This window comes from Phymastichus coffea, unplaced genomic scaffold (genome assembly GCF_024137745.1).
Source record: "Phymastichus coffea isolate CEN01 unplaced genomic scaffold, Cenicafe_Pcof_1.1 PCOF00033, whole genome shotgun sequence".
Classification (NCBI taxonomy): Eukaryota; Metazoa; Arthropoda; class Insecta; order Hymenoptera; family Eulophidae; genus Phymastichus; species Phymastichus coffea.
This window is the reverse complement of record NW_026706844.1, coordinates 1165369-1309547: the sequence shown is the minus strand read 5'-3', so window position 1 is coordinate 1309547 and position 144179 is coordinate 1165369. Positions and strand designations below refer to the sequence as shown.

General features: G+C 36.4%; 3 protein-coding genes across 3 annotated transcripts; all 3 read left to right on the top strand.

Moving 5' to 3' along the window:
* Window positions 1-3545: 3545 nt before the first annotated feature.
* LOC131663342 (uncharacterized) lies at window positions 3546-8283 on the top strand. The gene is made up of 5 exons (XM_058933702.1): window positions 3546-3559; window positions 4368-6144; window positions 6237-7373; window positions 7449-7700; window positions 7744-8283. The coding sequence occupies exons 1-5, from the start codon at window positions 3546-3548 to the stop codon at window positions 8281-8283; spliced, it is 3720 nt and encodes a 1239-aa protein (XP_058789685.1).
* A 74018-nt stretch (window positions 8284-82301) lies between these two features.
* Window positions 82302-117817, top strand: LOC131663341 (uncharacterized). Its single transcript, XM_058933701.1, has 3 exons — window positions 82302-85542; window positions 116306-116910; window positions 117479-117817. Exons 1-3 carry the CDS (start codon window positions 82302-82304, stop codon window positions 117815-117817), a joined length of 4185 nt encoding a protein of 1394 aa, XP_058789684.1.
* A 4332-nt stretch (window positions 117818-122149) lies between these two features.
* LOC131663340 (DNA polymerase III subunit epsilon-like) lies at window positions 122150-123037 on the top strand. The gene has a single exon (XM_058933700.1). It carries the CDS (start codon window positions 122150-122152, stop codon window positions 123035-123037), a length of 888 nt encoding a protein of 295 aa, XP_058789683.1.
* The last annotated feature ends 21142 nt before the right edge of the window (window positions 123038-144179 follow it).

Here is a 144179-nt window from a genome sequence, read left to right as displayed (position 1 = left end):
AAACGCGTGAGAAAGATCGAAAATTTCTTCCTCGCCAAAGCTCAAGTTATACGGCGGAGGAAACGGGTTTCAACTCCACGTGCCATTCCAAAAAAAAATTCCAGAGCTAACACGTTTATATATATATATATATATATATAAAAAATACGTATCAATAAAATTAAGAAAGGACACAATGATTTATCGGCAACTAATCGAAGGCACAAAACCACGCTCTGCTACCATTTGTTACGTGACAGTTTTATTGTTTTTTCTTACCTAGCTAAGCACGCTGACCGCAGCATGCTGCGGCACAGCGTGAATCAGCCTCTGCCGTTCATTCCCACCGAGTCGCGCACACGAATACTGCTAGCTATGAGTCAAGCTTTCTCAAGTGAGCCAGTAAAAATCAACTGTTCGAATTCCTCATATGTTTTGACAGATTGTTGAAGCCTTGTATGTGAAAATTAATGTCCTGAAGTATCATTTGAAAATATCAACTTTTTGAAAAGTTATAAACAAATGAATTTTCTATCTACTTTTTTTTTTAATTTTCAGATCTCCGAAAGTATTTTATGAAAATCAACGAAATTTTAATGGTAGGTTTGGAAAGAGTTGCATAATCGGAAAAAAATTATTTACACCAAAAAAATTTATTTTACTAATAAATAATTGATTTTACAATAAACAATCGCTAATTTAATTAACTTCTCCTTCCGTTAAATAACATTTTTTTATACGCTCTCATTCTGTGAAATATACTTTAATCGTTCGTGCAAAAATATTTTAGTGCTCTCGGTCTGACAAAAAAATACAAATATTTAAACATTACTGTGAACGCGCGAAACTGCAGCCGAGGCGCGAGGCCAGAGCACACAGCGCCGATCAAACGCGCGCTCTCACCGTAACTGGAGTTTTTATGATTTCAGTTACGTACTAATTTTTATTTATTTTGCAGCGACGATTTTTTTTATTACTTTTACAATTGTAGATTCTGAGTCCTTTGAGAAAATTTTACATTCTAATGTATTCAAATCAAATGGTTTGTAGCAATGAAACTTGCGTGTTCCAACGATAGTCTTAGCTGTAGCAAAACGTTTCTCTAGTACTTTTTCGTGATTCTTGTATTCAGCTAACGTGCAAAAATCAAAATCAATTTTCTTGAAGAAATCTTTTGCCCATTCAAACAGTTGTTGTGTCGAGACTATAGTTTTATCCTGTACATTATCACGGTAAGCATTTCTTTTTACACAACCACCAATGCCATCACAAGCTCCTTTTCCATGAGCAGTACAAAAGAAGTGCCATTCTGCCTTGATTTTAAAGTCTTTTACGTGGTTTAACAGATTCAAAAAATTGAATCTATTTTTGTACTGCGATCCCGCTCCGTCAGAAAAATAAATGAGCTTTTTCACGTTTCGCTTGCCAAATTTTCTTATCAAAAATTTAATCATTTTGGAATTGTAAAGATGTACCCCAGTGGCATCATGATTTTCATACTCCGAAAAAACAACGAAATTAAGATGGTGCACAACGTTATTTTTCTTGTAATATATTACATACACGTGCAGTGATGCTTGATCCTTGGACCAATGTTGAGATTGGATGGCATTTTGTACATGAAAAGAATAATTCTCAGAAAAATCGAGAGTGACTAAAAATTCGCCATGGGCGAGTGACTCTTTTACTTCATTCAAATATTTTGCTTGTGCTCCAGCAATAAAATCATGTTTCAAAATATCTGGTAATTCTGTAGCCATGTTTTTTATATAACTATCTCGAAAAATAAGCGAGAATTTCATACGTTAATTGAAATACACAATACCTATCAGTTGTAAGCCACTGATAGAAAGAAATATTTGTAATATTGTATCTACTTAGAGTTTCTTTCAATTCATCAAAAATTCTGTGTGTGCCAGGACAACTTTGACACTTTGATAAATAGCAATCTGCAGTTGGATTTGAACAAATCATAGCTTTCAAGTAATCTCGATAGGTAGTTTGAAAAGTAAACTTTTTACGAGCAAATTCTTCTTTAAGACCCCTCAGCTTAAGACGGATGTTCCCATGCACTTTACATACACACGTTATGTGTACCTTTCGCGCCAACGGGAATGCATTGCTGAGGCCTCAAAGCTTTAAAAACAGCCAGAGAAATTTTCAGATTTGGGTACTTTTGTAAAAATCATTATGTAAACTACAAAGATCCCCCAGCAGCAATCGTTTCTATTAAAGAAAATGTATTTACTTAGCTCAAATATTAAATTATAATTTATTAAATGATTTTTATCGATAGAATTATTAATAATAATTTTATCAACACGATTAAAAAAAAATACGGTGTTATAGTAAAAAAAATATCAACAAATGCTTACAGTTTCGTGCGTACGTTTTCCATCGATTTTGACAGACTTGAAATTTTTTACTCCCGGCATAACTCGACTAACTTCGTCAGATAAATAAAATTCTTCAACTTTTTTTATCAGGTCAGGATTCACAGCTCGTCCTTTTTTTTGAATGGGCTGTGCACAGTATCCTCCTTCATTACGTAACTTTTTCGATGAGCTTACCATACGCCTACTTAGGCCAAATTCTCTTACTATTTTTCGAATTGGCCAATCCACTGGCATCGTTGTTAAGACAATAATTTTCTCTTTTCGCGTTGGTGCACGCGACAATGCTAATTTAAAATCACTAATCCAACGATTGCAATTGACATCAGCATGAGAACTCAAAGTGTTTGTACCAATAGACTTGCGCAGAATATCACTGTCACAATCACATAAATTCAAGTGCATTTTTTTTGCAGGAGGAGCTGTAATCACTTCATGAATAGCAGCTGCAAGCCTTAGTTTTTGGTTTTCATTGTCAACTTGTTTACAAACATAGTCTGGATCTTTAGCAGGATTATTTGATTCCACTTCTCCTTCACTTTCATTATTCTCGTCTATTTGCTCAGTCTCCTTTTCTTTTTCTGCTTGAGCTTGATTTTGAGAAATTTCGTTTTCTTTTGTAAACTGAAAAGAACCTAGATTTTTATACAACCGCCTTTTACACGAAACGCAAACAAATAATCCAAATAAACCACTGAGTTTCTTATCATGCTTATCTGATAGTAAAAATAGTTTATTTTTCACACTATTATGTCCTGCTTTATTAAAAGGATTACAACACTTTGGTGGTGGTGTCATGATGATTACAAGCAGACTGAGCGAAACAATGAGTGCAAGGTTCACGTCTGTTATACACGATGCTCAGTTGTTTACGCGAGCGTTATTTCTCCTCGAGGCAAGAATTAGAAATCTTAAGAATTCAAAAAAACCGTTTAGTCGTTGCAATTCGGATAATACATTGCCCCAAAGTTATTTGAAATAAGAAATATTCGCGTATATAAGTTGTATTGTTTTTCTATTGAATTGAAACGTTAGTATTGACATAAATTATTTGATTCGTCACTTTAAGAGTTTAGATTTTTTTTTGGGGTGAAAGTAATAAAAAAATTGTTTTAAATAAATAATAGTCAATAAGATTAATAATTTAGACGTTGTGTAGAACATTCATAAAATATGTATTTGAGAACGTAAGCTTATAAAATATAGGGAAGAGCGCGCGTTTCATCGGCTCTGTGCTCTGACCTCGCGCCTCGGCTGCAGTTTCGCGCGTTCACGGTAATGTTTAAGTATTCGTATTTTTTGTCAGACGGAGAGCACTAAAGTATTTTTGCACAAATGATTAGAGTATATTTTACAGAATGAGAGCGTATAAGAAAATGTTGTGTAACGGAAGGAGAAGTTTATTGAATTAGCGATTGTTTATTGTAAAATCAATTATTTATTAGTAAAATAAATTTTTTTGGTGTGAATAATTTTTTTTCCAATTATGCAACTCTTTCTAAACCTACCATTAAAATTTCGTTGATTTTCATAAAATACTTTCGGAGATATGAAAATTATAAAAAAAAGTACATAGAAAATTCATTTGTTTATAACTTTTCGAAAAGTTGATATTTTCAAATGATACTTCAGGACATTAATTTTCACATACAAGGCTTCAACAATCTGCCAAAAGATATGAGGAATTCGAACAGTTGATTTTTATTGGCTCACTTGAGAAAGCTTGACTCTATACTATATCCGAACGGAAATCTCGAGAGCGAAATATTATTCGACAAAATACAATTATAATACAATGAAACGTCACGTAACAGGAAATAATCATCAAACTTATTTATTCAGTCCTGCCTTGATCCTCTCATTATCATACACACCCCTCGTGTTTATTAGAAGAACTTTTAAGTTTGATGATTATTTCCAAACAAGCTTCCTCATAGACGCAGCACATCGCTTGAAACTCATTCTCAACGGTGTACGGATGTTCCTCTGATTCAGAGCGCAAGGTGATATCGTGGTGCGTGCATGCAGCAAAAGTGTGCCCGAAGATGATTGCCCAGTTCTCCGCGCCACCGCCTTGGTAAACGTCGTAAGCCCCGATGGCAGAGAAATCGGTGATCGGGCACTCCTAGACCAGGGTTCTGAGGCGACCTTCGTGTCCGAGTCGTTTGTTCAACTGCTTGGACTATCGAAGGATCGTATACACACTAATCTAATCGGCGTGGGAGGCTGCGCGGCTGGATCCGTAAAGTCCGCAACTCGCTTCACATTACGATCACGATCGGACGCGAGCTTTCAAAAGCAGGTCAACGCGTTTATCTTACCGCGACTTACCTTTGATTTGCCATCGCGCGTCTCTACGAAACAGGACCTCACGCAGCTCGAGGTTTTGCCTTTGGCCGATCCTTCCTTTTATACGCCGGGTCGGATCGATCTGATGATCGGAGCCGACCTCTACGGCCAGCTACTGCGCCCAGGCCTCAAGCAGGTTTCGAGCTCGGGCTTGGTCGTGCAAAACACTGCGCTCGGGTGGATAATATCGGGCCCTACCTATACACCCTCGGCACGGTGGGCGGTACACACGAACTACACGTCGATCAAAGTCCTTCGGTGCGTAGTCAACAACGACCTGAGCGAGCTGCTCCAACGCTTCTGGACGCTTGAGGAAGTGCCGGCCGTCACCGATTCGCTAAAACCGGACGATGAAGCGTGCGAAAAGCTTTTCACTGAAACGCATAAGCGAGGAAGCGACGGTCATTACCAGGTACGTCTTCAGCGAGTAGGAGAGATACCGCGCGTCGGTATGGAAACGCAGTGTATGGCCTTGCTCTCGTTGACTCATCAGCACAAGCGTTTGGCTTGTGACCCGCAGCTCAACCGCGCGTACACGGAATTCATGCAGGCCTACTATGAACTCGGTCACATGGAGTGGGTCCCAGACCATGAGAGAAACAATCCCTATGCGTGGTACCTGCCTCACCACGCGGTCAAGCAGGCTACCACGATACGGCCGAAAATACGCGTTGTTTTTGATGCGTCGCGCCAAACTCGAGACAAGCACAGCTTGAATGACTTTCTCATGGCCGGACCCCCGCTTCAAAGTGACCTCGATCTTACTTTGCTCAATTGGCGCAGATATCGCTATGGCTTTACTGCCGACATAGTGAAAATGTTTCGGCAAAGTCGTGTAGCGCGCGAAGACCAGGACCTCCAGCGCATCATATGGTCTCCTGTCGCCGAGTCACCTCCCATTCACTATAGACTGACGATGGTAACCTACGGTACCTCCTGCGCGCCATACTTAGCCATTCGTACTCTCCAACATCTAGCTCGCGACGAAGGGAAACGCTTCCCACTCGGCACGGCCTGTCTCGAATCAGAGACGTACGTCGATGATACTTTCTCCGGCGCTGACGATCTCACAAGCGCCATGCAGAAACGCGACGAATTGATAGCCATTCTGAAATCGGCCGGCGTCGAGTTGAATAAATGGACGGCGACGCACCCCGAGCTACTGCCTTCAAGCATGACGCAAGGCAACGGCTGCGCGTCGAAGGAAATCGACAGCGAAAAGGCAGTGAAAACACTCGGTGTGCACTGGTCGCCTTCGCCGGATTGCTTTAGCTTCACCGCCGGTGAGATTGAGTGTCATCGCGAAAACTTGACGAAGCGAACTATCTCCTCCGACATCGCGCGCTTGTTCGATCCGCTAGGCTGGCTCGCGCCAATCACCATGACCGCAAAGACCATCCTGCAAGATTTGTGGCTCGAGAAGGTAGACTGGGACGCCCGCGTGAAGTCTTTGAGAGATGGCTTACCTACTGCCGCTCCTTAGGCCTTCTCTCGTCGTTATCGATGCCTCGTTAGTTAGGCCTCTCGCAGCGCAAGTCATACGAGGTACATGGCTTTTTGGATGCCTCCAAACGCGCGTACGCCGCCGCTGTCTACCTGCGGATTGATAACGGTTACGGTACCTTTACCGTTTCGCTGCTCGCGGCTAAAACAAAGGTCGGGCCCGTGAAAACCGTTAGCATACCTAACCTTGAGTTGCTCGTCCGTCATCTGCAAAGGTTCGAGTTCGTTAGGTCCGCGCCGGTGCGCCTATGGTCCAACAGCCGAATCGTCCTCATGTGGCTCAAAAAACATCCGTGCCACTGGAGGTCGTTCGTCGCCAATCGCGTTTCGCTCATACAGACCGAGCTACCTTCTGTGACGTGGGATCATGTACCCACGAAACAGAACCCGGCCGATATAGCATCTCGTGGCGCTACCCCCATCGAACTAAAGTTGCTCGATCTATGGTGGCAAGGTCCACCCTGGCTCGCTTCTCACTCACAAACATGGCCTCAGCCGCTAGAAACCGTGCAAGTCCTGCACACAAAGCCGAGAAATGACGAACCAGAGGTGTTGTCGCGATACTCGACCTTAACCAGATTGACACGCGTGATAGCTTGGTGTTTACAATACATGCGGTGCAAGGCGCAAGAGGGTTTGTACACTCCGTTCCTCTCGACGGCAGAGCTCGACAACGCCCGGCAGGTAATCCTGAAGCTTGCTCAGTCGCATGCATTCGCCCGTGAGATCGAGCTTTTACGGAACGGTAAGGGCCTACCCAAATGGCACGCTTTGCACTCATTGAGGCCGTTTCTCGATAGCGATGGTGTCTTGCGGGTCGGAGGCCGCTTAAGTAACGCGCCGTTACCCTCTCACGTGCGAAATCCGCCGATTCTACCACGTCAATCGGCCCTCAGTCGACTATTCGTCACTCATGCCCACTGTAAAGCCCTACATGGTGGACCTACTCTGACCACAAGTGTTCTGTTGCGATTCGCGTGGATCATCGGTATGCGTGCGCTTATCAAGTCCACGATTCGCAAATGCGTAAAGTGCCAATGTTATAAATCCCGCTTGGCCTATCAACTAATGGGCAACCTGCCAGCCGAGCGAGTGACGCCTGCTCGCCCTTTCACCACCACCGGCTTGGACTACGCCGGACCGTTTCAAGTGCGTACCTCCAAAGGCCGCGGTTAACGCGCTTACAAAAGATATATCGCCCTATTTGTTTGTTTCGCCACCAAGGCGATACATCTGGAAGTGGTGAGCGACCTAACAACAGCAACCTTCATTGCAGCCTTCCGCCGTTTCGTCAGCCGACGAGGGCTATTCAAGCAGCTCGTCAGCGACAATGCAACGACCTTCCGAGGCGCGGATGCCGAGCTGTGGGCTATGTTCCGTGCAGGTTCCACTTTTTTCCAAGAAGTCGCTTCCACCTTAGCCAACGACGGTATCACGTGGACTTTCAAACCGCCCAACCATACCCCACTACGGAGGGTTATGGGAAGCGGGCGTGAAGTTCACCAAACACTTGCTCAAGCGCTTCGTTGGCGAGCACACGCTCACCTTTGAAGAACTTTCGACCGTGCTTGCTGAAATTGAGTCATGCCTCAACTCTCGTCCGCTCTGTCCGCTTACTTCGGACCCAGAAGATCTGCAAGCCTTGACGCCGTCACATTTCCTCATTGACGCCACATCGGGCCTCACTCTTGACGAGGAGACACCGACTGTACCGATAAACCGACTTAGCCGCTTCCAGCTTCTCCAACGTATTCGCGATCAGTTTTGGAAGCGTTGGACCAGCGAGTACATGCTCTTACTTCAGGAAAGAACCAAATGGATGCATACGACATCGAATTTCGCCGTTGGACAACTGGTTTTCTTGAAGGACGACCGATATCCAGCTTTCAAGTGGCCTCTCGGTCGTGTACAGGAGACACACGCTGTTCGAGTAGTCACGGTGAAGACGGCCAATAACACCCTCAGACGTCACGTTGCCTGTCTCGCACCGTTAATGCTGGATCAGTCGAAGAATCAAGAGGATTCGGCCAAGCGGGAAGAGTCGACGTGTAAGAATTAAACTACAATACAGGGTTCGTCCATCAGGACGAAGGCGAGCGGAATGTTCGCGGCATTTGCGATGGTTGACAGCGAAATCGTCCGGGTTCCTCCAAGGTGCACCTTCGAGCATGTGCGGCCCATATGAACGCGCGTTTAACGCAGTCGGTCGGCACGTCTGTCGACTATCTGGGTTACAGCTGCGAGCGATGTCGAGACGATAACATTTGCGGGACAACAGATCGTATCAGCGCGTCATCATCGACACGTGGTCGCCTGTGCCGACCACCTGCTGAGCGTCGCACGCAACCCGAAATGCGATGCTCTTGTTTTGCTCTCTCTCTCTCTTTCTCTCTCACTCTCTCTCGTCTTCTGTCGTTTCGCGGGCCTATGGCCCGCCCGTTTCTCTTGAGAAAACTGCGGAGAGGGGGAGATTTATATCACGACCGAGCCGAGCACTGCCCGAGAGTTTTTCCTTAGTCTAGCTCAGTCACTCCCGTAGAACTTGCCTTCCACTAAAGAGCGCTAGTTCTTTACGTGCGTGACTGTGTGTGTATGCGCTTCGACGAGTCTGGCGTGCGACAAACTGCGATAGGAGTGAGCCACCGCACAACGTGCCAGTAACGGTGCACGACAGGGCCACGGATAGGGCGACCTGCTGCCGTAGGTGAGGGTGCTTACAGCCTTCAGGGGTGCTTTCAACCTCGCGGCACTGTGCCCACTCAACAACTCGGGCGGCGCCGTAGCAAGAGCTGTCCCCGTCCCCGAGACGTCGGGGCTACGTCGTGCCTCGACCACCAGAAGCACACTCTCCTCCCTATCTCTCAGCCTCACTGGTGCGTCGGATGAGCTGGTGCAGGTTGACTGGCCATCAACCTGCAAGTGTGAGTAACAAACCCTTGTAAAGGCGAGCGCTGCCTCCGTGTCGACGATTCCTGTACCACTCGGATAATTGTACGCAAAATAAAATTTCGCCGTATCTAAGAGGCTTTTCTCCACTTACGACTGGGGTTTTTATGCCGAATAGATACGACTTAGCTTAAGATAATTGTAAACTGCGTATTTATTCAGTCCTGCCTTGATCCTCTCATTATCATACACACCCCTTGTGTTTATTAGAAGAACTCTTAAGTTTGATGATTATTTCCAAACACTTATTATCAAAATCTTTTCCGAATCAATATGAAAAAATACTTTTTTTTGTTTATTATGTTTGCAATTATTAAGACAATTTTTTTGAATGTCCCGCCACACATTAATATTTTCATCAATAATTTGCTGGAACGTATAAAAGAAGTTGGAGATTTGTACCCCCTACTTCGTTGTGTATACGAGTAGTGTCACGTAGTCCGCGCCTTCAGCATTCATGCCTCAGGGTACTGTCGCGCCCCTTGATAAAAACATATTTCATACATTTTTTCGACTAACATTGTGATGGAGAATCACGGCTCCGCCGATATTCTTACGTCGGCTCTTGAATCCCTCCGTTCGCCGCTTTCAAGCGAAACCATCCCTTTATAATAATTTGTGCGGACGCCCGCGCGTAAAAATCTACTTTGATTGTCGATCGCAATTCTCCGTTACATCATAAAAAATTAAATTTTATTATGATCTTTTTTCACTCACAGTCAGTCTTTGATTCTCGATATCCGAATCCGAGTCATCGTCTGATTTTCCAGAAACATCGTCGAAAATTGTCTTTAGTGTTTAATAAATGAGCATGACTTGTAATAATTTTGCCTTCTCTCTTCTTTCTCTCCAGCTTCCGCTTTTCTTTTAGAAAAGCTTTCTCTGTTTCAGCAATAGTTTTGTCTGTCCTGTTGTATTTCGTCAACACTTCATCTTCAGTAGAAACATGCACCATACTCAAGTATTTTTCATCAGCTGAAAAAATATCAAAATAAAATAACTTGAATGATACATTTTTTTCAAGTAGTTGGAAAGAAGACGTTAAAATAGCTATATATGAATATATGAAAGAGACTGTCTGTATATGACAGTCTCTTTATGAAAATTTCATTATTCTTCTCCTCAGAAAAGCTCACGTAAAATTAATTCAAAATATAATTTAATTCTTTGAAATTCATAGGTTTATTTTAACCTCTCATAGTTTAGCTTAATTAATACTAACCTCTTTTCTTCACGATGTTTGCTTTATAAAACTTTCTATCTTCAGTAGGTAAACTAGAAGGGCATCAACTCAGAGGGGTATCAGCTCACTGAGTTGAAGCGTGTGAGTTGAGGTGTGTGCATGTTCAGCTCACCCCCCCCCCCTGCTGATCGGCCCGTGCGCTGTCGACTCACCCCCCCTCCCCCTCCTACTAAGTTATACCGGTGCGTTCTACGCACTCCCCCCCCTCCCCTACTAAGTTGATCTGATGTGGCTTGATCTGATGTGGCATGCGTTCTCTGCATTTCCCCCTCTCCCACTAATTTGATTCCTATGCACTGCACGCGCGTTCTGTGTTACGCGTTTTGATTGTTTTATTGTGCGTGTGCGTGCGCGTGATTGATGTGTGGGGGGCGGCGGCGCCGGCGGCTGCTGCTGCTGCTGCTGCTGCTGGGGAGGGCCCAAGCGCTAATACAATAAATTTTAATAAATATTATACATAGATTATATAGATATATTATCAATGTGTGTGTGTGTGTGTGTGTGTGTCTGATCGCTGAAATAAGAAAAGATATATTATTAATAATTATTTATAAAAAAAGACATTATTATTAATAATTATTTATTATATAACAAAATATAAAAAAACTACAAAAAAAATACAAAAAATGTATAAAAATTTATAAAAAAACTGTCGCTTAGTTATCGTCAAAAAATTTTGCAATTTTATACCGCGGGTCGCCGTCGACGGTTTCTTCCGTGACGCGCAGGCGCTTTTTCCCCGTGATACGGAGACTCTGCATGAGTGCCGTTGTGGGTAATTCCGCGGGCGATCGAGAAGGCTGCCTACTCAACGGAGCTAGTGACGGCGACCGAGAAGGCTGGCGCACAGCGGGGGAATCTTCGGGACTGCACGACCTCGATGCGAATAATCTTTGCACCACGTGTCTGACCGGCCCGTTCCGATCGACGTGCCGCCTGTTGCCGCACTGCGGTGGTGATTCCACCCACTGCGGCTGCCGACTGCAGCGACCAGCGGCGCAGTGTGCGCACTCCCAGCCCTCGCATACTGGCATGGTGTTGTTGTGATCGCCGACCTGCAACAAAAAAAATGAAAAAAACTTAGAATATACTACTGCCGATTAAAAAAAAAGAAAAGAGAAAAAAAGAATCATACATGTTCTCGTTGGCGGCAGGACGTCTCTTGTATCTCTGGTGGTGAAACTAAGTTCACCAAGAGCGGCTGTTGTGGCGTTGTGATGTTGATGATCACGGGTGCTCCTCGAGGCGTCACCAGGTCGACGCATGTCACGCGTCGTGATGGTGGTGGTGGTGGTGGTGGTCGACGCGAGACAATCACCTCGCAGACCATCTCCACGTCGTCGTCATCGTCATCAGACCTGCAAAAAAAAAAAAAGATTCTTTATTTTGAAAAAAATCATTTCATATATCTATCTGTATAATAAATATTCAACTTACACATTCACCGTTGAAGACGAACGGGAGCATGGAGACGGTGGCGGTAATTCGAGTGGCGCTGTCCGATGCCTGCTGTAATCGGAAACACTTGTCTTTATACCATGCCGATAACGCGACTACGACGACGAAAACCGGACATCGCAAAATAAGAAATTTTAAGTACGTGAGAGAAAAGAATGTTAAATTTAAAATTGGAGTATATACTCTATCTCTCTCTCATATACACACGTACATACATATTATATAACGAATAATACTTTTATATTAATAAATTGATAAATTATCTATATAAAATTTTATCAATTTATTAATACAATATTATTAGATATATAATTGTGTTATTAGTATACAGAAAAAAAGAACAGAACCTCTTTTTTTAATTTAAGAACATATATGCTCTTATTATTTTTAAAAAATTTATGTATAACTAATACCATTATATTAATAAATTAATAAAATTTAAATATAATTGTGTTATTAGTATAATGGTATTAATTATAAAAAACAGAATGAGAGAGAGAGGGTAAAAGAGAATGAAAAAAAAAAATGTACTTACAATATTGAAGGTGGAGGTGTCAGCGGCATCCGAATGGTTGCCGCTTCGTGAATGTCGTCGTCGTCGTTCCTCGTCCTCGGCGAAGATGTTCGCGGCTGCTCGACGACGACTTCGTCCACCGCTGCTTCTTGTCCCGATAAATCAATCAATCCGAAGACTTCATCTTCGGAAAGATCTATGTCCTCGCCCAACGCCTCGATTGCTTCATTCAGTGCGTCTTGCCACGACGCATCGTCCAACGAAAACAAATTTTCCAACCGTTCATCACTCATTTTACTTCACTAAACTTGACACTAAACTAAACTTGACTAAACACTTCACTTAACTCCACGACAAAAAAATCACAATAACGTATCGTTGCAAGGCGTTCGAATTTTTATTCATCTTTTGAAACACTAGCCGCGTTTCGGTCATTGGTCGAAGATTTGGGAGTAGGGATGCGAGACTACGCGACAGCACTGATTTTGTCGCACGCATAAGACGATCATAATTAGTGGTGGGAGTAGCTAATGAAAATGTGATTAGTGCGGAGAAGAGACGCCAATGTGTATTAATATAGGATCGCGATAGCGCGTACGCTCTTTATTTCTCACGCAACGGACGAAGAGTAGGTGGTGGCAAGCCGTTGGTAGTGACAAGTTGCAGCGAACGAATGATCGGCCCTTTTCTGGGCCACTTTTTTTTTTTCAAGTTGACGAAGCTGTACAATCCCGACAGTTAATCGATATCATGATCAATTTAAAACAGCACGTTTCAGTGCTAAATTTTCAATAAAAAAAAATTTATATTATTTTTCTATAAATCAGCACTTTTAAGTGCTATTCAAACGTATGTGCAAATATATCAGTGCTAAATTTTCAATAAAAATCTTATATTATTTTTTTATAAATCAGCACTTTTCAGTGCTATTCAAACGTATGGTTAAATATAACATAGACTAACTATTTGTTTAATAAAAAACTTATATAATTTTTTTTAAAAAATCAACACTTTTAAGTGCTATTCAAACGTATGTGTAAATACTATATATCGTAGCCGCAAAGGTAAGTACTAAAACAATAACAATTTGAAATTACGAATAAATTCAACCTTGTGTTTTTCTTTATTCTTACCTCCCCCTCCCCCACCATTTTCAGCGAAACAAGCAGGTAAGTATAAGGTAAGTATTTTTTTTAATTAGTTAAAAAATATACAAAATAAAAATAGTTCGTGTAATTCAGTGTACAAAATATTACTAAAAAAATGATAATTTTTTTCCTAAATCATAAAATAATATACAGTTAGTATGCATTATCTTTAGAAAGAGCGACAATGACTTAGACGGTAGAGCACTGTCGTATAGATGCAAAGGAGGCTAGGTTCGATTCTCCTGTATATCTATTACCGTAAGATTATTACGAGAAAAAAATTCGAAAAATAATGTTACTAATTATTTATATGTAAATTGTCAACAATTAAATTCAACAGAAAGGACAAGTAATTTCTTCTTAATTAAAAATAATTAAAATATCGTTATTAAAAATAACAACAACAAAAAAAATGTCTCTAAAAATCAGTGCGTATATGCGACAGTTTTAATATTACCGAAAGATTATTACGAGGAAAAAAATAAATTCGATAAATAATGTTACTAATTTTTTATTATAGAGTATTAGATGTAGACAATTAATTATTTATATGTAAATTGTCAACAATTAAATTCAACAGAAAGGATAGGTAATTTCTTCTTAATTAAAAATAATTAAAATATCGTTATTAAAAATAACAACAACAAAAATCAGTGCGTATATGCGACAGTTTTAAATGACGTCACTCGCATAGGCCGTTGAGTCAATTCCCCACAAGTTGTATGCTTTACATACGCATACGCGTGCGCACGTGTATGTATAACTCGTAAAAATTAAATGAATTTTTTTATGCAATGTATGGCATGTATGGAATGAATGGAATGTATAGCACGTATGGCATGTATGGAATTTTTACGCGTGCACACGTGTATGTATAACTTATAAAAATTAAATGAATTTTTTTATGCAATGTATGGCATGTATGGAATGAATGGAATGTATGGCACGTACTATGGAATTTTTTAATGGAGGATGGAAGGGGAAATCTCAATCGTTCGTTATAAAAATGAGCTGCATCTCACCAGCAGTCGCATTCGCATCCAGAGTGAACTAGTGTAAAGTGTGAAAGAAGAAAGGTTATACGAATATTCTACAATGAGCTCCAACAAGATTGACTATAGGTAATTATTTGTTTTATTGTTTATAGAACACACTTTATATATTTTTTTAATATTTTTTTATTTGTGCAGATTTGAGCAAGCGAGGCTGGATAGCTTCACGTCTCAATGGACATGCGCACACGTACGACCAACAGATCTTGCTGCGGCCGGCTTTTATTATACGGGGCAGATCGATCAAGTACGCTGTTTTGAATGTGGTATGGAAATCTGTCGTTGGGAAGAAGGTGACGACCCTATGACGGAACATAAGCGCTGGGATGGCGGCTGCCTTTTCATTCGTAACAGAAGTTGTGGCAATGTGCCGATCGGATTGAGCCCCGTACCGGTACCTCCTCCTCGAAGAAAAAGTAAAGATGTTTGTGGACCGTATAAGCTCGAGTATCCGGCAGCAACAGCGTGCGCAACAACTAGCCCACCTTCGAGTACAGACGAGCCTGCGTTATCGTTATCGATTGAGAGTCTTGTTACAAAGCTTTTTTCCGATTTACATTTGACGGAGAAATGTGCTTCGAAAACCATAGCAAATGCAACTGTTGGTATGGTATCTGTTTGCGAAGAATTTGTACGCGGTTATAAGAAGAGTATCGATAAACAAAATGAAAAAATGAATAAAATTCGCGAAAGGGTTGAAAAGTGTCAGCGAGATATAGGCAATATTTTGCGTCAACTTGAAATTACCAGATGTAAGATATGTTTGGATGCTAGGGTCGCTGTACTTTTTTTACCTTGTGGACATATCACTGTATGCATGGAATGTGCATCAAGAATTGACGATTGTCCAATATGTCGTCAAACTATTAGCAAACGCGTTCGTGCTTATTTTGCGTAAATTTGTTCTTGTTTGGTTTTAATAAAGTTCCTATTATTTTTAAAAAATGTTTGTGTACTTTTTTTCTCTTTTAATCTAATATTTTTTTTTGTATTTTAATGTTATATTTTTTTGTTTCTAAAATTTATATATTATAAGTAAGTAAAAACAAGGATTGATCGATACGTTAATTTTTAAAATTTATTTTTCAAACTTAGATATAAAAAAATCAAATTACATATCACGACTTTTGCGAGCGAGCATCCATCTACTGATAGCCAGCGCGTTTTTAAAGGCACACGGTGGATTTGATAGATACGCGTTGTGGTTACTGCATACGGAAATGCTATCGTTTGAAATATTCTTGAGTGATGGACAACCCAAATCTTCAACGTTAACCACAGTCGTTCTGTAAAAAAAAATCATTAGATATCATTTTTTCTCTTTAAGATGATACGCGACGAAAAGACACTTACTGTGCATTGGTCAATAAATTTCTCAGCCATTTTGTTTTTTCAAGACCTTTGACAAAAATAGTTGCTCCAAAAAGTGTTTTTTTGATTATTTTTCCAAGATCGTCGTACGGTAAATCGCCAGATTCCCACGGAATACCATGAAAATTTCTCGCTAACCACCGGTTTTCACACTGATTTTTCTTTAATAACCACTCCCATGGGTAAGGTGGTTTAAACAGAAGCACCGATGGAGTTGGATCTTCTTCCAGAGGACAAACAGCAATCTCCTTGAATACGAATTCGTTTAAGCTAGTTTTGAAGCCCTGTACGTCTACAACAAAATTCATCGTAGTAACTGAGGAATCGACGTCGACGACTGCGTCAATACAGACGAATGAATGTCTTTTTATACTGAGCTTGCACTTGTTGATGCCCCACTATAATTTTTCGATCAATCACAATCGTTCACCCCCCTCTATACTTTTTCCAACCAATCAGCATTGACGAGTAATGAATATAACGCGATGAATTTGTCAAATCTGCTCAGTTGAGTAACTAGCATCATGGCTGAGTATTTCAAGAACACAGCTTTGTTGCACTTGCGCGCACATCGTCTGGCGAATGCAGGTTATGCTAGTGTCGAAGACATCGAAAGATGGTTGACACTGGGTTCATTGGCTTTGCGCAAAGCCGATGAGCTTTCTCGTTCGCCTAGCTTGATCGTGTCTGGCAAACAGAAGCTGCAGGCAGCTATGTGCATGATTAGAAGCGTTTTACATCTGCTAAACGAATACAAGAGTAGGCTGTTGGCACAGCCCCCCATTGCCACCTCATCGATTGCCGAACCTGTGGTGAGCAAGCATAGCGAACAATCCATATACGAACCTCTCGTTATTTTAGATGTAGTTGGTGAAAGTTTCGAACCGGCTAGTACTACTACTACTACTACTACTGCTACTGCTACTGCTACTGCTACTGCGTCTGCTACTGCTACTGCTACTGCTACTGCTACTGCTACTGCTACTGCTACTGCTACTGCTACTGCTACTGCTACTGCTACTGCTACTGCTACTGCTACTGCTACTGCTACTGCTACTGCTACTGCTACTGCTACTGCTACTGCTACTGCTACTGCTACTGCTACTGCTACTGCTACTGCTACTGCTACTGCTACTGCTACTACTACTACTACCACTACACCGGCTGTTGTTAATCCAGCTCAAGACTCAACAGTTCACTAGTCATCAATAGTGCGTTCAAAGGCAGAATAAAGACTGGTGTGATAACCAATCTGAAACATCTGGATTTGAATGCGTTTTTGAGGCATGTCAAACCATTATTCCATGCTCAAATTAAGGAGACCTTGAAGAAACATAGTTCTTTAAAAGTTAATGCCGTACTGGATGCCGAGTATGCAGTCGAAAAGAATAATTGCGATGAAAAGCTCGATGTGAAGCATTTCAATACGAAGATGGCGCCGATATACCTAACCACAGACATAGATGAGTGGTTCGTCGAAAACGTTTTACAACCAATTAGTAAGAGCACGGAAGAATTTCAAGAGCAAGACTCAGGCTGGTCTCTTCGCGTTATATTAAACTTAACCGTAAATATCAGCAAGTACAATCCTATGAGAGTTGAATTGCGTTGAATTGCCCAAGCCTGTTAAAAGTCAGAAAGCCTGTGTGAACGTGCGGAACAACGATAACGAATGCTTCAAATGGGCCATCCTTTCGGCGTTACATCCAGTCGCAAGGAATGCATGCCGTGTCACTGCCTATACTGTTCATCAAGATAAATATAATTTCAAAAATCTATCATTTCCGGTACACCCGAAAGAAATCGTGAAATTTGAAAAGCAAAACAACGTTTCAGTGAACGTGTACTTTTTAAATTTGAATAATGGATCCTACGATGTGTTGCCGCAACATTTGACCGATGAGAAAAAAGACAAGCATGTGAATCTTCTTCTAGTGGAAAATTATTATATCGATGTAAACGAAAAGCAGCAGCAGCAGCAGCAGCAAATGGAACGTCCCGGTATACCATACAAAGTGCACTACGTTTGGATAAAAGACTTATCTCGATTGATGTATCGACAGTTGTCATTTCGCAAATGTAAGTCGTACATATGCGATCGTTGCTTGCACTATTTTCTAACTGAAGAGAGATTGAAAACGCACGAGATCGACTGTAAAAATGTGAATATGTGTAAAATTGTGCTTCCGAGTGTCAAGGATAAATATTTACAATTTGAAAACTTTAAAAATGAGTGCGCGGTACCGTTCGTCGTGTACGCCGATTTTGAGAGTCTCTTGGAAGCGGTGTCCAACGACGAGCGGATCTATCAACGTCACAAACCGTACAGCGTTGGCTTTTTCGTCAAGTGTAGCTACGATGACTCTCTTTCGCGTTATCGAAGCTACAGACAGAAAACCGTCGATGACGTTGGTCCGGCCAAGTGGTTCGTTCGCAATCTTCACGATTTGGCCAAGTATCTGCAAGAGTTGTACAGAAGCCCGCAGCCTATGGAAAATTTAACGTTTCAAGAGGCATTTAGCTTTCTTCGTGCTACGCTATGTCATATATGTAATAGGCCTTTTGTCGAGAATGAAAAAAAAAAAGACAGAAAAGTTCGCGATCATTGTCACTTTACGGGAAAGTATCGTGGAGCTGCTCACAGCACGTGTAACATTGCTTATCAAGATCACGAACTATACCCGTTTTTTTTCACAATCTCAGCGGATACGATGCGTATCTATTTATCCGGGAAATCGCGAACGAATTTCCCGGTCGAGTGAGCCTCATTCCTCAAACCAAGGAAAAATACATATCTTTTACGAAGTACGTGGAAGGTACCGATATAAAGCTGCGTTTCGTCGATTCGTTTCGATTTATGGCGTCTTCGCTCGACAAACTATCGTCGTACTTGGAAAAACACGATATTCTAGAGCGACATTTTCAGCAAGATGACGGATACACACTGCCGCAGATTGCCCTACTCAAGAGAAAAGGTGTATTTCCGTATGACTATGTGTCGTCGTTTACAAAACTCGAGGAGACGACGACGCTTCCACGAAAGCAAGATTTTTACAGCAGTCTGTACGATTCGGATATCAGCGACGAGGAGTACAGTCACGCGGAGAACGTTTGGAGAACGTTCGACATCGCCGATCTCGGAAACTATTCGGATTTGTATCTCAAGACGGACGTTCTCTTGTTGGCTGAAGTTTTTGAAAATTTCAGAGCCAAGTGTCGAACGGCGTATCGTTTGGATCCGGCCCACTACTATACGACGCCCGGATTGAGTTGGGACGCCATGTTGAAGTATACGGGTGTAAGGTTGGAGCTCTTGACGGATATCGACATGCTCATGTTTGTCGAGCGCGGCATTCGCGGTGGAGTTAGCCAGTGTTGTAATAGGTACGCTGTCGCGAACAATCCATACATGGACGACGACGACGACAACTACGATCCACAGAAAGATGACAAATATTTGATGTATTTTGACGTCAATAACCTTTACGGTTGGAGTATGACCGAGCCACTTCGACTCGGTGATTTCGAATGGTGCGACATTGACGCCGCCGCCAACTTTTCCTTCGATATTCCCGATGACTCAGCCTTCGGTTACATACTCCAGCTGGATTTGGAGTATCCAGAAGAAATTCACGATGCGCACAGAGATATGCCATTTTGTCCGGAGCACAAAGCCGCTCCGGAATCCAAGCAGAAAAAGCTCATGACGACTCTCCATGATAAGGAGCGTTACGTAATCCACTACAGAGCTCTAAAACAAGCAATAGGGCATGGCTTGCACCTCGCGAAGATACATCGGGTTTTAAAGTTTAAGCAGAGCCTATGGCTCAAGACGTACATCGATTTGAATAGCGAGTTGCGTAAGCGAGCGGCAAACGAATTCGAAAAAATGCTGTACAAACTGTTCAACAATGCGATGTACGGCAAGACCATGGGAAACGAGAAGAAACACATCGACGTAAAGTTGGTGAACAAGTGGGAGGGGCGATACGGTGCCGAGGCTCTGATAGCTCGACCAAATTTCCACAGTAGCGACATTTTCGACGACGAACTGGTGGCGATTCAACTGTTGCGTACGGAAATCACCGTGAGAAAACCCATTTACATAGGTCTCGCTGTTCTCGACTTGTCCAAGGCGCTCGTGTATCGATTCCACTACGACTACATGCTCGGTGCCGCCATTGGCGAGGAGCGTTGCAAGCTTCTGTACACCGACACGGACAGTCTCGTGTACGAGATCACCAATGTAGACATGTACGAGGTCATGCGTCGTGATATTCGCGAATTCGATACGTCGGATTTTCCAGAGCCGAATCGCTTCGCGATTCCCAGAGCCAATAAGAAGGTGGTCGGCAAGATGAAGGACGAGAACGCCGGAATGCTCATGCTCGAGTTCGTGGGACTCAGAAGCAAAATGTACAGCGTGAGAGTTCGGAATAGAGATGCGATAAAGAAGGCAACGGGGATCAAGAATTCGGTGCTGAATACCACGATTACGTTCGCCGACTACGTCAAATGTCTCCGAGAAAATGTGATTTTGAGCCGACAGCAAAAGTTCATCAGATCGCGTCATCATCAATTGTACAGCGAGAGACAAACAAAGATCGCGCTCAGCGCGCACGACGATAAACGCTTCTTACTGCCCGGAACCACCGATACGCTTCCTTGGGGCCATTACGGCATTCTATTGGTGGAGAGAGAGGGGCGGATAGAGGCGTTGGGAATGATCGCAGTCGAGCCAACGGTCGCTGCTGCCGCCGGCCGACGCCGTCGAGCCGCCAACCGCCGCCGTCGAGCCGCCAACCGCCACCGCCGCCGCTGTCGAGCCGCCGTCGCCGAAAAAGAGCGGAGTGGGGGACGGGTTATATCAATCGACGCCCGAGGCTTCGCAGCTCATTCTCACCGAGACAAAGTTACCAGCAACGTTGACGACGAGTAGCGAGCAGCAGTCTTCGAATTTCATTCTTAGTCAACTTGCACTGAGGAAAAGAAAGTTACTGGAAGCTCGGTTCGTCGATAAAATTAGAAAAAAATAAAAAAAATTTACACGAGGTAATTGTGATTTTGTGTGTGTGTTTTGTATCAAGTCGACTGAGTTTAAATATCATTGTTTTTTTTCTACAGATGGATCTCGCGCAGCTGAATAATTTAGCTTGTAATCAATTCAAACCCACTATGAAGATTCGTGAATTGGACACAGAATCCAAGTATATGATCACCAGACTCAAACAAGTTGAAACACGATACGGTGCAAAAATCGTAGCCGAAGTGAACGAGGAGTTTCAGCTGTTTCTACCAAACAAGGTATCGAGTGCGCTGATCGTGAATGAAAAGCTGTACAACGATATGTCGGATTACGCTAATAAACTTAAATTATTTCTCAGCCATAAGGGTAATGGTTGTATAGAATTTACAACTGCATAAATATATGTATATCAATGTACGCATAACAAGAAAAAAAAAAAAAAAGAAGAGAATAAACTTCCTTTATATTTTTTTCAAATCAAAATATGTGTGTGTGTTTATTTATTAATTCTTCAATCTACATAGTTTTTCTTTTTTTTCTCTACAATACGGTTCTATTTATCCAACTATTGTGCGAATCATCAAATCCTAACCACTTTACGAAAACTCGATTACCACGCCTCTTAATAACCTTTTCCACTAGATAGATGTCGGGATATTTGGTTTTCTGAAGGTCCTGTTCGTAGAAGCCACCTAGGATAGGCTTATTTTGATAATCTTTCAAATGATAAGTAGTTGGATTTGTTGGTGCCACGCGCACAATTGTAAATATTTCCGTTGACCAATTTGGTGTATATCCCTTTTCAAATACTTGCTTCGCTTTGCTCACTCTGACTTTGTCGCCAACTTTGAACTTTGGCTTTCTTCTTCCCACGTATTGTATAAATTTTTTTAATACTTGAGCTTGATTCGCCGCTGTAACTTGGATAGGTTTTATACCAATAGTTTTATGTTTGTGATTATTGTAAGCAGCTGTGAGCTCCGGTAGTACGTCGAACCATTTGTAGTTCCCACGAAGACTAAACTTTTTCCACATAGCGTTCTTCAACGTGCGATTAAATCGTTCGCATATCGAAGCTTTGAGCGAACTATTGGTAGAATACAGATTGATATTATATTTTTTCACGAGAGCTTGGAAAAATTATCAATTATCGTGAGAAGCCAATTATAGCCGCGATTTTGTCTAGAATAGGCCTGCATATCGACGAGAGAGGCTTGCCACGTCTCATCGATACCTCGAACGTCGTACTTTCGTCTTGGATAATTACGTCTCGTTGGTTTGTGCAACTCCTCCACCATCGCTTCCATCTAATCGACTGTTTTCTAAATTTTCAACACTTGACTTTATTCGTGGTAATTCCTCTTTGATAATTGCATCCAAATCCTCAAGATCACTCCTTAATCGTGCAATCACGTCTCTCGTAGATTTGATTGCCATCTGAACAATGTTTTCCGCAGTTTCCCAATTTATAGCATCTTTAGCCTTCCGCGGAGGAGCAAGATTTTCCAATCTTTTATTCTCTAGATCGTAATGGTACTCGCTCGTGAGCTTGAACCCAATACCGGTCGGACCGCGAAGACCGTGAACTTCTTGCTCTTTATATTTACGTCCGAATACGTCGACGTTCATTTTGATAATGCTCGAACGATAGGTGTGCTCTTAGTATATATATATCCACCCTCGCGTAATTCTTCGATTATCGAATGAATTTCGTTGATGTGATTATTGTTACCAGCTGATTGCTCAGCCAATAACAATCGAAGACGATCAACGAGCTCATTCGGATCATCCCAGTATACGTAATCCATAGAAGTATTGTTTCGAGCAATCTTGTAGGTAGGCAAAGACGTATCAGTCGTCTGTAGCAGCCCCTCGCCTCCTTTTGTATTTTTTTTAGTAAAACCAAATAACGGACCAATTATGTTATTGAATTTATTACTATTGTGCGCTCGTATAGCCTCGTTTGGATTATTTTTCTTCCTATGAATATTAGAAATCTCCAAGATTTCTTTGTAGCTCTTGAGATCATTGGAAGTGATTAAACTTTGATCAGGTTGCTTTGCAACCAGTAACTCCATCAAACCCTGTGTTTTTGGATATTTGAAATCATCGACGTCTACGTTATCTTTGTCAAAAATCACCGTAGATTTACCAATCGTGTATGATCCATTTCGTTCTTTACGTACTCCATAAATCAAGTCCACAAAATTCGAATCACTTTTATCCAATGCATTCGTGTACTTGTCGCCAGCTAAATGCTCATCCTCGCGCGGTTCGTCGGATAAACTGTTATAAAATTGTGTAGTATTGTGCGTGACAGTAGTATCGCTATCTCCGCCACTAGACTGAGCGGTTTCGTACTTGTCGACATTATCAGCCAAATTGATTTCGTATTTTAATTTTTTTTTGTTTAGAAATTTCGGCTTTTTAATAACTGTAACGGGAGTTTCGGGGGGAAGATTTTTTTTTTGTTCCTTCTCACTTATTATGACTTTAAGAGGATCGACTATTGGTTTGAATGTCTTATTCAAGACTTCGTCGGTATACTCTCGGTTATGCTTCAATAAACTATATTTTCGTCTTATCGCGTCTTGCGCTTTTACGAGTTGAGAAAGCACATGTTTTTCCCTTTGATGATCAGCCATGTTAACGCTTCGACGATCATCGAGAGACTGTGTACCGCATTACTATCGTGATATTTTTATAACAAAACAATCAAAGCCCTTTCGATATCTTTCACAATTTATAGCTCTGTCTTTGTCGATCACTAAAAACCCATATTTATCATCCAACCAGCATTTTGCACAAAGTTCTTTAAATTGATTGTAAGTCATATCTGAATTCACATGATCGTCGTATATATGTTTCATATTTGCTTCGTCTTGTCGAAAAATTGCCAATAAATTGACGTTATCACTCACGAGATGCTTAGGAATACGCGCGTACGTTTGCGAGAGATAGAAACAGTCGACGCTCCTATGTCTGCCCATACAAAAGAAAGCGCGTACATTGTCCTGTTTCTCACAGGCGATGTCGTCGAATATCATAATTGAATTAGGCAATGCATGCTCGGGATCGATCACGGATTCGTGCTCCTTGAACGGAAAATACTTCACTCCGTCTATCGGTTTAACATCTCTTCCAATAATTTATACTTTGGCTGATCGAGCGATTTCGAGTACACGTAAACATTTTCGAATTTAACGCCATTGGTGTGAGTGATAAGCGCCAAAAGACTGTTGGTCTTGCCACAGTTGGACGGACCACAAAAAATAGCTCTGATGCTATTCGGCAGTAAATCTCCGTGACGCTTTGGTTGCTTATCCTCCCGCACGATGACGTCAAAATTTTCTACGGGAAGTTTCACAGTTTGTTTCTTGAAATTCATACTCACGAGACAGAGTTCGAACGATAACTGACCACATGGCTATATATATACCTGTTTTTATAGTTTAAAACGTTAGTCGTGTGTTGGACTTGGTCGAGGGATGATCATATGCAAACGTCAAAGAGCAAAGAAAGGACGAGGATTCGTCAATAATATCATTAATAAACTTCCGTTTGAACTCCATATTCCAGGCTATCAATATTGCGGACCAGGAACTAAGTTACAGACACGTTTAGCTCGCGGCGATCCAGGAATCAATCCTCTCGACGCAGCTTGCAAGCAACACGATATAGCGTACTCGAAAAATCGAGAAAATATCCAGACTAGAAATATCGCAGACAAAATTTTAGCTGAAAAAGCGATCAAAAGAGTCTTCGGTAAGGATTCTAGTTTTGATGAGAAAGCAGCTGCTTACGCTATATCTAACGCCATGAAATTAAAATCAAAGTTTGGTGTGGGTCTCGCGAAGAGAAGAAAGAAAACCAAGACGAAAGGACGCAAGAAAACGAAAAAGTTAGTTAATTTGAAAAGCGTGATCAAAGCGGCCACATTCAAATGGTCCAAGGGTAAATGTGCGCGCAAAGTCATCGGTTCTGCTTTGAAAAAAGCTCGTACAACCTTTAAAAAAGCTGGTGGAAAAGCAAACATCAATGTTCCACGAATTCTACCAATATCAACTAAGATGGGTGGAGCTTTGCCCTTGCTCATACCACTTTTTGCAGGCTTGAGTGCAACTGGCGCTCTAGCTGGTGGCGCCGCGGGAATTGCAAAAGCCGTGAACGATGCAAAGTCTGCAAAACAGCAATTGGAAGAGAACAAGAGACACAACAAAACGATGGAGACCATTACTCTGGGAAAAGGTCTGTATCTCAAACCTTATAAAAAAGGCTATGGACTTTATTTCAAACCTTATCTAAGATCAGGTTTGAAAAAAAAAAAAGTTCGAAATAAATTTACCGGATAGAGCCCTCACAAATGCCGACTTGATGAAGTATGCAAAGGTTTTGAGTATACCAAATTTTCGCGGAGTCTTCATGAGAAATGACTTACCGAGTTCTGAACCATATTATCACGAATCAGCTATAGTCAATCTTGATGGCGTCGAAGGAACAGGAACGCACTGGGTGGCTTATTGCAAAATCGGAAAAAACGTCACATATTTCGATAGCTTTGGAGATCTTAGACCACCTATTGATTTAATGATGTATCTTGGCGATATCGAGATCAAATATAATACGAAAAGATATCAAGATTTCAATTCTCACGTATGCGGTCATCTTTGCTTACAGTTTTTGTGCGAGGGTATAAAAGTAAAGGCAACGTGAAAATATCGGTAGTCATGTTCACACAGTCATGGAGGATTCGTTAACTCTGACGCTCTCGGGTAATTCTTCACTGTTGGAAGCGCACTATTTCCCACCAATCGAACTATCACAGCATAAACATTACAAGTTGGGCTTAGTCGAGTTTCTAACGTTCAACTCGATACCTAATATCGACGTACATAATAATAAATTTTACGTCGCAAATCAAATTATCGACATACCTGTCGGGACCTACGAGATCGACGACATTGATAAATTTCTTCGCAAAGCTGTGCAGCCTCTCCGTACTGATAATAATAATAATATAATCTTTAGTTTGAAACCAAACAACAACACCTTGCATTGTACAATCAAGTGTTCCGAACCTATCGATTTTCGTCCGCAGAATTCTATCGGACGATTGTTGGGTTTTTCACAACGTACATTAGAGGCAAACGTTTCTCACAACTCTGATCTTCCCGTCAGTATTCTCAGAGTGAACGCTATGAGAGTCGAGTGTAATATAACCGCTGGAGCTTACTTGAACGGAAACACAGTTCACGATATTCACGAATTTTTTCCAGCAGTACCGCCTGGATATAAAATTATTGAAATTCCCTCTCGCGTGATTTATCTTCCAGTTACGAAAAAGTCTATAGATTATTTACAATTACGCATCGTCGATCAAGACGGAAATTTAATTAATTTTCGCGGTGAAGTCATAACCATCAGATTACACCTCAAAAGCGTGTAATGGGAATTGTTTACGATTCAAAGAGTGGTAGGGACTATATAAGCATTGAAAAATGCAAACCCATCATCAGTCGTCGACTGAAATTGAAAACGTCAACACGACGAACTCCAGTCATCAATCGTCATCGGAAAGTGAAAGATTTAACACGTCAAAGCATAAAGTTCCTAAAAAGTCTTGGGTTAAGAGTAGTTCCAGGTGGAAAATAAATTGCCTAATATTTTCTTTTTGCTGCTGCTTTCAACGAAACAATGGAGAACATTCTCGAAATACAGTCACCTGTCGTCTTCGATGAATCTTTGGCTCATTACGAGATCCACGCTCATCAACCTTACACCAATTCATCGTTCAAAAATAGTGACGAGATTCGTATATCAATTCAACATCAAGACTTGTGCCTTTTACCATCTCGCAGATCGTTACACATTTGTGGACGATTACGCAGCAACAATAACACTTTGTTAACGAATACTGATTTTGTTAATAATGCCATTTGTCACATGTTTGAAGAAATTAGGTATGAGCTGAATGCTATAGAAATAGATAAATGTAAGAACGTTGGTCTCACAACCGTTATGAAGAACTGGTTATCTCTCACTCCAAGTCAAACCTTGATTGCCGAAAATGCCGGATGGATAAATACCTTAGAACAAGAGGACCGTAAAATAACTAATGCGAATGGCGACTTTGACATTTTGATTCCTCTGAGCTTCATACTTGGATTCGCTGAGGACTATCGCAAAGTGCTAGTGAATATGAAACATGAATTAATTCTCGTAAGATCGAGTACTGATTTAAATGCAGTTTATCAAACGAAGAAGACCGTGGCCAACGTTGAAGCTTACGAAGAATTCAAGATTAATGTAACACGTCTCGAATGGCTTATGCCCTATGTGACTGCATCGAATGCAAAGAAAATACGTTTACTCGACTTTCTAAAAAGCGAACGAAGTATTTCAATGAGTTTTCGTAGTTGGGAACTGTACGAATATCCAGCGCTGCCTGCAAACACAAATCACGTCTGGACAGTTAAAACGACAAATCAGTTGGAGAAACCACGCTACGTCATCTTAGCCTTCCAAATCAATCGAAAAAATGAACCAAACTCTAACGCTAGTATATTTGATCATTGTAACATCAGAAATGTAAAACTGTACCTCAACTCTCAGTGCTATCCATACGGTAATCTCAACATTGATTTCAGTAAAAACCAGTACGCAATGTTGTACGATATGTATGCCAATTTTCAAAACGTATACTAAGGTAAGGATGCCGAACCGATGCTCAAAAAACTCGAATATAAAAATTACATGCCACTCGTAGTGATTGACTGTTCGAAACAAAACGAATCATTAAAGACTGCTCCAGTAGATGTGCGCTTGGAGTTCGAAACCAGAGAAAATATTCCCGAATGAACTACAGCGTATTGTCTTATTCTACACGATCGCATCGTTCAGTATAATCCGATAAATGGAGATGTGAAGAAACTTATTTAGGAGAGGGGGGGTATTAAAGAATTGACTCTTTCCTTAAGCAGCTCAGTAGTAGCTTTCTATCGCAATGGAGTACGTAGTGGATATGCAAAGCTTCATGATGCCTGGCAAAACTTATGCCGTGAAAGAGTTAGCGATACTCCCACTTAACTACAACGAAGAACCGCTCGTACGCTTGTTCAAACCTCCCTTTCCATGGCGAAGGCTAACGGAGAAATATAAGCGAGAAAATCTCTGGTTAGAACTCTACTATCATGGATTAACATGGATACACTCAAAGATGCCACAAAAATTTTCGTTTCCGGAGATTTGAAAAAAGAGTGGTTAGAACGATATGGCCTCAAAGTTTTCGATTTGAATGATTGGGGCTATTCGCCTTTCGAAAAATTAAAATCAGTTACCGTGTGCCCTAATCATAACGGCAAATACGTAAGGACATGTGCACATCAAAACGTTAAAGTAATGAAAAAGTTTTATATCGATGGCTGTTGTATGGATTGGGAAGAGAGCGATGAAGTCGTTGAAGGATTTCTATAGTGATTTTGTTTTTAAGTAAATACTTTGTAGAATAATATGTATTTTTTTAAGAACATGTAGAATAAGATATATTTTTTATCAATAAAAAAAATTTTGTTTCAATTGATACAAAAAAATATTCTTTTATTTTTTATTAAACCATCCAACAAAAAAAAAAAGCGAAATTCTTCGCTGACTCTGACGATGACAGCAGCAGCAGCAGCAGTTCATCTTTTTTATAATAAATTTTGTATTTTTTATCAACAAAAAAATTTATACAACATAGAATTTAGACAAAAAAAATGTTTATTTATTAGTTGAGGTGGTGTACAATGATGACATGTATAAATATGATTATTTCTTCTTTTCGTTATTGAACTGCTGATAGCCTTTTTGTCCAGGAAAATTTTTAGTATTGCTCGAAAATTTGGAAATACTTTGTTTCCATGTCGATGATTCTTTGTTCTTCTTTTCGTCCGGGTCTTCATGTGGAAGACGAGAGTACTTTACTTTAGAGTAGCGATCCATTTTATTGGAATGCTGGTTGATGAAAGATTCGATAATTCTTACACTGTGCTATTTATAGTAGCTTACAACCACGAAGTCTACAAATAAAAGAAAGTAAGCAGGTACTTGCACGTTTTTTTCTATTAAACCATCTTCGGTAGATGAGACACGCATGCACGCACACACGCGCGCCCGCGCGCACACATCGAACATAAAAAAATTATTATTCGTTATATACCAATTATAATAAATATTTATTAAAATTTATTATCATTTGTATGTATTAGCGCTTGGGCCCTCCCCAGCAGCAGCAGCAGCAGCAGCAGCAGCCGCCGGCGCCGCCGCCCCCACATATCAATCGCGTGTGTAGCCAGTATACACAATACGGTATTGCCCGTGGTAACAGTGGCTGTAGCTCTAGCGGTAGAGCATCGGCCTGCGGATCCGGAGAACACGCGTTCGATCCCTTGATCCGTCCGTTTTTTTTCAGATAAATCTAAAAATTTTTAACACACGCGCGCGCACACACACACACACAATAAAACAATCAAAACGCGTAACACAGAACGCGCGCGCAGTGCATAGGAATCAAATCAGTGGGAGAGGGGGAAATGCAGAGAACGTACGCCACATCAGATCAAGCCACATCAGATCAACTCAGTAGGGGAGGGGGAGTGCGTAGAACGCACCGGTATACGCCATATCAGATCAACTTAGTATGGGGGGGGGGAGTGCGTAGAACGCACCGGTATAACTTAGTAGGAGGGGGGGTGAGTCGACAGCGCACGGGCCGATCAGCAGAGGGGGGGGTGAGGTGAACATGCACACACCTCAACTCACACGCTTCAACTCAGTAAGCTGATACCCCTCTGAGTTGATGCCCCTCTAGTTTACCTACTATCTTCATAGTGAGCCATCGTTTCTTCGCCTTCGCCTTTCTCAGGCTCTAATTGATTGACATTTACTACACTTTTAGTTCTGTATTCTGTCCACACGATTAATGCATACATTTTCTCGATTAAATAATTATTTCTTTCGATCAAGCATGCATAAACTGAATATATCAGTAATCGATTTCTATAACGAACTACATCTGACATTAGCCGTTTGACGTAAAAAGGAAAGAGCAAAAATATTCGAACGCTGTTATTGAACGTACATAACCTTCAATGTAAAATTAAGTCATTTGTGCTTGATTTTTTTCAAATAATATAGAAAATGCCGAAAATCACGTGTTCTTTTGAAAAATACGGGCGACGAACATAGTGTTGCTTAGAAAAGTTAATAAGAAGTGATCTCGATACTTAAGTGATCGAAGAAACGCTCGAAGACGAAAGTACTCTATACGAAGTAAACCATAGCAAAATATTTTCTTTTTCTTTTCGATAAATTGAATGAATATATGAATATCCGGCGTAATATTGTAGTTTGATAACCACAATAATTTTAATGTTCCAAGCTCTGATTCGAATGATTATTATGATTGTTATTATTATGACATGGATATTGACAATAATCACGGTAAACCCATGTGTTTGAATTTAAACGTTTAATATGACGTCACCCATAAGAAATACATTGTCCCCAATTTTAAACACTTCTAAACGTTTAAGTTCAGCGACAATGTATTTCTTATGGGTGACGTCACAATTGCACACTTAAAACGTTTAAATTTAAAGACATAGGATTTTAAGATTTTGCCGTGAATGAAGTACTTTATCCCAAAAATTTTGTTTAATTATGGTATGTAATTAATTTTCATTACTTTAAAAAAAATATGTATAGGTATTCAAACAATAACTTTAAGAATTGACGAGGAGTCTAGAACTTGTTCAGGTTAAATATTAAAAATTATCACAATTGAACAGTGTTATATTTTACATATGCGCACAAAGATGTTACGTGAAAATATATATACGTCCGATGAATACACGATGTTCTTGAATCAATAAACCTTATCGTGTGAATTTCACTCGGATATAGCAAACATAGCTTTTTTCGACGAATCATACAGACATTTTTTTTCATGAATATTTTGGTTAATATTTTGATTGCAATTATCATAACGGTGTGTTTCTAGAAATCAATGTGAGAAAAAATCGACATACAATGCAAATTCAAAATTATATATCGATTTAACGAATGTTTTGTTGTATGGCGTATGTAGCGCAAATCATACGTTCTCAAATGTGCCACACAAACTTTTTACATGCGTCGATAAAAACTGAATATTCAAGTTCATATTCACATTCTTGTTTCTATCGGTTGTATTGAATTAAATATAATAGTTTCACCATGCCCTTCCCCAAATTTATATTACGCACGATTGTTGCTGAATTATTATTGTTTTGTGCTATAATGTAGAAAAATACGAAAGTGACTTCAAGGATGACGAAGACTTCAGCGCCACAAGCAGCATTTCAAATAATGAAAATAAGCGAAAGAGCCAGCAAAGATGTAATCGCGATGAGAAGTTATTTCCTGGATCTCCAGTTACTATATTGGCATTTGTAACGTGTTTAGCTGCCATAAAATTACGCTACGGTTTAAGTAAAATTTGCATAGCTAACATTCTTAAATTGATTGCAATATGTTGCATCGCGCCACATAACTTTCCAATGACATAATATAAATTTGAACAACATTTTGCCGATCAACAACATTTTAATAAGCATTATTACGGCCAAAACTGTCAAGCTCCAATTAATAACACAGATAATAACGTTGATAATGACGAGTCAATTGAATATGATGAAACTTTTCAAATGGATACAGGTTGTAATTGTGATAATTTAGACGGAAAAAATTATTTTTTTGAAATTCCTTTAATACCGCAACTAGAAAATTTTTAACAGCGCCCAAGTTTTTTAATAGTCTTAATAAATGCTCTATTCTTACAAGCAATGACGGTTATCATGATATTTACGATGGAGATATATACAAAGAACTCAGTCGATCAAATGAAATTTTATCTGAAATAAGTAATATACCATTTCTATGGTTTACCGATGGTGTGAAAATTTTCACTTTGTCGAAATATAACATTTGGGATTTTTTTCTAATAATTTTAGAGCTGCCTTACAAAATCAGATATCGCATAGAGAATGTTATATTAATTGGTTTATGGTTTGGCGACAAAAACCAAATCCGAATTTGTTTTCGATGCCAATCAAAAATTCTTTACAAAGAGTTTACCGAGGTATTTAAATTTATGTTTGAGATTTGGGAAATTTAGTTAATATTCGAGGAGTTATATGCTGTGGTACGGCCGATTTACCGGCAAAAACTCTTTTCCTTAACCTCAATCAGTACAACGGACGATTTGGTTGTAATACATGTTTGGAACCAAGTCAAACCGTGGAAAATACTCGTATCTACGTATCCATATAAAAAATATGTAAATCTTCGAACTGATACAGAGACAATGAGAAATGCAAAACAAGCTTTAAAATCAAATATACCAGTGTATGGTGTAAAAGGTCCGTCAATCTTATCAAAAATTTGTCTGAATTGTCTTACCTCTACTAGTATTGATTGCAGTATCGATCTGATCGTCGGCATTCAGTTAACGGATCTTCATTTTCCTGAGAAAATTTATATAATTATTTTATAATTTAACACTTACTTCTTTTTCTTAAAATATTTATAGCCTATTGCATTTAATTTACTTCGTCGCTTTCGTAAACTGGTTGTGTGTTTCGTTGCTGAATTTGCCTGCGTATCTGAAACCACAATTGAAAATAAGAGACTGATTTTGGTACTTAGAATTGAACATTAGTTAATTCGGGGATTACTTGATTTCTATCAGCACGGTTTCCTATTTCTTGATGTAGCGAGTTATGAATGTGATTGGGTTGCTGAAAAATTATTCATTCATGAGAAAAATCGAAATACGAATGAAATATTAATATAATAGCATATTTATGCTGAGATTTTATTTTAAATACTTGTCAAAGCTTCTTCCATGTGATTATCTACACGTTTGGGAGATTGGCTGTTATCATCAACCTCTTCATCAGAATCATAGCCATTGATTTCCTTTGATTGTATTCGGGTATTCAAAAGCTGTCCACGTTGGCTGTCACCGATAATTTGACTCATAGGTAAAGGTGTGCTGTTATTCAAAATTGGGCTATGATGCAAAGGTGTACTGGGAATAGCCTCATTGTTCCGTGAATGAGCTTTACTTGCCGACGGTCTATTGCTGTTTTCTTCTGCGTGATTATTTTCTTTCTTTAAAAATAATTAATAATTATATCTTGTTCTCTACATAAAAATAAATACGTTTACGAGTCAAGCCAACTTTTCACGAAAGCTTAACTACCATATATTCACATGAGCTGTATTGATTACCGACGGATTCACCTTTTTCGTAGTCCAGTCATATATGCTGTCCCAGTGCTTTTTCCTGCTTCGTTTTGGTGGAAGCACTGTTTCAACTGTGCTTTCTTCTTCGTCCTCATCATTGCTCACACATCCTTCTTCAGATTCATCGCTTTGTAATAAACAATTGTCATCATCTACATTCTGTGATAAACAAAGAATTCATACTATATATCTTTACAAAATAAAAATACTTATAATTGGCATCGACGCTTCTTATTACTTACGCCTGTTAATTGTTTACTCGACTTGTTCGAAAAGTTTTGCTGGCTTACTTCCCTATTTAACCCCGAAATTACATCTGCTGCTTTTTGACAACGATTGTTGAAAATATTTTTAGTGTTCAATAACACATTATTTTTTATGATAATTTTATCATCTCTTTTCCTTTTTTCTAATTTGTCTTTTCCTTTTAAGTAATTTCTTTCTGCTTCGGCGATTTTTTTGTGCGTATTTTTGTTTTTCATTAAAACTTCACCGTCAGTAGTCACGTTAAGCAGATTCAAGTACTTTTCATCTTCTGTAAAATAAACAAATGTATAAGCTAACTGAATGTTATTACTTATGTATCACTCAGATACAAAGTATTTCGCTTATTTAAGAAAAATAACGCCTCGATAGTTTCATTTGCTACCGAGATATCTAGATCGAAAATAAATCAGTGTTTTTCTTATGAGTTGATAAAAGGAGCGTGTTATCACTATTTCGATTAATCTCTAAAAAAATTTAATTTATTTAAACCGATTGATCATTAATTTTATACTAACCATTTTTTCTCACAATCTTGGCTTTGTATAGTTTTCCATCATTATAGCGAACCCATGTCTCTTTGCCTTCCTCTGTATCCGGCTCCAACTTATCGACGCTCACTACACTCTTGGTTTTATGGTTCTTCCACAAAATCAACGCGTACATTTTGCGGCTATATTAGGTTCTTTCGTTCAAAAACTCATAGCGTAAAATGTCACTATTTATTTGGTTATGCCAAATATTGACAGTCGAAATTAAAAAAAAAATGGAATGTTGTTATTCAAAAAATATCAATAACCTGAAATATTACAATAGTAAGTTTAAGTTTTGAGGTTGAATTGATAATTTTTTTATAAATATAATTGAAAATGCCGAAACAGAGGAGTTCTTTCGAAGAGTACAATTCTGAAACGCAATATCGCTTGGAAAAGCTATTGAAAAGTGATGTCGGTGGTCCGGATAGCGAAATAACACTCAATGGCGAAACGACATTAGGCAGAGTAATATCTAGATTATCATCTTTATTAATTTTTATGAATAAATAATAAATCAGCATAACATTTATAGAATGACAACAGAAACATTATCAACATTGAAAGTTCCGATTTGAATGATTTTTTTTATTGCTGTGACATGGATATTGGCGATGATAATGTGTCTTCATCAAATTTATCAAAGTTTAATTATGGTACGTATACTTGAGGCACACTAAGAAATATTTCATACCATGAGTGATAATAATTATTATGATGCGCCGTTTGGTGTTGAGTTTATTTTTTAAAGCCGTATACTTGCTGAATATTCTACACGTTTAACATAAGTGCACAATATATGACGCGAAGCAGTTGTATGATTAGTCAAGCTACACGAAGTTTATTATGCCTATGCCATAAATGATTGTCTCATCTCATTTTACGAAATTTACTTTTGATTTTTTAATACTCAGACATGAAATAAATTGTGTTCTGTGCATTATTATTACATAAATGCATTGAATAATCAGTGGTTCATATATATATATTTCTTTCATTTTAATTATTTTTGTTATAAAGGCTAAATGCCAAAGTGTAATTTCCCTTGTTCAATTCAGAAAACTACAGAAATAACGACGAGGACGACTGCGATAACTTCAGCGACAAGAGCAGCTTTTCTAATGATGACGAGACTGAACGAAATAATCAGCAAGAATGTGCTCCTGATGAAAAATTGTTCCCTGGATCGCCAATTACTATGTTAGCATTCGTAACATGCCGAGCCGCCATCAAATTACGTCACAGCTTAAGCAAAGTATGCATTGCTGATATTTTGAAATTGATTGCAATATGCTGTATCGAGCCCCATAGATGTCCAACTTCGTACTATAAGTTTGAACGATATTTTGCTAATCAACAGAACCATTTCAATAAGTACTATTACTGTGAAAAATGTCAGGCTCCGGTAAATAATACTGATTATAACATAGACACTGATGAGTCGATTGAAAATGACGAGTTTATAAATACGGATGAATTTTGTGATTGTAACGATTCATATGACAAAAATTATTTTTTAGAAATCCCTTTAATACCACAATTAGAAAATTTTTACCAACGTCCAGGATTTTATAACAGTCTCAAAGATATTTCTGCTCGTACGAGCAATGACGAATCGTATCGTGATATTTATGATGGTAGTGTATATAAAGATCTCAGTGGATCAAATGAAATTTTGTCTTGCGAAAATTCGATATCGTTCCAATGGTACACCGACGGTGTTAACATTTTTAATTCAAGCAAATATAGCATCTGGGGATTTTTCTTAATAATTCTAGAGCTACCGTATAAACTAAGATACCGCGTAGAAAATGTGCTTTTAATCGGTTAAACGTTAACTGGCTCTATAATGTAGTCACAATTCTCGGGTTCAATTCCGACGTGGTAACAAACACATTTCAATCTTTCAATATCAATAACTTTTAAACGTGACGAAACTCGAATAGTTTTGTGCAAGCCTGAAAGCGTACCTTTCGGTAGGTCTACTGAAAATGGGTTTTCAACGTCGAGATTTTTTATAATTGCAAAATGTTCACCATTGCAATCACATATTTTTTTACAAGTATAGCTTGTGATCCGCATAAAATTTTGTACAATACCAAATCTGTAGTAATTATTAAATTCGTATTTAACATATGACGAGTCGGTTTTTGTTTTCTTTTGACTCTCTTCTGACGTATATAAAACATCGTTCTTGTACGCTTTTGAAAATACAAATATATTTTTTTCAGACCAATTCATTTCTACGATTATTCTATTTACATAGTTCGGTATGGCTTTTAGTTGTGACGAGAGCAAGCAGTACGCTTGCTCTTCGTCTGCCCTTCTTCTCTCTCTCCCTCTTATCGCTCGGCATGGCGACGTGGTCAGCGTTCGGCGCATATATTTATTGCGCCTAACCACTGGCCTTTATGTTTTTCCAGCCGCCAAAGATTGCCGAGCAAGATTGAGAGCGCCCGAAGAAACAAGAGCGCAGCGACTATGAGGTAGAGAGAGACAGAGAGAGAGAGAGAGAGAGACAGAGAGAGAGTGAGAGAGAGAGACAGAGAGAGAGAGTGAGAAAGAGAGAGAGAGAAAGAGAGTATTAGGCCTATGCAGGGATTGGCAGGCGCGCAACGCGTGACCGATAAGCGACGCGTCGCGTGCCGCCTAACTAATAGGTCAAGGTAAGGAGAGGAGCGAGCGCCGCTGAGCGACTGCAAGATGCGCGCAAGAATTAGTGCGTGAGAGAGTCGCAGCCGAGCCTTACTAGAGTGAGGTAGTTCCCGGAAGAAAGTTGAGGAGAGAAGTTGGAAGTAGCAGCGCAATGAGAGAAGAAGTACACGAGCAGCAGTGACCAGACCAGGGCGAGCCGAGGCAACGTGTGGAGGCAACACCTGCAGCAAGGCATTCAGTGTCGCCCTCGCCGCCATGCACGGCATGACTTCCAGGGGATTCACCACGGGCTATGCCGAGGAAGACATCCAGCCAGCGGCCAGGTCAACTCCCCGTTGCCGGCTCATCGCCAAGGACAAAGGTCAGGTTATCTCTCTCCCCCGGTGTTTCTCTCTCTCATGGTGATGCGCGGCCGCGTAGGAACGATAGGTAGCCAGGCGATCACTTGCCGGCTACGCTCATCGTAATGCGGTAGAGAGGTTTCAACGTATTCTTTCCTTTGTAAGGAGGTAAATGGCCAAGGCGATTTAGTCGCCGGGCCATTCGTCCTCCCGCGTTAGTTTAAGTTGTTCTGTATATGTGCGCGTGATGTAAACGTTATTGTAACTGATTTTGTATTTGTTTGTCTGAATAGATTTAAGTTGAACGTTCCAAGCAAAGAAAATTATTTATTCGCTCGACCTATCCTCTCGTTCCCCGATTGTTAAAGAGCGAAAGTGCCTCTCTTACTCTCCCCTTAATAAATTAGTGACGTCAGTGCCGAATAAGGCGCTGCCCCCGTTACATGGCATCCCTTGTGGGGAGATTAACAATCGGGTAATAATAGAGAGAGATGGTCAAGCGGTAATGGTATTTTTTTTAAGAAGGGAAAAATAATTTGTTAGCTAAGGGCAAAATGCGCGTGCTATGAAATTTTTTTTTGTAGAAGGAATTTCGTCGTTGTTCTCTCGGATTGTTTTGTTTTGGGCCTACCGGCGACCTTTTCTTATCGGGGAATCGGGTAGCCGCGCGTGCGTCATTGAGCCGTTCGAGCGCTAGAGTTCGACACATTTTAAGTTTCCTATTTCTTAGAAAGTAAAACTTTGCCTTGCTGTTTTGTTTTGTTTTGTGATATTTTCTGGTAAGTGGACACGTGTATATATTTACGGTTTCTTTCTTTGGCTTATGCAAGGCGATTCCTCGCCGGCTCAGAGCCTAGAAGGAATCGGTCTTATTATTTGGCAGTAGTGTCGAATTACATGGATCGTGGTTGAGACACGTTCGTTCTTGTAGCTCGCATTTCAGTCTCTTAAAAATTTTTTTTTAGACGCAAAATGTCATTAGCGTGTAGAGACAGAATCGTCTTACGCAGAATATTACGCGATGCGCACGCAAAAAGGTTAAAACGTAAAATTGACTCAACAGAGCCGGCTGTTCTGTTAGAGTTGATGCGCTATAGCGGATTGACTTTGCGCGGCGATTTAGAAGAATTACGGGACCGGTATTTTCGATTTATGTTGAAAGAACGACCAGATTTACGTCCGCCGTTGCATTCTAATGATTTCGCGTCGGGCCAAGTCCCGGACTTGCTATGCGACGAGCAGTAAGAAGTAGCGGCAGACAGGGCACAGAGCGCAGATCTTGGCGATGAGCTCGCGACGGTTGTGACGCCCTTGGCGACTGAATTAACGCGCGCGAGAAAGCAGGCGACGCAGGTAACTGCTTGTGTTGCCGCTCCTCGCGAGCGGGTTCAGTCGCCGGGCGAGAGCGCAGCCGCGCCGGTTAACAGAACGCGTTGCCACCGGCGACATGCCTGCCGTCGGTTAGCGCGACCGGACGCGCTCGCGAGCAAGAAGCCAGAGATCGGGGCGAATGTAGCACTGGGGCGCTAAGCTAAATCTGGGGAGCTTTAACTGCTGTTCCGCGTTGGATTCTTAGGCCCGAGGTTAGACAGGGCATCACGGATGGTGCGAATGCAGTTTTTAGGGTCAAAAGAGAAGCGATGCACAGTAGGTCGGTCCAGGCCGAGCAGCAGGCTTCAATGCCGTCTCAGGCCAGGCCGTCCGGCAACCGTGCGGTGCTAAACGTGCCCGCGGCTGGAACTGAGCAATCGGCACATGCGAGCGCATCGTTTAATAGAGCAGGTAGTACGCTTGTGAGCACTGATTTAAGCAAATCAGTGAGCACAAGGTACCAAGCGCCAAGGATAAATTCGTGGGTGGAAAATTGGGAAGGCGAAGTTGCCGCGGCCGCGGCCGATGGGCAGCAGTCGCCGGCGGCAAGCCAACCTGCAAGAGAAGCCGCGCCGGCTCAATTGAGCGCGCAGGCTTCGTTAGCCTCGACTGCAAATGCAGCTCCTAGCTTGATTCCACAACAACGCGATCGGAATAGTGGCGCGTTTAGGAATATTTCTGATAGACCATTCACAGGGGCATGTTTTAATTGCAACGCGATAGGACACAGAAGGGCGCAATGCCCGGTAGCTCGAGTCAACCCACTGGTTGTCTGTTACAAATGTCGGCAACAGGGACATTATGCCAATAGTTGCCCGACTCGATCTACTGAGCGCGCGCCCGCGTGTTAGGTCTGTGGTACGGTTGGTTTCGTTTTTAGAGATTGCCCTTCAGGTAGAGAGAGTGCTTTACGCAAGAGGCAAGGGTACCGTGGTTGAGGCGAGAAAGGAAGGCAAGAACAAGGCAAAAATTGCTAGTTCTTCGCATCTTTTCTCGGATAGCATTTTCGATAAGCGTGAAAATGAGGATGTGAAAGTCAAGTGTGTATCTAGAGTAGAAGGTAAGAGTTTAGCAGAGGATAGAAATGAGATTGTAGATTCGAGAGGTTTGCGAAATAGAGTAGGGAAAGTTGCGTTTGAGAGTGAGCTGCCGAGTTTGACTTTAGACAGGAACCGGGCGCAGAGTAGCGTAGCCGTGGATTTCCCCAGTAAGACCAGCAATGGTCCCGAACAGGTAAATTCTCGCGACTCGGTACAGGAAGGCGCAGAAGGTTTCTGCGTTAGTCAAAATGCTAAAAGACAGAAAGTTTTACCAGACACAAATGCGCGAGATGCGATCGAGCATGGTAGAAATTCTTTGGCGGGTAGTTCGCTCGAGAAGTGCCTAGCGAGGCAAAGTGAGTTGCCGTTGCTGCGCATGAACGCGAGAGAGACAGGTTCAAGTATTTCGCCCACGGTTGGGCAGACTTCGGAAAAGGCCGTTGCTTTAGGAAATCAGGGTGAACCTGTGAAAGAATCTGTTGGTAAGGAAACGAGCTCAGGCGCTGCGCTCCCGTCGGAGCGGGCTGCGACAAAGGTCATGGTCACGCGCGATAGCAGTGGGCTTGTTGATACTAGGGTTTTGTTGTTTGGACGTTCGGTCGTCGGTGCCGACGCACCTTCCGTTTTAGTGAGGGGAGGGTCTGAGTGGAACTCAGAAATCCCGAAGAAAACGGCAGATGAATCAGATGCAGCGTTAGTCGCAGTAGTAGAGAATAGGTTCTTTATTAAGGTCGACATAGGCGGGCAAGTCTATACAGCGCTGCTAGATTCAGGTGCACAGGTATCAGTGGTAGGGCCGAATCTTGGCTTACGGTTTAAGGACCGGTTAAGGCCACCTACGACATTCGTACAGGGTATCTCAGGTGAGAAACCGCGAACGTGGGGGGACTTAAAGCTAAGTATGGAAATTGGTGGCAGGACTGATTGGTTGATTGCGACGGTAGTATCTACACTCAGGCACGACTTGATTTTAGATGTAGATTTTTGAATAAATGGGATATTAATATCAACTACGGTAATCGCGCTTGGCGGGCAGGTGACCAAGGCGATTGGTTTTAGTTAGCAGAGTAGGATAGTAGAGAAGTAGATGTTTACGCCGAATGCGCGGGTTTGAGTAAATACGAGAAGGCTCAGAAAGAGACAATCATGGCGCTCGTTCGCCGGATTGTCCCGGAACCTGGCGAATCACCAGCGGTCACCAGGGTTATCGAGCACATTATCGACGTAGGCGATGCGCGCCCGATAAAGACGCCGATGCGCCGAATGTCGCCTCCAATATTAGCATTCACGCAGGAAGAAACCATGCGGCTATGGAAGGCGAAAATAATTAGGCCATCGAATAGTCAATGGTGTAACGCGCCGGTGATCGTGCGTAAACAAGACGGTGATTATAGGTTTTGCCTCGATTTTAGACCTGTAAATAAGGTGACGAAAGCAGACGCGTATCCGATGCCTAGCATTGACGCTATTTTAGATAGGTTGCGCGGAGCGGTTTACCTGTCAAAAATAGATTTGCGAGCGGCGTTTTGGCAAATTCCGTTATCTGAAAATAGCAAACAATACAGCGTTTGCGGTTCCAGGTTCTGGATTATGGGAATTCGAGCGAATGTCGTTTGGATTGGTTAACGTGCCGGCTACTTTTACGCGCCTTATGGATGCACTTTTCGGTCCAGAGTATGAGCCGCATGTTTTCTGGTATCTTGATGATTTGTTGGTGGTTAATGCAGATTTTGAGAGCCATATGTTATGGTTAGAAAAGGTTTTGAAGCGATTGGGTATAGGTTAGACTGTGAGGGCTTGCGTCCGGAGGGACATAAGGTAAAGCCGATAGTTAAGTTGGATACAAAGGCATGGGAAGATAGGTTATTACGTTTGAATGCATTGCGCGACTTAGTAGCCAAGCATATTGACGAAGCACAGGAAAAGTAAAAGAAGTACTACGATAAAGGTAGGCGACGAGCTCTTTTCCAAGTGGGTGATTTGGTTTGGCGCGAAGTGCATATGCTTTCGAATGCAGCGGCGGGCAAGAACGCGAAACTTGATCCGAAAAATGACGATCCGTTTAAATCGTTCTGGTAATCTCGCCCGAGATTTATGAATTGGCCACGAATAGCAAAAACATCGCACCACTAGAGTACATGTTTCGGAGATTAAGCTTTACATACCGCCACGGAAAGTAAACGCGTAATTTTTTTTACGAATATTTATTATTTTAGAGTTGGATTGCTATGATGGCGTGCGGGGTTGGTCGATTCTTCGGTGAGAGAAGTTTGTTCACTTGTTGTAAGGGTTTTAAGTTTAGATTTTGGGGATGAAGAGTTTGCCCTTGGTTCTATCTGGGTGTTATCAGAATAAATTTAAGTTATAGAATAAGTTATGATTAAGAAATTAATTAAGGTTATTATTTTGTTTAGCGTCTAGCGCTGGCTGCAAGTTGCCGGTCGAGAGAGGAGAAGGGGGAAGAGAGTCAGGCCGCAGTGAGCTTTGGCCTTGGGAGGGGGTGTGACGAGAGCAAGCAGTACGCTTGCTCTTCGTCTGCCCTTCTTCTCTCTCTCCCTCTTATCGCTCGGCATGGCGACGTGGTCAGCGTTCGGCGCATATATTTATTGCGCCTAACCACTGGCCTTTATATTTGTCCAGCCGCCGAAGATTGCCGAGCAATTTGCAGGTAAATCTGCGGTACCACAACATATTAATCCTCGAATAGTAATATACTTTGCTAGATCCCGAACGTAAACCTGAATACCTTTATAGAGCTTTTCTAGAGGTTCTTTTACTGGCTTTAAAAACAAATTCGGGTTAGGTTTTTTGTCTCCGAACCATAAAGCAATTAATAAAACATTTTTTATAAGATACCTCATATTTAATGGTAGTTCTAAAATAATTAAAAAAAACCCCATATGTTGTATTTAGATGAGTTAAAAATTTTAACTCCATCGGTGTACCATAGAAAAGATATATTGTTTTTATCAGATAAAATACCGTTTGGCTGATTGTGTTGTTTATATATTTCACCATTGTAAATATCCTGATAACCGTCATTGTTCATACGAGCCGAATTATTTTTTATGCTATAATAAAAATCTTGACGTTGGTATAAATTTTCTAACTGCGGGAGCAATGGAATTTCCAAGAAATAACTTTGTTCGTTAGGATCATAACAATCACAATATTCACCCACGTCATTAACCTCGTCATTTTCGATGGATTCGTCGTTATCAATATTGTGATCGGTGTTATTAAAAGGAGCTTGACATTTTTTACAATAATGGTGCTTTATAAAATGTGTTTGTTGATCAGTGAAAAATTTTTCAAATTTGTAATAAGTAGTGGGGCATTTGTGTGGTATAACGCAGCACAATGCAATTAATTTCAAAATGTCAGAAATGCAAACTTTGGTCAAACCATGACGTAATTTGAGAGTAGTTACGCATATTAAGAATGCTAATACAGTAATGGGTGATCCTGGGAACAATTTTTCATCCCGATCGCATCCTTCTTGATTTTTCTCTTCAGTCTCGTCGTTGCTCGAAACGCTGTTTGTGTCGCTGAAATCGTCGCCATCGTCGCTATCGTAGTTATCTGTATTAAAACATGAAAAATGGTGTAATATAATCTATATAAAAAAAAAAGGCTCTATTTTTACTTCTCAAACACATAATTAAACAATCCTTACTCTAATAACACTTGTATAAAAAAAGCATTGCGAATGCTTGCTTTGCGCACGCGTAAAACAACATGCAATTATGTTAGTCTTCCGAAGTCAAACTTACGATGAAATTTGTTGTACCTTCGAGCGACTATCGATTAATGCTTGCTTTTTCTACGTAAAATGGAATATGCAAACAAGCACATGTACATACATACTGTAATTGAAATTCGGCCAGCTTTTTTGAAGTACATTCACGTCAATATCCATGTCGTAGCAATCAAAATATTGATTTGAATTGGAACTTTCAATACCATCTCGGTTTTCAAGCTTATAAATAATATAATACAGGATTATTAACTATTCTTATTATTCATATCGTTGAGGGCAGTAGAAAATTTTACGGGTTACTTGATGTATTGTATTTTCGCCTGTGAGTGTACTTTCAGTTACTGTGTTATCGACATCATTTTTCAATAAATATTCCAAGCGATATTGTACTCGGGGATGGTATTGTTCAAAAGAATATCTTTGTTTCGGCATTGTCAATGATATTCGAAAGCACCATTTAAGTTGATTTTAAGCATAATTCTTACAACATTTTAGGTTACTGTTCAATAACAACAATTTTTATATTCGATTTTCGACTGTGTTGCGCAGCTAATATCAGATGTCATTAGTTGCCAAGACAAATTAGTGGCGTTTCGTGCATTTTTTAAATGTAATTCCTTATCTCTTTTGAACAAAAAAAGATATTCTATCGGCAAAATGTACGCGTTAATCGTGTGGACTGGTTACAAAACCAAGAGTGTGATTGGCATCGATAAATTGGAGCCTGATAAAGACGAGGGCGAAGAGACGATGGCACGCTTTGATGATGGCCGATTATACAATGCGAAAATTGTGAGAAAAAGTGGTTAGTAAAGATTTTTACTGATTTGAAATTTATACCCTATCAAATCCATTAAATTGTGACACTTTATTTTAAGTACTTAAAAATATAATTATATAGAGTTATGCTTACCATGATTTTGTAATTAATTGTTTTCCAGATGACGAGAAGTACTTAAATATGTTACCTATCACTACTGATAGTAAAGTGATGGTGAAAAATAAAAATACATACAAACAAATGGCCCACGCAGAAAAAGCTATATTGAAAAAGCAAGAAAAGCTTGCTAAAAAAGAGAGAGAAGCTAAAAATAATACAAAAAACAAAGCTTTGTTGGATAGCGATTCCATCTTCGATGACGGTTTTGGAAACTCAGGTGGTACTTCAAGCTCTGATTCGGAGAGTAATAAGAACCAGGAAAGCTGCAAAATCGATTTGGATCAACAAGTAATCGTAAATAAAAAAGCTCTATCTGAAATTCGAATATTTTCACGATACAAAAGTTTATGATATAAACTGTCGATATGTTGCAGGATCTAGACAACGATTATTTATCCGAGGCGATTGAAAAAGATTCTGACGACATTGATGACGAGAAGAGCTCCAAAACGAAAACTTGTAAAGACGACGATAAGTTTCATGATCAAGTAAATTGAATACGTACTTTAATTATTTTTTCGATAAAAGATACGTTCTGGAAAATGGAAAATAGTCGAATTATTTATAAAAGATACGTTCTATTACAAAATCTTCGAGGCGCAGTTATATTTCCGCGAAATGTACGTGACTAATCTTCATTCATTTTTGTTGGAAATGTACCGGAGTTCTAATGAAACTGCGGTTCCGGAGGAGGTGGAACCGACAAGAAAAAGAATCAGGAAGAAGCGCAGAGACAGCAAGTTCGAGTGGGATGCCCTGGAAATTCGTCGAACGGTATATTAAAATTTTTAATTAATTATTTTCTATGCTTGCTCCAACTAACTTCCAGTTGGAGCAAATCGAATTTTATTGAGCTTTCAGTAAAAAAAAATACTAAAGAATAGTCCTTTTTTGTACTATTAGAAAAGAACAGAAACTAGTCAATCCAAGAAGAAAAATAGCAACAAGACACCAATTCGTCCTACATTTGGCTATGAAAATAACGCGGAGACATCACAAAAAAACAGCAGCAAAACATCGGCTAATACTGCAGGCACTTCTGGATTTTGCCGCAACGATAACGGAACCGATAGCGATACAGAAAATCAAGAACCTATCGGAAAAAGACAAGACTTTGGTCTACAGCAAAAGAAGAGAACAGTAGAAACTACGGCAAGTATTGTTGAAACCAATAGATGATATACAATTTCTTCAGCTTACATTTTATTTAAAAATTTTTTCATCCGGAAATTTAATTATATTCGTTGAATAAATAACTTTATTGAATCAGTTCAGCTTATTCAGCACTTAATTATATACACTTTAAGGTTCGAAATCGTGATGAGCATGCGCGGAAAAAAATACAAGAAAGGACTGCTGGCGAACTCGAAGTCTTTCCGGGGGTAATTTATTTTTCTTAAGTATATTTTCAAACTACATTCGAAACAATTTATTCAAAATTAATTTGCAGCAAAATCAGGTGCAAAATTTTTGGGGATGTGAACCACCTGACTACTCCGAAGATGATGTGAAGTTATATTAAATAGGTCATAAATACCACATCATGAAAAGAGAAATATACTAAAATGAATTTATCAGGAAAATGTTGAAGAAGATATACTTGTAGAATGCAGACGACCGGGACTTAAAAAAGTTTTGATATGTGAGGACTTTCCAGAGGTTTGGATCAAGAAGTCTGAATTGACGTGTCTGTACAGGTGGAAATCGAAACCACAAGAGATGGCTCGGCGACTGCTCAAACTCCTCGTAGGAACTGAAAAATTGAAAAACATGTGCGCGAGAGGCCGCTCATCTAGGCATGAACCAATTCCAGAAGATATTGCAAGCTGCGTTGAATGTAAATTCCAAATAGTAATTTTTATATTGCTAATCTCTTTTACAACTCTGTAACTTCCCGGCATAACAGTAACTCCATTTTCGTAATTTCGAGCTGTTTTTTTTTTCAATTCAAAGAGGGTACGTAAATTCATCTATTTTCTTGCGAAGAGTTAGTCTAAACGGTTCTAAGCACAGGTTATTTTTGCTCTACAACAAATTCGAAAATTGACTAGCCGTTTTTACGTATATTATTAAGACTTTAAAAACACATAACTCGAAGTTCCGAAAAAAGAGTTAGGCTGTTTGCCGGTAAGCTACAGAATTCATGCTTGCTAAAAATATTTTCAAGCACACGTTATTTTTCCTCATTTACTAATTATTTTTTTTAATATTTCAGACTACGTGAATAAAAAGTGCGAGAAAGGTCTTAGTCCAGCAGCATTCACGACAGTAGTGAATTTGATGTGCGGTTCGATTCGTCACCCCAAAAAATAAATTGACCTTCATTCGTTATCGAGTTTAAGTCAGAAGTTGAATGTTCCTCCAGTCATACTGAATCTTTGAAACAGCTCATTTTAATAAATTCGAATTTCACTCATAAACAATAAATATTACATTATCATACAATCTTTTTAAAAATGTTTAGTATTATATTCTTAAAGATTATTATTAATTTATGAAGAAATAAAATCTATTTAAAAAAAATAATGATGTACAAATTTAATTTACACGGAGAAAAGGAAATTTAGTTTTTATTGTCAACATTAGCAAGCCATTGCGGAGAATTTTTTTTTGCAACAATTGCCAACATATTGGCAAAGTATGGGGGAAATATGGGAAAAATCAACATTGACAACATATTGCCAATAGTTGCTAAAAACTGGGCTCATTTTGCAACTATTGGCAACATATTGCTGGTAGCACCCAAGACAGCTATTGGCAAGTGTATTCCAATAGCAGTCGCCAATATATCCGCAATAAAATCACAATAGTTTTTGCCAATATATGCGCAATGTATGACCAATAGTTTCTTTTTTTACGCGGGTAAGCCTCACTTTTAGAAACCATTGGCAACATATTGGCAATATGTATTTTTTAATTAGTTTTTCCAATAGTTTGGCAATATGTATTTTTTAATTAGTTTTTCAAATAGTTTGGCAATATGTTGGCAATACTTTCAAAAAAATCCTCTACAATAACTTTCCAATACATGGGCAATATATGGCCAAATACTATCCCAATAGATTCGCAATAGTATGTTGCTGCTGTGCTTTTGCCAATGCTTTTCCAACATATTATTTTTTTTATTCGTCTTTTACAAAATGTATAAACAACCGAATCAGAAAATTTAAGTATTATACTTTATTTCCTATAATAGTACAATTTTATTTTACAAATTCAGAACAAGTTAACAACTTACAAGTATTTGCTACAAAAAAAAAGAGTACAATCGTATACAAGTTGATACAGGATATGAATCGCTTGATTTGACTTAATAAAAATTAGGGATAGATTTTATCTCTAATAAAACTAAAGGTGTGTCCCTTAAGACCATACGTGAAGGTCCCTTCAAGGCTTTAAAGGTATTTATAATTGCCTTTTAAATTTTATTATTTATTGCTAATTTATTTTATATGTTAGAACGCACAACCTGGTGACATCAAGCAAGATGCAATTTCAAAACCTGGCAGCGACGGCAACAAAGAGCATCCGAAAAGATCAACAGCAGAAAAGCAATGTGATAACAACTTTGAGTGAAGCAGAATAAATACCCGATCAACATCAAATATATGTAACTAAATAAATTTTTCTATTAAATTAAATATAACTTATTACGAACAGAGAGAAAGAAAGAGAGAGAAAGGGCGCGAAGAATGCAGCAAGTTCCTCCAAATTTCCCTTCAATGATGTGTCCAACAATGGCGACAGTATTTCCTCCGCAACAAATACAGGAGAGCAGACGTTACAAATCACGACTGGCTCTAAGAATAATGTACAGGTATTAATTATTTCTAACATTACAGCTCAGGTAATTTGAATAACGAATATATAAAAAAGAAATCTACTTTTGTTTTAAAATGTTTACTTAAAAATATGATCGTTGCAAAAGCAAGGAATAATTGAAACTTGTTTTTTTTATTTAACTTTCAAAAAGGCCTGTGATGATCCTCTATAATTTGTAAATTTTATTTCAAATTCACGATGCTGATATTGAGAACCGGAACAACAAATCTCCTCGCTCATCTCTTCGTTCACCTTCTCGCTCACCTCATCGGTCACCCTACGAAATAGAAATGAACGTGGGCAACGAACAAATTCATATCCAAACGAGGTTAATTTATTTTGACTTATACATACATATTTTTTTCAGTGAATAAAATAGCTCAATCTAACACTTAATCAATACTGATAGCCCGACGACGAAAACGAGAATGTAAAAGATCATTTAACTGAGAGCAGGCTGTATAAACAAGGAAAGGTTTTGATATCTGAAGATTTCTCGGAAATATGGATAAATAAAATTAATCTTTCTTATTTATTGAGATGGAAAAACAATCCAAAAGAAATAGCGCGCCGGTTGTTAAGATTACATGTTGACGAAAAAAATTTGAAATATATGTGTGCCAGGGGAAAATCTTTAAAAAAAATCCAATTCCAAAGGATATTACAGCTTGCATTGAGTGTAATATCATAAATACAATTATTAATTATGATTACGAACGGAATGTGTAAATACATTGTAGAAATAAATTATGAAAAACAATTAATTTTACAATTGAGTTGCATTTATTCGAGACTATGTCAACTAAAATTGTCTTGTAGGTCTCACTCCCGCGTAGTTTACCACAGTGGCTAACTATATGATTGAATCTCTACGCAATCCAAAGAAATAAAAATCAGATGCATAATATTTAAATACATCTTTAGGCTAATGGCAATTATAAATACCTTTAAAGTCTTGAAGGGACCTTTACGTATGGTCGTAAAGGACACACCCTTAGTCTTATTAGAGATAAAGTCTATCCCTAATTTTTAGTGACGATTGTTTATTAAGTCAAACCAAGCGATTAATATCCTGCATCAACTTGTTGCATACTATTGTACTCTTTTTTTTAGTAGCAAATACTTGTAAGTTGTTAACTTGTTCCGAATTTGTAAAATAAAATTGTACTATTATAGGAAATGAAGTATAACACTTTAATTTTCTAATTCGGTTGTTTATACATTTTTTAAATGACGAATAAAAAAAAATAATATGTTGGAAAAGCATTAGCAAAAACACAGCAGCACCATTCTATTGCGAATCTATTGAGATAATATTGGCCATATATTGCCCTCCTATTAGAAAGTCATTGCAGAGGATTTTTTTGAAAGTATTGCCAACATATTGCCAAACTATTGGAAAAACTAATTAAAAAATACATATTGCCAATATGTTGCCAATGGTTTCTAAAAGTGAGGCTCACCTAGCAACTATTGGCAATATTTTGCTAATCGACCTCAAGATAAATATTGCCATAACCTTACAATATATATTGGCAGTATACTGCCACTACATCTTTAATACTTTTTGCCAATATTTCCGCAATATATTAACAATAATTTCGATTTTTACGCCGGTAAATTACCAATTTTTACAATTAATTTTGTGATCAAAGATTATCATTATTAATAACTATTATAATCTACATAAAACCAAAGTTTAAAAGTTTATTTAAAGTGTAAATCGCTTCATCTACTAACTAACAATTATTCTTTTTCAATGTTATTAACTGCTTCTACAATATAGTCATTATCTATATTTTCTACTCTTTTGTGATACCAAACATTTTTTAAGCTTTCGACTTCAATAACTTGGTTATCATATGTTATTATACATTTATATACTAATGATAAAGTGCCATCTGGCAAATAACTGAGATTTTCAACTACAAGTTCTTTAATGGTAGCCTAAATTTCCCTGGCGCAAGTCCATAACTTTTTGCATTTACAGACTGTAATGCATACAAAATTTTGAATAAACTAAATTTTTTCGAATGATTGGAATTATACTTGACATAAAATGATTCAGTTTTGTTGTCATTTTGAATTTTTTGAGATGTATATATCGCATCGTTTTTATATAAGTTTGAAAATGCAAAAATATTTTTATCGATCCAATTGTTGGTTACTATAATTTCATGCATGTATTTATGCAGGGTTTTTTATTAAATGTCCGACTACATACAAATCATTTTCAATTTTCGTGCATTTAAATTGTTTACTAAGCAATAAATTTTTTTTACAAAGTTCTAAAGCGTCTTTATTTCCTATTGACCAATTTTGTACGCATAAACTGCCATATGCATTCTCAAATTGAAAATGATCTGTAAATACGCAAATTTAGTCGAACCATCAATTTCAATTTGCCGCTTAAATTTTCATGAAGAAAACATCATGTTGTAAGCAGAGGTCCAAAACAATATACCATTTCTGCTAATGCCTTAATAGGTATAAATTACAAGTCATAAATTTCAATCCATATAAAGTTTCAAATTTCTCGACGAATTTTTCAAAACATTAATTTGCTAAATTTATTATAGCATTCGTTACTCTTTCTTGTTATAGCAATTGAAATCCCAACACCAAATACATGTTATGGTTAAAACAGTTTTCCGGCAATATATCATGTAAAATCGAAAGTTGTGACAGGGTTATAGCGATGCTCGCTGGCCCTGTGTGCGGCACTCTCCTCGCGTGAACGCAGCGACCGAGTGTACGCTATATAGCGACTACATACTTGTGTCGTTGCAGGATCTGGAGAGAGGAGCGCGAACTTCGGCCTGTGAAAGTCAGCGCCGGCTTTCTTTACCGAGAAAGAACCCAGAAAAATTAGCAGAGACCAGCCCAAGGCGCACGGAGGCTGACCACTCTTGCATGGCATCCCTTGTTTAATCTCGGCGGGTTTTCGTTGTTCGCATCGCTTTGTTCTGGTTGGAAAGAGTTGATCGCGATAATTCCCTTTGTGATAAGTTTTGAACAGTGCGGTGTCTCGGCCGATCAGCGCTTTTCGGCGGATTCGCAGAGTAGCGAGCGAGAGCCGTGGAAATAAGTTGGAAAAGGGAAAATTTTAGTTGCATGGGACATTTTGAGTTTTCGTCATTATTGTGTCGTCAACGCATTTGGCTCGAGTTACGCGGAAGCCCGGAGCTAGTGAAACGGGCTGAGGCGAGTATCGCGGTGTTGTGATTAAGCGATTACGCTGTAAATTTGTGTGCTGTTATTACGCAGATTGCGATTGCTCGAGCCGGGTGTTTTGGCTAGTTAAATTTGTACGTTAGAATGTGTGTTTGTGAATTTGAAAGTTGCGAGAATCGCAACGATCATTCTCGGCTGTTTAGATTGCTGCTAATCGTGAGCTCAAGGTTAGACGTGTTTATAGGCTGAGTAAGGTCTTTGTGTTGCGTACTCGGACCATGGGCATGCCGGCTTGTGCACGTTGAGCTGTTCTCAAAAACAAAGAGGACAAACGCGCTTAGGCCTAGGAAAGCTTGGGTCTGTTTTGGTGCCTGTTTGTTTACCGCGCGGGGTCGCGTGAAATACGATGCCGGTGACGAGATCGTCCAAGCATCGGAGAGCTGCGGAAACGCGGCCGCGGCCAGAAGCGTTTAGAAGGCGGGTTATGAAAATGCCTGTAGTAAAGTCAATATGGGAGCACATTCAGGCAATGCAAATTCAGGAATTGCTGATATGGATGACATCGAACGGATTGGTTACTGACGGTACGACCGTGACCGTGCAGGACAGGGCATTTCGCGCATTTTTATATAGTGTGCGTCATGAACCGGCACCGCCTGTGAGTGTCGACGATTTTCTATCAGATGAAATACCGACTATCGTTGATGCGAGAAGCGCATCATCGGCGCGGGTCGGATCACTGCTAGAAACTTTAGAGGCGGAAGTGAACGCAGCGGTAAGCGCTCGACGAGAGCGGAGTGACGTCACGCGGGAGACACGTGCGTTGCCATCGGAGACGCGAGTTCGCGCCACAGATGGTGCGATTGCACGTGAGGAGGTGCGCGGAAGGAAACAAAGAGCGGGCTTGCATCGTTCGGTGCCGGCGGACTTCGCGCCAGCTCTGGGTACTGCGAACACGCAAACAGAGATTGTACGAGCGCGCGCGGAGCGGCGACCGGAGAGTTTCCATGGTCGGGAGCCATCGATGTGGCAGCGCGCAGTAAAAACGTTTTGGCCGGCGTGGTTGACTTCGGCAGCATCTAGGGTAAATAATGCTGAGAGCCGGGGCGAACGCGAGGGCATATCGCAGGTAGCAACGCGTGGCGCCGGTGCGTGATGGCGCGCAGTTGGGGGCGAGGTACCGACCTGGTGAGATGAATCACGATCAGAAGCGCGTGAATGATACCGCAGGTGTGCGGTTAGGCAAGCATGAGGCCGGTAGAGAGCCTGATGAAGCAGAGGACACGGACTACGATTCGGCGCTCGATGACGACGAAACGTGGATAGAGAGCGCGTCAGAGGAAGAGCGCGCGAGCAAACCGAGAGGCCGATTTCTTAATGGGCAACAAGCAGACGCGGTCACGGCGGTAAGAAGTTGGTCTTTAGCATTCTCAAAGAAGGGCGGACTGTCAGCGGAGCAATTTTTGAGGCGATTGCATGAAATGCAATCATTTTACAGATTCAGGGACGCGGAGATATTGTCGGCGTTAATGTTGTCGTTTACTAGCGCGGAAATGGTTCTATGGTGGGAAACGAATCGCCCGAGCTAGGATACATTGCAGGATTTTAAAGATGAATTCCAGCGCCAGTTTTGTCCGCGGCGATAGCGCGAAGATGTTGACGACGCGCTACGCCGCCGAACTCAAGGCGAAGATGAGCCATTAGGTGAATTTCTCACGGCCTTCCTGTATATTGCGAGTAGGTTAGAACCGAAGCTTTCGGAACGTAGACAGCTTGAGTTGATTAAAAATAACTTATACCCGAAACTTCGCAATTATATCAGGGTGAAAAAGGTTCAAACGCTCAGAGACCTTCGCATTTACGGGCAGAGATTTGAACGCAGACGGGACATCGAGAATCGCTACCGCCCGCTGCCAGCGCCGCAGGAGTCGTTGATGCCGGAAGTCGCTTACCGCGGAGATTCGTCAAAAAGAACCGCGAAGACTAGCAGCGGTGCGAATTTTGCGATGGGCGAACGGGTTTATGCGGTCGGGAATGAGAATAGTAAGGACCGCCAAGGAAAGAAAAATAAGTCGACATCAAAACCCGTAGGCAGAAGCCGCAATCCGGATAGTGAAGGTGTAGCTCAACGTAAGGATGTGAATTCGTCAAAAGAGTTGCCGAGAGATGTAGTGGCCGTGTTATCCCAGCTAGCTCATTCGCAGAGGGGCCCGCCCGGGGGAAATGTGAGCCCTGCTGCGAGGAACGCTGCAGGGCGCGTGACCTTTCAGGGCGTATGCCACAAATGCGGGGGGCTGGGACATCGGAAGGTCGAGTGCCCAAGCCCAGAGAACTTGAAGTCAACGCGAACAAGTTCGGAGCCGTTGGGGGCTGGAGGCACGAGTGGCAGAGGGGTTTCTGACCGAAGTGCGAGTCGCAATCGGGGAAAGAACCCAGTGCGCTGCTACAAATGCCAACAGCTAGGACATTACGCGAACCGGTGTTCACAAGGAAGTAGAGCGGGGCTAACGTGCCAAGGCTGCGGTAAAGAAAATAAGACGTTGGAAACATGTCCGCAATGCCTGGTGAGGCTCAAAGCTCTGGAAAACTTAAAAGCGGGACCCAGTTGCCCGACGGATTCCGTGTAGTTGTGCGTAATAGGGCACCCAACGGGGCAAAAGTCGCGTTCATGAGGCTGTTTTATAGCAAGTTCGCAGAGTTTCAACAGCAGGTGGAGCGAAATGAAGCTAGATTGGGCGCGAATAACGCGAAAACAGAGGCCTCTATGCAACGCGAGGGCGCGAGAGATAGAATCAAGGAGAGTTCGAGGAAAGAGTTCGACTGGATCGAATTCAACGAGCGATGGACAAGAATGCGTGAAGCAGGGCCCGAGCGCGAGCGAGGAAAGTGAGCGTTAGAGTCGGGAGAAATGCTGGATGCACGCGAATCAGAGCGAAATCGAGGAAATGGCCAAGGGAGTCCGACGCTCGGGCGTGGGTCGAGAGGTAAATCGACGAGAACCCCCGGCGTGGATCAGCCGGGCATGAACTTGATGGAAACTGCAGAGACCGCGCGGTCTTCGAGAAGTCCAGAGGGGAAAGCGGCGCGTGCGCGGCCGGTTCCGGAACAAACTCGGACTGAGAAATCGCCTCAGCAGGCTTGAAACTCGAAAACTGACGACCTTGACGGTGTAGACGAGACGTCGTCGCGATCCGTCACCTCGTTCAGGGAGATTATGGTGCTGAGCGGAGAGGTAGCAGTTAGGGCGACACCGATCGTATCGGGTTTAGAAGCGTCGGATGGCGCAGGATGCGAGTCGACACGCAAAGATTTGACAGATAGTCGGGGGAACGAGAAGCGAGGCGAGTCCTCGAGAACCGGTGTAGGTTTCTCGCGCCTCTGTGTTCGTGTTTGCGTGGGCGAACCAAAAGTGGACGTGCTGGAAAATCGCGAGTTGTTGGTAGTCCATATCGCGGGGAAGCCTTACAGTGCGCTGTACGATTCGGGAGTGATGGTGACTATCGTGGGCCCGCGTGTACGCGGCGACTTTGTAGACAAGATTGAGCCGTGCGACTTCGCGTTGTTCGGGTTTTCGGAAGCAAAAACCGGGATCGTGGGAAAACTTTGGCTCAGGGTTGAGATCGACGGAGTGTCACGAATAATCGAAGCGCGAGTCGTGGATGTGCCAGTGCAATACGACATGATAATCGGGATGGACTTCATTCAGGAGTTCGGCATTGGCACGGATCATGCGAATAGGAGATGGCATATAGAGGATGGCCCTTGGCACTGGTTCGCGGAGCTGAAGCGCGAAAGAGTGGAGTTCCCGAGTGAGCCTGAGCTCGCGCGTGTTCGCGTTAGAGCCGAGGTCACGGGGCTCTCCGAGTTGCGATCTTCGCAGCGCGAATTAGTGGAACGTCTGGTGTGGCGGGTGGTACCCGAGAAGTCACCAGCGCGTACGCATTTAATCAAGCATGAGATCGACGTGCAGGGCGCACGACCAGTAAAAACTCCCTTGAGGCGATATTCGCCACAGGTGATGGAGTTCATGCGAAGCGAGACAAGGAAATGGCTAGAATCGGGGCTAATCAGAAAATCGACAAGCGATTGGAGTAGCGCGCCTGTTATAGTCAGAAAACAGGATGGCACGAATCGAATGTGTATAGATTTAAGGTCAGTGAATAAGGCGACGAAAACAGATGCATATCCGATGCCGAGCATTGACTCAGTTCTCGATCGACTGCGTGGGGCGCGTTATATTTCTAAAATAGACTTGAAGAATGCGTACTTGCAAGTACCGCTAAGCGAGGAGAGCAAGAGATATACGGCATTCGCGGTCCCGGGGTTAGGGTTATTCGAATGTAATTATATGATCTTCGGATTAGTAAATGCTCCGGCGACGTTCATGCGACTGATGGATACGCTTTTCGGACCGGAATTTGAGCCATATGTTTTCAAATATTTAGACGACGTAATCGTAGTAACCGGAACTTTTGATGAGCATTTGACTTGGCTGGAGCGAGCTCTGCAGAAGCTGATAAATGCGGGACTCGAAGTAAACGTGACGAAGTGTGAATTCGGGTGCTCCGAGGTGACGTTCTTGGGATACCGATTGGATAGTCAAGGATTGCGACCTGATCCGGACCGGATTAAGCCGGTGATTGACTTCCCGCAGCCCCGAAACGTTAAGCAGTTGCGACGTTTTCTTGGTATGTGCGGATGGTATGCGCGATTTATTGAGCATGAGAGCGAGATGAAAGTACCGCTCACGAAGCTTACGCGCAAGAGCGAACGTTGGCACTGGGGGCAGGAGCAAGCCGAAGCTTTCGAAAAGCTAAAGAAAGCGCTGACGGAGGCACCGGTTTTGGCGAGACCCGATTTTGCGAGAACTTTCTTTATTCATTGCGACGCACCGTCGTATGCGTTAGGTGCGTGTCTGATTCAGAAGGACGAGGATGGGTTTGAACACCCTATATGCTACGCGAGTAGAATGTTGAATGTGTACGAGCGTAATTATACTGTTTCGGAGTTGGAATGCGCGGCTGTGATAATGGGGATTAAAAAGTTCCGCCCTTACATCGAGGGAGTGCATTTCATGGTAGTCACGGATCATACGGCACTTACTTGGCTACGTAATAAGAAGGAACCTACGGGTCGGTTGGCACGGTGGGTTCTAGAACTCTAACAGTACGATTTTGAAATCGTGTACAGGAAAGGTCGCCTGCATCATACGCCGGACGCGTTATCGTGCGCGTATGAGGACGGCGAGGAAGTAGCAGCTTTCGCGACGATCAAGGACCCTGAATACTTGCAACGCATGAAGGACGTACTTGCGAGACCGGATAAATTTCGGAATCGGCGAGTGGAGGACGGAATGCTGTATAGATTCTCGTCTGATAGGTTACTTGATCCGGTTACAAACCGTGAGCAGTGTTGGCGCTTGGTGGTACCGTTAGAACACCGAGCTCGAGTGATGCGAGACGCACACTGCGAGCCCTCGGCAGGACATTTCGGAAAGGATAAGACCTACGATAGAGTCGCGAGGACAATTCATGGCCCGGAATGTATTATGCCATCACGGAATTCGTGCAATCGTGCGAGAAATGCCAACGGTACAAAATAGAACAACAATTTCCGATGGGCCTCATGAGCAAGCGGGTAGTTGAGCAACCGTGGTTGGTGATAGCGGCAGACGTGATTGAATTTCCGAGGAGTAAGAATAGGTTTAGATACTTAGTCGTATTTCAGGACTTGTTCACGAAATACGTGGAGTTTAAACCTCTTGTGTCAGCTACGGGGAAAGCTCTCGCGCAGGCTCTTGAAGAGCTTATTTTGTATCGATGGGAGATACCGGGGTATATTGTCACGGACAATGGTAAGAATTTCTGTGGGAATGAGTTTCGAGCGACGCTAGACGAGTACAAGATTGAGCACGTACTTTGTCCGCCGTACCATCAGCAGGCGAATTTCGCCGAGCGAGCGATTAAGACGCTGAAGCTGATGGTGGCGATGTTCGTCGATCAGGATCACAGGAATTGGGATAAGTATTTGCATGAATTCAGGCAGGCGCTGAATACGACGATACAGGCGAGCACAAAAGTCTCGCCGGCGTTCTTGAATTTTGTAGAGTAGGTAGAAACGCGAACGCCGATCATCCGCTCGTCGATCGAGGATTGGAGCGAGCGTATGGAGAGACTTGATGCGTTACGCGATCTTGTGATTAAACATATCGAAGAAGCGCAAAACCGTCAGAAGAAACATTATGATAGAAAACGTCGAGACGTAGAGTTTCGGTCGGCGATCTAGTCTTGAGGCGAGCACACACTCTGTCAAGCGCGAGTGCGGGGAAAAACGCAAAACTGGATCCGCGATATACCGGTCCGTATAAGATTTTGCGAGTGGTTTCTCCGGGAATTTATATGCTGACCACGAATAACAACAAGCAGGTACCAATGGCTCATGTATCTGAGCTCAAAAGATACGTGCCTCCTCGAGGTACGAGGAAAGGTAACAGCCGAGAGTGATTTGTTTGTTGTGTGATGTTTGTGTGAGTGTGATGTTGTATTTTATTTCTTTTATTTTACGGACGAGTTAAGAGGTGACCAGAATCCAACGCCAGGCGTGCGAGCTCGCTGCCAGGGCGATTGGCAAGAGCGCAGCCCCAGATAAAGCATGAGAAGGCTGAGGTACCAAATCTGTTCACTTTAGAAGGGTTTTATGTTGTTTTTTTTTTTTTTTTTTTTTTTTATTTAAATTTTATGTTGTTTTGATTTATTTTATTTTATTTTCTATTTTGTCTGTGTTTGGTATGTTTATTTCTGTTTGTTTATTTATTTTTATTTTTATTGATTTTGATGGTTTTGGCGAGCTGAATTATTGAAGTTTTTATGATTTTGATTTTGTAATATAGTTTTAAGTCGTTTTCTCGCTGGTCCTGTGTTCGAGCGAGGAGGGTTGCGTTGGGTAACCCACGGGTGCCTGCGGCTTCCGCGGCTTAGCAGGGGGCTGTGACAGGGTTATAGAGATGCTCGCTGGCCCTGTGTGCGGCACTCTCCTCGCGTGAACGCAGCGACCGAGTGTACGCTATATAGCGACTACATACTTGTGTCGTTGCAGGATCTTGAGAGAGGAGCGCGAACTTCGGCCTGTGAAAGTCAGCGCCGGCTTTCTTTACCGAGAAAGAACCCAGAAAAATTAGCAGAGACCAGCCCAAGGCGCACGGAGGCTGACCACTCTTGCAAAGTGAATAATACAACGCAAACAATTTTTTAATTCGGAGGCTTTTCAGTTACTTAAATGAGTTTTTATTGGCCTTGGTGTCTTGCTATGGAGCAAGGTGATTTGATTGCACACAATCTGAAATCCACAACCTCTACTAAATCATGAAATGAAAATTTTTCTCCTGCAAATTTCATGTCAAACATTAGTTGAATAATTCTTTTAAAAACCCCTTTGAATCCACAATGTATTACATCAAGAGCTGTAGAAGTCAATATTGAAATATATTGCCAATAGTTGCTGAAAATCGGCTTCATTTAGAAAGTATGGTAACACATTGCCGAAAGCACCCAAGTAAGCTATTGGCAATTGTACTCGTATTCCAATTGCCATCGCCAATATATCCCCAATACATTTGTAATACTTTTCGCCAATACACGCGCAATATATTGCCAACAACTTGTTGATTGACCTCCAGACAAATATTGGAAATAGTATTGAAATATACATTGGAAATATATCTCCAATACAGTTAAATTAACTCGACATAATTGACTGATGAAATTTGAACCTCTGACAAAACTCGCCGGTGACGTCATGACCAATAAGCGAATTAGAATAAAATTTGATATCCGCCCGCACCGAAAAATAGATAGGAGTAAGGGTAGATCTTTCTCATCAATCAATGCTAACTGATTTAGTGGGGCGTGAGAGAGGAAAAATAGCAATGAGGTAGGAAATAAAATGAGGACGCTGGTACTTTTCTAATTTGCGTATTGACCAATGACAGGAATATTCGGAGAGCGCTGCCGATATCTCGGATAATTCGGAAATTAGCATATCAGCCAATAAAATGATTTCTTCTTGGAAAGTAGGGGATCTTTGACCATGAAGAGCCGTTGCTCGTTTATTTTGCTACTGATCGTGTACACGCAGGTGTTGCTACGAGCCGAGAAATCGAGTGATTTGAGAGCAGTCGAGCGAATTCTCAGACTTGAAATATGTAATTAGGTGTTGCTGCGCATAATTTGTCGTGTTTTTGATTCTGCCGTCACGCGTGGATCCATCGTCGCGAGGAAGAAAGTATTCCTGACCAAATCGCGCTGACCAATCGCCATTTTCTTTCAACTAACTCGAGCGTAATAGAAGTGTGGAATTCGAATAGTTAGATGAAGTCCTGCTCGCCGTCGAGAATTGGGGATCGTGTGTATAATTAGTCGTCTGTTTAATTCGCCGGGACGTGTGAATGTGTTACCCTCGTGCATTAAATATCGCACCGAGCTGCACCGATCATCCGCTATTCTGACTGATCATGTACCCTAACTAGAGAATAAGGAAAGTGAAGTGTAGCTGATATCTGTTATTTATGCCTTGATGACTTCTCTCTTTGCATACTGATTTTATTTTCAGCCGCGAATGGTTTGTAGCGAGGATTTCTCTTTTAAAATACTTCCGAATGTAAGGTGACTGTACGCTCTAACTCTATCGAACCCTCAACCGGAGACGAAGAGTGGCTTCCTGAGCTGCCGGCATTCCTATAACATGATAGGGCGGAGAGCAAAAACCATTGGTTGTTGGAGCGGCCTGGAAAAAGGTCGTCGGCATAAATGCAGCCGCTTACCCGCTCTGCGCAAAGTTGCTCATCGGTCAACCAGGCTTGCGCGCAGATTTCTGATGCTATCCCCGACGATCGCCATGACCAAGGAATGGCTGTCTCCTGGTAATTTTTTACTTGTCTTGTTCGAAAAGCTTTGCTGGCTTGCATCGCTATCTAACCTCGAAGTTGCATCTACTGCTTTTTCACAGCGATGATCGAAAATATTTTAGTATTCAATAACATTATTGTTTGTACTTATTTTATCTTCTCTTTTCTTTTTTTCAGGTTTGCCTTTTTTTTTAGATAATGTTTTCTGCTTCAGCGATTTTTTTGTACGTATTTTTGTTTTTCATTAAAATTTCACCTTTAGTAGTCATGTTAAGCAGATTCAAGTACTTTTAATCTTCTGTAAAATAAACAAATATGATTTAACTCAACGTTGTTACTGATATATGGGTGATTTATACTTTGTTCGCTTAATTTGTTTCAAACTTATTAAACATTAATTCTAGATTAACCATTTTTTTTGTACAATCTGGTTTCGATTAAAGGAGCCTTGTCGTCCTCTTCATTTATAACTTGCGATGAAACTTAAGACGAATCAGTTATTCGACGTAGACTACTATTATCTAGTCTATTATCGAGTACCTTGAATTAGAATTATCATCAATTGCAGATTTGTAGAATTGATTACAGTAAAAATACATAAAATTTGTAGAATTGATTACAGTAAAAATATATTAACCTCATTCCTGTCAACCTATTTTTGATTTATTCTGTCAGTGAGACTTTGAATACGATCGGAATATTGTGACGGAGTACGTTCGCGTGACTTCGCGAAGAAACCACCACCACAATCAGAACTTGTCGAAGGAAACACTAGCATATCTGCACCATCATTTTCCTATAAATATTATGCAATTTGACAATAATGTAAATTTTAAAGCAAAAACTATGAAACAATATATTTTATGACATATTTACAAGATTATTGTCATTATCTAGATTAGCTAAAGGTTCATCAACATCAGTTTCAGAATCAGCAAGCTATTCAAAATTATTCTCGACGTTTCCTAATGACTCCACATAATCATCTTCTGACTCGTCGTTATATTTATTTCCTTCAGGAGATAATGTAAACAAGTTCGCAGCAGCGGATTCCTATCAAAAAATGAAATAGAAAATATTTTACTTTTATTGTTTGAAATGAAAAATTTTAGTATTTAAAAAAAATAAAACGTACGATAAAAATTCGAGTCCGAGTAAATATAGGGCATCAAAAAGCCGGGGTTGTTTCGTAGACATAGCCTCACCTTAAATTTTTATCATACGATTTTATTGATAATTTGATCATATTACCTGAAGTACATTCATTAAAGTGCCTTTTTCTGTATCATCTAACACCATTTGTTGATTCTGCTTCTTTCCTCCGGCTTTTGTTGCGATCTTACTTTCATCAGCGCACGCTTTTGTATTTGCTGATTTCACACTTGTAGGTTTCGAACCCTAATATCACGTAAATTTATATTTGGATATTTAAAAATATAATTCCAGTTGAGTATTTTAATTATTTTTACGTAGTTTTTATTTTTTCCCAATCGGAGTCACTATAGCGTTTCCTCTTAACCACAAATCTTTTTAGGCGCTCATTTAAGTTTTCACGAATTGGTTTCACAATTGAATCTACCAAAATGACATCAGACTTCCTTTTCTAGGATATAATTAATTTACAGTTAAAAAATTGATTATTCCTAAAGGTCAATTCTATAGATAGTTATTTTATGAAATTTACATACTAATAAATTATGATTCTCTTTGTCACCATCTGCAAAAATAGACTTTTATTTTAATAGTGAGGCACTGATAGATAGCTGTTTTCCTTCCATTTTATTCTTTTGGAGGGATGCTTTCTGCGCTAAATATTTTTTTTTCTGATAGGGCTATTTTTTGAGTGTCTTATTTTCCTTTGTCAGAATTTCTGCGTTGGTACCAACATGCAGGGAGCTTAGATAATTTTCATCAGCTATAATTATTTTGTATTATCTTGCACGTATATCCTCAATTCACGGTAGATCAATTTGAATTAAAATCTAGGTTGCGTTTTTCTGAGAATTTTTACTGCCTACGGTTGTTCGTCCTCGTACTTCGCGTAAGTACTTTCTCTTTCTTCTTTATCAGGTTCCAATTGGCTAACAATTATAACACTGTAGCTCTGATTTTCAATCCAAAATACTAGCACAAACATTTTTTCGTAAGTTGTATAAATTACGACTCGCTACACGGAGAAAAAAAGTTAGTTGAAACAATGATACCTGGTTCACCAATATAGACAATGAGGTTTTTTACGTCGATTTAATAAACCAGAGGTTAGTTCGATTTAATCGACCAGAGAATGGTTAAATGAACATCCATCTCTATGTATTGAAACTATAAACTGAAAGAAATTGAAATGCCGGAATATGATATTGAATCAATGCAAATAGATGTTTTAATCCAACTACTAAAATGTATTCAACCCAACCATTTGATCGAATTTTCTCAAAAGAAATATATGAAAAAATATGTTATTTAACGTAGATATTTCTTGACTGATGAAGTTTTTATCTCCCATGTACCCCGAAACGCTATACATTTTATGAAATTCAATGAGACGCCAATTTACAACGTCGGTAATCGAAGGATATTCGCATATTTAAAATTGTAATCTATACATGATATCGCTCGCTCGGTACAATCAATCGCACGCATAGCAGATAAAGCATTCGCACATACATTTTTAAAAATCAAAAACTTCGTCGGTCTTATATACTTAGCGTCATGTTTGTCAGCCACTTGAAGAAAGTACAGTCCCTCTATCGGTCTATAGGAGAACGTTCAGTAAGTATGTAGGACTTGCATTCATTTCATTTTTAAAGTATGATGAACTTATTAATAAATTAGAAGAAAAACTATAATTGATATGAAGTCAGTTATTTTATTTATTCAATGGTACAGGAAATATACATTTTGTTATTCGCTAACTTAAAAAAATTGTAGCAGTAATGTTTATTTACTAACTCTTTGAGGGGAAGCAACAACCATTCTTCCGTACATTCCACTTAATAAGCGCAAAAATGATTTGAATAGCCAATAGTTTTTAAATTTTTGCATAAAAAAATAACATCTTTAGAATAATTATTTAATAATACATGTATTATTTCTGCAAAATAAATAGAAAATTCTTCTATTTTTCTAATAATAATCAGATTGGGAGCATACGTGATTCCAAAATGTGATATCCAAGAAAGTGGAAGGTAATTATTTTTAATATCAACTGTGATAACATGTCTGAACTTTTGATATTCCGTTAATAAAGTCACATTTTGCATTATAGTTTTGCCGCATTCCAATCTATCATGAAACCCACGACTAGTAAGAAATCTATAATTAAGTTTCAATTGATGCCTTTTCGCTAACGAAAGCGATATATTTACTCTTGATGTTATAGACTTTGTTATTTTTTTCAAATCCGCGTGTTTCCCTTCGAACCTAATGCACGAAAATAAGCGAAAAGGGCCTAATATTTTAAGCATTCTGATGTAATGAAGCAAATGGTGATGTTTTGGTTTTAATGGCTTTTTCGTTAGATTTATGTAACTCTGAAAGATGTTTTTCAATGTGATTTTCTAAGTGATTAACTTTATCTGCAGTGAATGAGAGCATCATAACTAAAGAAACCAATTTATTTAAAGATACGTACAAGTTCCATGCTTTGCTATTATGTTCATTTCTGAAGCACTCATTACTAACATTTGATTTTTAATATGTTCTAACTTGATAATTGGTGTCACGTTTTTTTTCATTTTACTATGATAATCGAAATTTTCCATTCTTTGTTTCAATTGTGTGTATGCAAACTGTTTTTCGATGAATATTAAATGGTACAGTATAGTCGCTATTTCGTATCTGCAAATCTCTTCTAACAGATCGTGCATTTGGTCGAAAGAAACATTTTGAAAAATATTAAATCCAGGTAGTTTTTCAAATATAGACTTCTGCTTAACTCCGTTTTGCTTTGATGCAACATCATCGTTATGTTTTTCAGTGGAACGCATTTTTTTTACATTTTCTTTCGTCGCAGTTTGACATTCTTCTTTCCTCATATAACAGAGTCTGCAAGGATGTCTACTGTTGAAGCTTTCGTGGAATCCAAGAACATTATGCAGTTCTAAGTTATCGCCAGAAAAATTAAATAAACATAAATAAACCTTGTAGGCTTGCCCTTTAACTGTTATATCAATTCCATTTTCTTGTAAATCACATATTTGTTGCATTACTGGATTGTAAAGTTTTGACATATTTGTCATTTTTTTATATGAAGATTTATACAGTTGAAATAAAAAAATATTTTCAAGTAAACTTGAATATTCAGGTGGCAATCCGACAATACAACAATACAATGCATGCTCCTTATTTACACCGCTATGAGATCCTAGAGGATTGTTGACTTCAAAGTCGTCTCCATAAACGCTAAAAGGTATTACTATTTTCCCAACGTATTTTTGTTTAATCTCATTCCATTTTTCACTTTTATAAACAAAACATAGGCATTCACATTCTTCCATTTTCTTAATATAATCTATTATCACAGAAAATACATTTGGTAACTCAAGGTACTTTTTAAACACTTCTTTTATCGGTATCATAATAACCGTAAGTTTCATTTGTGTATATTTTTTTTTTAATCTCGAAACTCTTTTAAAATGGAAGATAGTCGCAACGTGTACAACATTAGGTTCTATATAATGACATTTTTTTAACATTTTTAACGTTTTATAAGAAGTATTATAATTGCAAAATATATCTCGCATAATATTCAAAACTTCTAAGATTTTTTCATCTTCGCACTTTTGTTTGTTTAAAATTAATAATTTGTTAACAAAATTAAAATTATAAAATCTTTGAAATGCCAGTATGATAGATAGTATAGTTTTCATAGGCAAAAATACAATACTGTATAAATAACTAATAAAAACATCAACTATATGACATAGATTTTTTTCATAAGTAACTTTTTGATTTTCTATAAATACGAGTGGTTCATCGCATTCAGTTCTAGGATTAAAAGTGTTTGTACTTATTAAGTTTGAAAATTCAACTGGCATGTCACTTTCTGAACTTACACTATCAATTTCTTTTTTTCCACTTTTGCATTGTTGGACATTTGCTAACGGCTATTTATCTGCGAACTTTTGAGATCGATTTGTATGTGATTGGAAATGTTTACTGAAAGAACTGATATTACTAAAACTTCTTTTGCAATTAATATCTCTACATTGCAATCTGTGGCAATCGCCTAAATGCCTCAGCTTTAAATGTAATGTAATATTTTTTAAATTGGTAAAAGTATCAGTGCATAATGGACATGAAAATGTTTCCATATTGAATATTGTTTGATTAACATAAAGGCTTATTACAAATAAATATAAAAAGTTAAAATATTCGACTTTCAACTCAAAGGGGTAAGAGGCATCCCATATCATTCAGTAGTTCATTAAGACTAATAAACGACGAATCCCATTTCGTACGAAATTTATACAGCCCTAACTGTAACATTAACCAAATGTGTTCACTTTGGATTGTATAACAAGCATTGTATACATGGAAAGCTTTAAAGCAAACATCTACAGCTTCTAACAATGACGGAATTTCGTACAATGTGTCGTCTATACATAAATATACTGAATTCACCTGATAATCATCTTCTTCTACCACAATTATATAAGGTTGGACTGTCAAATTCTTACTTCTTGCATTCTGACGCCGGTCTATTTTGACTTGTTCTGTCAGCATGAATCTGTGAAATATAATAAACACCATTAAATTAAAAAATAGTATTCAAAATCAGCTCTGCTGTACAAGATTATAATTAAAAGTGATCAATTTTTTAAGTTGTAATAAAGTATCTCACATATGAGATTAGAAAACATGAAGTAATATAAAAATATAACCTTCGTTCGTGTAACAATGCCTTCCAAAGATTCAACAGCTGATGGCTTCCACCTTTTTCTCCCTCCTATTGGAATTCTCGCAGTTGATGGCAATAAAATGCACAAAAGCATCAAACGAATTAAAATCCCATCATCTGATAATGAAAAAAAATGTATACTGTTACAATGTAAGAATTTTATAAAATAAAAGAAAATGAATCACATGATTTATTATTGTATAAACAATTCAGTTGAGAAATATATCTTGGATATAAAGACAATAAACAAAATAAAAAAAATTCTAATTGTAATGAAACAAAAAGAAAAATCTGTTATAAAATACCTTCTTTCAAATTTTCTTTTTTCTCTAGCAAGTTTACTAACAAATTACAATGCTCATCTTTTGGCAAAGGATGTGCATCAAGAGCTGATGTAACAAAGTCTTTGAAATTTTTGATGCAATCAGAGTCTTTGGTTAACTTAGCGAAACAAAAGTCTTCCACAATCAATTGATATCCTTTTGGAGTTGTTAGTACTGGCCATTCCTCATATATATTTGATATTTTATTTCGAAGTTCATTTTCTATCAGATTATGCCTATACTCAGCAGTTATTTTCCAATGATGTAAAACTTCCTCCCAAGGTTCCTCTGCACTTTTTAACCAATCAATACTGTTTTTTATTTCTTGGGTTACGTCAAAATGAAAATTTTGCTCTGCTTGCTGTGTCACGCCTTGATTAGGTTCATCCAAATAAATCTGAATTTTCCTTAGATTGTTGTACTTGTTCAACAGTTTCCCTTTAGCTGGCTTTTTCTTTCCTGTCGGAGACTTTTTCTTTGATGTGCCTGGTTCATAATAAACCCATACACATTCTTTTGGAAACAGGTTTACTATTTTATTGCTAATGACTTTAAAATCACGGCCATCTAAAGGTCTAAAATGAACAGTTTTTCGTAAGTTACTTTTATTTTTCAACTCACTCATACTCATAATACCAGCGATGACAAGATGCACAAGCCTTTTCCTTTGCCCGGGTGTTAAGAAACTTTTATGTTTCTGCCATGACAGAACTTGTCTACCTTCAAAACTCCTTTTTAATATTTTCTTGATATCAACATTATCAATGGGAAAGATTGTATTATTTTCATTTCTTGTTCGGCGAATATTATTTATGTCAATGTTTTCTTCAGATTCTTCTTGATCTTCTGAGAAAGTATTACGTTCAGCACTTGCCTCTTCATTTTCATAAGCGTCTTCTCCTTTCTACAAAAATATGACACTAATATATTACATTATCACAAAATTCAATATCTGAAATGAATATATTTATAACACGGCAACATGTACGTTATATTGTTTTTGAGGTTATGGAATATCATTCAATACACAAATTTATTTATAGTAGGAATTCAATAGTAGATTCTTAATCTTTTACTCACATAAATTTGACGACCAAAAAAATTTTCAATTTGCTCTACAAATTGGTTCAAATTTTCTTTCGGGACGATTTCTTTGATTATGTCAAAATCGTTTAATAAAGTCTCAACATTGTCAACTGCTTCGTGATCTGATTAAACGTAACAAAAAAAAATAAGTTGAAATAGTCACGTATATACTTGTATAAATATATCACTTACTCTCAAATTTGCCTATTAGTTCACTGAATCCTATTGCTTGTAGTATATCCGACAGTGTAGATGCCATTTTGACTTATACAGGGTGTCCCATTTGAATTTACCACCCCCTAAAACAGGTTAATAATTTGCTCTGAGAAAAAAATGTTTCAAATAAAATTTGTTGGGTTCGAAGGGGGGCATCTTTTGGCTATTTCAGCTGCGACCTTGAACATGACCTTCAAGGTCATTTGAAAGTCAAGACCAAATTTTCATATGAAATGTGCATATTTTATGGCGGATTCGGATTCTACTAAAAAAGAAAAACACTTTTTGTATGAATCATTTTTTGATCATCAATAGGTAGGTAGCTCTCCCTTTAACTGAAAAGAGAATTTGTTCTAGAAATAAGATGTTTTAGATGAATGTTACTAGCTTCAAACAAAGACAGAGGTATCCTTTGGATCACTTAAGGCAAGACCTTCACGTCCAACCACTTAAGGCAAAACCCCTTCGTTCAGCTAGTCACGGAAATTTCAATGTCTCAAGTGCTCTATCAATTGCCCATTTTGTTGAATGCACATTTGTATTCTCTGCCGAAAACTTTTTTGGACATCTATTAATGTTTGTGGGGTTAACGCCTGGAATGCTGCAACAATTCTCTCCATCATATTTTGTGCCGTCGTCGGGGCTTCCGCGTAAACTCTCTGCTTCACGGCCCCCCACAGAAAGAAGTCCAATGGGGTCAAATCTGGCGATCGCGCAGGGAATTCACAGATTGGACTACCAATTCTAATCCAACTATTTGGGTATGTCGCGTTCAGAAATCTCCTGACAAGTAGTCGACGATGAGCGGTAGCACCATCTTGCTGGAACCACATATCTCGCCTTATTTCTAGCGGAATGTTTTCTAGAAGAGGTGGAATTTGGTTCTCGAGAATATCTAAATAAAGCTCGCCGTTTAAATTACGGTCATAAAAAATTGGACCCACAACGTATTCCCCAACTATGCCCGCTCAAACATTAATTGAACACCGTCTTTGTGTACGGTGATCTCGCTGCCAATGTTTATTTTCTTCTGCATAATAATGCACGTTATGAAGATTAACTCCTCCCATATTGTCGAACTTTGCCTCGTCTGTAAAGAGAGTCCGATCAAAGAAAAATGGATCTATGCGCATTCGTGTTTCCGCCCATTGATAGAATCTAAGTCACCTGGCAGGATCACCAGGCTCAATGGCATGTGTAAGGTTCAAGTGATATGGATGAAATCTAAAATGACGCAATACACGGGAAACTGTTGATCTGGGTACTCCATGCATTCGCTGAATTTGTCGCGTCGAAATATGAGGATCCTCGGCAATTACAGCACGAACCCCAAGCGCAATATGCTCTCTTGGGCCCGTCCGTCGCCTCTTCCTTCTTAAGTTACCTCCTTAAGCTGTTATCGTTAGAAGTTTAATATTCCTCCTAGTAGGATGACGAGCGTCCGGATACCTTTCAGCGTACAGCCTCGCTGCAGCCTTGTAATTGTCGTGACATTCTCCCAGAATCTTGATCATGTTAACTATCTCTACTGGCGTGTAGTCAGCCATTATCTGTTGTAGGTAGATTTTTTAGGGAATATTTAATCTTAAATTAATAATTTAATTTTTATTTAATCTGAAATTCAGAAAGTCAATGAAAACCTAATGATGAGAAGCTTTGAGGAGCTGTAAGAATTTACAAGCCTTACCAATAGAACGATAACGAAGCAAAAAAATGTCTTTTAGCGAGAAATAAAGCATTTACGAGAAAAATATTCTAATTCTAATATTCTAATTCCTCGGATAAAATGTAATGGTTACCTGTAAATAAACATTTGACCTTCAAAAAATCTTGATGACCTTCAAATGACATTGATGGCTCTTAAGCAAGTTCGTGGTGAAGGTCACTACAGTATGTCCCTCATTGAATCTAGTAACATTCATCAAAATCATTCTTAACTGTGGGAAAAATTCTAACCTCAGTTTAAGGTAGAGATATCTAGTGATTTTTTATACTTTCTTAAAGCCGTTTACAACAAAAATTTGGGATTTTTTCAAAAAATGATTCATACAAAAAGTGTTTTTCTTTTTTAGTAAAATCCGAATCCGCCATAAAATATGCACATTTCATATGAAAATTTGGTCTTGACTTTCAAATGACCTTGAAGGTCATGTTCAAGATCGCAGCTGAAATAGCCAAAAGATGCCCCCCTTCGAACCCAAAAAATTTTATTTGAAACATTTTGTTCTCAGAGCAAATTATTAACCTGTTTTAGGGGGTGGTAAATTAAAATGGGACACCCTGTATATAACAAATGCCGGTACAAGAAAGGTCGAGAATGTAAACAATAAAGTACATATGCTACCGCGTGTTCCAAGAATGTCTATTGTTTGCTCGAATTAATTTTCTCTTTTGTTATAGAATAAATATGTAACCGCACATTAGATATCACTGTCATTGCACTGCATTCCACAACATTTCACCGATATTAGGTATCGAGAGATCGGCGGTGACTCGTTTCGAGGACAGGCTGTTATGAAAATTTAGATATGTACGCATGCGTTAAACTCAGCCTGGCGCCCGGTCGTATAGCATGTGACTTGGTCGTACATTTAGGCTGTACACTGACACAAGCAAGCATACAACCGCCAATCAGAATATTAACAAGATATAACAAGAATCTTATTAATTTTATTACATAGTAGACGTAGGAGTACATATTTTTATAAAAATTTTGATTGTTTCAATAGAATAATTATATTTTTACGATCGACCATTTGTTTATTTCAGTAAGTAATTATGTGAATTTAATGAATAATCGTTCGTTAAATTATCTGAGAGTCGTTTTTGGAATCAAATAAGAGTCATTTGTTGAGTTAACTGATATGAGCGTTGAATCAACTCAGACTTTGGCTAATATACTTCAACATTGATAAATTTAATGAATCAAAGGAAATACAGTTATTATTTCAAAGTATATGTTATTGTTCTAATAGAACATTCATTATTACAATTAAGTTTCAAATTTGAATCAATGTATTATGCTATAGTCGCTTTAATACACATGAGTGCTATAGATTAATAAAATTATTTGCTAATCTAATGAACTCTATATTGTGTCAATAGAAAATCTGTTGTATCGACAGATTTTTCGTTCAAATCAATGAATCCACTCGGTTGTCTGTATTTATTTGACCAGAATCGTTGTTTTAACCAATTTTTTTTCGCAGTATATACTTATCTTTCTGTTTAACAATTATCATTTAACCTAACAGCTTAAATAATAAAAAAATACAATCTTCGAAAGAGTCTTTTGTTCGAAAGGGTAACCTTGAATGTCAATGTCAATTGAATGTCAATAATTTCGTAAATTTGAGTTTTTACAAATCATACGAGTAAATATCAATAACGAAAGTGCCAAAAATTAAGAATAATTTTGAAGAATACTCCTTTTTGATGCAGTATCGTTTGGAAAAATTTGTTAAAAATAACTTAAATCTTTCAGATAGTGAAGAAAGTTTGGAGAATGAAAACATATTTAATCAGGTATGCAAAAATGTTTTATGAATGATAGATAATTCTCGAAAAATGCCATTAAATTATTTCAAGTGTATAGCATTTTTTGTTTGGTTGTGAGAGGCGTAAAGGTTATAAGTGTTTTGCGTGCTCGGCGATTTCTTGCTATCAAAAAATATGGATCAAAGGATTTGCATCAAATTTTGTGTAAAAAATAAAATAAAGTGCTCCGAAACACTTGAAATGTTGACGGTGGCATACGGTGAAACTGTTCTGAGTAAAAAAAATGTTTACAAGTGGTACAAACTCTTCCAAGATGGCCGAGAAGATGCCAATGACGAGCCTCTCTCTGGACGCCCAAGCACGTCAACAACTGATGAAAACGTTCAAGCAGTGAAGAAAATTGTTCTGAAAAATCGTCGAATCACTATCAGAGAAGTTGCTGAGGATGTTGGTATATTGCTTGGCTCGTGCCATGAAATTTTTTCTAACGTTTTGGGCATGAGACGTGTGTCAGCGAAGTTTGTTCCGAAATTGCTAAATTTTGACCAAAAGAACCGTCGCATGAGTATCGCTCAAGAACTGTTGAATGACGTCAACGACGACCCAGATTTACTCAAAAGGGTCATAACTGGTGACGAATCATGGGTATATCGTTATGATATCGAAACCAAAGTCCAATCGTCCCAATGGAAGAGCCCAGATGAGCCAAGACCGAAAAAGGCACGCCAAGTTCGATGAAATGTCAAAGTTTTGCTCACTGTTTTCTTCGATTACCATGGCGTGGTACATCAGGAGTTCTTACCATATGGACGTACGGTCAATAAACAGTATTATCTTGAAGTTATGCGCCGTTTGCGAGAAGCAACACGAAGAAAACGCCCAGAATTGTGAGAAAACAATTCATGGCTTTTGCATCACGATAATGCCCCTGCTCACTCATCTTTGCTTGTGAGAGATTTTTTGGCCAAAAACAACACCACAATCATGCCTCAGCGACCATATCCACCGGATTTGGCCCCATGTGACTTTTTCTTGTTCCCAAAACTAAAGAGACCTATGAAAGGACGAAGATTTGCAACGATTGAAGAGATAAAGACTGCATCGCTGGAAGAGCTCAAGGCTATACCGAAAAGTGCTTATGAGAAGTGCTTTGAGGATTGGAAAAACCGTTGGCATAAGTATCTGAGGGGGATTACTTTGAAGGGGACAACATAAATATTGATAAATATATAAATATTTTTTCTTAAAAATATAAAGTCACCTTACTTTTTGAACACACCTCGTATTAGTGTAACAAATTTGATGATTGTTTGCTTTCATATTAAACTTGAAAATGTTGATACTCACTACATTGTAGGACCGCTTATAATAGCGTTGAACAAGAATAATTGTCGATGGAAGCAAACCACTCATTTTTACAAAGAATTATGTTTTTATAATGATGTAACTGTACTAAAAAATTATAATATTCAGCGACAACTGATTTATCATAACGTAAAATCCAATGATGTGCTTACCAATCATATTCTTACTATTTAATTCATTTTCATGATTATATTTTTGTATTGTTGTGAGAAATAAAATTATATTATTCCATATTTATTAGTAAATTATTGAAAAACAAATTTAGAACAATAGTGAATGTTGGCAATATATCGACAAAATAATAATAATATTTTATAATGTATTTATTGGAATCATATAGCCCATATGTTGTCGATATTTTGGCAAGCTATCGCAGGGGATTCATCTAAATTATTGCGGAAATATTGCGAAAATATTACGAAAATTTTGAGGATATAATAGAAATAACTATTGCCAATATGTTGCCAACAGTTTCTAAAATTAAAATTCACTTAGCAACTATTGGCAATATTTTGCTAATCGACCTCTAGATAAATATTGCCAATAGCCTTAATATATATATTGGCAGTATATTGCCAATACATCTGTAATACTTTTTGCCAATATTTTTGCAATATATTGACAATAGTTTTGATTTTTACGCGGGGGGTCATCTGGACTCACCATAATAAATGAATTTTTTACGAATGACGGTCAGCTGTTTCATAAAAGGCCTACATTGATTCTAACACTCTTATAACGCTTGATGATGCAGTGTTGCAATTGACAATGAATATAAAATATAATTTAATTTTGGTACATTTCTGAAAGAAATTAAAAGATTATAGGTCTTGTGCGTCAAACTTAAATTACTTGTTTAATTTTTAAAAAGGAGGATGGTGCCTTGAAATTAAGCCGAATTAATTTTATTAGAAGCTTTACTATTTTACATAAAACAAAGTTATGAAATAACTCATCGGTTGAAATCCAAATTAACCATTGATTGCTTTTTTTTCTCGGACGAATTATAGGGTATTTTTAGGGAGAGTGGAAAAAAAAATTTAGTTGCTTTCATAATTATGCATTTAAACAGTATTTAACGGATCTAGACGACAACATTTTTTGACACCTCTTGATAAACTTTCATTTAGGTGCTTTGGACTTGGCAAACCAAAATAGTGTAATGACAGCGAGGGTTTCTATTATTAAGAATATAAGAGCGTTACAATCGGCTCATAAAATTTAGATTTTCAATCAATATCATAAGGTTGCAGAAAAAGGAATTCAGCAGGAAATTGAGGATCGTTAAACCAGAAAATCTGTGGAAAAACTGTGTATGATTAGAAAGGAAAGCAAAATTCATTAATAACACGGCGTTATTTAGTTTTCGTTAATAAATAAATATCAAACGTTAAACAATTCCAGATCAGTAAAAATTGAATTTACGTTACGTTTCAGTTCGGTTTTTATAGAAGTGATAAGCCTTCCTTCATCAAGGTTGCATCAAAATGAGTAGAATGGAAGAATATACTTACATTTTCGAAATTTTTATTTGTTTTGTTGTAGATGTAAAATAATGATCCTAATTATCAATTTTTTACTGTAAATAGATTCTTTAGCATCATTTATCTTGATTGATTTATGGTTAATATACGTCTCATCATCTATACGATGCATTATTTACTCGTTGACGGGCTTTTCCAGTACTGCTATTATCAATTTTCATTATTGAAAAATGTAAAATTTTTTTCCGAAATCAAATCGATCTTTGTATGAAAGCATTTAATAACGAATAATTTAACATTAAATACAGGTATATAATGCGCTGAAATTCAATACACAATGTGTGTTAAATATTACATTGTTTATTCTTTTTAAAAAATTAATATTTTTGGTGATAATTTCATTTTTCTGAAACGCAAATTGATACGAAAAAATTGAGATATCTTAATTATCATTTCTTTTTAAGTATTCGATACTTTTCAGGATCTTATTTCACATTTCAGGATTTCTCACGCAAGCCAATTGTCCCTTTCCCGAATGTGTTAGGTATGGTATTTTTCAAAACATCGTACAGAATGAGGAAAGTGCGATTTTGAACGTGAGCGTGAGGCAAACTCGTATTTGCCGCAGGGCGTATTGAAAATATATTTTTAAACAATTGAGAATATACTTCTTTTGATTACATGCAATGATGTAATATTTGCGCTTTATACAGTATTCTTTCGTGTCTTTCTCAATTTTTTTACACATAGGTTGTTTGAGAAACTAAAAAAAATATATTTGGCTTTTTTAATTTTTATCATTTATTTAAAAATGTTTCCACCAATGTTTATTATTCTACAAATCGAATCATTTTTTATAAATATACATCAAAAACTGAATCTGTACCATTATTTATAAACATAAAATTTAAGCAATGATTTGTAACAACCCAACTGAGGAGAAATTAAAAACTACAATTCCTTCTTAGATAAGAGATTTATTTCTTAAGATATCGTGAAAAACAAAGGTATCATTAATCTGTTTTCTAGGCTTACAATTAATCGTAAAGGTAAGAAGTGCACTTTAATAAATATGCTATTTGAACTGGATCATTGGAATGATTTATATTATATTATAGATGACGTAAAGTCGAATGATAAATATCTAGAAAAAAATTCTAATATTGTGTAAATTGCAACTGTGAATTTGAATTTTATAAAATATTGAATTCGTGAGGCTTAATTTTAAAGGTGAACCGACTGTAAATCTATTACTAATCCCCTTATAAAAAAGTAATGGATACCACGTTGAAGCATATAGTGATCTGATGGCTGAGATATAATTGCGTGATACTATATACTTATGTGGCGAAAATAAGCATATAGGTGTGGTTTTGAGTTGAGATTTTACTAATAAAAATTCAAATCATCATAATTTATCATACGAATAATTTGGAAGATAAGGAAGTAAAAAAGTAGACTGTAATATTGTTTATACACTCATAATATGAAACTAACAACGAAGAAATTGTTTCATACAAATAATATAGGTTGAAATTGCTCTAAATATTTTCTATTAATAATCGAAAATTTGGTTTTTGTAATGTTGCAATCTTTATTCAAAAAGTAGAATAAAAGTTTAATAATAAATTAACCCGTTGAGAAAAAAATAGTATAAGATTATATTTATTGCAGTTTTTAATATAATAAATCATAAATTTGAAAACGTGTTTCATCACTAATACACATTTTCCGCTGTGATATGGGTTTTTAAAAAAAATTGAAAAACTTACCTTTGAAAAAAATAATTTGTTAAATATGTTAATATTGATATAACAATAAGAAATAAAAAAGAAGGTAAAAACGCGTAATGTTTATCTAAACCTATATATTTTTATTTTCCTATATGAAAAAGTGATGCTGAGTGAAGTAATTTTATTTATGACCTGATTAACTGAATTTCGTCACGTGTGTCACAATTATGAGTAAATCGGTCATAATTATAAATCGAAGTACTTTACATCTATCAATACAAATAAGTATAATAATTTGTAGGCATTAAACTGTAAATTACTTCTAGATTCTCTCAATGGCCTAACCTTAAAAAAAGACGATAAAGTAATCTTAAAGCACTTCAATTGCATTTATTTATTGGACATATAAATTAATTGAATATATCTTTATTGTAAAGTTTAGCTTCGGATAAATATGATCAATATTGAAAAGAATGGTAAATTGATATTTTATATGAAATTCTGCGAATTTATTTCGGTGCAGTCGGTACCGTTAATTTATTTTAAATAAATTTTGAAATTTAATTTATAAATGTAAACAAACTCTCCAAATGGTTTCAGATGAACAATGGGAAAAACAGTGGAATAAAATAATATATCTGTTAATATGGAGAAATCCTATGGAAAGCTTGATACCATGAACCAATACGTTAAAAAAGAAACAAAATTAAATTATTAGGCGCAGCTGATGGTTCTATTCTATCCTTATCCTTGCCTTATATTTATTTTTATTTTTTATTTTTATACTTTTTACATATTTTATTCCTATCTTCCTATCTTAAAAGAATGATGGATAAAATGTGTCGCCGACATCCGGCATTCTGATTGGTTGAGGTTTGAAATGGCGCGGAAATTTTAAAAGTTAGATTTCGTTTAATTTTTTTCATTTTTTAATTTATTTATTATATTATTTACATGTACGTAATAGTTAAAAGTGATTTTAATTTGATTATGCATAAACGTATTTTTCTACATGTGGGAAAACGTAATCATCGAGATTCGAATTTAAAAATTGCAAATATATAGAAATCCTAACCTAACTCTAATTATTAGTCTGAATGTGTATATATTTTCACGGTTTTCCAATTTATATATTTCAATGCATGCATATATACTTACATTGTTTTTCTTATCTCTCTCTGATCAATTGACTGATTAATTCACTTACATGATACAATAACAGTACCTCTATATACATGTATTTTTTGTGAACAAAGCCAGAAGTACATTGCTGATACTTGTAGAAATATTAAACGATATATCGAATGCCTTCGATAAGCCCACTAAGGCGCGATCGACGATACCATCAGATGATTGTATTCTCCGTTCAATCCCATGGGTATCGTTGACAGTCATAATTTACGGATTCGCTTAATCCCCTTCTCCAATTAAAAAGCGATTGCATTACGTGAGCAAGGTCTAGGTCTAGGTGGCGTCATTGGCATTTCCGCAATTTCTTTTTTGTTAGCTAGCTATTGTTCCCTCTTGATTGAGTAAAAGTGAGCAGTTTTACGTGAGTACGTTTAAGAAAAAAACTTTACCTGTTTTTCCGATACATACACTTGAAATTAGGTAAGTTTATACATATATTTCGTTTAGATTTTATTTTGCGGAAAATTTACGGCTGAATTAGTAATTTGTTTTCACTATCTGTAACCTCTTTGGTTGAAAAACACGTGCACGCGGAGATGTAAGTTTAATACTTTTGTCTGTGGAAAACAAAGAACTGTACAGTGCTTTTCTTTTTCTTTAACAAGCAATTATTTACATTTTTTTAACATACGATCATTTATATGTAAATTTCATGTTGATCTCACTCTCTTTTTAAAAAATAAAAAAAGAATAGTCGTCGTATAATAGTTTCGTTCGCTCTGTGCGTTCTTTTTTTTAAGGCGTATATATATCATTTTAAAAATTTTTTTTATATTAAAAAATCTATGATTTAAATCATTGTCTAAAGTATTTTGATAACGAGAGACCTACTTACATCATAATCTGTTATATAAAAATTATTTAGTAGTAAAAAATATTTTAATTTATAGATATATAAAATGGCTGAAGGAATAAAATTCACAACAAATGATGAATTGGCAGAGATTATCAATAAAGATCAAAATGTGTAAGTATTCCTTTTGTTTTAAAAAAAAATTTTCATCCTCAATTCATTTAATATTTTAAACGTATATACATATATGTATATATATATATATATATATATATATATATATATATATATATATATATATATATATATATATATATATATATATATATATATATATATATTAGTGAAATCATAGGTTTTGTAGAAAACCTGATAGCTCCTGTGCAAGTAGGAGTGAAAAAATGGTGGCTTTTTAAAGTTATTTTGAGCAACGGCAGAAAGAAAATTATGGTTTTGATATGGGGCAAGGAGTTAATTGATTTGTACCAACCACAGTTAACTATAAAGTTAATCTATAAAGAGAATTATATTATGTTAATAATAAATATGGATACATATGTATATATATATATATAAATTCTTTTTTTTTTCATGAAAAAAAAATAACTATATATTTATTTTTAGTTATTACTGGCTGGTTAAAAACTGAATTATCTCTTATCACTAATCAAAATAATACATCCAGTTGGGGCAGTGGCGCAATCACCGACAAGATTTATAAAATAAATGTGCAGATTGCTCAATTTGTTAACTCAGATATTAAAAAAGGAGTAAAGATTCAACTCGAAGGGGAGATCAAGACAACTGGTAACTATTCTTTTTTTTTATTTTAATAATAACTTAAAATGTAAATAATAACATTACTAATTTTTATTTCTTATTCAGATATGCCAACAACTATCCATTGTTTGGATATGACCAAGATAAAAATCTTGACTGATGAACCTATATTAACTGAAAATGAATTGCGTAAGGGATGTCGTACTCCACGAAGACCTTTGGAGGACAAAACCAATGCTTCTGAAAAGTCTCCGAAGAAGAAAAACCCAATAAAAATGGATTTAGAAGATGAGAATGATCTTTGAGTGATTCTTTTTAAATGTTGTTTTCTCATATTTTTAAAAGTTAACCTAACTCAAAATCATCATTTTAATTTCTCTTTGAATTCAAATTAACGTAAAGCCTTTTACTTCATTTAATATAATTATTTTGATTCCTTTGTTTAATTTGAAAATATCTTTGAAAATTTATTTTAAAAAAATATAAATAAATATTGTGTTATGCTGACTGCAATTTTTATATTATGCTACTTAAAATTAAGTATATATTTATTATATGAGTTCTATTCTAATAATAATTATTTAATATTTAGTAATAATATTAATCTAATAATAATAATTTAATATTTAGTTCATAATTCATTATTTATGTGTACTTTAATAATGCAATGACTCTTTTAGTTTTTACATTGTAAAGATTATTAAGATGAAAATTTTTTCAATTTGTAATAATTTGACTGATTTAATCGGGATAGTCACTAATGATAAAATAAAAGTAGTATTAATACTTATAAGTGTAGATGTATGAATTACCATTGAAAACATTTTCATCTACATAATCTTTTAAAATATGTAATATATCATGAATGTATTTGTGAAACAATAAAAATAAAAAAAACAACCTTTCCCAATAATTACATAATAAAAAAAGTTTACAAACGAATTTCTTTTTTTACTTCTCTTCTTTTTGATATGAATATGATTTGATTACAAAAAATATGAATTTACTGAATATAGATTTCAATTTAGTAAAATGAATTATATTATGATTATTTAAAAACATGTTTTATTATCACAAATATTGCGTCTGCAATTTTTAAATTCATAATTTTCTTTCGCTATTAACACGTTCCAAAAAAACCGTATATGGTAAATATTTTTTAATTTACAAAATTTATTATAATTATAACGAATTTAGATTTCAGTAACGATCTATATATATACACTATGTTCTGTAATTTGTGTATATTGTAAAAGCTATATTTTATTAATCAATCGAATAATTTGCGCATGAGAATTTTCACCATTTCTATAGTAACGACCACGTTTCTTTTAACATACCAAAACAATTAAACACTGTTCAGTTGAATTTGTGCTATAAATTAATAAATAATTATCGTCGAGAATCGCCAGGGACCAAGAATTTTATTCAGCCGTGATCATTGCCGTTTAATTTACAGCATTATTTATTGATGTAAGTATAATATATTTAATTACTGAATAGATTTTCAATAAATTATTTTATAACCTTAAAGTTAATATTACTACTATTCTAATTAATTTATTTTCAATTCAATTTATTCTCATGAAATTCTATTTCAATTGAATTCAATTTATTTTCATCAATTCGTCGTAATTAAATATACAAAAACTAAAATTTGATTTATTATATGTCATATTTATACTTTGATTATATTTAAATCATCAACTGTTTTTGGCAAAGATAAATGAATTATATGTAATTTGAGTCTATGTACATTTTCCAGTGAAAAAAAAAATTTCAGTATTTCATAGTTCTTCCTATTGCCAATCCAGTGAGCGAAATTTATTGTTTTTTTTAATGGAAAAATTGATGTGTATACCTATAATTAGCATAGTAATTAATCATTTGACAATTTGCTTTATTAGAATAGAAATATTTTTATAAGGGAATTTTTATTTTCTATTGTTATCTCGATATATAATAATACTTGATCATGAAACTAAGCAAATTGTTAAATTATTATGGGCATACTCATGATAAATAAACTTATTTTTCATAAAATATATTTTTATTACATGAATATCTCATGTAATATGCACTGGGATATATTATTATTCTTTTGTATTTTTCTCTACATACTAAAGAATGTTTTTTATTTTTACAGGTTAAAAATTCAATAAGATAATAATAAGAATTTATAAACATATCCAATCCACTTGTGAATTGAGGATTCCAATTGGATATCATTGTGAGAATAAACTCAATCATTAACTTCCACAGGTAATTTTTGATACACTTGATTGATACAAAAACTTTAGTAATATACTTTCAAATATTATCAAAATTATTTTTTTAGAATTTTGTGACCTATACATTAAAACATTATAATATATACGAAATAAATAAATATTAAATATTGTAATACTAATTTTATGGAAACATTTTTTTACGTAATAATAAATACAGTTACAATATAATTAAACATTGTATTCAGAAGTGAAATTAATTGTTTCAATTACAAAAGCATTTTAATTACGAATTTGTTAACTACTTCTCTTTCTTTTTCAGGATTGCCTGGAACGCTGCTTACATTTACTTTACTTTTACAAAATTACTTTACTTTTAGAAAATTACTTTACTTTTACAAGAACTTACTTTTACAAAAACTTACTGAAAATAACTAAAGCAACAACAAAATCAATAACAAAAAAAATAAATTGACAAACATATGCAAACAAAACAAGTATTTTTTAATCAAACGATTTATAAAAATTATCACAACTTGAAAAATAAAAAATTTTTTTAACTGCAATAACCATTACAATCATTGACTTTTAACCTTTTCTCGACACATTAAACATTGATATTGTATATAATATATATAATATAATATTAATTTTATATCATATTTACACATCAACAATTATTTGTTTTTCTGTTTCAAAAAATCATCTATATGTTCAATACTCATTTTAATCTAAATTCTATTAAATATTACAAATTATTTTAAGATAAATGAGTTTAGCATATTTTTAATTTGGAAGTTTGTTTCTATATACATTACTCTCCATAAAAAATTCAGATTTCATACAAATTAACATTATTTTTTAATATAATTTTTCCTGTAATATCAATCGTACATCTGCAAATTTCTATTATTATCATCACTTTCTATAATCATTATGCCTGCTAGAGCAGTTAGACGAACACCCGAAGAACAACGAATTTTTCAAGAAGCTAAACGACTTCGAGATAGAGAAAATTTACGTCACAGACGTCAAGCAGCTCGAGACCGATTGAGGGTACGAACTACAGGAATAGACGAAGATTACTTAGGACCAATGAATGTACTATGTTCACATTGCAATGCTAAACATTTTCAAGATGAAAAGATTTCTAATAAAGGTTTATCATTCAGTGACTGTTGTAGCCATGGTTCTGCTTTATTAGATCCTTTACCTACATTTCCTTCTGAACTTCAATCACTATTCACAGGCAACAATCCGAAATCAAACTTATTTATAAAAGACATTAGATCCTACAACAATTCATTAGCTTTTGCTTCTTTAAATGCCAACTTATTTAATTTTACACCTAATCGTCCTGGACCTTTTTGTTTCAAAATACAAGGTCAAATTTATTACCAGATAAATACAGCATTGTACCCGAATGAAGGAGAAAATCCATCGTTCGGACAACTTTTTATAGTCGATCAATTAGAAGCATTAAATTATCGTTTAAGTTTTAGATTAGATTAGTTCTACATTAGATTTTGAACTTTTAAAATCTTTGGATACAATTATACGTGAAAATAATATTTTTGCTTAATCTTATGAAATGATGAGAGTTGAAATTGAAAGACAACAAGCATTAGAAGGTAATAATAATCTTACTGAGCCTGAATTGCAGCTGTTATTTACTTTACAACCAAATGTAGATCGAAGAAGATACAATTTCCAACGCGTTAACGAAGTTGCTGCTGTATTTTCAACAACAGCAGACGGAGAAATTCCAGAATCGTATGCAACGATTAGAAACAAACGTACAAAAGATTTAAAATTTGTCAGCACAATGAATCCAAATGTTGAACCTTGGATATATCCGTTATTTTACCCATATGGTACTCAAGGATGGCATAAAGATATATTGCGGGTTAATAGTGTCAAACGCGTCTCCAGAATGGCATATTATAGGCATCGAATGGCCATAAGACCAGATGAATTTAATCCTTTCATTATGGGTGGTAGATTATTTCAACAATGGGTAGTTGATAGTTACGTTAAAGTTGAAAAAGACCGAATCCAATATTGTAAAGATCATCAAAAAGAATTGAAAGCTGATACTTACAAAGGACTCAGTGATTACATGCAAAATACAGCTGAAGAAGTTGGCGGACAAGTAGGTAAAACCGTTATTCTTCCATCGTCGTTTACTGGATCACCACGTTATATGCAGCAATGTTATCAAGATGCTATGGCCTTGGTAAATGAAAAAGGTAAACCGGATATTTTTCTTACAATGACATGTAATCCAAATTGGCCTGAAATTAAAGAAAATCTTTTACCTGGTCAACAAACTTCTGATAGACCAGATATTGTAGCACGAATATTTCACTTAAAGAAAGAACGAATAATTGATTTAATTGTTAAAAAAAAATTTTTTGGTGAAGTGGCTGCTTATGTTTATGTAATAGAATTCCAAAAACGAGGTTTACCACACATGCATTTATTGATAACATTAGCAAATGGTTATAAGTGGACCACTCCTGAAATTGTTGATAAATTTATATCAGCTGAATTTCCAATTAAAGAAAATAATCCACAATTATATGATATTATTCTAAAACACATGGTCCATGGTCCATGTGGTGATTGGTGTATGGAAAACGACAAATGTTCTAAGAATTTTCCAAAAAGTTTTCAAGATGAAACTACTATGGATGAAAATGGTTTTCCTAATTATCGTCGAAGAAACACAGGCTATACACATCAACGATCTAATGGTCATCAAGTTGATAATAGGTGGATAGTACCTCATTGTTTGCATTTATCAGAATTGTTCGATTGCCACATAAATGTTGAAGCAGTATCGAGTATTATGGCTGTAAAATATTTATATAAATACATATACAAAGGTCATGATGCTGCAACAGTTGTTATTCAAGATTCTGAAAATAGTGTATCGATTTATCACGATGAGATTTACCGATTTATAAATACTCGATATGTTGGTCCTGTTGAATCAGTTTATCGTTTATTAAGTAAAACATTACAAGATAAAAGCCATACTATTATAAGATTACCTATACATTTACCCAATCATCAATCCATCATTATTTCAAATAACCCTGTAACATTAGAAACCCTGAATAGTGCAAGTAGTATGTTGTTAGATTACTTCAAACTAAATCTCGAAAATGAAATTGCAAGACAATATTACTATTCCGAAATTCCACAACATTTTACACATATAAAGAAAAAAAATGGCAATATAAGTAAATGGAGTACTAGAAAGAAACACTTTAATGTCATTGGGCGCATGTATTCTATCAGTCCAACCCAATTAGAATTATTTCATTTAAGAATGCTATTATTGCATGTAAAGGGAGCTGTAAGTTTTGAAAGCTTGAGAACCGTTGATAACACAGTACACCCCACTTTCGTCGCAGCTTGCCTAGCGTTAGGACTGATCGAAAATGACGAAGAATGGAAACTAGCACTAGAAGACGGAACTAAATGGATGATGCCACAAAGACTGCGTCATTTATTTGTCCGAATTCTCATACATTGCCAACCACTTAATCCAGAAGAGCTGTGGAATCATTTCAAAAATCCAATGTCAGAAAATTTTTCTCGTCACCACGAAGAAAGTATAAGTCACAGATTAGCCTATTCTCACATCAATACCTTACTTAACAACGAAGGTCGTAGTTTAGCTGATTTTCCTACAATGGACCAAACAGTCGATATCGAATTTTTGATTCCAGATCAATCGAACGAAAATAATCCTTCAAATGTTAACAGAACTGACATATCTTTAGAACAAATGGCAAATATAGGACAGCAACGTTATAATACATTAAATCCTCAACAAAAAGAAATAGTTGACATAGTTTTCGAAGCGGCTCACAATTTACATTATACAGGTCCTAGGTGCATTTACATGGATGGTCCAGGAGGATCGGGAAAAACGTACGTTTATGAAACTATATATTATAAATTAACTTCAGAGAACATTAAAATATGTTCAATGGCATTTACCGGCATTGCAGCTTCTTGCAATGCATTACTTCCAAATGGAAAGACTGTACATAAAACTTTTGGCTTACCAGTACCTCTGTTTCAAGATTCTTCTTCTAATATCAAAGCACAATCTCAAGAAGCTCAAATATTAAGAGAAACTGATGTATTTATTTGGGATGAAATTTCAATGGCTCCGAGATACGCATTAGAAATCGTAAATAAAACTTTACAAAATTTTATGGACAATAATTTGCCATTTGGAGGAAAAATTATAATAGTAGGAGGAGATTTAAAGCAATTGTTGCCAATTAAAGTTCGAGGAACTCGAAGTGAAATATTAAGCCTTTGCGTTGTATACAGTAAAGTTTGGAAATACTTCACCAAATTTTCACTACCTGCAAACATGAGAGTTTTACCAAATGAAATAGAATTTTCCAAATTTTTATTAGATATTGGCAATGGAACATTGAATGATCAAAATGATTGTGTAAATCTTCCTGAACATTGTATACTTCCACCAACTTCTAACATAATTGATGATACATTTGGTATATTAATGAAAGAAAACAAGTTCCAAGATATGTGTAAATGCGCTATATTATCGGCTAGAAATGTTGACGTAGACGACATTAATAAACAAATTACTAACTTATTAAATAAAGATTCTGAACGTATATACACTGCCATCGATGTCGTTGTTAATAACAATGGTGAATTAGACGATCTTATTTTACCAGAACATTTGCACAATTTAAATCCAACAAGTTTACCTCCTCATGAATTACGCTTAAGGCAAAATCGTATTATAATGCTCATCAGAAATATCAGTATTAATGAAGGTTTGTGTAATGGAACGAGATTGCAAATAATCGACTTATCAAACCATTTAATAAAATATAAAATTTTAACAGGCGATAAAACTAACGAAGTTGTATTTTTAAATCGCATAACTTTGTATTCTGAAAATGATTATCCATTTTCATTTAAGAGAAGACAATTTCCAATCAAACTAGCTTTTGCAATGACAATCAATAAAGCTCAAGGACAAACTTTTAATAAAACGACTGTAGATCTTAGAAGAGACGTATTTAACCATGGGCAACTTTATGTTGCAATGTCCAGAGTTCGATCTTGGGATTCTATCAAAATATACTTAGGAAATTATGTACAGTTAAGAAAAGTTAAAAATCTCGTGTATAATGAACTATACCAAAAATAATTCACAATTTGCAAGTTATCGAAATTTCAATAAATTGAAGACTGTAAATTATTCTTGGTACTTACGTGCAATAATATGTCAATGAATGCGAGACTGAATAATATGTGGTGCATACTTCTAAATTATTTTTAAATAAATCTTTTTTATTAAATATAGTTTTATTACAATACATTTGAAAGAAAAAAATTACAGCGCGCGTAGCGCGCTCATTGTTTCTAGTATCTTTAAAAAACGATGAGTTGCTGACATCCAACGTTGTGATTTGTTGATGCAAAAATAGAACGCGAAATTTTGAATTTTCCTATACTTTGAAATATTATTATTATTATATATCAAAGAGTGTAAGATTTCTATTTTAGCGATAAATTCAATTTATGAATAATTAACATGGATAATAAACTGCAAGAATGGAAATATGTTAGTAAATTGGTTTAAAAACATAATACGCTATGTTTTGAAATTATTTGTACAAATTGTTAATTTTATAACCATCTCCGATACTACAATCAATATCGTTGTGTTAAAATTTGGTAGAAAGAAAAAGAGAATGAATAAAAATAAAATAGAGACTACATATTTATCTTTTGTATATTTTAAATTAAAACGTATGCGAACAAAGGAAATTAATTATCAAAATATTAAACCCGTTAAATTAGAAGAATATTCACGGGTGTTTTCATAGTGGCAGCAAAAAGTACACGATGTTAAATGTATTACTCATACTAATATAAGATTGGAGCCATAATCACTACTATTGAATATATAAGTTTAGTGTTGTATAATAGTATAATAGCATTATTGATCTTAGGTCGAATTAATCTTTTGAATAATTTTTCCGATATATCTTGAAATGAGTAAAAGTTCATCGATTTTTGAGAAAAAATGGGTGCATGTTCTATTTTTATTCATCAATAAATATTGACGTATGTAGTCTATTTTAAACAGCATGACTTATTCGTGTCCATTGAAATCTTGAAGTTGACATGTAAAAGGTTCAAATAATGTAATAAATAATAGTAAAACATTAAAAAAAAAAGCGCGCAAAGCGCGCTAAATAACACTAGTTGGATTAAAATTGGAATTAATGGTGGCAGTTCTCACATTATAACTTTTTCAAGCTTCTATTGATACGTCATATATAAATAAATTCTGTAAATTAGTTCATACAGTATTTTTATTAAAGTGCATTTACTACCTTTGAAAAAACTAAATTAAATCATCGTTCGTTATAACTAATAGTTTATTTTACAATTAATTTCAAAGTAGAAGACAGATTAACTTGTTTTTTGCCTTCCACGATAACTTATAGAAATATTTTAATTTTCGAATATTCTCTTGGTTCATTTGTTATAAAAGAAATAGATAGAATAACGAAATTCTGATGTTAACTTGACCGTAGGTCGTGAATTAAGATACTTTGAGTACACATGCGTACCGGTTTACAAGTAATAAATTGCGTCATGACTGTTGCAGCAAATTTTACAATGGTAATATCAGTAATAGATAAATAAACAAAAAATTAGGGTTTTACTTTATAATTTACTGGGTATTTATTAATGTGTTCGTTTTGTGGTGGCTCATTGTTATTTTAATTACTACAGAATTTTTAACGAGAAGATTTAAAGATAGCTTACTTTTTCCGAAAAGAGGCCGACTGCAACGTCATTTTTTGACTATTAGTCGCAGACTTATGCTACAACCAAGTCAATGATGAAAAAAAATCCATATTGTCAGCAAACCGTTTCCCTTTTCACTGGGTCCGCCCCCATTGAAATCATTTTAACCGTTTTAAAAATATATGCAAACATACATAAAACAATTTATGTCAAATAAAAAATCTTCTTTTTTGAAGTCGGTGAAAAGAATAGATGACACTGCAGAAAATTCATAGATGTCTGCAATTCTTTGTGTCGATGTACATAGGATGAAGTTTTATTTTCAATTTTTTAAAACGGTCTTCTTAAATAATGAAACTCAAAACAAAGTAGGTTGTATTTATGTACATATTCACACTGACAATTTTAAAATATCAATTGACATAATTACAAATGTACAATATAGTGTGGTTATTGGAATCGTGTATACAAAGAGCGATCAAGAGAAAGAACAAACACAATAATATGCATTATACATAAATCATATAAATATATAACACATCAACAAGCTAGCATTTTTTTAACATACTTTCCGTTAAGTACATTGTAAAAAATGTGGATTTACTATTGATCGAAAGACTTATGCATGAAATTATGAATAAACCGATGGTCATAATAAATTAACTGAAAGGTTGGATGACAAATCCCATGCGTACGTTAGATTTAGTTATAAAGGCTGAAAGGTTTGGCAGACAGGTATGAGAGTAGTGAAAAAATAAAGTAAACAAAAAACAAAACAAGTTTTAGCAAGTCAGACAAGATACACCACAAAAGAAAGAAAGAAAAGGCGGAGGCCCCTTGTAGGCGGCCTCTTGTTTTCTGTCTCTGTTTTCTCAGCTCGAAGCGATATTCGTGTGCCTCCGGGCAAAAGTTACGTGGCTTGTGACGGACAGGTGACGTAGACAAATGCCGCTCATTTGTCTCGCTTCAAAGATTAAGTATACGATATATATATATATATATATATATATATATATATAGTGTACTACTATATATATGTATACACTGCGTGTGTGTGTGTATGTGTGCATGTGCATGTACATGCACATCATAGGCACACGTGTACACCTTACAGCATACGCATAGAGAAGCAACACCTATAGCTTGCCAGTTCTCGGAAGTTAAGATTTTTTCCGATTTTCCGTTGCATCTCGTGCGTCCCATTATTGCTGACCGCCAACGGTTTTTCCATTGTTTTCTTCGACTTTCTCACTTGAACATTCCACAAAGCTGAAGAATTCTACATATACGGGTCTTATTTGTATCTTAAAATTATGGCATGAATGCAAACCATATTAAACTATATTTGTTTATGAACTATATTAAAAACTACACTTTTATATCATAATTATATTAATTGTCGCACATAAGTAAGCTGATCATTGTTTGTTGCAGCAGCTAGTTGTAAGCACGCTCATTTGTAAAGCAACTAGCGATCGGTATAATAATTATTGCAAAACGAGTTTTCTGTTTATGTAGTTATAATATCGCAGGATCATTATGATGAGGGTTTTGGGGACATCCATTGAAGGAAATAAATGTTCGAACATAGAGCTTTAATACTTGTCAATGCTGATTCTGAACTGAAATTAGTCAAAAAAACTTTTAAGAAAATCAATGGTTATCGATTTGAGACTGCTGCGTATTCACCGATCGAAATATTATATAGTATACGGCTGTCATAGCTATTAACGACTTTTTGGTAGGCTATAAGTACTTACTGTAAAATAAAGAAAGCAAGATAACGGCTTGAGAAGGTATCTCTATCTCTATGTATATCGCTATCTTTCTCCCTATCCGTCTCCTGTTCCCCCTCTTTCGGACAGTAGAATTGAGAAGAAAAAACGTAACGATAGAGAAATAAAAAGGCGAAAGGACGAAAGAAGGAAAGAGCGGCAGCGACGGCGGTGGAGGTTAACTTATGGATATCCATAGCAACCAAGTCAAGCCATTAATAACTCCGACGGGAACGCCCTATCCTTATTTTATACCTTTTCTTTTAAGTCGAGCGCACCTTCGGTTTTTTCTTTCTCGCGAGCAAGCAGGTAGGTAGTTGTTTTGCTCGCACACGCATACATGCATGAACCCGTCACGGGAACATCTAAAAATTTAATGCTTTTCGACACTAAATTTTGATTCTGTACCTTCAACTCTTTTTCTTTCTATCTTTCTTATACTCTACGCATATAAATATATTTTTTCACATTTTTGTTTATTTATTATTTTATTATATGTTAGTTTACTTCAAAATATTTCTTATTCATTTAGATATTCTTTATTTTTAGGTTAACAGTGTTGAGTTTGGGTCGAAGAGGCAAACGTGAAAAATGTTGCTGGAGTATCTTTCATTGTACTTTCATGATTTCTGACGCTGTTCGACTGATTACCGGACACTTTTTATTGTTTATAGATAATGGTGGGATAGCCTGGTAGGATTCAAAATTTAGATAATTATTTTAGAGTCCATCTGGTATGTTGATGGTGGAACGGCTGCTACTGCAGCTGTGTCAAAATATATTCCTCAAAACGATGTCGATGTCTCTTTATTTCGCAATAACTATTCCCCTGCAAATAACACTTTGAGGACTTTCAATTAGCAATAGACACATGCATGCTCCTATTTGAGTTTTGTTGTTTTTCTAGTTTGTTCGTTGAGAATCGTATTTTCCGTTTCATTGGAGTAGTTTGAATCAAGTTTTAAATTTAATTTTAATTAATTTTCAATTTAATTTAATTAAGTAGTTTTAATTTTCAAGTTTCAGTGTATAACTATATGAAATGAACTTTGTCGATAGAAATATAATTTTAATTCTGTAAAGCGATTCTCAATTTTTTTTTCCACCTCTTATTAAACGTGTTTGTGAACCATTTTTTTCTCTTCTTTGCTTTAATCTTGCTTAATAATTATAAATGATACATTAGCAACAATAATTATTTTGCCATATGAGCTTATTATATCTGAATTGAATGCTAATAACCATCAATCGATTTTTATTTAATCTAAGACCATTTTTATTTACGTTTTGTTATTCGTTTTTGATAGCCGTTTCAATTACAATACCACTTATAAATATTTGTTAACGTTTTAGTCAGTATACAAAGTTAAGCCTGACAATGTGTTAAGTCGTTTTTTGTTATCATATGTAAATTAATTTATTTGCGGACAAGAAAAGTATTCAAATATCAAATAATTTGTTATAAATGTACTTATATTTTGGAATTGCAAGTGTATTCGTAATCTATTTAGATGTATCATATATAAAGCAAACTAAACTAGAACAAGATAAGAAAAGTTTGATATAGCGAAATATGCAAAGAAATCTAACAGTTGATTTTAGAAGTAACATATGCGTGAAAAGAAGTAGAAAAAGATAGTAAGAAAAAAAATAGAATCGGACCTGGTCGCTATCTCATAAGCAAAACAAGTTGTGAGGGCTGTCGAGACAATTGATAAACGAAGAAGACAGATGTTCAAGAGCGAATATGGAAGTGAAGAGTGCGTGAAAGGGTGTCAAAACTTGGCAGTAGATCGCAGTGGGTGTCACTTGGTCGGATGGCATTACGACTGATGGTACGAATTGTCATTCCGCAAGTGCCGTGGTGCTGTGACCATGTGCACGGGGGTCACGTACGCCCCCTCGATTTGCTACAATTCATTATGTTGGCCTAGCAATAAAAACCGCACAGCTCAACTAGAATATTTTGCCGAATAATAGTTTGTCTATAAGCACATTACAGATTTGCAATTCGGATGACTAACAAGTGAATTCTTGACAGAACGATTTTATTACTACATTAAGAAGAAAAACTTTGAATATCGGATAGAGAAATTTTGAAATCGATCGCTCAGTATTTTACTCGTGTATCGAGTACAATAAGGTGCTCTCTGCAGTTAGTCGATGATGAGGTTATTAATTGACAGCTGTATGTACCCCGGTATATATTGTCGAATAAAAATTAAAGGGAGGGTATAAAAGAAGAGAAGAAGCGTACCGACACAGATAGCGCGAGTTGATCAAAAAAGGGCAACGAGCTGCAAGCTACAAGCTAAGGGCTGAACTCTTTGGCATCCCTTAACTCGGCCTAACGTAAAGCTGGAAACGTTTGAGAGAGTGAGGCAAGAGAAAAGAGCTGTGAGTCTATATACGCATGCACGCACAGTTGCGGCAGCGAAAATATAGGAAGAGGAGGTTTACAAGCCAAGTGATCATCGTATGCATTTAAATTGGCTCATTAAAGCCCTTCTCTGCCCAAGTCTCCTTCGGCAACTAAGGTGCAGCTAACGCTGCCAAAACTACTGCTGCTTCTTTCTCGTTCGTATAATAGTGCAGCGCTGTCTTCGATTCAGTCGTCCACCTGCATCTCTAGCAGTAATACTAGATAAGTACGTACTAATTGTCGAAGATGATGCATTTTTTCATGCAATCAAAATTGCTATCGGGGCCACTGGAAAGACGTTTGAGTGTCTGGGCGAAACTTGTTGCCGATCTCGATCGTTTTATCTCGAATGCATTGGCTGATAGTTAGCGCCGTATCAAAAATTATGTAATTAGGTTGAGTCACGAAGTGCATAGCCATATGCAGGTGCAGCGATACGACATGGCCGTTGGGTGCAACGGCGACTCTGGGTGAGTGCGTTGAGTAATGACGGCTATACGTCGTGGAAAAAGAGCCTTCGAGGAAAGCGCTCGTCAATAAGATGTCAACGAGCAGGAAAGAAATGGCAAGGGAAACGTGCTTGGATTGATGTACAAGCACAGTGCAGTACAAGGGAGGAAAGCAGGCCACGTGTGATGCACGAAGCGAAGGCGTAGGTGCGGGGCTGATCGTTGACGCTGTCCATCAAACGGCCACGGCTGCGGCAGCGGGGCTGAATAGCATCGAATCGGATCGAGGGAGACTTGATCGCTGTCGACGACGTGTACTTCTGCGCGCGTTTCCCACGTGCTATCCACGATATCGCGTGTCTGCCTACGTTTGCAGCGGGATTAGAGAAAGCAAGAGAGACAGACAGAGAGAGAGAGAGAGAGAGAGAGCGAAAAAGAGGGAGGGAGAGAAACGGGCAAGTCACTTCGCGTCGGCACAGGCGTGTGCCGCAACGATGTATGCGTGTTGGTACATGGCCACATGTGTACATGCGTGTTCGTAGCGTACGGGACGGGTAGGTTCTTTTCGCGAGGACTGATGAAAACGCCTTTGGCCATGCGACGTGCGCTTTTCGAGCTTGTTTGTACGGCGACGAGTTGGATTTAGCCCTCGACACGCGTTTGATCGATACAATAGTGCAGCAGACGCCAAGCGAGATTCGCGTTTTCGTTCAGTCGAGCAAAGCCTGTACAAGACAGATCCGTCAGTTGCAATACAAGCTCGAGCCTCGAAGCATGCGTTCACATCAATAGACTTATGCAGATTTGTAAAGAACTGCAGGGGCCAATTTTCGTGCCGGTTGGTCGACAAACTCATTTCTTATATTTTCCACAACGTTGGACAGTATAATTGTAACTCCCAATATCAACTCTAATGAAGTTGTACAACATTACAGATCTAAATACTTTATTTGCAACATCCCAATTGCATAACAGTAGCGCAACCTTACTTTTGAAAAACGTTGTCTACTGAATTTCGTCCTCGGTTATTAAGAAATATTATTTTTATTTGTTTTATTTGTACACTTCATTAGCTAGAGATCAGATCTTAGTAATTATTCCAAGAAACATTTTATACAGTTTTCTATTAAAAAGTAATTTGTTCAATTAAGAATATATATCACGTATAAAAACATTCATATCATTTTCCATAAAAGTGTTTAGTTTCAACAAATAAATGTTGAAACTGTAATTATAATAATTCATCGAAACAAAAGTTAATTTGTTATTCCGATTAGCAAGTGAATTAAGTTTTCTCTGACAAAATTGCATACAATTACAAAAAATTATTTAAATTATATTGAATTCAAAGTAACTCGGATAACTATCAACGTGATTTATAAAAGTATTTCCATTCCAAGGATTTTGTAAATTTTTAATATGAAAAAGGTGGAGATAAACGTTATATCGAACAAACTTATTAATTAGTAAATTAATTACATTAATTACATCTTTATTTTAGGTTAGGAACGTGAGTCTTTTAAGATTCCGTTGCAAAAAACGCAAACGTAGACATAGTTCAAGACTCTTAATGGACGAATACCGATGCGCGATGTTTGAAAACTGTTATCAAACTTTTGTCTATCATAAGAATTACTTTTGAACAATTACTTTTAGGCAAAATTATTTTATGAATTATTTCTTTTTATTACAAACCTCATATAACATTTAAATACAATTTAACCGTATTGATTACTACATTTAATTAAAGCTTTCTTTTTATAACATAACATATGTAAGAACCGTTATTTTAGTGAATTATCTAGATATAATTTGAATATCAAACAAAAAATATATATTAATCACATTACTAAATTTTATGTCACTTTAATAAATTGCATAGTCTTTTTATTTAAAAAATTCACTCTCATTCGAAATAAAATATCACATTCATATTATAACCATAGACAATTATTAGAAGTTTTACGAAGATATTTTCAAAATTGTTGTCAACACACATGTTTAAACAAGATATTTTAAAAATCATAAATTTACCAGATGCTATGGCACATACAGAAAAATTGTAACGAAAGCATAAAGTAAAGAATTTTATTGGATTAGCATTAATTAAAATAAAATATTATGTCAAAATAGTTTTTTTTTTAATTATATGCAATACATTTAAATGTAATAGAAAAAAGTAAGCAAATTATCATGAAAAAAAAATTAGAACAGTAAAGAAAACATTTTTGAACGTTGCGGATAGAATGCTTCCTTTTCAATAAAGCTAAAAATTACAGGTGTATTATTTATAGCGCCCTATTTAGGTTTGGACTATAGTAATACTTTAGGCTAAACACGTCGCAAAAGATCCTTTTTCCGCTATTTTTCTGTAGTGAAAAACAGTGCCGCTGCTATCCAGAAATTATGTAATGATCTGTATATGTTGCGTCTCTAGAACTAGTATAACTAAAACATTTTATGATACGTGCAGCAACAGCGTAACTCTGGGCTTGCCTAACACTGCGAATTTTTATTGTAGTCAGTTGGTATATATCGCTGTTGTTTCTGAATTAAAATTATGAAAAGGAATAGTAGCAGCTTGAGCAAGCCGTGGTAGAGATGCTCTGGGCGGAATCGGTAAGCAGATGCTCTCTCTCTCTCTCTCTCTCTCTCTCTCTCTCTCTCTCTCGAGATTGATCAAATGCGAGCGCCAGATGACAGCTAGCTAGCGCCTTGGATTCGAGAAATCCGGTCGGCTTGCCTCGTTGCACTATATACGGCTTGCGCACCGTCGAGTGATGATCTGGCGAAGTCGCAGCACTGGACGGGTGGGCGGAAAGTAAAGAATGACTGCTGATGTTTCGGCGGTTTAGATCCAAGGCGTTGAGCGCGCGCATTCGAGACCAGAAACACACGCGGGCCCCTAATTATCGCCACGGGGGTTCCCCTGTTGCCTCGGTCTTCCTACAAAACTGTTCGCCACGGGGGTCCTCTCTCTCTCTCTCTCTCTCTCTCTCTCTCTTCTGATCATATATCCACCCCCGAGCTTCCATCGAGATCCTCTACGCGTATTCAGACACTGACCAAATCGACTTCAAATTAAAGCCTTAACTCTATTGCTCTTCCCGATCAGCATGTGCCTGCCCGTCTGCTCATCGTCGTCCAATCGTTTGTTTTGCTTCTTGTCATGCATGTACTGGCCAGAAGTGCGTCAACATTTACATTTATTGAGCCGAGATCAGAGTAAGTAATATGACAAAGAGAATGCATATGCACATTGTCTTATTAATGACGTTTATTTATAATATATTGCGATATGTGTGACTTAAGTAGCCCACTACTTATAATAATACACACGGTGTAATATTATAACGCTCGAGCACATTTTAATCAACACTTACAGTTTATCTGTCCGTGACTTAAGATGGATCATTTTTGCAGCATGAGGTTATGCATCTTTACGCACGGTGCAAAAATAAACTATTTAAGTCACGGATAAACATTACTTAAGTGCTGATTGAAGCCACACAGTGCTATAAAACATTTTAACAGTTAGGGAGGCGTCAGCGAACAAAAGCAAAGGAACAACAGACGAAAAATAAGCTGAGCAAGAAAAGAGCCACTCGTACAATAGATATCTGGTATAGGGCTGTTGGTGGTAGTGTAGCGCCTGTGCCACCTGTCCACTAAGTTCCTGCTCTAACTTGCCTCTATAAGTATATATAGGTATACCACATAGCTTTGTTGTGTGGGATCTTTCGCGCGCTATTGTTGCAACGCTGATACATGTTTTGTAACCAATATGTACTCACACGTTTTCCATTTAACGTATTCCCGATTTTTTCCTAGTAGTCCTAGCTCTTTCTAGTTAATTTATTTTAGTAACGGCTTCCTCACTTTCAACACTTCTGTTTCATCACTTTTTATAGACTTCTTCCGTAATGTTGTTATTTTTCATCACATTTTTTTGTTTATTTCTTTTATTGCAATATCACCAACCCTTTCAAACAAGGTCTCTTTCGTTTCGTGAAAAAATACTTTTTGGCAGAGAAATTATTAACGTCTATTATAAAAACGCTATATCGCACCGCTTCACTGCTCTTAAACGTGGCTGTTGAAAATTAGCAAAGTTATTTCTAAATCATTACTTTATAATGATATTCATAGCAATTAAAAATAATGTTTTGCATGTAACAGTTATCTGAAGTTAGTTTTAAAATAAGTTCGGTATTTGTGATAAAACTTTGCCACAAAACTTGAATTTGTCGACGAAATCCAGTTTAGACACACTCACATTTATAAATAAATGAAGTTATCAGTCAGGTATTCAACGAAGATATTGCAATGTTAATATAATGCATCAATAAGAATTGATGTGAATGAGCAGCTAACTCCCCGAAAATGGGATAAACGAAAGTCGATCGATAGTTGATTCTTTACAAAGTCAATACGTCCAAAAGAATATGTTCGGTGCTGGACGAGATTTTGATAGAAATGGAGGCAAGTACTACGAGGTTATTTGAAGTAGCAATGCTAACACAAATTTGAATGCGCAATCCAATGGCTATGCGAAAAGTGGAAGGCTATCAGTCGCATACAGTGGTTCGAGCATACATACACCCGCTCAGCGTAGATAAATCTAAGTCATACAGGCCGGGTACTGCGCTGCATTTATGAGTCGGGTAGCAAAACAAAATCGCTTGTGAGCCCCGTATCTACTGTTCGTAGAATGGGGATACTGTGCGGGGAAAGCAGGCTTCCCTCTCCCCGTTACCGTATTTCTCTGCGTCTCTGTTCATCTCTCTCTCACTCTCTCTCTCTCTTTCTCTCTCTCTCTCTCACTCTCTCTCTTCAGACCGTATCAAGATCTCTGCGTTGACGCTGCGTGGCCCCATGAGGGTGGACGAAGCCGACTGTACTACTGGCGCTGCTGCTTATCTTGGCGCTATTCCCAACGGATAAGCACTGTCAGCCGGCCTGGGAGCCACTAGATAACGTTTCTCCCGTTTTGTTTGACCCCTCCGCTTGCGCGTGCGTGTACATACAAACATTCGCAGTCACGTACACAATGACGCTCGCGTGCACATGCGCACTGCTACGAACACGATGCTCGTCGATCTTAGAATACGCACCCCGTCCCCGCCCACAAAATACTACGGATGTCCCGGTTGCTTAAGTAAGCGACCATTCACATGTAGATTTTCATCGGGATCGTTTCGCCTACTTGGTCATCACCCTTGCTTAGCGTCAATTTTGATTTATTATCTGCGCTTGTTCTTATGATTTATTTTTTATTGCATGTTTCTCACCTTGCTATTGAAAAATAGATATTCTTTAAAATATCCTATTTAATTAGTATCGAATAGCACCCATTGTTACTTATATTCACCCGCCAGGAAAACAAACGAGATTGAAACTATCCTCTTGTATTATACTGTTGAATAATATTTCTTTTTGCGAGTTGTACAAAAAATATTATAACTATCAATTTTAAACCAAAAAAAAAAGTTCAACTAATGATATCCGTTACAAACTTTTTCAAAGAATCTGAAAATATTCGGATATAAACTAAAACAAATCTATTTCTTCAACATTTTATGAACCGGCTGCAAAAAAATACAGCAAAAAATAAAAAAATGGTAAGAAATATAAACAAAGTTTCTTGTCCTGTAGGAAAAAAACGAACATTATCTTCCTTAATTATTTTTTAAAAGTCGATATAACGTGTTTCTATTTACTATATTAATTTAAAAATAATTTGTTTTATCTGCTATTAACATTTTTTTCGATACTCCGTGCGCAAAGTGCGTCTTTCCCACACGCTCGGCAGAAAACGTGCGTTGAAAATCGCACTTTCCACACGTCATATCGCAAAATACGGTACGGCACAAGTTTGGGAAAGAGTTTCTCGTTTCGTGTACCTTTCCACCCTCGCTTCGCTTTGGCGTAAATTCCACAGTAGACAATAATCTATTTTCCCGTACCTGCATCGTAATGTACTAATACATTCATGCAAAGATTTCTGTTAAGATTATGAATTCATCGTCTCATTTCAACTTCTAATCAATGATATATAAAATCTTATTAATTATATATATTAGATCGTGGTAAATAAAAATATCATTAATCAAATACGATATTAGAAAATGAAAAACGTGTAAAAAAACCAAAAATACTTCTATAACAATTTTTTGAAAATCTAATAAGTTTTTCTACTCGATCAGTCTACTTAATAATATATATCCCATCTATTTTTTAACATTTCCTAACATGCACATCAAGATTTACAAAAATCCATCAAGTGTCAAAGTTACATTAATTGATAAAATACGCACGCACGCGCTTGCACACACACACAAATACATCCTACAGACAGACATCATAAAATCATTACTTTGTCGTTTCTAAATGGAGACGGAATAAATTTTATTACAAGGCGTATTTTTTATTTTAATTTTTACAAAGACACAGGTATAACGAGATAGAGCAAACTCGTAACCATAAGTATGAATGACTAAAGTATGAAAGTTAAAAGGAGGAGGCCATTAAAGCGCAGCTGCATCGAATGTCATAACTAAACTTCTAAAATAGGATTAGAAGTCTGCATTTATAAAAATGTCAATCGGTAAGTGAATTATTTTTATATAAGTGAATTATAATGTCAAACTCTCCGAGGAAATTATATCTTTTTATGGTTAATCTATAAAAATTATGAGTTAACTCTAGGAAAAAAAATATTGCCAATTTTCCATTAGTTATTACACGAATGGAATTCAAGCAAAAATCTTTTCGTATAATGTAATTCTGATCAAGTAAAAACAATGCAATTGAGGTAGTCTAATAAAATTTTTGTACACAGTTCTTTCAGGCCAAAATGAGAAATCCGTATAAGCATAGCGTTCATCACTTAATTCCTGTCTAATTTTGTCTATTATCCACTTGTTCGTATGTTTGTTTCTTCGCATTTTGTGCTTTTTCTCTTTCCTGGTAATTTTTTCGACTCATAGATGCAGCAGTAAACGTTCTTACGTGCTTATTCTTTTTGATAATGGTCGTCTTTTGAGAATCCATACTTTATTTATTAATTAGATTCCAGAGCCATAGCTTTTATCTCTTGCGATCTTTCTCTTTTCCTTTCTTGCTTTCCCTCTTACATGTAAATGAATACTTTACGTTTTAAAATGCTTCACAACTGTTCTAGAATAAATTGATTCTCCAATATTTTAATTAAAGTTTCGAATTCCATTGAACTAAGGTACGTATATATATTATCTTTTTATTAAATCTTGCAAGATTATCAACTTCATAATACTAATTGCTCGGATTTCATATATACTTATAATTTTGAGACTTACATCTTTATAGCTATATGCTAGGGGTATATTTAGAATAAATTTCTAGATCGAAATATGTTTTATCAATATGTCTTTAAAACTACTGTAGATATTTTTACGTAAATTTCTATGTACTATTCAATTTATCTTATTGTATTATTTCGAGTGAGTCTAAGTACAAACGTTCATAGTGCAGAAATTAGCGAATTATTGCGACTAGTTATAACACTTTCAAAAGTTTTAAGCTTTAAAAAATAATTAAAGTTGATTAGTTTTTCGTCTCAGTTCTTTATAAACAATAAGTGATAAAAAGTATCATCTAAAAATATTTTAAATCATCTAAAAAAATTCCTGTTAATCATAACAAAATCATAATAAAATCTCGATTATTATTTTATTTTAGTATCAATATTCATTTGTAAGTTAACTATTTGTAAGTTGATATTGGTTGATAATAGGTGTTAGTCAGACATGATTTTGAGTTGTGAAAATATTGTTTAACGGAAAGTAGAGTTGCTACATGTTGAATAGTAAAGTGTAGAGTAAAGTAGTAAAGTAAAGAATAAACTATTCTTGAAAATACTGAAAAAGTATAGTAAGGTTATCTTAAGGTATATTCATTAAAATAGAGTAAGTATTGAAAGAGATTTTTTATTTTTGGTAACAATATTTTACTACCATATGCTAATAGTTTATTCGATTATGTTGGAATAGTTGACAACTATAATATTTTGCATCTTTTTTATACTAATTGATATTATATTCTTTCATAACTTTTGTTTGGTTGAAACAACTTTCCACTATGTTATTTAATATAAACTAACTATATTTTTTTCTTAGTGTTTTCTGTGTTTTTCTGAAAAACTATTATTCAAACTAAATTTTTCACATGGCTAATTTGAAAGTTCTTGTATCTCACATTCTACGTGATTTTTAGTATTATAAAAATTTTGCTAGTGATAAAGCATTATGGCTGCATTCGCAGTGGCTACGTAAGGTACACATTTATTTGAACACACTACATTTAAATACAAGGTGTTTGTTCTTTATTGTTATGATTGTTATATTGTCAAATAAAACATGTATGTCGAGTTGAAGCACGTAGTAAAAAAGTGTTGGTTTTTTGATTCATTTGAAAGTCGTCTAGGTGTGCAGTAGACATATGACGTAAAAGTTCTAGGCACGGGTTCGGGCTCGGGCCGTGGTTATGCTGCATGCTGCAGCAAGGGAGCAAGATGGGGTGGTCGATCGTTCGTAAAATAAGCTCGGTATAGGCTTTGGTGGTTGGACTTGGGGCGACTTAGAAGCAAAGAATAAAAAAGCAGGGCTTGTGCGTGCCGAAGCGAGTCCAGCTGCTGATGACGTTTCCGCATGGCTAAATATAAGATAATAGTACGCTTGGCTGCTGCTTGGCTGCCTGCTTATGACATGTACGGAATACACATCATTTTACGCGATATCTATACTGTTGGCGTCGTATACTAACAATACAGTACCTGTTGTCCGATAGCGAACTAAACAATATAACATCAAGGAAAGATGAATTATAAAATGTGTTAGAAATGTATTATAAACGCTACTAGCTCAAAATTAGTTCTTTTCCGGAATATCAAATTATTAAAAATTAAATATATATAGCCTTTTCATCAAAAAAAAATTTTTTCTTTTAGTTCAGTAATGAAACAACAGTAAATTTGCAATAGAAAAGATTTAATACATTTTCAATGTAAGTAATTTTTATTTATTCCTTGTGCATTTTTGTTATAGTACTTGCAACTACATCTACGTTATCCACACCAAACCTAACAATAACAATCAATAACCCAGTTAGTAACCCACAACAATTGCTACTTCATGCTTAGACAATAAAAAAGTAGAAACCACTTACGTTTACATATTCTATTTTCTTAAAAAAGAGAATCTTGAGTTATCTTATAAGTGAAGCTTGTAAACGTTTTGATTGGTCGGTCGAAGATGGGGATTTCAACGTTTGATTGACTTATACGATTTGATGAAATTTGGCGAGAAATTTTGGAAATCATATGTGTGTTATATGTGTTTTCAGATTAGATTATATTGTGATTTGAATAGAAATTAATATAAAAATTAATAATGATGTTTATGAATTATAATTATATTTATTAATTAATATAAAAATTATATAAAATTAGTAATAGAATAAAAAATTAGTTGTGTTATTTATAAAATTGATAAATGATTTTGAATCTTAACTGTGACCTTCAACTCATAATGTGAATAGCTATATTCATTTGCCAGTTTGCCAGTGTATGTGTCAGAAAATTAATAGTTTATTGCATTTTTATGCTATATACACATGTATTTAATTTACGTGTAATTTTTAATCAAGTGAAATGGTTTATGATAACCATGGTATATAACACAAATCAAGAAATTGATTTGATGTCTAGGCAACTAAGAGGTTATATAGAAGTTTTTTTTAATAATTTTATTTAATTAGTGATTGACCTTTTTTCAATTCAAATTGTAAATTATAATTATTATTATATAACTGCTGACTTCGACGCCTAGATTCCTGCAAGTACCCACACGCGCCTTATAACTCGACCATCGCTACCGCAACGTGTAAAACTTGCCGTGACAATCATCAAAATTGGATGACAAGAATGAGAACCAAAGAATAAACATAATTCTTTTGGTATAAATGCTAGTCGATATTCCACCATAAAAAATAAATGTATTCATTCGTATGATAGCAGAAGGTATTTGCATTTTTTTCATGATACGTCATATGCTTTTAAAATTCAAAGAATTTTAAGATATGATGTCATGAATACTGATATCATAATTAGTGCAGATAATTATGTTGAGTATTACAATTTTCTCAGTCATGGTCCAAATGCAAATTGCTTTTGAATACTCCATGTGCAAAGAACGTCATTCCCGCACGCTCGGCAGAAAACGTGCGTTGAAAATCGCACTTTCCACACGTCCTATCAAAAAATAGGGTACGGGACATGTTCGGGAAAGAGTTTCTTGTCTCTCGTACCTTTCCACCCTCTCTTCGCTCGGGCGTAAACTCCACACGAGACAAGAATCTACTTTCCCGCACTTGTATTGTAATGTACTATTTATGAATTATTTGTCGCTCAAAAAACTTAGACTTAAAACTTCCGCCCAAACTAACTACAGATTACGTAGATAGAAATAATCATTTTAATAAAATGAGGGTTAAAAAATACTTCAAGAGTTTTGAGTTTTGAGGTAGGCACAGCTTTAGAATTTTTGACAGAAAAAATATAAAACTAAGTATAGAAGTACAGCTTGGTCAGTACTGTAACTTTCGAAATGGTTTCAAATAATGTTTTCTAGAAACCTTATGTTTGCGCTTAGCAAAAAGAATACTGAAAAATTCAACGAATTTTTTACTTAGTTTTATAAATTTAATTAATTCATTGAATTTTTGTATTAAAAATAACTGGAAAACATTTCAAAGCGTTATTTTGATATCTTTGAAGTCTTTTATAAAATTAGGTACAATTCTCATTGACCAATGCGAGTACAAATTCGTCTTAGGTGAAAGATTTACCCAAGAATGTTCAGAAAATTTATTTTTTGTATTAAGAACAAAAAATGTATCTTAAATGCTATTCAGCTAAAAAATAATCTTAAATTAATTACTACTTCTTATTATATGAAAAGAATTTCTAGTCGAAATTATAATGAGGATGACAGAGAACTCTTACCTGATTTTTTAAAAGTAACTAATAGTTTAAAAAAGAAGCAAACGACTAATTTACATAATATTTCTACTAGTATATTGCAATACACAAATGATTATAATTATATTAACATTGTTATGGTAGAATTAAATTGTTTATATTATAGGGGGTTATACGGCAAGAACTATTTGTAAAAATTAAAAAATTTGTAAGAATTGCATTTTATACATAGGCTCATTTAAACAAAATTTAAATTCTTATAGTAGATTAACGTAATTGATTACAAAAGAATCGTTATTTTTCATTAATTTAAGAACATTCCGTTTTTTATTCAGGTGGAAAAAAATTTTCAAAGGTGATAATAAAGCAATTAAATTTATAAATGTAAATTTAAGAAATCTTTTATTAATAAATTTAAAACTATTCCTTACTTTTTACCAGAATGACAAAATCTAAAAATAAATATAATTAAAAGATATGCCTTATTTAGATTAAAAATATATTCTAAAAAAACTAGTCTGACAAAATCACGTACTTATGCTTGCAAGATGATAGCTATGCATGCTCTTACATCTTAAGCTTTGTTTTTATGCAATATCTTTGTTCTTATAAGCATGTTTTTTACATCCTTGGTTGTAGTTTCCATCATTTATGCTTTATGCGTTATTGATAATTTATTTATTAAATTTTCAATTAGAACTTTTCTTCAAACATTAATTATATTCTTATCTGTTTCAGATACGGAAAACAATCTTCTTTAAAATAAAATAGTCGTTCAAATCACAAAAATTAATAAATACAAATAGAATGCCATCAACATCGACGAAAAACAGTCAAAGTATAAAATTGTACAAAGGTTTAATATTATTTTATCTATTGGAAAGGGTTATTTCAGCAATATCCATTTAAGTGTGTGGTATCAAAATAATCATACATCTTACAGATCTATTGACATTTTATTTAAAATAAATTTTTAATAATATTTTATTATTTTTATAATTTTACATAATAAACTCATTATGATGCATAATATAAATTCATTTTATGTACAATTTTTAATACGAATAATAAAAAAACATCGTTACTTTAACTATAAATTTACTTGAATAATACATTTTCTTATTATCAATAAAAGCCTAAAAACTGAACGTACCTTAAACTTCTAAATAGGTTTATAACTTTTTACATATTCGAATGTCGCGCCGGCGAAAAACGGTGGCTTTCGGGTTATTTGTCACACTGTCTCTGGAACCTCTGTAAGGCCCCGGTTCCATAGCTACGTATGAATGCGGACGGATTCGGACGCGAAGCGCAATTCTAGTAACATCACTAAAAATATCTAGTTCGATTATTTAGTACCAACACTACCGGTAGTGAGCAAAAGTAACTGTTGTTTAAAACTGTAGCGCCGAACGTACCACATTTAATGATCGCTTATCTAACCTTTACATTATTGCAGTCTATAAGATGGCAAATGATACAGAATTGATAGACTTTCAACTACAATTAGTGGAATTAGGCCTTAATTTTATGGAAGTACTTGAATATATGAAAAGAAGAAGAAAAAATATATAAATTATATGTATTAATCATCCCAAAAGCTTTTTTTACATTAGCATACTCATCAATAAGCAATATTCATGAGAATTTGAAAAGTAAATTGTAGACCTGACATTTGAACATTAAATGTGGTACGTTCGGCGCTACAGTTTTAAACAACAGTTACTTTTGCTCACTACCGGTAGTGTTGGGTCTAAATAATCGAACTAGATATTTTTAGTGATGTTACTAGAGTTGCGATTCGCGTCCGTGTCCGTCCGCATTCATACGTAGCTATGGGACCGGGGTCTAAGGCCCTCGCCACATATGCGCATACGCGCGCGTACGAGCGCTTACAAACGCGTACAAATCGCTAAAAATTTTGATAGTCCCAACAACAGAAAGTTACTACTTTTCCTCGCATGCCCCAAACGAACATACTTACTCCCGGAACAAACCTATCATAACCTTCAATAATATAGCATTATGATACGTTTGTTCCGGGAGTAAATGTGTTCGTTTGGGGCATGCGAGGAATAGTAGTAACTTTCTGTTGTTGGCATTATCAAAATTTGTAGCGATTTGTACGCGTTTTTACGCCCTCGTACGCGCGCATATGCGCATATGTGGCGAGGGCCTAATGAAGATTTCTAGTCCCTTTATAAAAAAGTCATTACCGAATGTTAAATCCAAGTTAAACGCTATTTGATTGGCTTATGCAGTTCACATATTTCTATTTGAATCTGTTCTAATCTAATTTAAAAAGGTTTCGTTAAAATTATACTAATTTATGTGTTCATTTAAATATAAATATATAAAATCATTATAAGATTTTTATTTCGAGTTGCTTGAATGTACGTAAATTATCTTTTATTTTAAAAGTTAATTTTTTCATTAATAAATTTTGAAAAAATGCTATTTTCTCCACTCTAATTATTGTTATAAAACAGAAAATTTAGAATATATATATATATACACACAGGGTGTCCCATTTTAAAGGAACCACCCCGAAATTTTCGACGGTTGGCGTTGTACAAAAAAATTGTTCAGACAACAGTGTTTGGGACAATGGGGGCAATCTTTCTGTGAAATCCGTTTTGACCTTGAGATTTATTTTCAAGGTCATTTGAAGGTCAAAGTCATTTTTTGAATAGAAACCCATATTTTTTATCCTGGATTCGGAAAGAGTGAAAAATTCTACGTTTAGATAACGAATTATGTGTGGGGTTCGGTTAACCCCCTCCCCCCGCCTAAGGTCATGTAGGGGTCAAATTTATGATTTTCTTCATCTATGCACAGGGATGATCGGGCAAGGGTAAGGTTAATTGTAATAACCCAATAACTCCAATACCTAATAACTCGATAACCCCAATAACTTGATAACCCCAATAATTCAATAACCCCAATATCCCAAAAAAATTGTAGGGTCAAACAAGAGTGACCTTGAGCTTAAACTTCAGGTTGTTTTTCAAAGTCGACTTCATGTATTCAAAGCCTTTATGAGAAGTGTCATTTTCAATTTTGTGGGATAACATGTTATTTCTATTCTTTTTTCTTGTGTGATTCCGGACAAGCCTACAAAGTTTCAACTAAATTGTTTAATAACACTTTTTTAGTATTGTTTATGACATTAGTGATTCGCGAACAGTCCTTCTCAGGATAGTTCAAGTGTAATTTTCTTAGTCGACTTAAAAGGAGGGAATATGCCGGATTATTCGAGAAACGAAATTATTGATATTCTGTTGTCTCTCGGGGCATGTCAAGGTCGATATCGTGCTGCGGCAAGGTATTACCGCCAAAATTACCCAAGGAGGCTTCACTACCCGAACCACGTCAGAATCCGAATAATCGAGCAAAGAGAGAGACGTCGACCCCGAATATGCAGAAATCGTCGTCGCATTATGATGCCGAACAACGATGATCCACGAATTCTCGTCGGTTTGGCAATGGTTGATTTGGATCATCATATCTCGTTGCGTGAAATTCAGAGACGTACTGGAATCCCAAGATCAACAGCCGCTAGATTTTTGCGGCTGTACAGATTTCATCCGTATCACATAACTTTGACTCAAACTTTGATACCAGATGATCTTCGTCGCAGACTCGAATTCTGCAATTGGGCACAAGCAAGGATTCGTGAAGATCCTGAATTTTTCAGATACGTCATGTTTTCGGACGAAGCTACATTTCATGGTAATGGGTAACTCAATCGCCATAATAGTCATTATTGGTCTATCCAGAACCCTCATTGGGTACGTCATGTTGATAATCAGCATAGATGGAGCCTCGTAATTTGGTGCGGTATAATAAATGGTTATCTGATAGGACCTTATTTTTTCGATGGGAATGTCAACGGCGCAGCATGTCTTGATTTCCTGCAGAATGAATTACCAGAATTATTGGAAGATGTGGACTTGGAAACCAGAAGACGATTATGGCTTCAACAGGATGGTGCACCGTGTCATCGCTCACTAATGGTTCATCACTTCTTGAACCAACGATACCGAAGACGATGGATTGGCATTGGTAATGACATTACTGAGTGGTGTCCAAGATCACCAGATCTGACAAGTCCAGCTTTCTTTTTATGGGGCTATTTGAAAAATCTTATTTATGCACAGCCACCAACAATACGGCAAGATATGATGCAACGCATCATACAAGCTTGCAGAGCTATTCCGCATCACGTTTTGATGTCCACAGTTGAAAATTCTGAACGTAGAATTCAACACTACATAAATTTGAACGGGGGTATTTTTGAACATTTTATGAGATAAATGTTTGTGTTACAATCTTGACCATAACTCTATCTGTAGTCAACGTCTTGTCTTGATCGGCTGAGCATTCCTACCTTGCCTTCATTGGCTGGGTAATCAATACCTTGCCTTCACTGGCTGGGTAATCAATACCTTGTCTTCATTGGTTGGGTAATCGATACCTTACCTTCACTGGCTGGGTAATCAATACCTTGTCTTCAGTGGCCGGGTAATCGATACCTTGCCTTCACTGGCTGGGTAATCAATACCTTGCCTTCATTGGCTGGGTAATCGATACCTTACCTTCACTGGCTGGGTAATCAATACCTTGCCTTCACTGGCTGGGTATTCGATACCTTACCTTCATTGGCTGGGTAATCAATACCTTGCCTTCACTGGCTGGGTAATCAAGACCTTATTAACCTCACCCTTGCCCCGGTGGGTTGGGGGGGGGGGGGGGTGAACTGCTCCTGCAACATAATACGTTATCTAAACGTAAAATTTCCCGCTTTTTTCGAATCCGGGATAAAAAATGGGGGTCCTTATTCAAAATATCTTTTGGTTATTGGGTTATTCGGGTTATTGGGTATTGGAGTTATTGGGTTATTACAATTAACCTTACCCTTGCCCGATCATTCCTGTGCATAGATGAAGAAAATCATAAATTTGACCCCTACATGACCTTAGGCGAGGGGGGGGGGTTAACCGAATTTTCAGCTCTTTCCGAATCCGGGATCAAAAATATGGATTCCTATTCAAAAAATGACTTTGACCTTCAAATGACCTTGAAAATAAATCTCAAGGTCAAATCGGATTTCACAGAAAGATGGCCCCCATTGTCCCAAACAACTGTTGTCTGAACAATTTTTTTGTACAACGCCAACCGTCGAAAATTTCGGGGTGGTTCCTTTAAAATGGGACACCCTGTATATATATTTCTGCATTGATTGTAATCTCTGACAAAAGTCCTGAAAATTGTCTGAAAGCCAGTGGCGTTATTCGCTTTTAAAAAGTTAAGTTGACATATTGTTTTCGTGTAACTTTATACTGCGTGACGTATATTAATTCTATCACTTTTAGAGATAGTTCCCAGCTAAATTAGCCTTTGTGATGAAAATAAATAAAGTGCAGGTTCAAAGTTTTGACAAAATTGGTTTAAATCTACGAAGAAATGTTTTTAATTCGAACAGCCTTATGTAACCAGTTTCAGATTCAATCTTGGGATCCCCTCATAATTTATCTTGGTGATAATTTATCATCAAAAAGAAAATATAAGTGTCAAAAGTTATACTTATAAAGAGCTATATTCATGATTATTAAATTAAATTAATTAATTTTATTAATTATTTACAACCGTCATTTCTTTTAGACAAAATATTTCATAATATCAATTAAACAATCAATCAATTATTAATCGTGTTTAGTTTTATTAATTTGATTATGTACAATAAAAATGTAGGTTAGTGCGCGCGAAACTCTTTGTTCACATTGTAGTATTGTAAAAACTACGGATTTTTGTCTTCACATAGACCGATTAGTCTTTTACCAGTACTTTAAAAAAAATTTTTTTTAATTAATTCTAACTAAAATCAACCCAATAATACTGAATAGTAAACTTATCCCAGACTATCAATTCGGTTTCAGGTGTGACCGATCCATGATTGAACAAGTATACAGAATAGGGTCTGCTCTGAGGAAAATAGCGTTGTTCTGGCAAATTTCTTGATGTTGCCCAGGCGTTTGACAAAGTTTGGCATATAAGGCTTATGCACAAACTTAAAAAATATTTTCCAAAGTGCAAATACGAGCTTCTGAAGTCTTATTTACAAAAGAGAATTTTTCAAGTAAAAATAAATAAAATCTTATCGAAATGCTATTTAATCGAAGCAGGGGTATCTTAAGGTAGTATCTCAGGGCCCTTACCTGATATTCATCTCGGACTTACTAAGGTCTTCTATTATCATGACAGCAACATACGCAGATGATACAGCTATTTTAAGATAAATTAAGATGTTACATAACCTCAAATATATTGTGACGGTAAACGTCGTATTAGCGCTAACAGCCCAATCATGCGGCTGCCGGCGAGGGCAGCACCTGCCGGTTGGGGCGAAATGTATTGAGGGAAATCGGTACGAGACGCGACGGAACGCGCGCGAATGAAAACGAAGCAGTCGAGGATTAGTTATCGATACCTCCAGCTGCTATTAAGAAGGATCAGAGTTTTCCCCGAGTTTTCCGGAGTACAGAGACGAAAGAGAGAAGCTGTGACATAGCCTTACATCCGGAAAGTGTGTGTGCAAGTGTGCGTGATTGGAGAGTTTCGCCATCGAGGGCGAAACCGTGAACAAGAGGCATCATCGCCCGCATATAAACATTTGCTGAAAGACTGGCGTGTGACGTACGAGCCTCCTTCATCTCACTTGTTACCCGTGCGAGAGTTAATAAGGTAAGCTGGCCAGCTTAATTTCGCGATCGCGATAGAATTGTTATTATTATTATTATTATTAACCAGAGTATAGTACAAAATATTACAACAAGTAGTAATAATTATACAATTTTACATTACAAATTTGTAACCAGGCAGAGGATAAACCTGTTCGCTGGTCTGGTATTTCAAAACTACTAAACACTTAAAGAAAATTAAGAAAAAAAAAACAAAAAACTTAATACTAAGAGTCGGTTTGTATAATAGATTATACTATTTCACAGATGAGGTATGGCTTAATATTGGTAGCAAGAATGCTTCCTATAAAAGCTTACTTCACCAATATCTTCGATTTTGTTCTTCTATCTCCAATATCTGATTAACATTTGTCTGGCCGTTACGGTTGTCGTCATTGATGCTTTCATTTTTCTTGCGTATGATATTCTTTCGTATGTATTTAGTCTAACAGGACAAGTAAGTCCTGTAGCACACGTGACTCTATAGTGAGGGAACATTTCAGTATGCTGTCTATGTGAATCACATTTACATGTTGCTGTGAATACTATGTCATCTAAGACTATCAAATCTTTATATTTAGGTTGTTGTTCCAGTGAGTACAATGAATTAGTGAAAGTTTGATATCCTCTGATACCTCTATAAAAGTATAATAATGCTTTATTGTTTCCAAGATAATTGATGTCTCCATAGGTCATTCGAATATTATTTGTTTGTAGAATCGGTTTTCCTGGTGTATTTTTTGGTTTACTTGTTTCTATTTGCATACTATTGTTGTCGGCAATGTCATCTATTTGTTTAAATACTGTTTCTATGGGTTTATATCTTACTTTATCTGTATTTGGTTCTTTGTGATCTTCTTTGTTTTCTTCTTTTATGAAATGTATATGTTTTTTACCAATTAATTGTTTGTATGTGCAGTATTCACATTTATTAATGAAATTTATGTTGGTTGTATCTGTTTTTGTTAGAATGTAAGTTTCGTTTCTTTTTCCCTCTTTAAGTCCGTCTTTTGTTTTGGTATTAATAGTTATCCGTTGTGAGTTCCATGCTATGTTAATCACATTTGCAATTGTTTCTATTATTTTTCTGTAGTTATCTGATACTTTAATTTTTTTCATGTTATATTCAGACATTCGACGATGAGAACGATTGTGATGAAGTGTACAAGTGCCTTGTGAACACAAATATGTCCTTACATTCAAGAGAAACTTATCCTTATCCACATCCACATGGACTTCCAATGCTGAATTTAGACTGAGCAGATTGAGCAGTAATTGCTCTCAATCGCATCTCGAAAACAACTCATCGAGTTGGGAAGCCTCGTGGTTTGCCACTCGAAAGACTTTCTTTTGATCATTTAGATTACGCGCGTGTCAAATTCTTGCTTTTTTCGGAAACGTTATTGCGAATTTACTGTAAAGAGTCCGAACTTTTATTTTCATAACGCGAAAAACACTCAAACGTTACAATTGAAGGTGGCTAAAGCTCTTGTATAGCTATCTTTAATGCTGATTGTTAATTTTCTTTTAAGGGGCTGTATAGTTTTTTTCCTTGTTACGGAATTTTTCTTCAGGAACATATCTTGCAGGTTGACATAGTGATACACTAGAAATTCCATGGTGAATGTTTGATCTATGTTTAGTGGATTTTTTTCATTTATAAACTTGTTTTTATTTATTATTTGTAATAGTCGTGTTTGTAGAGTTTGTATATATTTGAGTCTTCGAATGTATGCTCCACCCCATGCTATAATACCGTATGTTGTTATGCTATGGAAAAGTGCATAGTAAATCATACGTAGATTATCTGTGCTCATTATCCTAGATAATTTGTAGAAAATATAAGTTAGATATTTTAGTCTATTGTATAGCATGTTTGTATGCATGTCCCATCTCATATGGCTATCGAAATGCACTCCAAGGTACTTAGTGTTATCAACTTTTCGAATGGGTGCACCTTTTATATTTATATGTAGATATGTTGAGTTGCTATTGCAGTTATTTCCAAATGCCATGTATACTGTTTTGTCAATGTTTGGTGACAGTTTATTCAATGCTAGCCAAATGGATATTTTGTTTAAGTAGAAGTTCATATTACTTTCGACTTCATGCTATGTTTCGCCTTTCACGATAATTACCGTGTCATCAGCAAAAGCCAACACATTATCATTTGGTAGCAATTGTAACATATCATTTATATAGATTATGAAAAATAAAGGTCCCAATATTGTACCTTGTGGTACGCCAATGTTGACTTGTTGATATTGACTATATTCACCATTAATTATAACTCTGTTTCCTATTACTTAGATAGCTTTTGATAAGTTCATACGCACTTCCTCTAATTCCATATCTATAGAGTTTTTTGAGTAGAATTTTGTGGTCCACAGTGTCAAAAACTTTCGCTAGATCCAAGAAAGTTGCTGCTATTGATTTACTTTTGAATAGTTGATTGTATATTGAGTTAGTTAGGTAGTATAGGGCATTTTTGGTGCTAAGACCTTTTCTAAAACCAAATTGTTTATTAGAAAATAAATTATGTTTGTTGAAAAAACTTGTAATCCTGATTTGTATTAATTTTTCAAAAATTTTGGCGATATTTGATATTAAAGATATAGGTCTATAGTTTGTTGGTAGATACTTCTCTTTATTTTTGTGGATAGGAATAATTTCAGCACTTTTTAATTCGTCAGGCCATATTTCTTTTTGTAAGCATAAATTAAAGATATAGGTCAACGGATCACTTATGTGGTTTATTATCATCTTTAGTACCTGGGTGTTGATGCCGTCAGATCCTCCATTTTTGTTGCCCATTTTTCTTATTGTTTATTGAACTTCTATTCTATTTGTTAAATGTAGAAAAATACTGTTGTTGTTCATAGATGGTAGAGTAATGTTACTATTTATTGGTTGTCTAATATTATCACATATCTGTTTGCCTACTGTACTGAAAAATGTATTCATTTGTTCTGCAATGTCGTTTGAGTTTGTAATTTTATCATTACCTATTAATAGATGATTTATGTTATTGTTTTTTTTTGGTTTTCTTCCCAATTTTGTTGTTGATTATTTTCCATAGTTTTCGTGGATTGTGTTGATTTGTTTTGATTTGATTTTTTTCATATTTTTCTTTAGCTAGATCTATGGTCTTTTTTAAAGTTTCTACATAGTTTTTATATTTTTCTCTTTTTATTGCATTATTGGGATCTTTTTTCCAATTATTATAAAGTTTTTCTTTGTGTGCACATGATATCATTATTGCTTTAGTTATCCAATTACTCCTTGGGTTCATTTTATTCTTATTGTGTTTATTGTTATTAGATGATGCCGTAATACATGTTTGAATTTTTTCTATTAATTTGTTCGTAGCTAGATTAGGGTCTTAGTGTAATAGTCTAGTGTAATATTAGAGTTAATTATTTTTAATTTATCTATTTCAAGAATTTCTGTAATTTTGGTGATTTCTTCTTTCATATACAAAACAATTCCATCTCATTTGTTTATTTTACTTTCATTGTAATATATTTTATAGTCTGGAATATTGAACATTTCATGATTGTCTAAATTCCATGTTTCTGTGCATACTATTATACATGGTTTTTTTTTCGAGGTTCTTCAGAAATACTAGTAATTTATTGTAATTTTTTTTAGGCTTCTGATGTTTATACAAAGAATGATATTATTTTCTTTACATATATATTCGTTTAGATCATCAATATTATCTGTTTTATGTTCATTTTCAAATATAATATCATATAAGCTGTTATCCATATTGTAATATTGCAGAAAACTATTTAGTATTCCTGTTGGACTTGGAGTAGATAATGATGATAACGATAAACTGTTATTTATTCTCGGACGGTTATATATCTTGCGGGTGTTTGTTTCAAAGTTTATTCTACCAAAATATCTTTGATGAGTTGGTTGAATTGGATAATCTGTCATTTCAATATACCTTTTTATTTTCATTTTTAAAACTTCACACATTTCGCTGTCGATTGCACTATGGTTTACGTTGTAGTTTTTACTATATGTTTCATTGTGGAAAATGCAGTTTGGACATTGGAGTATGCTGCTACTACACATTTTTGCTTGGTGCTTGCCAGCACATTTATAACACGTTGGCTCTTTTTTTGCTTTTTCACACTTTCCGCCGCCGTGGCCAAAACCTGAGCAGTTGTAACACGGATATGTGTTGATGACGTCAAAGACTCTGCAGTTTTAACATCCAATAAATAATTTGTTACTATTGTTTTTTATATGTTTATATAGAATAGATGGAACTTCTATTATTGCAGTTACTGTTTTATTTTTTTCATTTGTAAATACATGATTTACTTTGCATTTTTCTTCGTATTGACTAAAATTTCTTGCATTAATATCAGTTTCTATATCTTTCACATTTGTTGTGAAAGCTTTAGAAATTCCTACTACTTTAACTATCGGTTTACGTATTTCTTCTTTTAGAACAGTAAGTGCCGGTAGTTTTTTTTGTAAAATTTTTTCTAACACTGTGACATTTTCTTCGGTCATGCAGTTGATAATTATTGTGTCAGTATTTTTAACTTGTACACTTTTTGTTTGTATGTTTTTGTCTTTAATTAAGTAATGTGCTACTTGATTTTCTAAGTTTATGTTATCATTACTCTTTTTCTTTATTATTAATCTTGGTATTCTTTTGGGTTTAGGTTTTGGTAGTGCAATTGTTTCAGCATATGTTTTTCTCATAATGTTAGTATTTGCATTTTTATTTTGTTTTTCTTTAATTAGTAGTTCATTGAGCAATTCATTTTTTTCTTTTGTTTCTTTGTACAGTTCTTTCAATAGGTTATTTTCGGCTTTTAATTGTTGTAATTCATCCAAATCATTGATCTGTGTTACATCCATATGATCATCTTTTTCATTTAAAATTTGCTTTTCATGCACAAGCTCATTTAATATTTCCTGTTTTATTTGTTCTCTACTTACAAGTTTGAATTGTGTTATGAAAGCACTAGCTTGTTCACTTAAGAAGTCCCCATATGGCAAGTTTGATGTTAGTGCAAAATTTGGATGCTCCTGGCATATTATGAATGAGCTGTTTATTAGTTTGATTGCATTTCCTGCATTGATTTTTGCTACTATTTCACTCGTATGATAGAAATTTCCACATACTAAACACACAACTGCTCCTACTTTTGTATTTGGATGACACTTGAAATGCTTATGTAGCGATGATGCGTCAGGCGGTTGCACTTTCGCACCGCTTGACGGCGACATCGCGACTGAATTGTCTATAACTAATCTCTCGTACTCGACAAGAAAGGCGCATGTAATAACTCTGCGAACATTGAGCGGCGAGCGATCCGACACTGCATGTTGTTGTCGTGCGCGCGGCATGTAAACATAAACTCGCGGGCCGAATACAGTGTAGCATTAAGAGGCAATAAACGTTCTCGCTTGTGATATTAACAATATTTGCGACGTATTTATTTCATGCTAGTAGATAGTTGGTTGACTGACACTCGTTCCTTCCTGCTCTCCGGTTTTCATGTTTGAACGAGTAGATAATCCCGCGCGCTCTTCGATACGATCGCGCGCATAAATTAAATAAACGGTATTAACCCCGTTACAATATGTAAAATTTGTGTTTTTTAACTTTTCGTTTAGTATTTATGGAATCTCGAATTTTGAAAACCTATATAGTTTCTTTGCCGTTTTTTCATTCTTTCAAATCGAAAAGTCAATTTTTGAGTCGGATTCCTAAAATAGGCCTAAATTTGGCCCAACTTGTAAATTTCAAATATTAACATTAGTTATTTATCACAGATTTGAATTTTCGGAGAAATCTCACATCTGAAAGTGTATGTGTAACTAATAATCAGATACAACTTTTTATTTATCTTACATATATGTATATTATTTTTAAATATTTTATTATATAACTACGAGGGTAGTCCGATAAGTACTTAGCCTCACCGCCCGATGGCGCCACTCCTGCAAGAGAAATATACTACTATATGATCTCTGGAGGTGCTGGCTAGAGTGGACGGACGAAATTGCAGGAGTACAAAAGTTTTTCTGACTGAGTTTTCCTTTACAAATTCAAGTGAATTAAATTTAATCTTTTGATCGATTGTTTGTTTTAACCTCGTTGTGTATTAAATTGTGATTAAGAAAAAGCAAAACAGTTATTAGTACCAATCTCTTGTATAACCCCGGCTCCGCTGGGCGGACGGCATTTCAAGATAGACGGCAACGAGATTGTTGAAAATTCTATTCAAGAAGAGGCCAATGCCTCTATGGATTGGGAAAGATCCCTTTCGTTGAAAAGATCGCGCCAACCAGATGATGGTGACGACTTAAATAAATCTTCCGCTAATAGTACTAAAAAAAATACCTGGTGGAAATGGAAATAATTTTCTTGGCACCTCGCGAAATAAGCCAAACGGCAACAGTGCGCATACGCATCCGCCTTCGCCTTTGCCTTTATCTGCGAATCCAACGACAGGTTACTCTGACTCGGTTAAAGGCCCATTTCATGTTTGGGTTAAGTACAGTGCACCTTCAGATAAACCTTTTGACATTTATAAAGTTGGCAAAGTTGTTTATCATGATGGATATAAATCCATTATTGAAGTAAAAAGAGATGGCAGATCCAAAGGCCTAATTATTTTTCGTAACAGAGATGAAGCCAATAAATCGTTAACAGATAGTAATTTTAGTAACCACGGTCTCACTGCTTCTATCCCCAGTTTTAAAAAAATACGCAAAGGTGTCCTCAAGGGAGTTCCTATTGACCATGACGTTGAAGATCTCAAGAGTGCAATAAAATGTGAAAGCAAAGTAATTGAAGTTACTCGTTTGAACGCAAGGAACAGACACCCTACGTCTGAAAGCGATAAGTGGATTCCTACTACATCGGTTTTGGTCAGCTTCGAGGCTGACATGTTACCTGCTGAAATTGCTATCCACCACGTTGTTACGAAAGTAACTCCCTACGTGAGGAAAGTCATGCAATGTCTGAATTGCTTCAAGTTTGGCCACATAGCCAAGAATTGCCGTGGCAAGAAACCGTTGCTCCATATGCGGTGAACTTGATTACCCAGATGAATCCTGTCAGAATATTTACCCTAGATGTGCCAATTGCAAAGAATCACATTAGACTATCAGCAGAGAATGCAGGATTTCCAAGTTGCATGCCATTGTCAACGAAAAAATGGTTTACGAAAACTTGTCGTACTATGAGGCTAAACAATTAGTTTTTGGCACACCTGAAACTCCTATAAACACAAAGGAATCTTTCCCGAGATTCTCCAACAATTCGAGAATAATTTCTGACAAGTCTTTTGCTCATACTTTGAAAAACTCTAGCACCCAAGTTTCTATTGTAAAGGACCCAAGGGAACTGCATCGAATGTTGCCAATGATAACAACTCAAAACAAAAACCAAAAAATCTTTTCAGCCAAAAATAATGAAAACACCAACCCTCAACATTAGGAGATTGACCTTTCAAACAGTGAAAAAGAGACACACCATTATCAACAACTACAGTAGCAACAACAACCTTACCAACAGCAACTTCAACAACAACTACAATGCCAACAATCCTATCAGCATCAACAACCACAACCACAAATACAAGTACAATTGCAACAGCAACCACAGCATCAACAGCAACAGCAGCAGCAACTCCAGCAGCAACAGCAGCAACGTCAGCAACATCAGCTTAAACAACGACAACCGCCGTCGACCAAAGTGACGGATGAACTGTTCAACAGGTTTAAGATTAGTAACAACAAAGACGACACAAATAGTAATAAGAATGTTGCCGATTCTAAAGCAACTAAATCTTTTGTATCAGCTAAAGCTAGGTCTTCTAGGAAAACTAATTAGGATAATTCTTAATTTATCATTATATTTATTTATTAACATTATGGATCGTACAAACTCTCAGTTAAAAATTCTACAGTGAAATTGCCGTAGTGTCAGCAATAAACTTAATTTTCATAACGAAGCTCATAAGTATGACATAATTATCTTAATCGAAACTTGGTTAAACCAAAACACGTCTTTTAAAATAAAAGATTTTAATATAGTTAGGTTTGATAGACAATCGGGTGAAGGTGGTGGTATAGCCATATGTTTAAGAGATAACCTATTTTATGAAGTTACAGATATTAGTTACTATGGTAAGGTTCTTGAAACTGGCTCTGTGATAGTCAAAGATAACTCTGACAATTTATTGATAACGGCATGATATAGACCGCAACAAATAACAAACATTTCAAACAATTTAACTATAAATGAATGGAATGAATTTATGAATTCGGTAATTAATCACGATTCAAAATTTTTTATCATAAGAGGTGATTTAAATGCGCACCACCCGCTACGGGGGAGCAATAGGTGTTGTACTAATGGCAACGTTATTGCCGACAGTTTAAATTTTGATATTATTATCCTACTCAATGATAACAGTCCCACTCACTATACCTTGTCGCACTCAGGTTATTCAACCTCATGCATCGACCTAACCTTCTGTTCACCTAATCTTTTTCCTAAAAGTAATTGATATGTCACAGATGACGATTGGAGTAGTGATCACTTTCCTATTAGAATTGATCTAAATGTCAAGTTGTCATACCAACACCGCGTTAATTACAGATACAACGTTAAAAAATTGAACTGGGAAAATTCCTACAAAAAACTGGATCAAAATAGAAACTACTTCAATAGCATAGAATATACCAATGTAAATGTTATGTCTAGATACAAATCACTCATAGAATTTCTTGAGGGAATAATTGTTGACTCCCTACCTCCTAAACTCAATACAATCAAATCAAAAATTTCATTAAATACTAATAACTCCAAGAGGCGTTCTAAATGTATTTGGTGGAATGACCTATGCGACAAGGTAATAAGACAGAAAAAAGCTATATTTAAATCCATTAAATATAGATATACTATGCAAAGATTCATTGAAGTCAAAAGGCTTAATGCCACTGTAACTAAAACTTTACAAGAAGAAAAGAAAAAATCGTTTAACTCTTTCTGCGCAAGAGTTAACCCAGGAACTAAGCCTAGCTATTTCTGTAGAACAGTTAAAATATTTAATAATAGTTTTAAAGAAATAGATATATACTCTGGCAACATCAATACTGAATTGAATATGATCAATTCAATTAACGAATTGAGCTCTCCAAAAAGTATAAACTCTAATGCCTTGAACAACCTGAATGGTCTGACTGAGGATAGCAGTGAATGTATTGACTCTGAAATCTTAGACAGTCCTTTCTCTTACGATGAGCTCCAATATGTCATGAATAGCATCAATATAAAATCTGCTCCTGTCTTAGATAAAATTACATATGAAATTATAGTCAATTTACCCGAATTCTACCAAAGAGTCTTGTTAGATTTATATAACGACATTTATCAATGTCAATCCTTTCCTGAGGATTGGAACAATTACCCAGTCATCTTTATCCCCAAGGGGAAATTGAATAAAGTCAGGCCTATTTCCTTAGCCTCATGTATATTAAGGACGTTCTCTTGCCTATAATGGTGCTCATCGTATAGCATCATAGGTGACCAGCTTATTCCCCCGGGCTCCGTATAAATGAAATAAGCGCCGCTTCGTGCGCAGAAGTACCAGGAGCGTCTTCTGCGACGATTTGCTCGACTTGGCAACAACGCCGTGTTCTCCCCATATGTTTAATCGTTGAGTGTATGTGAGTGTATATCCAAATCAAAATCGTGGTTGCGAGAGGTTATGTACATGTTGTTTTTTTATCGTCGTCGTGATATATTCAACAAAATTTATTAAGCGAATAGAAATGCCGGGAGGATTCCGAAAGAAAAATGGTTTTTTTATATCCAAAAAAGAAATTGAACGCAAGAAAAAAACTGTAGCAGCCATGTCAGAAGCTAAAAAAAATCGAATGCAAGAAGCATTATCACCAAACAGTGAAACGAATATTTGTGAAGGTCTACGCATAGTAAATATAAAAGAACTCGGTAAAAATCTAAAATGCAGACAATGTTCTAAACTCTTGGATTTGAGCAATGTAGTAAAAGAACGATTGATTGGCTGTCATTCGTTAGTATCGATTCCTTGTGCCGACTGCAAGGTAATCTCTGAAGTAAACACCGCACATATTACCGAAAAGAAAGTTTCAGAAGTCAATGCAGGATTAGTTCTTGGTACGTATATTATAAAATCTAATTTATTTTATCGTCCAACGTGCAAATAAACAAAAAAAACATACTTTTTCAATTGGAAATTGTGAATAGTAAAAAAAAATTTCTCATGATTATAGGTGCGATGCATTCTGGTGCAGGTCAGACAGCACTAAATAAAATTCTGGCTTGTGCGAATATTCCTCCAATATCCAATGATATGTATAAGCATTATGAAAACTTAATTGGGAAAGCTATCGAAGAAGAAGCAAAAGATAGTTGCAAAAGAGCTGCAATGGAAGAACGAAAATTAGTTATAACAAATATTCATAAGTTGATTAAAGAATTGTAAGAAGCTATAGTACACGATCAATTTGCATTTTAGAGATTTTCATTTTGTATCAAATTCATTGTACGTGCTTTCAAAATAGAGCAAGATATGCTTCTATCGATTAATGTTTTATCCAATATTTTCTTATATATTTTTAAATGTTTGAAATATTTGAATCGAATCAATTTTTGTAAATATTATTTATCTGATTGTACATAATGTTGATTTTTTTGTTAATAGTTCCAATATTGTCAGTATTTCAAATCAACTTACTGTCAACTTTTTTGTTTTATTTTTATTGATCTTTTTGAACACTCAATTATATACATGTTGTGGTACATATTTTTTTATTAATGTAGACTATAAAAATAAATTTACCGTGCAATATTTTGATACAAACTGTGTATTTCTATAAATGAAATTTTTTATATTAAAAACCATGTCAGGCATTGATTGTAACTTTAATATAATAACATGAATCACTGTCAAAAATAATAAATAAAAAATATGGAAAACAAGATCACAAATGAATCCTTTTGTTGTTTTATTATTTTTTCAGACCTGAACATGTGGCTAGAGATATATATCCTCATCTACAAGTTCTTGAGTCGAACAATACGACAAATGGATCTACAAATCCAGTATTTGATTCGACATTAGGTGAAATTGTTAATATTATTGTCTCATACGACACAGGTTGGACTAAACGAGGTAACGGGCGTAGCTATGACAGCCTCAACGGCTACAGTGCAATTATTGGATTTTTGACTGGCAAAATTTTGGATTACACCACTAGAAATAAGAAATGTAAGATGTGCGAATTAGGGCACGACAAAAATGATCATGATTGTCGACTCAATTATATTGGGAGCGCGAAAGCCATGGAAGCGGATGCAGGAGTGCAATTGATCAATCATAGCAATATTTTGAAAGAAGCTAAATTGCAAGTGCGAGTAATAATTGATGACGAGGATAGCTCTATGATTGCCGCTATTAGAAAAGATAATCCACATATTTCTTTTCACAAATTAGCTGATAGGAATCATATGGTCAAAAATTTCGGTAAAGAATTATATGACATGCAAGAGACATTTAGTCAAATGAAGAGAAAAGGCGTAGTGCCCCATATAAAAAAATGCTTCGCCTATGCTGTTTCACAAAATAAAGGCAATAGCGATGGATTAGCTACGGATCTTCGCCGAATGCCAGATCATTTGTATGGACGTCATGAAAATTGTGGGTCTTGGTGTAAATATAAGGAGAAACATACTATAGAGCTTACGGATGAAGGTTTATATGTAAAACTAGTCGAATTCTATCATAAGTACGCGGCAAATGCTGGAAAATTCTCTGTAGCAGCTTCTAGTCAAGCAAATGAAAGTTTCAATAACGTGATTACTCACAAGGCACATGAAAATCACTGCCTTAGTAGAAGCGGAGCTTGCGATTTTAGAGTCGGCGATGGTGTATGTGTGTGGAACGATGGTGAAAAATGTACAACTAAGTTTCGAATGAGAATCGACTTGAATGAAGGCTTGTATACGTTGAAATATGCTAAATCCGTTGATGGTAAACGCTTGAAAAGAAAAAACAGAAGCTCATCTGCTGCATTCAAATTACGAAGAATAATCTTAAAACAACAAAGAGAGGCATTGAGAAAAAGTCTAGAGCAAGCAGAAGGTGTCACATACTAAACTAATTGCGGGATCAATATGGAAATTGATATGCCAGAGAAAAGCAATGCTGATGCGAAGTCACTCTTAGTGTATTTTGATTTGGAAACAACTGGTTTGGACACCAATGCCCAGATAGTGCAAATCGCTGCAAAATGTGGAAGATATGAATATAGTGTTTACGTTAATCCAACCAAAGAAATTTCAAAAAGTGCTACCAAAGTTACAGGTTTGAGTAATAGTGGTGGTATGTTATGTCTAAATGGGAAGGCTGTTGAAAGTGTTGATCTGCAAGAAGCTTTAATCGCATTCAAACAATTTTTAGAATCATTATCAAAGTCAAAGAAGTATCTATTAGTGGCACACAATGCTACCTTTGATATTAGAGTATTTTTAAATAGTTTAGTTAGTTGCAACATGCTACGAGATTTTGAGGTGGTTGTAGGCTTTTCAGACTCTCTAAAAGCTTTCAAAAAATTGATCATCGAAAAGAAAAAAGGCCCAGGACAATTCACATTAAAAGGTCTAGCTACAAAATATTTAGAGCCCAAAGATTTAGAAAATTTTCATGATGCTACTGGTGATGTCAGAGTCTTGGAAAAATTAGTAAAATATTTCACGTGTCAAGAATTACTTAACAGTTTACAGAAATCTTACTATGATTGCTGCAATAAAGTACATGAAAATAATAAGATAAACTTCAAATTGCAATACTTGAGAGAATTGAAAGGTGTTTTATCTCTTACGTACTTGAAAAAATTAGCTAAATATAACATTACATACCAACAACTATTAGAATTATATAAAAAGGAAGGAGCAGATGGTATTCATAAATTATTTACTGAAAAAAGTGAAGGTAAAGTTAAGATTACCAAAGATATAAAAGTTTTAAATACATTAGTTCACTTTTTTCAGACTGACCTGTGAATAGTTGTAATAAACTGTTATTTAATAATTAATAGATTATATAATTAATATGTGATGCTTTAAATATTTATAATGGTGCTCATTTGTTTAATAATGACATAATATATAAAATATATTATGAATAAAATATGTTGTACGTGATCACTCTTTATTTATAGTTATAATTATTCCCTAATTAATCTAAGTTATTTTCAATATACACGAATGAATTACAGTAGATAATCTTTACGAATGTTATAAGAATGGAAATTACTTTTAACTTTTTGAAATGTTATCGTTGCAAATAGAGTCGTGTGGACTCGCGGAACAACCGTAATACGCCGCGCCGGCATGTACTATATATCTATATATCTGATGCGGTGTTGCCAAGTCACCATGTTTTTACTTGCAGACCGATCGGGAGACGCACCTGGTTACAAACTTTGAGAACGTCTTGCATCGAAAATAGTACCGGTACCTATGTTTTTTATTATTGCATATGATTCGTTATAACCTCTAGAATAATATACCAGTTTTTCAAAAAAATCTAAAGAAAATTGCGTTATTAATCTCAGAAAATGTACCGTCATATAGAGTCAAGCCTATCTAACACGTGTTAAAGTATTGAACTTTGAACTTGAATATCTCCAAATTTAATACCGGTACCTATGTTTTTCTTTTTACCATTATGTAGATAATGATAAAAAGTACTGATATGTAAAGTTTGACGAAAATCTAAAGAAAATTGATTTTCAAGAGAACGTCCTTAAAGGTAATGGAAAAATTAGTCAAAGAAAGACTCTAATGGTGGCTAGAAAAACACGACGTTCTTGCACCTACACAATTCGGGTTTCGTAAAAATAAATCATGTATTGATAATTTAAGTATTCTTACGACTGATATTCAAAAAAACTTTTTTACCAAAAATACAACCTCAGCCTTATTTCTTGATGTCAAAGGCGCATATAATGATGTTATTCCAGACATACTGATAGATGATTAGATCGAAATTGGACTTACCAAAAAAATTATTGTGTTCATTAAAAACTTGATATTCGAAAGAAAAGTTACCTTTTGCACTTTTACAAAGATCATAGAAAGTATTGTAAATAAAGGCCTTGCTCAAGGCAGTGTTCTTAGCTGTGTATTATATGCAATTTATACTAGGAAAATAAGTCAGATTGTAGACATTCCCTTAAGTACCTTAGAATTTGCAGATGACATAGTTATCTACAATAATACTAAAACAAATTATTCAGAACAAGTTCGTGCACTTGAAGAAGCTAACTCTAAGCTAATCATATTTTTTAAAAAGCGAGGACTTGAAGTTGCTCACGACAAATGCGTGTTGATGATTTTTGATAACTCTGCGAAACGTATAGATAAGAACATTAAATTAAAAATCGACAATTCAGTCATTGAGCCGTCCGAAGATGTAAAGTTTTTAGGGATGACCTTAGATCGCCGCCTCAATTGGCGCAAACATATTATAAGCTTAACTAATAGGTGCAAATCTAGTAAAGAAGGTTCTTAGCTTTTTGAGATCCACCTGGTGGGGCGCCGACCCTAAATCTTTGATTTTGTTGTATATTGCTCTGATAAGATCGAAAATTGAATATGGAGGTTTTATCATGTCTCCAAGTGATGACAAATATGCACAAAATTTACAAAAGATTCAAAATTCAGCTATTAGGATCGCTATGGGATATAGAAATAGTACACCAATAAATGTAATGGCTGCTGAGTCCAAGGTTCCGTACCTGCAATTTAGGATAAAATTTAATTGTTTCAAATATATACTAAAATGTTTGGCCCTTAATCAGACCATAATTCTAAATAATCTAGAGGATATCCTTCAACTTGCGGACTATTTTTCTGCCTGTAACAATTTTAAAACTTCTCTCATGGCTGAATGCTATAGGAAAATATGGTTTTTGAAAGACTCTATCATTAGCTCAGCTAAACACGTCAAATATTCCAACGATTTTAATAATTTGTTACACAAGCCGAATATTTCACTTAATGTCGACAAAGAAATTCTTAAAGCAAAGAATCCGAATGACTTTTTTAACGAAACTTACCCTGATGACAACAATATTATTCATATATTTACAGATGGCTCAAAATTTGACGTGTGCGGCGAATCGCGCGTCGACTTTGCTTCATAGAGCATATCCCATGATTTTTGCGTTGCAGGTAGGATTTTGGACTCAACTTCCATCTTTACTGCTGAATGTACAGCCCTGCTAGTTGTGCTTCAGAAAATAATTGATAAAGGCCAAGGGGCCTATATTATTTTTTCTGATTCAGAAAGTGCGCTCAAAGCTATAAACTCAAATCAATGTGAGTCTCCTCTTATAGTTAACCTTAGATGTAAGCTCGCGTTAGCCTATAAAAAAAATATCTCCATTGAACTCGTGAGGATCCCTGCCCACATTAGGTTACAGGGAAATGAACAAGCTGACTCCATTGCTAAAAACTCTGCCAAAAATGGGTCACTGCTTAATGAACCAATCCCAGTCACAGACTTCTTTGCCAAGTACAAAATAGAATGTAAAAAAGTAAACGAAGACATGGCTGTCTGCCTAGGCCGAACGAAAGGCTCCTTTTATTTTGAAAACTTTTATAGCGACAAAACCAAACCTTGGTTTTTTGATCTCAATTTACCTAGAAAGGCCATAGTGTCCATTAACAAATTAAGAAGCAATCGTTCATCTTTAAATAATAGCCTATTCCGTAAAGGCATTGTCTTAAACAAAAATTGTGAATGTAACTCCTCTGAAGACTTAGTGGAACACATCTTTTGGGAATGTAAACTTTCTCATATTCCGAGACAAAGTCTACTTAGTAAAATTAGAAAAATATACAAATACGGTCCATATTCTGCTATATCTTTGTTAGCATCTGGTAACCAGAATGTTATTTTTATAATAGCAAAATTTTTAGAGAATATAGATATTAAGATATAAAATTTATATTGCGCGTCTTCCTTAAGGCATATTCCTATGTAACATGGCAATGTAACTTTGTTGAACCAATAAAAATCAGTATTCATACTACCATATAGTACAACCTTATTGATGGTTACTGTCAAAATTTCAGCCGAATCGGACTCATAGTTCTGTTGTGATCGCGTGTGAAAACGGGTGTGTTAGAAAAATGGAAAAAGAGCAGTAACGGTCGGTGATTCGATTCTTGTTTTTGGAAGGAAAATCGTGCAGCGAAATCAAAAAGCGCTTGGATGCTGTGTACGGTGACTTTTCCTTCGAAGGCGACCGAAAAAAATTGGTTTAACGAGTTTCAACGTGGTCGCACATCGGTTTTTAATGAGCCCCGCCCATGTTCTCCGAAAACGGCTACCACGGAGGATAACGTGACAAAAATTCACGATCTTGTATTGGCAGATCGACGATTGAAGGTGCGCGGGATAACTAAGATCGTGGGCATTTCAAAAGACTGTGTCGGTCATGTCCTGCATGAAATTTTGGACATAAGAAAGCTGTAGGCATGATGGGTGCCGCGTTTGCTCACTCCGGACAACAAGCGCAACTGTGGGACAACTTCAGAGTAGTGTCTGACTCTGTTTAGACGCAATCCGAAAGAGTTTCTGTGTCGTTTCGTGACCGTCGTCGAAATATTGATCCACTGGTATATAGCAGAGACCAAGGAACAGTCGAAACAGTGGACTTTACCCGGCGAAAGTACTCCAAAGAAGGTGAAGACTGCCCCATCGGCCGGAAAAGTGATGGCCACCGTTTTCTGGGATTCACAAGATGTGATCTACATCGACTACCTGGAGAGGGGCAAATCGGTCACAGGGCTGTACTATGCCAAATTATTGGGCCGATTCGACGTCGAATTGCAGAAAAAACGGCCCCATTTGGCGAAGAAAAAAGTGCTCTTCCACCATGACAATGCACAGGCCTACACCTCCGCTGTCACCATAGCCAAAATGGTCGATTTAGGCTACGAACTGCTGCCCCATCCACCGTATTCTCCAGATTTGGCCCCGTGCGACTTCTTTTTGTTTCTAAACTTGAAAAAGTCGTTCACCGGGCAGAAATTTGAATCGAATGAGGAGGTAATCGCTGCCACGGAGGCCTACTTTGCAGACCTCAAGGAAATGTATTTTTTAGATGGGTCAAAGAAGTTGGAGCATCACTGGGCCAGGTGTATCGAACTAAAAGGAGATTATGTTGAAAAATAAAACATCACTTTTCTAAAATTTTCGTTTTTTTTTTTTAGGCTAAGTACTTATCGGACCACCCTCGTATGGTCACAATAATGATATTTTGTAAATATTTAATCAAGTATGTTGTCTCATTTCTAACTATTATGAAAAGAATAGATCCTCCCTGGAGCATGCAGGATCAAGTTAATCTTATCATCGGTAACATGTTGCCTCAATTGAAGAAGAGATTGTAGCTCTTCAAGGATAATCTCACTGACATATATTGCTGCTCACGTACTTTTACCTTCCTTCGAGTAAAATTGTTCAAACATTGAAGTTTCATATGTTCCTTCAAAACTAATGTACAGAGACGAGCAGAAGCGCATTTGAAAGCTCTTTGCAACAGCATTCAATTGGTATCTATTACAAGTATAATCAAATGGTTTTTCTAATTTTTTCAAACGATTATTCATCAATGAAAACTCCGAAATTTTAAGTACATTTTGGATCTCTTGCCAATTCTAGGGAAAAAATCACAGAACAATTTTGAGCTCGGGATTTTTTTTCTCTTTCCAATCCTATCTAAGTCATTAATTCAAAAATTATTTACATCGCATGTGACCCGCGTTAAAACATTTTTCTCAAAAATTTATGTTTTCTTTTTCAAATGTTCATAACTCAGTTCAAATCAGAGAAAAAAGTGCACAAGAAAGAAAATGTTCCTTTTTCTATGTAAAATACTATGAAATTTTTTTAAATTTTTTTTCGAAAAAAAAAAAAAAAATTTTCAGCTTTTTGTCTTATATAGTTGATGCTAAAAAAATGAGAAAATTGTCTGAAGCATAAGGCGTACTTCTTTACTTTTAAAATAAAAATTACATGTAGATAAAAGTGAGGTAAGCCTCTTCGGATCAAAAAATCGATAAAATATCGTATTCTATTACTCAACATAAAAATTTCAATTTTCAAAAACTTTTTTCCCTTTTATTTTCGTTACAAAAACATTATTTGTTAATAAAAATAATAATACTGTCAGAATTCAAATTAAAATGCATTTTTAATCGGGAAACTTATTTACTTGAAACAATAAATTTACATTAGATATATTCAGCCTAAATTCTACAAACATTAACATCATTATAATTTTTTTTCCAACTATGTGTAGAAAAAAAGCTGAAAAATTTGTTTTTCAAAAAAAAATCTGAGAAAATTCCACAGTACTCTACATAGAAAAAGGAACATTTTCTTTTATTTGCACTTTTTATGATTTGAACTTTCAGAGTTATGGATATTTGAAAGAAAACGTAAATTTCCGAGAAAAATACTCAAAATCGGGTCATATTTGATGTAAATAATTTTCAAATGAGTGATTTAGATAGAATTTGAAAAGAAAACGAAAATCCCATGATCAAAATTTTCCTGCGATTTTTTTTCCTAGAATCAACGAAAAATAAAAAATGTACTTAAATTTTCGGAATTTTCATCGATAAATAATCGTTTGAAAAAATTAGATAAACGGACGTGGCCGCGAAGGTAAAAAAACCTGAGAACACCCAGCAGGCAATCGCACCGTAGTGACTAAGTACTACTCCTAAGTCTAGCAAAAATAAAGACAGAAAAACTGGCTCTGATAGAAACCACTTTCATTGCTGGAATTGCAGCTGGTCTGGTTACACTAAGGCCACGTACCCAAAATACTCTCCTAAACAGAAGAAAGAAGAGGAACTAAAAAAAGAGAAGAGAGGGATCAAGTAGCTAAGGTCCCTACTGCTTTCCCAGTCATCAGAACCTTTAATGTCAGTAGCTGGAGTAGCGTAGTTGTTGTACAACACAGTGAGTGATCTAATACGAGTTCCGGTTAATTCTTTCAACGTGCAGTCTACCCGCGATGCAGGTTCCGTTGCAAGCGCCCTAATCGCTAAGTCTCCCAGGTGGTGGCTGATTGTTAATATCAGTAATTATATTTTTTGAAAACTTTGGGACACCGGAGTGTCTCGTATTGCCCTTGGCCCAACGCCATTTCTATCGCCGCCGCCTTAAATCGATACATGAGACCGTATATGGGCCCCGGGGCAAAGGCGGTTGATGGTCACTACGTAGTATTGTAGGTAGTGTAGAATTACCCTTCATGTTGGGAGGGGTGAAGCATACTATCCATTCGCTCATTTTAGCTGAAGTTGACATCGAGTGCATTTTAGATGACGACTTCCAACGCACCTTTTCGTCCCTATTAGACCCTACATCGAAGAGGCTGACATTTTATAGCTGTGAAGAAGACGTGCCTACTGTTCTCTCTTCTGAGAAAGCCGAACAGGCAAGGGCATTAGCCTTGCTGGGGGTCGAAGATCTCACAGCTAAGCAGAAAGAAGAAATGGAAAGAGTTATGCAAGATTTGCTCCCACATCCATCGTGCGAACGGATAGGTTGCACGAGTTGGATCACGCATAACACAGACCTCAATTGTCTACACACGATTAAACAAAGATATTACTCGGTATCTAAGAAGATAGAGGACGAAATACACAAGCAAGTGTATAAAATGTTGAACATGGGAATAATCTGAAGGTCCCAGAGCGAATGATCAAACCCCGTAGTTATGAATTTAAAACCTGATGGTACATATTTATTTTATGTCGATTATCGCAAAGTTAATGCGATGGCGAAAGTTTCAGGATATCCACTGCTTTACATGGATGTAATTTTACGCAAAATCTAGCATGCCAAGTATATAAGGGCTCTGGATTGCTCTGCAGCCTTTTGGCAAATATCTCTCACAGAGAAATCAAAACCATTTACAGCTTTTACAATCCTGGGTATGGGCTTGTTGGAATTCGTTCATATACCTTACGACCTGGTAGGCGATCCTACTACATTTCAAATGATGGCTGATAAAATTATCGCGCCCGAAATGGAGTCCTACACTCTTACCTATTTGGATGACTTGATCATAGCGACCGATACTTTTGCTGATCACGTGAAATCGCTCAAGTTAATTCTTAAGAGAATTAACAAGGCGGACCTTACCATCAATAGAAAAAAGTAAAAAATATGCATGCCCGAGATTTGTTATCTCGGCATATTAGTAAATAGTGAGGACTGCCACCCAGACCAAAAAAGAGTGCGACCAATTTGAGAATACCTGGCATCAAGGATCAAGGATCGTCTTTTTTTCGGTACAACCTCGTGGTACTGCAAATTTTTTACAGGATTCACTACTCTGACCACGCCTTTAACGTCTTTTACTAAGAAAGACACAAAGTATGCGTGGACGGACGAGTATTGTACGGCTTTTGAACAAATAAAAGCTCTCCTTGCTATAGCCTCAGTCTTAGCCAGATCCGACTTCGTTGCGCCGTTCATCATCGAATGCCATGTCAGCGATACTTGTTTTGGCAGTGTCTTACTTCAAATGATTGATGGAGAGGATCGCGTTCTTTGCTTTGCTAGCTGTATTCTAACGACTACGGAGCGTCGATTGTTAGTCACTGAAGGTAAATGTCTTGCCGTTATATGGTCAATCGAGAAATTTCGAACATATATCGAAGACTAGTACTTCACTGTGGTGCCTGATCACCATAGCCTGATGTAGCTCCAAAATCTTCAGAGCCCGAATGGAAAGCTGGGCAGATGGTCTTTACGTCTTCAAGCATACAACTTTAACATCATGCATCGCAAGGGCAAAGACAATGTGGTGCCCGATACGCTCTCGCATATGTATGAGACCGACGAAGACATGGTAGCGTCCAGCTTCGCTTGCGTCCCGACGCGACAAAGATATTAAGGATATTTGGTACAGGCGTAAGTTTTTACAAGTTGAACAGGATCCGAAAGCACACGCTTACTGAAAGACGGTCGATGGTCGCCTGTACATTTATCAACTCAATCCAATGATCGATGATCTGATTGGTGACGACGAAGCTTGGAAGCTCGTGATCCCCGAGAATAGCGCGAGCAGTTCCCATAGAATGTCACAAAGAACCAACACCCGGCCATTTAGGCCGATATAAGACTCACCAGAGAGTTGTTCTTCGTTACTATTGGCCTAGTATGTATAAAGATACCGGACATTTTTTGTATCAAGTCAAGTGTATCAGTAGATTAAAGTATAAAAACGGGCCCCTGCCGGACTCATGGGCAAATACCTTGTTACACGTTCGTGAGAAATCGTTTGCGGTAATGGGCTCTTTTCCAAGATCACCTCAAGACAACGAACATCTACTAATCTTTTTGGGCGTCTTCACACGATGGATTGAGTGCATTCCAATCCGCAAGGCCAATGCCAAAACGATCAAGAAGAAGATCAATCATCGGATCTTTCTACGTTTCGGAATCCCTGATTGATTTCTTTCGGATAATAGTACGCTTTTCAAGAATTCTTTAGTCGACACCTTCCTAGAAGCTTATAGTATTTTCCACGGCACTTATGCTCCGTATTCTCCCAAATCGAATCCAACTGAGCGAGTAAACCGCAAGATCAAGACCATAATCGCCACCTTTATTGCTAAAAAGCACAATAATAAGTGTGACAAGCACATTAGCAAATTTTCCTTCACATATAATACTGCCATACATGAGACTACTCGCTCCAGTCCAGCCTTTTTGAATTACGGATGAAATTCAGAACTACCATATAGTGTTTAGCGCAAGGAAGATTGCACTGCTATATAGCACCTAGAAACTACTTCCCGTGAGGAATGGCACTTTCGTATGCAAAAACTCGATAAATTACGAGCTGATGACCTTGAGAAGTGTAAATTTACTCAGTCACGACAAGAGAAGTACTACTTGTATAACCAGAAACATCAAAATGTCAGTTATGACACTGGAGATAGAGTATGGGTACTTTCTTCTACCGCCAAGGCCATACGACTAAACTTTGCCCTAAAGACGCTAGCTCCTTTATGTAATGTCTTGCCTCTGCATGAATTCTTATCAACTTCAGAACGAAAATGGAGTTGATATAGGAAAAGTCGCCCTCTGCGACATGAAACCATGTTACGATGCCGAGTAATTTACTTCGAGCGAGATACTTGACGATGGCACCGTTTTAGATAGCAAGAGCTTAGAGCTTTCTTTTAACGAAAGCGCTCGAGCGGACCCCTGACCTACAACCAATGAATCTCTGATATCAGTTACATCTGCACCGAGAGCTGATACAAAACCTCAGTCCTGTTTGAGCCAAACTCCGCAGATATCGATGACGGTGGCTTCTCGAAAAAGAGGGCGACTACATGGCTCTAAGAAAGCAGTATCGCTACTAATAGCGACTTCGCCTCAACGGCTACGCCCTAGAGGCAAGCTCAACGCACAGTCTTTTCCTATCGCTGCGCTACTACACTATATAACTACACTACCAGGATCTCCACTCTCTAAATAAATTTCTTCACACCCCTACTTGTTGACTTGTATTGAACGATGCAATCATGTAAAATGAGATAATACTCTGACGTTTCTTCAGGAATATTTTCCCTTGTTTTAAACTCTAAGCGTAATCTACTGCAGAGTTCTCAAATGTCCCATTTTGTTTAGAGCAATCAATAACAATGAGTGGTGCTTGTTTTATGAAGGTAGATTTTATTAGCATCGATTCAGAGTCTTTACCTATTGGAAATTGGCATATATGTCGAACAATATTGCAAACTGATAATTATTCATGTCAATATTAAGATTACCATACGGATATCAATAAGATTTAAGGAAAAGCTTCACGTTACTAATGTTGCAATGATCGAATGCGCTAGCATTAACTGTTGGAATATTTTTTCGTTTAGTTTGAAAAACTAAAATGACAACGTGGTTTTTCCAGTTGTCTTGCAGTTTTGGCTGTCCATACATGACTTGTGTTCATAGGTAGCATTGGATACTCATATAAATTCCCAATTACGACAACTTATTGAAATACTTCTTTCTTTTTAGAAAAGCAAGTAGACGAATTTTTTGAGTATTGGATGCAGTAACGTACAGTATAAGCCATTTGATGCGCGTTATATCAATCTTGAAGTTTTCAATGATTGTTTCTAGTTCTACTAATTTTGGTATTTGGATAACGGTATTTAAATAACAGCTTGATCGTGTGAGAATTAGTTCACATTTCATGTTTACCAATACTTTGCGATAATCTTCAGCAAATCCGAAAATGAAGTTTAAAGGAATAGTAACATCAAAATACTCTTCATCGTTGATTATTTTTTTATTATTTTCTGTTATTCATCCGGCATTTTCTGCAATTCAATTTTGATTTGAATTAAGTGGTAGCCAATTTTTTATAATAGTTATTAGACCAACGTTTTTGCATTTATCGATCTCTATTGCATTTAGCTCATATCTAATTTTCTGAAACAAGTGACAGATGGCATTGTTCACAAATAGAGTATTCGTCAAGACAGAATTCTTCTCGTCGCATAATCTATCATAAATACTCAATGAGCTATGAAATGGTAAAAAACACAAGTCCTGATGTTAGGTTGATGTAAGTTACTTTCTACCAGAAATTACTTTTATGCCGAGACTTTTTAGGAACTTTATGCTTTGATGTGTTAATGCTTTCGCTTTCCGATGACGTTTGACGATTGAAATTCGCCGTGTTTTCGCTTTTACTTTCAATCGACGACTGATGGTTGGTTTATACAGGGTATTATTTGGGTGTTTCCAAAACAACCAAGTTTACATTGAGATACCCTTGAAAATAATTTCCAAGGTCAAATTAAAGGTCACCGCTGAAATTTTGTATGTTTCATATTTTCTGAAAATGCGTTTTTGAAAAACTAGAAGGGGTGGACTGGTGGTCTGAGACACGTTGTATAATCTTGATATCTTTTTGGGTTATATTCAACCTTATCTACTTGGGAATATTATTAAATCAAATCTAAGATCTCCAAAACTATCAAAATATGTTAACGTTATTTCCTATTTTCCGATATGCAACCCAACCCAGTGTGTGACTTCCGTTAACATCATCGAGATTGATTATAGCTGAATCTCGATTATGTGGTCCAGACTTTGGTAAGTTATTTCTCATAAACACTCCTCTGTAATTCGGTATACTTAAAATTTCCTCATACTTCATGTTTGTGAGAGCTCTATCGTGTAAATTTACTTTAAAGTTTTTTTTTAAAGCCGATCCCAAGTAAGGTTTGACATGTAGTCCATAGCCTGTTTTATATGATTTAAGATACATCCCTTTAGCTAGTGCAATGACCTCCATCGTTTTATTGTGTTTTTTTCTGTATTCTAATTGTCGTTTTACAAACTTTGCATCATTTACAGCTTTTGAGACTCCTGCAGCTCCACCAGCTAGAGTACCAGTCGTGCTTAGACTAGTAAAAAGAGGAATGAGAAAGGGTAAAGCTCCAGCCTTCTTCTTGGAAATTGGTAGGATTCGGGGAGTTTTGATGTTAACTTTTCCACCAACCGTTTTAACGGCTGCACAAGCTCTCTTTAGAGCAGTGCCAATGATCGTTCCAGCACATTTATTTTTTAGCCATTTTAAATTGGCAGCTTTAATTATGTTTTTTCAGTCTACTAACTATTGATATTTTTATTTGCGACCTTTTGACTTGAAATTTTTTTTGTCTTTTTTTATTCTTGAGACCTATACCGAATTTAGCTTTTAATTTCATGGCGTTAGCTACAGCGTAAGCAGCTGTTGTTTACTAATGCTAGAATTTTTATAGAGTACAAGCTTTCAAGCTTTCTCAGCTAAAATTCTGTCTGCGGTATTTCTATATTCTATACTTTCTCGATTTTTAAGTAAGCTATATCATATTCTCTGCAAGTTACTTTAAGAGGATTGATGCCTGGATCACTTCGAGCAATTCGTTTCTGCAATTTAGTTTCCAGACCACAATACTGATAGCCTGGAATATGCAGTTCAAAGGGAAGCTTATTGATGTCTTTGTTAACTAATCCTCGTTCTTTCTTCACTCTCGAATAATTGTATGTGATCATCACTCTATGAAGTCCAACACACGACTAACTTTCAAAACTATAAAAGTGAATAATATCATTGGATCAGTTACTGTTTGAACATTATCTCGTGAGCATGGATTTTGAAGAGCGAACTGTAAAACTTTCTGTCGAAAATGTTGACATCATCGTACGGGAAGATAAACTACCAAAGCGTCATGGAGATTTACCTACAGATAGTATTAGAGCAATTTTTTACGGTCCATTCAATTGTGGTAAAACCAACAGACTTTTGGTATTAATTACTCATTCCAATGGCGTTAGATTCAAAAACGTTTACATTTACTTGAAATCTCTCAATCAGCCAAAATATAAATTACTGGAAGAGATGCTCAAGCCTATAGACGGTGTGAAGTATTTTCCCTTCAAAGAGCATGAGTCAGTGATTCATCCCGAGCATGCATTACCTAATTCGATAATGATATTCAATGACATCGCATGTGAAAAGCAAGACAACGTGCGTGCTTTCTTTTGTATTAGTAGACATAGAAGTGTAGACTGCTTCTATCTCTCACAAACGTATGCTCGTATTCCTAAACATCTCGTGAGAGATAACGTTAATTTGTTGGCGGTTTTTTGACAAGATGAAGCAAATATGAAACAAATATCTGACAATTACGTGAATTCGGACATGACTTACAGTCAATTTAAAGAACTATGCGCAAAATGTTGGCTAAATGATAAGTATAGATTTTTAGTGATTAACAAGGATATAGCAATAAATAATGGACGATATCGAAAGGGCTTTGATTGCTTTGTTATAAATATATCATAGTAGCAATATAATATGCAGTCTAATAGTAATCGCTGAAGCGTCAACATGGAGGATCATTAAAAAGAAATACACGTGCTTTCTCAACTTGTGAAAGCGCAGGATGCAATCAGAAACAAGTATAATCTACTGAAGCATGCTCGATATTGCACTGATAAAGTCTTGAATAAGACGTTTAAGCTAATAACTGATCGAACAAATACTATAGTGAGCGAAATGGAACCAATAAAATATGTAGTAGAACCAATCAAAAATTTTACGAGTAAAAATCCTCCTCCACCTGTTTCTCTTCCTGTAGTTTTTTTAGTTAAAAAGACAGAGTTTCTCAAAAAAATACCGCATTATGAAAATAATTATTTTGGTGCTGCTAATGATAAGTGTGAAAAGCTACAGTTTAACAGAGAAGATACTGATGCTACCGTTACGCACAACAATACGCAAATTTATCACAGTTTATCTGAACTAAGTAAGAATGAGAGCTTGCCTGTCGATAAGTATATAAATACTTTAGATAAAAATGACTCTAGTTTTCTGAATTTGATTTATGGTATGCGCAAAGAAATAAATGGAGCTTATGTGCTTGGTAACTCCACAGTGACTTTTGATGATAATACGTTGATCGTTGATAATTTCAAGTATCCGAAAACAAATTGCTTAATGGAGTTACTTGTGACAAAGCAGCCCAATAGAAATCTAATAACCCAAAATAATCTCAAGAGATATCGAGAAACTTTGGAAAAATCTAACGTTCATAGAAAAAGCATGAATCCAAGTGAACCTATACGAGCACATAATAGCCACAAATTTAATAACATCATTAGTCCATTATTTAATAAGTTTAAAAAACCTAAGATAGAAGAGAAGGAGTTGAAAATGTGTGCATTTTTACCTAGTTATAAGGTTACACGAAACAATAACAACATTAATATGGATTGTGTACTAGAATGATCCAAATGAACTCGTCGATCGTCTTCAATTACAAGTAGCTGAAAAATCAGCAGGTAACAATAGTCATTTCAACGAAATCCATTCGATAATTCAGGAACTACGCGAGGGTGGATATATACAGGGTGAACCATTTTAACCGAAGTGGCCAATTATTTCGTTCCGGAACCATGATAGCGAAAAATAGTTCGAATTAAAGTTTTAGGGTTTGGAGGTGGACAGCCGATCGTGACCTCCAACTTGACCTTGAACTGGAGTTTCAAGGTTATTTGAAGGTCAACTTTGTTTTTTTAAACGGAAACTCCTATTTTTTATTTTGGATTCGGATAGAGCGGGAAATTTTACGTTTAAATCATATAATATGTGTAGGATCCAAATGACCCTCACCCCACCCCCAAAGTAATTTCGAGATCAATCTTACTTTTTAAATGGGACCCCCATTTTTCGTCGCAGGTTTGAATTTTACGTGAAATTGTACGTTCAGATGAATGACCCTCCCACCCCTCCCCCAAAGTCATGAATTTAAACCTGCGATGAAAAATGAGGGTTCCCATTCAAAAAGTAAGGTTGACCATAAAATGTCTTTGAGGATGGGGCAGAGGGTTTGCAAATTGTTCAACGCATCGTTCAGTCGAAAGTCTAAACTTTACAGACACAATCACAGCATACTTGAAAAGTAATCTCAGTTACTTAATTGAAATAAATAAATCAGCGATAAAAATACAAAAGTAGATGCGTCGTCCTATTGAGTATCAAAAAGTGGAAGAAGAGCTTCACAAACCAGTCAAACGTAGTTATTCACGACGCAAGTATGATGGTCGAGGAGTAGACGAGACCTGGCAGGTCGATATCGTCGATATGCAGGCTTTTTCTAGAGAAAACCGCGGCTACAATTGGCTTCTCATGATAATTGATAACTTTTCAAAGCATGCGTGAACCGTTGAACCGAAGTGAAAAAGAAAACTGGTAGCGATGTAGCAGCGGCACTGAAATCTTATTTGGTGAAATGTCGAGTACCAAATAATCTTCACACGGACGGATGCAAGGAAATTTACAATGCAACTTTTGATGCTCTCGTGAAAAAATATAAAATTAATCTCTACTCGACTTAAAGCTTCATATGTGAACGATTCAATCGTACTTTGAAAAATTCATGTAGATAAAATTTAGTCTACACGGCAATCACAAATAGGTAGATATACCACCAAAGCTCACTGCTCCTTATAACAATCGTAAACATAGAAAGTTGGTGATAAAGTAAGAGTGAGTAATGCGAAGAAAATGTTTGAAAAAGGATAAACACCGAATTGGTCTACGGAAATATTTACTATTGTACGTGTACTTTCATCAAATTCAACTATTTATCTTTTGAATGATTATCGTGATCACCCCATTCTTGGAGGTTTCTATGAGCAGGATCTACAGAAAACGAAACATCTCGATATATATCTCGTTGAAAAAATTATTAAAAGGCGTGATAATCAAGCGTTTATTGGCATTATAAGTTTATTGGCATTTTCCGTCAAATCGTCCATCAATTTTTGATTTTATATAGTTGCATTCGACAGCTTGCATGACAGAAACAGTTGAATAATTAAATACGTTATTATTCTCCATCATTATAGATCTAATGAATTATATTCCAAAGTTTTTTGAGATTGACACCCAAAACTCCAACAAATAATTATACACAATTAATTATGATAACGTTTCACTGGTTTGCCTTCCAGCCTCATCGATACATAACAACGGCTTGAGTTTAATTTGAGAATATTACTATGTGCCGTTGTGTTTAATTTCTCAGTATGACTTGTGACTTGGAACCTTTCGGTTCTCAATTCGATTTGTATTGTGTTATTGCTAATTATACACCATGATTTTTTACATGACTATAATTTCAAATTCAATGAAAAGAATTGCCGTAAAAGTTTGAACTAATAGCAATGGATAATATAAATTTTGAATTTCTACATATTGCGTTGGTATGTAAATTTACTGTTCTATTGACCTTTAATGTTATTATTTATTAAGTCGTCATAAAGAATTTTTTGTATCAGTTGACAATTTAATAGAAGACCTGATGAGGCTGGAAGGCAAACCAGCAAAAGGTTGTCATAGTTAATTGTGTATAATTATTTGTTGGAGTTTTGGGTGTCACTCTCAAAAACCTTTGAAATATAATTTATTAGAAACAGTTGAAATTCGTGGTCAATCTCAACAATGATTTTGTCACCAAATCGTGTTGGAACTGGCTTTACTTTGGTGATCATATATTTGCATCTTTCCGTCAATTCACTAACTTTTTTGGTGGGCTTAAATTCGTCACGTACAATAATATTTAGTCGAATAACTAGTATAAAAGAAAAAATGACTTGTAAAATATTTTTTATTTACCTCGAACGTAAAATAATTTTCTTTCAATCATTAAACTTCGAAATTTTAGCGACAAATCTGGCTTCTAGTAACTTTCTTTTCGTTCATGCAATTTGACTTAGAATATAATCAGAAGATTGCTGCTGCTCACTACTTGTCGTTGCAGGTAACTTTTTCTCGATGGGAATGAGCTTTGCAGACTTGGGTGCTAATTGATATAACTCATTTCTTACTCCAGTCTTTTTTGGCGGCTCGACAGCGGCAGTGATTGACAGCTTGACGGCAGTTGGTGGCTCGACTGCGACCATTTCCAACGCTTTTATTCTCTCTCTTTCCGTCAATGGGATGCTATAATGACCCCAAGAGAGTGTATCGGTGGTTCCAGGTAACACCATGCGCACTGAGTGCGATCCTTATCTCTCGCTGTATAACTGATGATGACTTTTGCTGTCGACATTTGACGTAATCCTCGACGGTAATTGTAGCATTCAATACAGAATTCTTTATCCCTTTTGCCTTCTTTATTGGATTTTTATTCTTAACTCTGACGCTGTATATTTTGCTTCTGAGTCAAACAAACTCAAGCATGAGCATTCTGGCATTGTCTTCTTTCATTTTACCAACCACTTTCTTATTGGCTCTTGGAATATGGAACTGATTTGATTCTGGAAAATCTGATGTACCGAATTCATGAATATCTCGAAATATGAATATAAATATGAAAAAAATATGAATATAAATATGAAAAAAATATGAATATAAATATGAAATACGAAATATGAAAAATGAGTCATACAACATTGGTGATCTTATAGTACACTAGACTGCCCGCGTCAGTGTACAGAAGCTTAAAACGTTCATCAACAGCACTGGCCATATAGTTATAGTGGAATCGATATATGAGCGTCTTGGATAAGTCGAGAACTGCAAGACCTATGTAAAAGGGTTGAGTTTTCTCACTATGATTTCCGTTCGCAAGAGTTACGTCGCCACCAGTTCGTCGTCGACAGTGTTACTACTATGGAAATTTGGTCGAGCTATCAGAGATTCGGCATCGTATCGCCCCTCCGACTTATTTACCAACTAATCATCGATGCGTTTTTTTCGTTTTACATAATCTTGCCATGCACTGCATTATTGAACAGTTTGTATAGTTTTTTTTTTAAATTCATTTTCCACTTGTTCACGCATCTCACTATTCAAATTAATGTATGTCTTGAGCCATGGGCTCTGGTTAAACTTTAAAGCCCGATGTATATTCGTGAGATGCGAGTCATACCTTAATGTTTATTTCAGAGCTCTATAGTGGATTACGTAGCTCTTTATCATCAAGAGTTGTCATGAGCTTTTTCTGTTTGGATTTTGAAGCAGCTTTGTGCTCCGGACAAAATGAAATATCTTTGTGCGCATCATGAATTTCCTTTGGATACTCCAAATCCATCTCGAGTATGTATCCAAAAGATGAATCATCAGAAATATCGAAAGAGACGTTTGAGTCAATGTCGCACCATTCAAAATCACCGTGTGGAAGAGGCTCAGTCATACTCCATCCGTAAAGGTTATGATATCGAAATACATCAAATATTTGTCATCTTTCCGTGGATTATAGTCATTCTCCATATATAAATTGTTTGCGGCAGCATACCTGTTGTAACACTGGTTGATTCCGCTACAAATACCGTGCTCGATAAACATGAGTATGTCGATATCCGTCAAAAGCTCCAACTTTACAACCGTATATTTCACACATATTCACATTTTTGCAATCAATATCGTGTACTTTCAATCATTCTTCAGTTCGAAAGTAGTGCAGACAACGATCACAAATATATAACGTACATCTCCTAGATAACAATTGTCGATACATCAGTCGAGACAAGTCTTTTATCCATATATAGTGTACTTTATAAGGCATATAATGACGTTGTATTTGATTTTCATTCTCGTCAGCATTTACATGAACGTAATCATTCTCCACTAGAAAAAGGTTTACGTGCTTTTCCTTCTTCTCAGCGGTCAAATGTCGAGGTAAAACTTCATAGATACCATTTTTTAGACTTGGAAAATACACATTTATTGAAACATCATTTTCTTTTTCAAATTTAACGATTTGCCTCGGATTCGTGAGAAATGTAAGATTCCTAAAATTATACTTATGCTGATGAATAGTATATGCGCTAACACGATTTGGATTCATTGCAACCGAATATAATACTGTGAGGATAGCCCATTTAAAACAGTCATCATCATCGTAGTTCTGCACATTTAAACAGACCCTTCTTTTTCTGACAGATTTTGGTAACTTAATGTAAGAACCAGCCCTTATAAAATTTTATTTACTGATATATACAGTTAAATTTAGTATAATACTGGTACTGTGAGCTTCGAGTACATTCTCAACATACCACTCGTTTATATTCGTAGTTATATCGGCATCATCTTAGTATTGAAATGCTTTATATCGAGTGTTTTCTCATTATTCTTTGATTCTTTGTAACTGCATACTTTGCATCTAATACAACATTCACTTTTATAGAATTATGTCGCTTCAAGGCTTCATATTTGAGCATGAAACAGTCGTTTGACATGTCTCAAAAACATAGTCAAATCTAAATGGTTCAGATTGGTAATTACACTAGTCTTGATTCTATCTTTGAAAGCAGTCAGTGAATTAGATTGGTTAAAAATTATAGGGGGGGTGGTAAGGAGAGGAACCAAGAAATATTATTTTTTGAGAAAAATAAATTTTATTCGTTGAAAATAATGGTGAGGAATGTGTGATTGCAAACCTTATATAAAAGGCGCTGATCCGAGTGTTTAATGTTTAATCAGTCAAAATGGAATTGGTTGTAGACGTACAAGATTTCCATTAACGAATTTATGTTCAAGAAGCTTGTCATTGTTTTTATAGAAGAAGATACAACTCCTTCAGTATTCCTATTCAAACCACCTTATCCGTGGAGCTGGTTACTGAAGAAAAATCAATCCAAAAATCGTTGGCTACTGAACTTTCATGGCATTCCATGGGAATGTGGCGATTTACCTTACAATGAGCTTTGGAAAATAATGAGAAAAACTCTCTTTGGAGCTACTATTTTTGTTAAAGGCCTCGAAAATGCAAATGGTTAAGGTTCAATGCAAAGTAAGTTTATTATTTCTCACACATATAATTATAAAGGGTCACTTATATGATATTATTATTTTATTTTTTTAAAAACAACTGTTCAACGTTGAAGATTTGGGTTGTCCTTTACTCAAGAAACTATTAAACCAAACTTTTTCTTTATGCAATAACCACACCAAGTGTCGCTCAAATCCATGGTGTACCTATAAAAACGCACTTGCCATCACTAAATAGATGCTTTCTCGTCAAAAACACAATTAGTTAACATTTATAATTATACTATTATTTTATGTATCAGAGTTTATATAATTTAAAATAAAAACAAAATAAATACTGATTTATTAAAAAAAAGTCATTTCGAAATGATTTTAATCATGAGATGAATATGTTGGTATTGTAACGGGGTGATTGCTCCGTTTCAATCCGATTATTCTTTCGGTACGCAGGTGTGTCGAGATGCGCGCGGTATTATCGAAATGCTCAAATTCAATAGTTAGAGAGCAGGAGGGGACGGGAGTCAGTCAACCAACTTGCTATTCGTTGGAAATAATAACAGCGAAATTATAATCAGTATCACATGCGAGTTAGTTTATTTCCCTTTTCTCTACAGTACACTTAGCCCGCGTGTTTATGTTTACAAAGTACGCGCGCGTCAATAACATGCAGCGTTGGAGCGATCGTAGCTCTTTGTTCGCCGGGTTAGCACATGCACGCTACCGATTCTTACCGAGTACGAGGTATTAGCAATTAATTCCGTGCAATCGTGAGAAAAATAAAGCAAAGTCGCGATATAAAGCTGGCCAGCTTACCTTTGTATTGAGCACACTACTCGCAACGAGAAAGGAGGCAAATTCGTTAACGCCTGTCCTTCGTGAGCACAGTCCGCTCTCGGTTTTCGCCCTCAATGGCGAAAACACCCACTCACTCTCACTCCCACACACTCAGTTATCGTGAGCGCGAAAATGTCACACCTATTGTGCGTAAGATGGGCGGGCTCACTGTTTATTTCCCTTGGAGATTTTTGGCGGAGAACTCTGACTTGCTGTTAAACGGCTGAATGATCGGATAGCTAATCCTCGACTGGTTCATTTATATTCGCGCGCGTTCCGTCCCGTCTCGTACCGAATTCCCTTATTCCATTTTTCCCAACCAGTAGGTGCTGCCCTCGCAGGTAGCCGCATGGTTGGGGTGGTAGCGCTAATAGGACGTTTACCGTCACAGTATAAACATTTCGAAATATTTAATAGTTTTTAAGAAAATTAATTGAGCGATTGATAGTAAAAAACACATACGCACGGTTTGAATAGAAAATGTTTTATTAAAGAAATATTACACAAAATGAGCATGAACACATCTCGTTATTAGTTGGCGACATATCAGACAGTCATTGAGTTTTACTGCACATGCACCGCATGAAATAACATATGTCATGGTAAAAAGACTACACCAATCCTCTCATCCAAACATATTTTACATACTTTAAATTCAAGCTGTTGTAAGATATCAGCTGTATGTTATTCTGATTTTTTAGTGACTTCTTCCATATTTTTATTGTTTTTAGTAATAATCTTTTCGAAATTACATATAAGTTGTTGACAAATAGTTGCTATGCTAACTGTTGCTTTCGTCATTTTTTCTATTAAACTTAAGTCAGCAAGCACCTTCGTGATGACATTTATTGATGTTAAGGTTGGCTTGGCTGTTGCTGTACGAGTACTTGGGCTAGCTGCAGCTGGGTTGATTTAATTTAAGTTTTCTGTAGCTATGCTGCTCGTTACGTGCACTGGTTATCTTAACACCCCAAACTGATACT

Excerpts from the sequence above, each read along its gene's own strand:
- LOC131663340 (XM_058933700.1), top strand. The coding sequence starts at position 122,150 with ATGGAAATTGATATGCCAGAGAAAAGCAATGCTGATGCGAAGTCACTC.
- LOC131663342 (XM_058933702.1), top strand. Across the intron at positions 7,374-7,448 it reads ACTACGCCGGACCGTTTCAA|GCGATACATCTGGAAGTGGT; the intron begins GTGCGTACCTCC and ends TTCGCCACCAAG. Across the intron at positions 7,701-7,743 it reads ACCATACCCCACTACGGAGG|CGCTTCGTTGGCGAGCACAC; the intron begins GTTATGGGAAGC and ends CACTTGCTCAAG.
- LOC131663341 (XM_058933701.1), top strand. The coding sequence starts at position 82,302 with ATGAGAGTTGAAATTGAAAGACAACAAGCATTAGAAGGTAATAATAAT. Across the intron at positions 85,543-116,305 it reads AAATATCAGTATTAATGAAG|TACTAAAAAAAATACCTGGT; the intron begins GTTTGTGTAATG and ends TTCCGCTAATAG. Across the intron at positions 116,911-117,478 it reads TCCACCACGTTGTTACGAAA|CAACAACAACCTTACCAACA; the intron begins GTAACTCCCTAC and ends CAACTACAGTAG.